This window comes from Zeugodacus cucurbitae, chromosome 3 (genome assembly GCF_028554725.1).
Source record: "Zeugodacus cucurbitae isolate PBARC_wt_2022May chromosome 3, idZeuCucr1.2, whole genome shotgun sequence".
In the NCBI taxonomy this organism is placed as follows: domain Eukaryota; kingdom Metazoa; phylum Arthropoda; class Insecta; order Diptera; family Tephritidae; genus Zeugodacus; species Zeugodacus cucurbitae.
Genome location: NC_071668.1, coordinates 14,808,262 through 14,952,440, shown reverse-complemented (window position 1 = coordinate 14,952,440; position 144,179 = coordinate 14,808,262). Strand labels below are relative to the sequence as shown.

Genomic DNA, 144,179 nt, shown 5'->3' with positions numbered 1-144,179 from the left:
AATCTCAGAAGTCTTTACAGTCAACGTTATTTATCTCAGAAGGCAATCTCCATATAGCTGGGTGATTGTAAAACCCGAAGTCGCAGATATTTCCATCGCTTCAAAGAGTGAAATCGAATTGAAACTTCCGGATCCCACCAATCCTGCATCAACTTCGCGATATCGCACCAGATATTTATTTAGCGTTAACTTTGAAGACCAAAATATTAAATGAAAATAATTTATTATGTTTTTTTTTACTTTACCGGTATGTAAGTCAAGAAAAATGAATTTTGAGTTGTACCTTTTTATTTAATATGCTCTGTAATGAAACCAATTTAATGTAAGATGTTTTGTGAATTAAAGTATTGAGCGAAACTAACGGTTTATGCTTACTCGTATTTAAAGATAAATAAAATCAAATATTTTGAAGAATTTTGTTGTTTAACTGGATAAATTCTACAAAAAAAAAATACCTTTCAAATGTTCCCCTTGTAAAGTCAAATATCCCCTTATATGGCGCGCATTTGACAATTTGGAACTTAAAGAAAACTTTAATATAAAAGTGTTATGTGCATTTTTCTAAGCTTTGCTTTTTATAAGTTAATCTTGAATATACATTATATCAAAATAATGCACTGTTTTAAAAAAGTACATACATTTCTCTAATAAAATCTAGATCTATATATTTCTATTTCTCTAATCTCGTAATAAATTAATGAGATATTCATACATAAATAAATGCAATCTTTACATGGACTAACAAAATTGTAAGCTAAGGCAAATGGAATTAAGAAATTGTCATTTCTTGTACAATACTTTTGAAGAGAACGATATTATTATATTTAAAGGCACCTTTGGCTCAAACTATTTAACAAATACCCCACCAATTCACAACCAACAGCTATATTCAGCGTAGCCGCTGACCTATCCCGCTGGTCTACGGCGAAAACTCAAATAATCGCAAGTCACGATTCGTTGCATTGGTGTTCTTATCGCAGGTCCTCTATGCATTCGTAATGAATATTTCGCAATAAGTGCGAAAGGCCTGGCTGCAGCAATCCCGCACGGCTCCACTGAGACTTCCTCCTTGTTCATGATGTCCACTCTCGCGCACTTTGGAACATTACTCTGTTTTGGAGGCACAAACCCATTCGGTGTAAGTGGAGTTTTAGTAAATGTTTGTTGGTTGCATTACAAGATTCTTTGGCGTAGCCGGTTTTTAGTTCTTCTTCTTCTTTTTCATCCACCTCCCTTTGTCTTCGACGCAGACATCCTACGAAATGCTACAAATTTGTGAATGAAATTGTTCAAATTTGAAGAACTTTCTCCAGCAGACTGTGAAATTAAATAAACACAAACGGTACATTTATACAAATTATATAAAGCGCAAAGAGATAATCACATCATTATTTGCGAATTTGGCGAAATTTTCAAGAGATTCTTGTGTACTTTCATTTAGGGAAGGACAATCTAAAGACATCATATTAAAAACCTGGCTCCTTAAATAGCTTAAAGATGGAGGTTTTGTGGAAGAATTATAGAACCCATACAAAACTTTTTAAAAGGCTCTAATTTCTTATCCAAAACCCGAGACCCAGAATTATTGGCTGGGTATTGGACAAAACAGGTTTTTCGAGAGATTGAGTAATTTCTCCGTTCTTTTTTCGAAGTAAGCCTTCAGGTTACCAGGGGCATTTGGTTCTGTTCTAGTTCACCTTCAGACCCGATCGATCTATTTGGTGATCCTCAAAGTGGTAACGGCTTAAAGATTCTTCCTTTTTCAAATGTAGAAATGAATGCTAAGATGAAGACAGAGAACCTCAGAATCGAAGAGAAGTATGGGATAGCGCTTTATACTCCAATTAGAATGAATATTCGCTTCTTGAAGCAGCTGTTGACTATCTTATCACGTAATTAAAACCATACAGATGAATAACTAAATATTAGTCGACAAAAACACCATTCCACTTCTCATATAGCATACCTGCCAAAAATATTTACCTCAACAACCTACGAGATACAAGTATTCCTTCAAATCCAAAACAAAAAAGAACCACTCATTTCGGGTCATAAAAATATTATTTATGAGCGCAATGCCTGCGGCTGTCCAAGAATGTGGCCATCAAAGTTGCTGTACTCATAAATTAACGAAGTCAATGCGAACACACAGCGCCTTTCGGCCGATCCATATTGTCCCAAGGCATGCAACAATAGCAACAAGCATACGCCAACATTGGAATGACAATACACCGGTGATCATCGTTTAGTCCAAGGTTAATTGCCGGTGCAACCTTGACTTCATAAATTTATGATAGAACTAATCACTGAAAAACCGCTATGAAATATTTTTCCTTTGAATGGCGATTATGGATTTTCATAAATATCTTTTAGCCGTTATTTGTGACATTTTTTTTTGTTGTTTGTTTAGTGGACAGATTATTGCAACCGGTGTGTGGTAACGTGTTTGTCTGTCTGTTTTGTTTGTCAGCTGTTTTACCATACCAGAAGTGTGTCTGGTTTTAAAGGTCGCCTGTAATTAGTTACGGTTGATGGAAGTAGAGCAAGTGTTACACTTAGAAACGAAATTATAGTTTCTTTGTTTTCGAAAATTGGTACAAAAATATTGATGATACATGTATTTATATAAAATAAGTACTAAATTTTAATTATTGGATAGATTAGATACAGTATTAAGTACTTGAAGACCTTTATCGAGTCAGTATATTCATTACTAGATCAAGTTATTTTCGTATTTCATTAATCTTAAGTTAAAGATTCATTATACTATTACCCTTTGACTTAAAAGTTTCACCCAAAACTCGATAAGCAAGCTGAAATCAAAGACTCTCTCCAAATTTAGAGATTTTGGTACTATCTTCATCCATATCATTACACTAGCCAACTTCTATTAACATATCTTGGCTCCCTAAATTTGATAAGGCCTTATTAATATTGTATTATAACCTGTTAAACTAGCTCCATGTCACTATGCCGGTCTATTTCTATTTATTTGATTTGTTCCAGTTGCTTGTTCGATTCACCACTGAAACTTTTGAGGTATCTAAATAAAATTTATATAGTTATATGGTTACTGCTTTGATAAATTTATTTCAATTTATCCTCAGCGTATGTTTCAATCATCATAGAGTATTTTTATATGTACGAGTATATCAGATTCATAACGGAATAACCCTAAACCTATCTATAAAATATCTAAGATTTTTCTCGGCAAGAAATCTCTGACTTTTCAAATGTGAGCTCCCCCGGTACTCTTTTATAATGATTCCATCAGTCTCCATAAGATCAATGAAGGTATTTGGCATAAACAATTCTTAGTGGATAAGATCTAAGGCCCCAACTTATAAAAGATGGGTTATATTGTAAGGAAGTCTATTGGATATAATCGCTGACGGGTCATGATGTGATCTGTAAAACCTCTGTAATTTTACGGTAGAACAGCTTAATGTTAATCAATTGAGGTAGAAAAGATAGAGGATAGATAGATAGATATGTAGATGCTATAAGAACCTCTGGTGATAATCTTACTATTCTTAAGAATCCTTCTAGTAATACTAGATTTTGACTGATTGTTTATAAAAAAATATTTCTGATAATAATTGTTTGTCAACCTCACAATTAGTTGAAACTATTATTTTTTTATTCTTCGAAATGCACCAAAAACCACTCGAAACTCCAAATATAATTTCACCGAAAATTTCATAAAGAAAATCTCTGGAAAATATGTATGGCAACATAAAAAATTAGTTGTGGGCCAAACAACTGCAACATGCTAATCCACAAGGGCATATTTCTTAGACGAAGGGAATTAGAAAAAGTCATAACTTTATATTTAAGTAGGCAGATGTCAACGCTTCATTGTAGCTACACGGTGTTTAACAAAAAATTCAGTGAACTTACCGCAACCTCATAATCCGGCCCAATTTATTAATGAGTGAATGTCGCCCCCACTGTAAATCTATGGTACAACAACTACATGCAACACACATCCGGTGAGTTATTGAAGCTTGAAGCAATCGAAAATCAGCGCCGTGAACTACGGTGCGTTGACGGCTGCATGGATGGCTGAGGTATCGAGCAATCGAGGAAATCGAGGGGAGCGCAAATTGTTTTGTCACCTGTTGAAAACATTTTTTATGCCTCAAAAAACCCCAAAATACTACTTATGAAATTGTCGCTGGTATGAGTAAATATTAAAAAACATAAATTTTATAGTATTTAGTATTGGAGCAAACACTCAGCTCAGCACACGTGCCACAGATACATATTTTTATGTCTTTTAAAGTACTTCAGTGTTATGCATTCTTGTCGTACTTTATTGAGAAAATTATAATTTTTTTATGCGCGTCTGCAGTTGTCTTCCCGCGCATCACGTTCGTCTTGTACGATCAGTTTAGCATTTATCCATTACATATACTCGCTGATGTTGCGCGTGCTGCTTCAGTAGAGATATTTATCCATTAACGGTGTTTCATTCGATTTGTTAGATTATATTTGAGTTTGTAGTTGTTTAGGTTATTCTTTTTATGTCGTATATTTTTGGTGTCGATTTGATTTGGCAGCCATGTAGAGAATTTGTTTCAGATTATTGAAAAAAAATTCCCTATATTGCGACGAGAATGATCGGGTTTAGTGGATAGTAGAAAAAACTTCGGAATCTCCTCTCAAGATGTGTCTTCGGAGTCATGCTAAATTTTTTTCCAGCTTTCTCTTGAGGTCTGATCCCAGGGAGGGAACCATTATGCAATTGCAGAAACAATTCGGTTCGCTATTCATGAAATTTTCCATCTTTTTTGATTTTTTTGCGACTTCTTTAATATTTCCAGATTTCCAGATTCGACTATCCCGATCTTCCAAAAATAAGATCATCTAAATACATTTTATGGATTTCTGTATGTTTATCTGTCTGATAATGCGATAATTGAAGTCAATTCGTAAGAAACCAATCAATCTACACCGCCTTCTAAGCCTTGTCGACATTCTTCTATAAAATATCCTTTATATTAAACTGAGATTCTCCAGAATAGGGATCTGGCTTTGAAATTCTCAAATGTAGACACTTTTCTGCGTAATATACACTTTCAATCAGATCCGTTGTTATTGTAGAACTCGTCGATAGGCCAAACTGTAGTCTTGGAATCGAATACTGCTGTTGTAAAATTACAGGTCAAAGTTTCAAGACTAGATAATACGATCTACCATGCAGCCGTTAATCTCAGGTACTAAGTAGATCTAAATAATTTCAGAGAATTTTAGTATAGGACCGACCAAGAATCCATTTAAGTTCTTCTGAAGCCTTTCCAACAGGGTTCCTCATTCTACTTGCATCTCCTCAGTCACTTCTTCTTCCCCCGTGTCCACAGTTTATGTGGGATTTTCTTAGAAATTATGAACATTCATGCATTTGCTATTCAACAATTTGTTGTCATCCGTTTACTTTTCCACCTACAAACATAAATGCTTATAAATATATATGTATGCATTTAAGAACACACTTAGCTGCTTGATCTTTTGTTGCATTTCTTTTTCGATGACATTTACACGCTTCGACGCGTATGATCTCTGTCATTTGTACGCTTCTCGGGTTAAATGTGTTAACCAGCGCTGCCACCAATCAATGGACAAGCAAATGCAATTGTCATTTACATTGTTGTTGTCAATCATTAATTTCTTTAACGTTTCGCGTTTATTAATAAGCGAGTTTGACAAATTACAGCATTTAATTTGTACAATAAAACCTTTTTGAGAGAAGGTGGAAGACAACTACATATTCATATTATGTTTGCTGACAAGCGCATGTGAGTTGGATTAGTTGTTGAGTTGTCTTATGGAAATTTTTTGTTTTTGGAGTAGGAATAGTTTAGAGAAATATTGCTGGAATACCTTAGATCCATATAGTTTATTGAAAAAATATCTCGGAATCCAGCGAGAGAATATGTAAATTACTGAAATCCTGTTCCATATCAAAGATATATTTTTCACGATCTGTGATCCGAGATTTTTCAAGTATAACTGATCAGCAAGTTCCTCAGAGACTCTTGGAGAATCCTAGAGATAACTTCTTATTGATCCTTCCTTTGAGTAAATTGTCTATATAATCCACGATCTTCAAATCAAGATCCATAGAAAATTTCATCAGGCCCTCACACTGTCGAAAATCAATGAAGTCCGGGATCTTGGCAGGAAGGTTCTTGCGAATTACCAAGTTACTACCTGTTCCAGTCTATGGAGACTGATTTTGCTGTGGATAATTCAGCTTAAGAAGCTTGTAAATATCGTCTGTCCCAGTTTTTTGCCGATAAGGATGAGGATTTTTATGAGAGTGACATTATGAAATTAACTTCAAAATGGTTACAAGTTATAGAACAAAGCGGAGCATGTTTGATCTCATTATGCTAAATGTTTCTTTGGCTGGACCTATTATCTCGAGAACTTTCACTCCAGCTGCCATTATAGATTTCTTCTCATAAAGTACTTTATATTTTGTTGTGATTTTATTCAAGTATCTGAGAGATCATGTGGCGAGAGTTGGGGGCTCTCATCTTCGAATACTGATGTTTTCAATTGGAAGTGCCGACAGATTTGTCAAGATATCTAGATAGGTTCTCAGCCGCTCGTTTTTTTTTATTGCTCATTAGGTTCTCATCAGTCAATATGACAACAGGATTGAGTGGAGGATCAGCGATCGTTAGCTAAGTAGATCCCTGAGCATATATATCTGAGAGTTTTGTACCAAAACTTCCGGAAATATTTTTTTGTTTATTTTCCCTGAATCTTTCACTCATTTCTTCCTATCTTCATTTTTTATCAAAGATCATTTAAGCACAGGAACTTTCTATTTGGATATTTCTGTAGAGTCAAATGGACCGTTCCACTCAAACAAAACTAAACATTCATAAAATATTTATTACAAATTTATATGCACTCGTTCTCCTACACTTCCTTGTTAATTTTAATAGCATCCACAGCTATTTTTATATGCTAAGCACTGCCAGCTTAACCCCAACCATTTAAAGAGCTTTCCAAATTTTTCACATTGAAATGCAGAGAACACCGCCAAGATAACTAATTAGTTCAACTCAATCATGCAATTAACACTATTTAACCCCATCGGCAAGGAAAAATCGGAAAGAAACATGGAATCTTTTTTTCACTTTTTTTGAACTCATAGCTGTGGCAAGACACCAAGCCAACGGTGGATCATATGTAGCTATCGATGAGTATGGCAACGGCAATGGCAATGCCAACAAAAACATGATGAGTGCATGTATAACGTTGACAGCAAAACGTGCGATGATACAACAACGAAAGCAACAACAAGATGATATGAGGAGAAGAAAGCCATGCTAATAAAATGAAGAAATGAATTTGAAGGTGAAGAAGCACTGTTGAGTTGTGGGTGTGTTTGTGTGAGTCCATATAATTGTAGGTGTGTGTGTGTGTCGAGGCAATTTAACAGCGCTATGATTAATCGTTTTGTAAATGTTTATTTTCATAAACAATTTTTAATAGGCCCCAATGGAACATGTGTTGTTGCATGTTGCTTGGCTCACGAGTGGGAGATTGAATTGGAGATGAGAATCACTGAGGATGAGTTGATTAGTATTATATGTGAGGCTGGTAATACATTTGTATGTATATATATATATATATGCGAGTATGTATTTAGATACTTTTCACGTGTCTTAAAATTGACTTCAAGTGGGTGGGGTTAAAAAGGGTGGCGAGCTACTCAAAAAGCTGATACTCTTTCGATAATTTTGATTTGTTTGTTTTTGTTTGCTGCGTATTTTTGTTGTTTTTTTTTTTTTGTTTGGAATTCAAAAACATTTTAGAGATTTTTAACATTTGTTATAGCCCATTTTACAAGCAATTTACTTTTTGGTATTTTGAGTGCATTCATTTGTTGCCAAGTCAATGGGTTCTCTATGCAATTGTGATTATTTTTGTTGGCTTAGGCTCATTTTGTATGAATTATTAGATTTTTAAGCATTTAAAAAGTGTTGATAAATCAAAAAGTGTAGCAGTTGTAAGCCAAAAATATTTAAACAACAAAATTGCTGCTGCCATGAAGAGGCAACTTGGGGCTTATTAGCCAGAGATGATAAATTGGGTGATTAGTTAATGGACTTGGGTTTTATACTAATGGCTCTCTATATATAAATTAATTGGTGTTTAGATGAATAAATTTTTGGATGGGGATTTTGAATAACTGGACTAAAAAAGGATTTATTGATTCATATATGTATATAGAAAATTGTCTATATATATTTAATAATAAATTAACATAATCCGGGATATTAATAAGAGGCGGTAAATTATGAAGGATTATAACGCCGCAATTTAGATCTGATTTGAATTCAACAAATCATAATACTTATTGGTTATCGCGCTTATTTAATCTATAGTCGTTAGTTTGTGATTTATCTATACAGTTTAACTTCCATAATTCTAACTCTTGAATTGGCAATAGAAGTCAAATTTCATTCAAATTACCTTCCGTATCTCAGACGTCTCTCTAACTAGATTTTTTGTGGATTACTGTGATTTGAGTTAGTGAAGTTCAATTGAAATTTCAAATCGGTGATTTCTTCTAAGCTCCTTGTGGTATACAATTTTGTTCTAAGAATATTTTTAGTGATTTTTGCAGTGAATAAACTCTATAAATCAATGGAAATTAGAAACAAACTGACATTTTTGAAGTTGTAACTCAACTTCCAGTGATAAATGAATCTACTGTAACTGAATAAAAAATACTGGGAAGTAAATCTAACTTAAATCATCCTAAATTAGTCTCTAAAGGAAAATTTATTTGATTGTTGTTAGATGTGGGTCTCTCAATCATCACTTTGATACTTTTTTTTTTACTAAATTTTTAGAAAAAATATGAAGATCGAATGCTTCTTCTATTAGAAAGGTATAGTCTACAACTTGGCTGCACCTTTTTTTAATTTCCGTACCAACTATCTAGCTATATAAAATTCAAATAATCACTTCCATATCGACAATCAAATATAGACATTTAATCCAGAATATATTGCGACCCTGCACGACTCTGTGATCTATGAAAGTGTGTTGTATCAGAGTATTAGTGACCTATCAGTAGCATAAAATCTCATATTGCAGTGAAAATGAAATAAACACGCACTGGTTGTCGAATAAAAATGTCAATATGACACCCACACGAAGCATGCGAATAACGAATTGGCAATTAAAAATATTTTTGAAATGTACCAACCAAGCCACAGAGAGGAGGCCTGGAAGGTAGAGTAGTAAATGCACAGCGTGAGCGGCAGACAGCCGTATAGGCAAGCAAGCCGACCAACGAGCAGCTGGTCAGTCAGATATTTGTGGGTGTGGAGTGCGAATTTTTGACAACTAACGGCACTAAATGTCAGCAACAGGAATGACATAACAACAACAATTTTAATAGTAAAAACAACAACAATAGTAATATATACAACAACAACAGTAAAAGTTACAACAAAACTAAAAGTAATAACAACAACAATATTAATAAAAAGCAACAACAAACACACTACCAGCGTAGACAACCAATCAAGCGTGATGCTGCTGTTGTTGTTGCATGTTGTGAGCAAAATATGCAGTTATATGCCTGTGTGTATGGGTGAGTGCGAATTTCATATGACATTTTCATTGCAACAGCGCAGATGCAGCCATCGCAGACACACACACACTCATTCACAAATATTGGCAAAAATTCCAGCAGCATTGCAGCAAGGGTCAACATGTCCTGCGAACATCCTGTGAGTGGCTTTGGCACGTTGACTCGCTTTTTTGTTGTTGTTTTTGCACTACAACAACAATAAAACAACAAACAAAAGAAATTTTGAACCAGAAGCAATAAATTTGATGACATTTATTGGATTTTTGTGAGGAACATTGAATTCCTTTCACCGGCAGCAGCAGCAATAGACAGCAATCACAAACCAACGTGTGTGGACACAGTAGGGTCACCGCCAACCAATCGTGCAACCAACAAGCATTCATCTAACTGTACTATCATTATTCACCACTTCACTCATTTCTAGTTCTCTGTGTATAGAGACATTCAGTATTCACATTATCCTTCATTTTATGAGGCGAAATGTCAGCATATCTGGGCTTAAGCTGACATTCATACTGTTATTATGTACTTGTGTCCATTCACACATGCATATGTGCTTGCTTATTTATAAGTGTCGATGTGTGTGTGCGTGTGTGTGTCTAAATTATATTGGCTTTCAATTTTCAAATGCGGACTATAAAATTTTGTATTTCAAATTTGACTCTCACAACTTGAAATATTCTTTCATTCACCGTGTGGGTGTTATTTTGTTGGCAGCTGATCTTTTGTTCGTCTGCAGGGGTAATTTTGTATAATTTCGGACAAGTGATACATGTCATATATTAGTACTAGTACAGTGTCTTGAAAGCTTAAGCCAAACCGCTAAATTAATTCTATTCTTCATTGTCAGCGTTTTGTATTCTAAATTCTTAGAAATTTGGGGCCTTAAAACATATTTCAGAACTCTATCTAACAGACATCTTGGTCTGAGTGATTTAGTTAGTTTAGGTCTCCCATGTTTCGAGTTTGATACGAAATCTGTTCTCTCGTTATCTTGCTTTCTGACCGAAGCAATCAACCATCTCTGAGAATCCTTTAACCTTTTTATTCAATTTCTTTTCTTTTTCATCATGAATATAGATCTTACACCACAGAAGGTCCTTGGGTAAATTAATTAAAGATTTCTTAGCGGATTGCCGAAGCGAACGGAATATTTATTTCAAAAGAAAGGTAATATCCTTACCGTTATCATAGTGATGGGCAGGAAGAATCAATCCACGAAATATTTCTGTAAATTTGTTTATGGTAGTCCAAGTTCCGGCGAATACCGCATACGATGGAACGCAGTTGTACGACGATATAGACATAGTTCGAATAAAAGACAGCGTCTACGCTGGCTAGGTCATGTTATTCGAATGGACGAAAGTGCTCAAACTCAGAAAGTGTTCGATGCAGTACCCGCTGGTGGAAGCCAAGGGAGAGGAAGACCTCCACTCCGTTTGAAGGGCCAGATGGAAAAGGACCTGGCTTCAGTTGGTATTACCGATTGCGCTGTTGTGGACTCGGCTATAACCGCATAAGCGCCAGTCAAGAAGAAGAATAAGTTCCTTTCGTATCAGATTAGTCGGCGGATGGTTTTAACAAATGTGATTTAAAATTTTCTCATCTTAAGTCGAGAATATCATTATCTTCTTTTCTGAAGCTGATAGTAGAGTTTCAATCTAAAGAAATTTTTAAAGCCAACAATATATCAGACCTTTCTTGATATTTCAACACTAAAATTGTTGATCTAAGTTATAGTTTTATTTAAGAAGTGATCAAGTGTCTTTTCATTTGCCTCTGTCATAGCTGCATCACAAACCTTACTACTACTACTTTTGCCAATAGAAAAGGATGTGGAGGCACTTCGACTCTTAAAATCCGAGGCAGTTTTCGAGGTTTTAGAACAAGAAAAACAATAATTGGTTCATTCGATAAGTCAATAATGAGCCTTTAGTTTGAAAAGGTAGAATGGATTTCTTTCAAAAAATATAGATTTCCAACAGTTACTCTCAGGATTGTGGCTAATTTGGTGTTGGTAGATTCATGGATGGCAATATCTTAGCCATTCCACAGACATCATTTCCTTAAAAAGACGATCTCTCGAAAATTGAACCCTTTCTTCCGAAACGATCATCTAAATATCTAGAGATTATTCCAAAAAGGACTTTAAGATACCTAACTCCCTGCGCTAATAAAATAACTCTAAATACTCCACTATCCAGAGAGCAATATCAAACTTTTCAGAACAAAAGCATGCACCACAGAAAATTCACACTTCAAAATTCAATTTTTCGCCACTCGCGCACACTGTCCCAATATCATAATGGTAATGGTCACAGTTCAATGGGTCAAACCATAAAAATGCGTACAAACAATTGGAACAACAGCAACAACAACAACAAAAGTCATCGATAACAATAGATAGTAGTGACGAGTGTTTGCACTTTAACGAGTAACAATTGAAACGAGCACACACATCCGCGCACACAAATCCTTATACATTTACACATTATATTAGATTTGAGAATTGGAAAAGTGACCAATGTGCATAGTGGATAGTTTCTCAAAAATAATAACAATAACAATAAAATTGACAGCAACGGGTCAGCGAAAAATCGAAAATACGGAATATGAAAAACGAAAAACGGAAAACAAACGCTCTAATGACCGGGGGGTGGACGACATTTAAAGCGCAAACAATAGATGGATGCAGAGAGGAGGCGCAGACGGAAGAGGAAGCCGTGCGCTATATTACCGCCGCACCGCGTCGATTACACTGCGATTGGCCTCTGACCAGCTTGAGGTCAGCATTTCGTCGCACACACGCGCGCTGAAGCGGGGGCACGGTGTACCATTGTCTGTGGCGCATTGACAATTTTGAAAATTCCATTGTAAAGGCGAGAGGAAAATTGAAATATTAGACATTTTCATGGTGAAGCCCATTGTTAGCGGCAATGCGAGGGCAGCAGAAGAGGAAAGTGAGTACGAGAGGTCATATGTGTCTATGCGAGGGACGGACAGAACGTGGCGTTCGTTATATGCCGTTACAAGCGAGTCGAATAATTGGTGAGTGCGGGTGCACTTACGCAGCGGATAAATGAGCGACAATAAATTATGGTGTCCTGCGCGGCGACGGGCAGCGCCGCTGCGGTAGCCGTCGGAAGTGGCCAAGGGGCATTACCCGGTCGGCCGCTGATTGTCGAGCTGGTCACCACTGGCTAGGTAGTTGGTAGGTAATTTTTCATTTTTACCCACTTTTATGCCATTTTTCACTCTCTCTCTCACTGCGCTTGATTTGTTGGTTTTTTCCCCAAAATTTTTACTGAAAATTAATGTGTTATTTATAGTATTTATTTATGGTTGTAGAGTGTGAAGGACCCTCACTGCAGTTATGAAATTCGATACTATTCGTGTAATGAGCCTGTGGCTTGACGTGTGTCACAGAGTATGTGTGTGTGTGTGACTGAACGTGATGCAATGCATTTGGCTTCGGTTTGCAAGGATATACCCATACATATGTCTATATATCCTTTGAGTGCGAGAAAACTCTAAATTTTTCAAATAAAAATTTTTACGTTCACATTTGAAGTGCTTCGTAGAAATCGTTTAGTGTTTGTTAAAGAGTTTTGGCACTCAAATCTATATTCTTGGATGGACATATGGCGCGTGCCATATTGTAGGTGTTGCCTACAAATTTCAAGAAATATGCCAGTTGTTGTGTTACAAATCCATTGAAAGTGCTTTAAAGGATTGTTGTTTTGAATAATGCGTTTGAAGCGCTGCTCCTTGAAGTGGGCGATGTCGAAAGTATTATTTTCGTAAGTATTACAGCTGAAATAATAAATATTAATTTGTTGTAAGGAAAAGATTGAGTTTCAGGCGGGGGCATTAAAGGATGGGCTTAAGGTCTATTATTCTGATGAGAATACTTCCAAAAACAAAATAATTATAATAATTTCTCCATCACTAAGGACCAAAAAAGTTTCGATATTGCTCCGAAGTCCTATTATTATTAATTCTTCCTTAACTTAACAACAAGTGGATGCTTGATACCTTTCTGGATAAAGCTTGACCGAGTCCTTTTACTACCGAATTCTCGTTAACTATCAAAATCTTAATCGGAATACAATATCAATTTCCGTATCTATTTATATCGTCTACCGATGTCTGTATGTTATTTACCTTTCTATCTTTATATATGTGCGTTTCTTAGTATCTATTTGTATCGGTGGGTCTCTTTAGCAGTCTATCTTCATATCTTTACATCTATCTCTCTCGTGATTCTGAACTCATTTCAAATTCTAATTCACCGCTGTCTTCAATGAACCTAAATGAACTTATATATCCGACTTCAAAATATACATAAATGGCCCTGTTGAACTCGTCACCTGTACTACATTAACCGCCTCGTTATTGTTTAGTATAAAGATTGAGTACATGCAGGAAAACTAGATTAGAACAAGATTAGAATGAACGATCTTAAGGGGTTAGGGGTATTCAGGATTTTCAAAAAATCAATTTTTTTCTTATTTACATTTTCGTTAAGTGTGATATCTTAAAAATATTCCGCTAAAAAAGCGCTCGGGTACTCCAAATCGTTAGTGTGAAACTTTAAATGCGTTCTTCTCAAAACTATGTTTTTTGAACTGGGGACAACTGTAACTCGAAAGTCAAGCTTTTAGAATACATAATAATCCTGGGCCTGATCGAAGTTTTTTTTTCAAAATTTCGATTTTTTAAGACCAATGATTTTTCCCGAAAATCTAAAAAAATTCCTGAAGCCGCCATTTTGTTTACTTTTGAAAGAAAAACTTCGGTCAGGCCCAGGATTATCTATTTATAAAACTAATTTTTCTTATCCGATTGATTTTAGATGAATCTCCTTGTGATTGTCACCGCAAGGTCCTTTTTTTGGAACTGGGTCAACACAAACAGCTATAACTTTGGAAATTATAATTTTTTTGTTCAAAAATTCTTCAAGCCATTGTGTAATAATGCCAAATTACTTTTGTAAAATAACATGATTTAATAGCAAAATTAAATTACTGAAAAATGTAATTCTTTCGTGACTCTGACTACCTAAACCCTTAAGTATTTTTTCTACCAACATGTCGTTAGCTATTTTAAATCTTAATCGGATTATGAATAATGAATATATTCATATCTACATCCATTTATCTCTTTCGGTTTATCTCGGCCGATATCTATTTATATCTCGTTTTTATCTCCATCTCTATTTCCTTATAGCTGTCAAGACTGTCAGGGGTTATATACAGTTAGAATTTTCAAAAAATCGATTTTTTTTTATTTCATTTTCTTCTTCTTTCTTTTTCACGTTTTTCTCAAAATGGTGTTTTCAAAGTCGGTGACCAACATTACTCGAAAACAGCTAGACCGATTAGTCTCAAATTTTAACACGACCTTCTTAAATATATTTTTTAGTAATTAATCGAAGATTTTTTCTCTCCGATAAATATTTTTTTTATAAACAATTTAAGGCCGAAATTTCGGTGAAGAATCGATTTTTTTTTGAGAAACCGCCATTTAGTCAAAAAATTTTATTTTGCTTATTCCTTCGATTTATTACTAGATTTGACATTATTTTAACGAAATCTGTTTGGTTTTTTAATTTCGGATGATCCAGTTCCGAGATATAGTGGTCACCGCAAAACGTCTTTTTTGAGAGGAGCTCCTGGAGATCAGCTGTAGCTGTTTTTCAAATAAATATTTTTACTAGTACTAAGTCTTAAAATACAGTTAAAAGATACCATAATATGTGTATAAATTTTTGGATCAATAAATTAAAAAGTTTTCTCAGAAAAAATTCTGGAAAATTCACTTTTTTTCGGCCGTCTAACTGTATATAACCCCTTAAATTTGATGAAATAAAAACCATGTTTGAAGGACACAAATATTTATGTTGTAAGCTTTTGATGCCAAAATACTATATAAGAGGTTCCATCCCTAGAAGTTATATGGGATTGATTATTATTTTTTGACTACAATAATGACAAAATTTTGACAAGACTGACACAAAAGATTCAAATTCTTCCGCTTTTATATGAAACTATTATACTTAGTATCACCCGATTTGAGATCTATATAGATAAATGTCAAATAAAACTTCAAAAGATGTCAAATTTTTGTTGCAATTATTTAGATTAGTTTCTTTGTTCTATTTGTTGTAGAGTAATAAAACTAGAAACCTTTAATATATCTGTGCGCTAAAAATTACGGCATTAATAATATAAAGAACACACAATATGGCGCTGTAATTTCGCCCTGGATACTAACACCCGTATGTAGTCTAATGACAATCGAATCCAATTAAAAAATTAAATTTATAACAATCGATTTTTAAATTACATGCTGCCAATACATATTAAGAAAGCACAATTATGGCTTCCCAAGAAACATGTTGTGCAATTACGAGGGTATTTATGTGTATATAATATTACATAAGTATATGTTTATATATATATATATTAGAAACATATCCATACATGTAAGTATATAAAAAATTCAATACTAGACTAATGTATCCATAACTCGGATAACTTGTACTGCTTTTACTCAACAAAGTTGCTGTGGAAAATGGCTTAGCAGTAGCAGAGAACATGACAAATGCCAGTGACAAGTGATTAGTGTATATGGTATTGTATTTGTAGTGAAATGTATTGAATTTAGTTTATATGTATATATTGGTATTTAGTATCGCCTGACAAGTCAAACATGTTAGCCATCATTAAAAAAAATTCTATGTCTGCAAAAATATAAACAAGGAAATTAAAAATCAATATGCATTACAACAAAACGAGCACATAAGCTTTCAAACGGTGCTGTAATTCCTTGCAGCATTGACGCAATGGAATTACTGGAGGTCTCTTATTTGCTTGCAGCACCTACCACCCAGCAGGGGTGCATGCAAAATTCATGTTTTAAATATATAAATATATATGTATGTACATCTTCTATTTAGTTTATTCCATTTATATTCGCAATATTCGTTTCGTTCTGTTGCTGTGGGAGGGAGGAAGCGAAGTATACATATTTGAACTGAGTAATGTCAGCCAAAGTCAGCCTTACATACTACATACAAATAAATATAAAATAAACATATATACAAGCATTATATGCATATGTATGAGTGTGGAAGTAAAAAGCATAGCAAAAAGAATATGTTGTATAAAATGCGCAAAAAAAAGTATCAGCGAACTTAATCGTATTAAGTTGGATTTGAATTTAAGCCGTATGTATTTATTTTATATTCTACATTCAATGTGCAAAATGCAAAAACAAAAATAAAATTGTGCATATAAGAATGAAAATAAAATAAAAATAAAAATGAAAATAAAATAAAATAATGAAATAAAATAAAGTAAAAAACAATAAAAACATAACACAAAGAATAATAGCTAGTGTAGCGGATTTAAGCGTACAGCTTACGTGCAGTTTTCTTTTGTTTTTATTTTCCAGCTTTTTGCATTTTTATTTAATTTAGTTGCCTATTGATATTTGTAAGTGCTATAACGGTATAAACGTTCGATATGCATATATATTTTTAATTAAATTAAGGGTATATGCAAAGCTGGTGAATTGTTTGGGGTTTGGCAACCTTGTTTTAAAGCGGTCATATACATGTGTAGATTAAGTTATGTTAAGTAGTAAGGTGGTGAAGATTAGCTAGGAACAGTTGTAGATCTCAGGGATACCAGAAAAATTAATTTATCAAAACAAACGCCTTGAGCCCCCTTATTATAAATGTAAGTCTGAAAACTAAGGGGTTTAAATTTTAGTCTTTCATGAACTGAATGGTCCAAAAGAGAGCACTACATTTTTTCTCAACTTCGACCCGAAAGCCTAATTTTTCGTATGGACGCACAAAGACCTAGAACTAAGGAATTATACACACTACTGATAGCAAAGGGTTCCATGGATGTTTTACGTTCTAGTCTGTGCTGTTGTTTTACCAAGGGTCACACCAAGTAAATCGCATGAAGACATCGAAGCTCAGATCACTTTCTGCTGTGATGGTATTAAGACGGGAGTACCCTCCTTTGCAAACTCATCAGTTTTACAAGGCCCATGAAACTATAATGACCACGTCACGTTTAATAAATTAGCGCTTATTTGAAGATCAAAAGTAAGTTCGATCTCGTAGAATCGACGATAAAGCGGGTTCCATCAAAATTTTCAGAGAGTTTGAGCGCATAATCTTTTTGGAAGTCAAATCACACCAGGCAATTACTTTCTGTATTATTTTAATAAGATAAACTGGAAGGTCAGACTTGCTAGTGTTCCAGGATCCCTTGTCCAGAAATCCAACCCTTTGAGTCTAGCAGGATCTGGTTTGGGATCAATTAGTAATAAGTCATTGGACGATTAACCTATGTGAGTGATTCTCAATGCATCTTGGAGAAATAGGAACTTTGTTTTATAGTTTTCATATCAGACTCATCACTTTATAATTAGATACATAGTTATCCAGTTCAAGTTGCTACAAAGTTCAAATTTCTACTAGATAATTTAAAGGAGACTATGTCATATTAAAAAAAAAACACAAAAAATCGACTAATCGCAGCAAATGAACTGACTTGTCTTCGTATCATGAAGGAACGAATAATTGATCCACCTTTCAACACATTATAAATCTATCAACTGATATACTCATGTATTTTATATTTATTACTGATTTCACTCTTCTCCTGATTTATTTCCAATAAAATCGCCTGAAAACAAAAAACAAAAAAAAAAACAATTTTAATAAAGAAATATCTTTTATAACCCATCAACACGCAGACGTGTCTTCAACACCATTTAATAACATGAGAATTCTCAAAAATCATTTTTTCACACAAAATTCGTTTTCATTACAAATTTGAACTGTAACATTAAAAAGAAATGAACATCTTTAATAAGTAAGGCGACGTGTTTGAATTTAGTATGCAACCAATGTTGCCATGTCAAAGTTGAGAGCGGTGAGAGAATTAGATTTGAATTAACGGGTGATTTTTTTGAGGTTAGGATTTTCATGCATTAGTATTTGACAGATCACGTGGGATTTCAGACATGGTGTCAAAGAGAAAGATGCTCAGTATGCTTTGACATTTCATCATGAATAGACTTACTAACGAGCAACGCTTGCAAATCATTGAATTTTATTACCAAAATCAGTGTTCGGTTCGAAATGTTTTTATCGACAAATTTTGTTCAGCGATGAGGCTCATTTCTGGTTGAATGGCTACGTAAATAAGCAAAATTGCCGCATTTGGGGTGAAGAGCAACCAGAAGCCGTTCAAGAACTGCCCATGCATCCCGAAAAATGCACTGTTTGGTGTGGTTTGTACGCTGGTGGAATCATTGGACCGTATTTTTTCAAAGATGCTGTTGGACGCAACGTTACGGTGAATGGCGATCGCTATCGTTCGATGCTAACAAACTTTTTGTTGCCAAAAATGGAAGAACTGAACTTGGTTGACATGTGGTTTCAACAAGATGGCGCTACATGCCACACAGCTCGCGATTCTATGGCCATTTTGAGGGAAAACTTCGGAGAACAATTCATCTCAAGAAATGGACCCGTAAGTTGGCCACCAAGATCATGCGATTTAACGCCTTTAGACTATTTTTTGTGGGGCTACGTCAAGTCTAAAGTCTACAGAAATAAGCCAGCAACTATTCCAGCTTTGGAAGACAACATTTCCGAAGAAATTCGGGCTATTCCGGCCGAAATGCTCGAAAAAGTTGCCCAAAATTGGACTTTCCGAATGGACCACCTAAGACGCAGCCGCGGTCAACATTTAAATGAAATTATCTTCAAAAAGTAAATGTCATGAACCAATCTAACGTTTCAAATAAAGAACCGATGAGATTTTGCAAATTTTATGCGTTTTTTTTTTAAAAAAAGTTATCAAGCTCTTAAAAAATCACCCTTTATTTGGAGACAATGAAATACCCACATTGTGTATATGCATTTTTCATAATCGGGTATAATTAAATATGCAGAGCACATCTCGCTTGAGTGCATTTTAAGTGAATAAATTCTGAATACTGACTGATCGCCTTGATGGTGTGGGAAATGTGATAAAGTAATACAATTTCGTTTGTGATGAAATATATATAATTGCATTTATACATTTATAAAAGGAGCCGACGACCAACATAGTCAGGCAAGCCTATGGAATATTAAAGTGCACACTAATTAATATGAAAATTATAAAATGAAAGGTACATATAATATAATTTTCTCCAAGTAATGAATTCGGAGTTCTCCGCAACGAACGTATGATCGGTAGATGTGTGTAGAGGATTAAAAAGGCGTGAGGTTTATGTGTCTAATTTTTTTAATAAATTCATTAATAATAATATCGATAACTTATCGATCACTATCACATCATTCAATAATTGATTGATGATTAGTTGATTATTTCAAAGCTTTTGAGTTAAGTTACGTTCATTAAGTAACGTTAAAATTAATTTAATTTAAGTTGAATTTTTGAAAATTTGTACTTCGACTGTTGACTTCGTCGATTAAAAGAAATTGTTCTGATCCTTCATTAGTAGCAAAGTGTGCTTGACTGAAATGGTATCACCCGATCACAAAATCGTTCGATTATTCTTTCTTATGTGTAACCGAAGTTCGTTGAAAACATTTCCTGTGTACCTTAAAGGTGAGCTCTTACAATATTTTCTCAACCAAGCGCGTTTCAGTGCATCTAGCTTCTATTGTTGTTGTTGTAACAGCATTTTATACATTAAAGCCCTTAGTCAAGTTGGTTCCGTTCGTTTTAATATCTATAAAACTCTCTTCTTCGGATCTGGTATCTACCTAATATCTTGTTTTTTAACCTAAAATACCTGTCGAAATCGAGATTATCGTAAAAGGATATCCTCGAATTTTTCATAATACAATACATACATACATTTCTACTTTGCCAGCAAAGCACCCTCTCAAATAAGCGCTGATTTGCCATAACACGCATACACAGACACACATCCACCCCCACATTCGCTTCCATGTATGTACATATGTATGCGTATGAATATAATTATTTATGCAAATTTTTCGCTTAACAGCCAACTGCCTCCATATTGTCGCATCATTTACCATTTACAAAATTGTTTAATTCAATTATATAATTATGCATATGGTTTTTTCAATGCGCACGAGCGCGCAGAAACACACAAGCACACAAGGACACATGTATTAAGGCAGAGAGACACATGGCAGAACATACGCACTTGCTGCACCCTCGCAGCTCAGCGCAACTTTTGTTTGTTTGTACGTAATGGTTTCTTTATTTTATATGCCAGTACGCACAATTTTGTAATTTGAAACAGTAGATACTGCCTACACCAACCCCACTCCCACTCCACTGGCGTGTCATAAAAAAGCTTACAATGTGTGCATAAGCACGTGCCATCGTCATATGATTATGCTTTTAAGTATACATATGGATGTATGTATGTATGTATATAGGTATGATTATTTACTTATTTCTTTTGGCTTAGCTGGTGCGCTCTCTTAAAAACTTTTTTTCTATATGTGTAAAAAGAAAGTTCGGCGGCAAATATAAAAACAACTTCGCGATATTCTTCATTTGCTTAATGTGTCCTTAGAGTCCTTAGAGGCGAGGCTGTGAGTGCTCATAAATGAGTTGGCGCATATCCTGCCCATACGCTGTTTTCTTTTGTCTTGCGTTTCTTTTCTGGAGCAACGCCACATATTTGGATTTGAATTTTATGACTTTAAAGATTTGCGCGAAAGCTCATATGTAGGATTCCTTAGATTATCATACATAAGGACTTATGTATATGTATTAGTGTTGTAATTGAAATGCGTTGTCATTATGGAAATTTGAGATTTTCTAATTTTGGCAGGAGCGTATGAGTTGCATGTTCTATCAGAAATGTAATAAAAATGGGTGGGAGCGAGAGCGGTGCAAGGGGAAAAAGCTATAATTAGAGATTTAAAATTTTCAATACATTTAATCGCTTAAAAAGTTGCGATTTGGTATGCAGGCTATAGATTTTTATATTGTTATGCCTTACATATGTAAAAATAAATGTTATACGAGTATATTTAATTAAAAATCTTAATCTTGAGTTAAATTGAAATACGGCCAAGCTTACCCAAAGCTCAAAGTATACGAGTTTTTTGCATAGCTAAAGTAAAGTTCAGATATTACAAATGTAATGTGATTTTTTAATTCTAAGTTCGCATTATTCATACGAGATTGAGTAAAGAGCAATGATTTCTAATGAGTCTCATTTTTGTTGACGTCACTTTAGCAAATGTGCAACCAGAAAGCGTTATATTAAAGCGAGCATTTTTGTTGGAAATATCATGCGCAAATGTCATGATTACCGTTACATGGATTCCGTAATCACCTATTAAGCAGCGTAATAACTCCATTAAGGGTTTTGAATTGCCCAACATTGAGGTTCCGTCAATGTAACCTTTGATAATCATATCTCGTGAGTATCAAAGTTGACATCTGCAGCTCGAGAAACAATTAGAGACTTCTTTCCATTTAGTACTTAGATTTTTACGGTTGATTTTAGAGTACCTATCAACAGAAATTATGGGTGTCTTGTTAGAGGGTTAAATCAAAGCTTAATACTTTCTTCCATGTCGGAGACAGTATAGGGTTTTCTTCACAATATAGATGTAAGTACTACTCAATAAGGACGCCCGTCAACGTCAATAAGTTCTTTCGTTGGAAACTTCCAACCCAATAAACTCTGGAGAAGCAAACTGGATTATGACCAAAATATGATACTCATATAGAAGAGGTAGCAGAATTATTACAAATCAAAATCTGATTCTTTCAAAATTATTTTAACACAAATAACCCTTACATTAAATACACTTAAAGACTTAAATTAATTATAAAAGACAGCGTATATATATTTGGTAAATTTTAAATATTTTCCATTTCGTAAGGAACTTGATTTAACTTATCTCAATTTAACTTGCTTGACTTAAGAGGGTTTTGTGGGTTGAAAAAAATCGATTTTTTTTATTAATTTCTACAACATCTCAAGAATATTATCCTAAATTTTTAAGTTGATCCGAATACAGCCTTTCAAGGTGTGCGCTCCAAGTCAGGTATTATTGTTACTCAAAACTTTAAACGAGTTCTTCTCGGAACCCTGTTTTGTTTTTACCCGACAAAACCCATGTAACCCTTTAATGAACTTAATGGACTTCACTTAGCTCATTTTAATAAATTTAGCTTGTTATAATCAAGAGAACATAATTTATTGATTTGAAAAGTACTGAAAATATTCTTCAAACATTCTTTTTAAGATCCTGAAGTCATATGCTCTTCGAAATTAATTTTTGCTATTTTTTATAGTAATTAATAAACATTTACTATAACTTTTAATAAAATTCTTTACAGTTCATATTAAAATTCCCCGCCTAAATGTCAATGACTAATTGCCACAACTACTTCACCACCATGCCACCAAATTCAATGGACAGCAAGCAACTTATCGGCGAAGTCATTACCGAATTCATTAAAAACTGAACTACATATCGGCGTATGGGCTAATAAAAAGAGAATTATTGAACAAAGTCATACGAAAAGCCGCAACATGACCACACAGCTGACGCGAGCACATACAAAGGGCGTCAACGGTATGCAATTGCCCTACAGCCACTAGCACTACTGTTACTATGGTTGTTCCTGTTACTGCTGCTCAATGAAGCCAATGAACGTAAATCAATTTTATCAATTTTTTCGATAAAAATGCGTACAAATTTTCCAATGTAATAAATTAAAAAAGCAAACGAATATATGAGAGAGAGCGTGTAAATACAAGGGTGTGTGAGAGTGTGTGTTTGAGCGCTTGCCACATATGAATGAATGTAATATTAACGGAAGTTGCCGCTTTTTTACGCTTTTCAACAGCAATTCATTGCTGGAATTTTTGTTTTTGTTGCATTTAACATTTCTTTTTTTATTTCCACATTTTAATTGGTTGGCGGTTGGTTGCATGCGCACACACACACAGCCACATTTAAGCGCACTTCACACGCCAGATGACAGACAACTTATGAGTTTATATGCTTCCATATGCATGTCCGTCCGTTCGTCTGTTCATTCGCGGCGACCACACCGTGCGCTCGGCGAATTAAACTAAATTGAATTGCATTACAAACAAATGCTTTCACATATGAATGAGTGTGAGTATGTGCGTGTGTGTGTGTTGGTGAAGTATTGGCTCGCTTCATTATTTAATACTCGCATAAGTATGGTGTAATAATGCCGTGTGGGTTACTTGCCCGCAATTCAATTTAGTTCCGATAATTATTATTAAAAAGTCATCAGCGTTAATTTGTAGTCAAAGAGGGGGCACCCTAAATGGTTCATAGACCAGTGAATTTTTTCATTTATGGGTTATCAATAAAATAGTCGTAAAAATTTAGTAAATTTTATGAAAATAACTGTAAAGAGAAAGCGTTTTATAGGGTAGAAATTAAGGAAAATTCTTAAACTGCTTTTAATTAATTAGATTAAAATAAGTTGTCTAGTTAACATGCTGGAACTCTAAAGATCTCAGAAGAACATGGTAGACATATCGTCCAGGAATATCGCCAATTAATTCTTCGGATCTTGTCCCTCCAGTTACTTTTTCCAACTCTCAGACTTCAATAGAATGCTGCTATAAAGAAATCTAATCATAAGAAAAAGATAATCCGAGCAGAAACTCTGACTATTTTGAGGAGCTAGCTTGTATAAAGAAGCTGAAAGAGAGACTATTTTCCCAAATACTAATGAGATTCTTTAAAATCCGCTAATTTTCCGTCAAACTCCATTCGAAATGAAGGACCGAAGGTATCCTACATCCGACGGTCGTAAACTTTAAATTCCATAATTAATCCTAACTAAGAACTATGGTTGATCGCCTTAATAGGACTCCGAAACCTGTACGTTCATAATACCAAGTTCCACAGTAAGCATATATATGTATATCGCTCTAAGAGAGTAAAACCCATAAAGTCGATGCAGGTGAGCATTGAGATCACATTGCATATTCCCTCCGTATCATTATCAAAGGCAAATACAAGATATCAGCAAAGGAGGATACAGTTCTATGACGAGGAAAGCCGCAGAGTGAAAATAAAAGAGATCGAACACAATGAGAACGTTAAAAGAGAGTGGTGAATAGGTTCCTTCTGCTAAAATGTGATTCTGAAGAGTATGTAATGTTGAATAGCTGTAGGAACGATTGATCGGTTCCGGAAGGACGTAAGAAGTTCTATATCGAACAAGGCCCCACAAGAAGTAAAATCAGTTGAAAGCCATGCAAATGTTAAAAAGAGAGAGTAGAACGGGTCAGTCTCAAGAAACAAGTAATTTGAAGAGCGATAGTTTTCAGGAAAGTACATCACCTAGATAGATGATTTTAAGGCCAGTTTGAACTTCTAGAGGAATTAGATAAGAGACCTATCATGTTCATTATTCTTAATTTTGTAGAGACTAGTTTTCAAAATTGCTGAGTTGAAATAGTAGTGAAGTTTTTGGAATAATATTCTTACGAGCAAAGCTCTTGCTGCCTCTGGGTTACCGGTTGAACTACTCAAAGATTAATTTTGATCTTTTATAGCTCATATAGGCAATTAAAGAAGATGGTCAATCAACTGAAGGGACCAAATTAGTATAGACATAGTAACGCCTAAAGCTTCTGCACTCCAATGATCGTGGCAAATAGAACCAACATTATTTTATTTTAAACTTTGGTACTGATATTATAGATCTTGATCTATGGAAATTCTTTTTTCATAGATTTGTTAAGATTGCATAAACTTTGAATACATTGCCGTTGGTATTCTTAGCAATTTTTGAGGAAAATGTAAATCAACCTTCAAACCTCTTTGAAGTCATTCAGGTCTTATGTACATGCTCTAGAACCTTTTATGTTGTAATATGATAACTGATCTATGTCTTTGTTTCAGATTTGACGAGGACAAAGGCAGTATAATTAAGAAAACGAGTTGAGTTCAAAACCTGTTTGTAACAAAATTTAAATTGTTGAAAACGTCTTTTTTGAAAACTATTTCATAAGACTTCTTTATACTTAGATACCTACAAAGTTATAGCATATTGTTAAGTGCTTAATATCACAAAAAAATTTTCAACAAATTACTCTAAATTACCAAAAATAATGAAATTGATTTTCCTAGAGATTAAAATCCTTAAAATTCTCTCTATAAAGCCACAAAGCAACAATAATTTTAAAATTTTTCTTATTTTGTATATCTCAACATTAACTGCCTCTACGCCTTTCATGCAACCGCACTGGAATGCGTCTATTGAAAACCCATTAAGGACGACAAGGTGCGTGCTCAAGTGCACTACAAAATGATTCCATCAACGCCATGCATTGTACCATATACAACAATAATAGGAAAGCATTTATTATAAAAATGTGCAACAACAAAGCATGCGATCATCATCGTTATTAAATGAGTAATGTTGACAAATTTTCATTATTATATATTTTTTTCTTTATTCCAAACACTGAAGAGATATGGGTAAATAAAAAACTCCAAAAGGATCATAGAAAAGTTATTATCCCAAAACTATAGAGTAACAACAAACAAAGAAAGAATAAATAACGCATGAAAAAAAGAATTGTGTACAGTAGCAATTTGGAGAAGGGGGAAGACACAGTTTTTTCTGCGATTATTAGAAAGGCATAACTTCATAACAGTCATTATCGAAGCGAAGCGACAGTCAGCTGAGCCGAACTGAGCCTGATGAGAGATACATAACAACAACTACAGGACGAACGATGGATGACGGTAAATATGCCGACTAACCGACAAACAACAACTTCTTAAATCGTGTGCAATCAACCGCAAGTGGAACAAAAGGCGGATCAACGACAGCAGAAGAAAAGGTAATCGAGAAGCAGGGAGACCTGGGTAATAGTTGTAAGAAGAAGTAAAGATGAAGTAGTGGTAGCTGTAATTGAATTGTTGGCTGTAGTTGAGTGTATGTGTGTGTGTGTTCGAATTCTGCCAGGACAATGTGCTGAAGAATCTGTGTGCAACAACAACAAAAACATTAATAACAACAAATCTGAAATTTGTCAGGACAAACCGGCAAAAAATGTCGTACAACGAAAATAACAACAACTACAACAATAGAAAACACAACAACAATAATAAATCTGGCTTGCGGATCACAATCATTAGACTGGCATTTAATTCCAATCTGTCATTTTTTTGTTTTTGTTGTTGCTTTTTTTTGTTCCCGCAATGTCACAGGGAAAATCGAAAAAAAAATCTGAAGAAAAGAGAATCTATCCAATCTTCTTTAAATGATTTCGGTGGCTGTAGGCGCTACCTTTTGATGATGCTAAAATTATTAAGGATTTATTATGATTATTATATTAAATACACAGCAGGATCTTGAGGGTCGTTCGGTTGGTTGGAGTAAATAGCGTGACATTTTCCTTGCGAGGGGACGAACGACAGCGCCTGAAGACAAAGAGAGGCACACATATACACACGGAAAAGTTTATTCTTGTTTTTTTTTTTGTAGAAATTTGTCGGTGACAAAGCTGAAATCAAATTAAGCAACAACAACAACAATACACATAAAAATTTTCGATATTTATATCTTTGCAAGCATATTTATATTACTTCAATTACATATGAGTATATAATATTCTGTATGTGTGTGTGCCTCAAAATCTTTCGGGTTTCTTTGAGGGTTAAAGCAAAATTGTCAACCGTGCTGAAGAAATCCATATAATATTAGATCGGTTGGGTATTAGTGTGGATGTCACACACAGGTATAACGTTTACTACAAAAAATTTTGCTGTTGTTTTTGTTATATTATTTTCATTTATTTTTTCCGCTCTGCTTCCTTGTCGAAATATTATTTTACATATCAATTATTTCATTGTTTACTTGCGGCTTTTATATTTAATTTTCCGCTTTGTCTCATTCAAGGATAATAAGTATACATACATACATCTATGTATAATATATGTATATGAATTTGTGTGCGTATTATGGATTTCTTATGAGTAGCATATCAATTTGGTTTTATAATAATAAAAATTTTAAGTCCCCAAAATATAGGTAAGTGCAGTAATTGTTTGAAATGTCGGATTTTGGTTGACAATTTTCGGTTTTCTTTACGCGTAAGTATCGTGAGATCAAATTTACTGTCATATAAAAATATAATTATATATACAGAGGTATTAATTGTGCTGCCCTTTTTGTGGTCGCTTTGAAATGAATGAAATGTGATAGTTTATGAAAAGTTGTTATGAATCAAGGAGGATAAGAAAGAAACTTCCTCGCAAGCAAATGACATTTATTGTGTTCAAAAGGAAGACTTATGAATGGTCTATTTTATTAAAGATATGACATACATATTTATGTAAATATGTATAAAAGTGTATTGAGCAGATAATACTAATGTTTAATGGTCATAGAGCCATGGTCCAAGCTTTGGTACACGACTTAATGATACCTTCAGAAAAGTGAAGTTTAACTTATCGCAGTTCCTTAAAAAACAAAGTAATCCAGAAGTTTGAGTCAATAGATAAATCTTTCGGAAAAGTCCAGGAAGTAGTGGAACTATAGCTGTACGCAGGCAGTTCTCTTAAGGGATTACATGGGTTTTGTCGCGGCCTATTTTCAATATTTTTGTTTTTCCATGTAAACAATTATTTAATTAATTCAAACTTTTTTCTGCCTTATAGACACATATTTAAAGAATAATTTATGAAATTTTCAAAAAAAAGGAAAAACTCCTCCATTTCGACGTGATTTCCGGTAACCCCTTAGAAAAAAGGTACTTCCGCGTTGTCAGCATAACTCCTGACAGGATCATCCAAAATGAAAAAAACAAAAATAAGAGTTTTAGGTAAGACCATAATCTTGTGCTTGAACGAAGGAAAGTCAAAAAAGTGAAAATTGGAATTTTGGCAGACAATTTTCCAAAAAAATAAAAATTTCGGTCAAATTGGCTTGACATATTGTTTTTTTTTTAAATTATTGTAATTGAAAAAAAAATAAAATCCTTTTCATCAAGATCGGTTGATTAGTTTTTGAGAAAATTTGACAACCGACTTTGAAAACACGGTTCCGAGAAAAAGCCTTCCAAAGCCTGTATCTCCGAAACTATTATTCGGATCGACTTGAAAATTTAGGATAATATTTTTGAGATGTTGTAGAAATAAATAAGCCAAAAAACAAAAAAATCGAATTGTTGAATCCGCGAAACCCATGTAACCCCTTAAACGAAACTGTCAACTATGTTACGGACAAACAAAAATTTGCCCAGACGGTATGATAATTAACACAGTAAACTATTTAGTTTGTAACGGAATGCGTCTTTACATACTTTTAAGTCGACGGAGCTCTCTTCAAATAGCCGACACCGACACAGTACTGAACAAAGTACCAAGGGGAGATCTGTTTTGCTAAGTTATCCAAATTTTTTAGATAATTTTGGTCCTCCTAAGCCCTCCTTGCAGCCGACTTTGACCTTTTCAAAATATTCATCTCTTTATCGGTTTGGTCTGGTTGTTGTATATTCGAACCCTAAATATATTTGTTACTTTTCCAAGTCTGAAAATGCTGTAGTTTCAATAATATATAGAACAAACAGTGTGTATTTTATAGAGCCAAAGAAATCTGTGTAAAATTTATGCAAGCTTAAGTAAACTTGCTTAAATTCTATTAACTTGAAAGCGCAAGTAAATTGTCTTGCCATTGAAATGTATTTCTCTCGATATATGTATATCGAAATATAAACATTTATACTTACATATATGTATAGTAGTGACAAAACATTGAGTGCTTAAATGGCTTTAAGAAACTTTAAGTACAACAGCAAAAACAACACCGTTTAATAGTAGACAGACACAAATTTTGCAACCAGACATTCGTTGTTATTGTTGTAATTGTAATTGTTTCCGTTGCTGGCGATTCCATAGGCTACAGAGTGCCTCGAATGTTAGTCGAATATATGTATGTATGCATATGTGTTGGTTGTTGTTGTTGCTGTTGTCGTCTGGACCATGCGACATGCCAATTGTTGCGTTCACCATTTTCTAAATTTGTGTCCAAAAGGGAAAATCGATAATTTGTGCAAAACGATTGAGTACATAGGGCGAATGAACCATGTATATGCCATATATATACATAGATACATATATGTATTTATATGTGAGTTTATGTGTTGGTGTAAATACTGTATTTGTAGGCACAACACTAAATGTTTATACTCCTCTCCATTTATGTATGTATGTGTGCTTGCAATAGTAACCAACTAGTAGACAACAAGGGACGCGACTAACTCCTCGACTGCACACAGCTGACTGCGAGTTTCCTCGACGCATTTGTGTCATTTTGGTGTAAAAGCGGGCAGCCAATTTTGCTTTTCGAAGCTTACAGACACTCATACATATATATCAAAACTCACATACATACTTATATATACATATGTACATATATATACATGTGTCGAGCTTTAGTGGCAAGCCATTTAAGTGACTTGGCATATATAGCGTCTGTTATGGGTGTTGGTATGCTTGCATTTACTTAAATTGGGATGCGGGTAGTTAAGTTGAGATTATGTACGGAATATAGATTCATTGTATACATACATACATATGTATATGTATACATATAGTATATAAATTTATATGTATAAGGGCGTTTCTTTATTGTTTCACTATATTTTACTCTATTTTGCTGATATGTTATCTGCGTTCTATTTTTAGTGGCACATTTCTGACGTTTACATGTACATATGTAGATTCATATAAATGTGCAATCGCTCTCTTAAGCAGCGAAAGTGCTATGAAATTGTAACCATGTTATATACTTTTCCCGAGAAGCTTAAATTCTATTAGCATGCCTAAAATATAAAAGGAAAATATTTAGAAAATGAAGTCGGCGAGAATGAACTCTAGCTTCATTTAGTTCCAAAATATTATTATTTTAGTTTGCTATCTGAAGACTACTGTTAGATAGCCGAAATATCAGCGGCTGAAGCCTAAAGTAGGCAAGGCTGATCTTAGGATCGCATACAGCAAGAACTTTCTATCTATCAAACAAACGAACTCTAACGAATGCCTACCATAGTAAGAGATCTTACCAATATTACTAAAAACTGATGCTTCTCTACTTCAATGCCAGTTTAAACTAGTCTATTATATACTTTGAAATGGCTCAACCGGGAGAACTCTTTCATACAAGACTTCGTGTGATACCTTCATTCGTTGAAATGGATCATTTAAACTGTTCTCTTGTTCTCAAAATTATAGATATGTTTGAATTCTTGAAAGAGTGGACTGGGTGGAAGAGGGAACTGATCAAAGGAATATACAAAAGACTTAAGCGATAAGTAAGCCTTTTCTGTCCCAAAGTAACAAAATAATTCACTCGGATTTAATTTTGAAGAAATTATAGCGATAAAACCCTTTACATACCAGAGAGGAAATTCTTACCATAGTAATTTATTTTTAAATTTACAACAAAAGTGTAATGGTTACTATGGGCGGGCCCCAAAGGAATAGAGTCCATATGATTTGTCGTTAGATCAAAGTTCCAAAAAAGACACGTGTTAGAGACTGTTACGGAAGAAATCAACAACAAAGTACACACAATTCTTTTTAAAGACGTATTATACAGTGAAGATTTGTTCAACAATCGGTTAGTTTTTTTGTCTTACTGATGTTAATACTGTTTCATTTACAGAAAATATCAAAAAACATAAACTATAAGCAACAGCTTCATAATCTATCAGTCATCAACGTCATATAGCTTCTTTACCTTTATCAGGCTACCGGGTTTGGGGAAAACAGCTTTATTCTCGTTGCAATTGAAAAAAAAACATATTGACATTACACAAGTACATTACGCGTAGAGCTAGGTTATATATATATATAAATAAGTGCATATGTAGTATGAAATCCATCATAAATAAACCGACGGTAATATCCTCTATATTGATTTATCTAACCGAAATTTCCTTATAGAAACACATAAGTATATATAAATTATACATATACATATTCATATTATATGCCAAGTTCATGTGCTTTCGCCTGCTGGTTCTGTTCCGCTACTGTGTTAAATAATTCATTTGTTGTTTAAAGTGTCAAAAAAAGGAAACAACTGCTGAAACAACAACAAATAATATATGTTTATATGTATGTAGCAAGCGTAGTTGTAGCGAAATACAATATATGTATAAAAGCTGTGTGTACGAGTATGTCTGTCCACCGGTAATGACAATTGGATCATCACACCAGCCAAGTGTATTGAAAAAGTGAAAAAAAAACAATGAAACTGCGGGTATTTTATGTTAATCAGGTCAATGGCACTCGCTGTCGCTGAATATCACACGACAATTTAAGCGAGTCTATTTTTGGGGTAAAATTTAAAACAAATACAATTTCGGTAGAAGTGCATAAAATTAGTTGAATTTCTTTGATGAATGTTTAAAGAGAACAGATATATGTGAATGCAATGTTTTAGTTCTAGATTAAAAAGGAAAAAGAGCTTATTAAATAAATATAGTTAATAAATAATAATAATTAATAAATACTTTATTTTTTATATTAAATTAATATTAATTTTTAGGTTTTAGTTCTTTAGTTCAAAATATCTAAAAAAAATAGTTTCTTGAGAATAAATTCTCTATGTAAGATAAACACGCAAAACTTCGAAGAGAAAAAACGAAAAAATTCAATACAAATGTAATTTGGCAATTTTAATGAATTTTAAGAACTTTCAAAGGTCTCAAAGCTTTTGTTCTAGAGCCTCAATCAAAATCAAAACAAAACAATTGAATTTTAATATCTAATAACGCCTCTCATTGAATGAAATGATTCGACAGTGCAGTAAATCGGTTATAGCTGGCGGGTATTCTTCAAAGACTCAGATATGTCCTTCGAAAACAACTGTCCAAAATAGGATATGTCTTAAATTATTTAATAATGAGTGTTTCTAGTTAAGATAGACGATAGCATTGCGGATATAATTAGGGATAAGCTAAAAAAACTGTTTTTCGTAATCAGAGTCAAATCCATAGTCAAAGAAGTGATCATCATCTTATGTAAGTAAAGATTGGGAACAGAAAGTTTAAAACTGAAAAGTAATGTTGTATGTTAATAAAACTTCCGATAATATTATAGAAACAACATATTAGAATATCTCTCTTCCGCATAAAGCGCTACAGAGCTCGTATCTGGCAATACTATACATCATCTTTGAAAGGTCTTGATATAACCTACAAAACGACGCTATGTTAGTTTGGAAATTGCGTTCAACAGATATAGACGTGTAAACATGGAGTTCACTAACACCAACAGAGAAACGTTCCGTGAGATTAATGGTGCTTTGGGGGATGGTACTCTATCACTTCGAACTGCGGGAAATAAATAAACCAGCCGCCGGAAGACCTGTGACGACGAATACCGATCAAATCATGGAAAACATCGAGTTAGACCGGCATGTGGCATCTCGTGACATCGCCCAGGAATTGGGAGTTAGTCACCAATCCATTCTAAACCATCTGCAGAAGGCTGGATACACAAAAATGCTTGATGATTGGGTGCCGCGTGATTTGACGCAAAAAAACCTTCTGGATCGAATCAACGCCTGCGATATGCAAACGAACTCGACCCATTTTTGAAGCGGATGGTGACTGGGGATGAAAAATTAAAAATGGATCCCATACGACAATATCAAGCGAAAACGATCGTTGTCGAAGGCCAATGAATCGTCCCAAACAGTGGCCAAGCCGGGATTGACAGGATAGGTCAGTAGGGTTTGGCTGCGTGTTTGGTGGGATTGGAAAGGAATCATCCACTATGAGCAACTCCCAGATGGCCAGACGGTTAATTTTACCATCTACTGCGAACAACTGGACCGCTTGAAGCAGGCGATCGACCAGAAGCGTCCAGAATTGGCGAAAAGGAAGGGTGCAGTGTTCCTCCAGGACAACGCCAGATCACACACTTCGTTAATGACTCGTCAGAAGCTACGGGAGCTCGGATGGGAGGTTTTATCGCAACCACCATTTAGCCCAGACATAGCGCCAAGTGAGTACCACCTGTTCCTGTCCTTTATTTTATTAGATAAAACATTTTAATCCTCTAATGAACATTTGTACGAATCTTTTCGACCTTTATCGAACAAAATACTAAAAATCGGTTTGGTTTGAATCTTAAGGTCTGAACATAAAAATATATATCAAAAATTTTCATTAAGGTTACGACTCGCCGGTTGAATTTTAAACATTTTACTTAAAAAACTGATAAAAAATAAGATATAAATAAGATTTCTAAAACATCTCATATTCGATTTAAATCTGAAACATGTCTCTAAAGGTAGAAATCTACAAGATAGATGGGATGGTTTCAAGATGGACACTTTTTGAACAGCACTAAAGCATTATAATTCACTCAAAACCATAATTTCGTTTCTTTAAAAATTGTGAAATTTATAATCAAAGTAGAATAATAATGCGACACTTGAGTAAACAATCGGCAGTAAGTAGCAGCTGAAGGACACTATTGTAAAAGAAATCTTTGAACAACACACAGCCACAATACCCAATAATGCCTAATAAAGCAAATATTAGGCTACTGCTTTATAAAATTTCTATAATATTTAATAAAGCATTGAGGGAGCATTAAGTTATTGGCTAGTTTACCGTGAGCAATGACAATAAACAACGTTACCAAATAAGGATAACAAGCATGCAGCAATAGTACTAATAATCCGGGTGACAGTTACAAGAAGGTATAGAACATGAGAAATATACAAACAAACATATGTACATATATATATCCTTATAAACGTTTACTTATATAATATCCTTCGCCTGCAAATAAATCGCTGTGCGAAAAAATATTTGCCATCAACCAAAATCAAAAAACAACAAATATGCTGCACACACTCCTGATAAGCAAGCAAGCAAGCAAAAATAACAATAATTCTATGAACAATAACAACAACACACACAGGATATATAATAACAACGATTGCAACAACATGCGACGGATTTAAAAACAAATGAAATCTCAGAATGCAGAGAGAGATACAGATATCAAATATATATGAAGAGATATGTATGTGTGTGCGTTGTGTGCCTTGTGCCAGGACACAGGATATGAAATATTAAAGCATAACAGGATCAACCACAGCAATATGGGCAGCAATGTACATACGTGCATATGTCAACACTGCGCGCTTGCTGCATGCCACATATGTATGCATTGTTGTTGTTGTTGTTATTTTTTTATATTATTTGCTGCTGCATTGTCTCACCTAAGTAAACACAAATATAATATAAGGCAACGTCCTTGTTGCGCAGTTATTTGTTTTTGCTATTGTTGTTGCTTGGCGCACAGTTGTCATCATCAGTTGCATGCCTCCGGACTACCTTTGGCTATTATCGTTGTTGTTGTTTCGATTTTTTTATATTTTACCTTACTTGACTACCGTTTTGTAGTTGTTGTTGTAATAAAATGCGTTGTTGTTGCAACTATTATTGTTGTTGTTGTAATGTAATCTGTTGTACTTGCTATTTGTTTTTGCTGGCAAACCGTTTTTTGAATTATTTATTTTCATTTGTTGTGTTGACAATTTTGTTGCAACTAAAACCTCAGTCACTCCCTACTGAACGCCTTGACACAGCAGCGGTTTGCTTGTGTGTGTTGTTGTTTGTGTTTTTTTTTTTTCGTTTCATTGTCAACTTTACCTTTGCGCAATTCGCTTTTAATTCAGTTGTCCACAACATGTACTTAATGTAGATTTGTAAATCTGTGGCATGTTGCACGTACCAGTGATTGTGTGTGTGTTTGTGATTTTTATTCTCTCATCAAAGATGGCTGCAAACTTGTTTCCGCGCTGACATCTGCAATCATTTATGAAGCCAACAACCACTTTAGATGACAACAACAACAACAGAATATACAAAATATAAATATTATATGCGCCGTTGTTGTTGTTGCATGTTGTGTACATGCTAAAAAAATTATGGGTGCGACCTTGCAACGGATGCGCCTACCTTTGGTATTATTATAATTTTCTTGTTTTTGTTGTTGTTTTATTTGTCATTCGCATTCGTATTACGATTCTGTGATTTGAAGTGCACTCAAGCGCATGCGATTAAACGTGCAACGGAAAGGAAGGTACATTGTAAATGTAGGTATTTATATAATCTAGTCTGATTTCTGTTATACCGTTATAAAAGCTTAAAAAAGGCATATCCACATACATTCCTTGACAACTTTACACGAAAAATTCACCAAAACCACTTTCCCGGCATGGACTTACAACAAGTTCATCCCTGTTGATTTGATGTCGAGGAAAAATATAAATCTGGTGCTGCCAATTACTTGTCAAAATTTAGAAAGTAGCGAATCGAACATACATTTGGTTTATCGACTATCTATGTAATCGACTAGAAATTGGTGATACCACTTTGCGAACATAGAATCTCCGATGAAAAACAAGCCTGATAATACAACAAAGTTGAAAACTGTCTTGCTGTTAGGACAAAAAGGGGTCGTATTCCAAGAATACCACAGGATGTTTTATTCCATAGAAATAAATACAGATTCTTCTGTCTTCAAAGGATTCATGAACTTAGTTTTCGATTTGCTGAAGTTAAACCGAGTGGGCGTTTCAAAATGACTTTTCACCCATGACGACGCTCTCACTTGGATCCCACGTCACTGTTGACAGTCATAACTTTGAAGTCGTAGATAGTTTCGTCTACCTGAGAACCAGCATGAACAACACCAACAATGTCAGAATCACTCTTGTCAACGGGTGCTACTTTGGACTGTGTAGGTATTTGAAAAGTAAAGTCTTCTCTCGACGAACCAAACTCTATAAGTCCCTCATCATTTCCGTCCTGCTTTATGGTGCAGAAGCTTAGACGATGTCAACATCAGATGATACGCCCCTAGGAGTTTTCGAGAGAAAGGGTTTGCGCAAGATTTATTTTCCTCAGAACATTGGCAACGGCGAATACCGCAGACGATGGAACGATGAGCTGTACGAGTTATACGACGACATTGACATAGTTCAGCGAATAAAAAGACAGCGGTTACGCTGGCTAGGTCATGTTGTCCGAATGGACGAAAACACTCAAACTGTGAAAGTAGTGCAGTACCCGCTGGACGACCTCCACTCCGTTGGAAGGATCAAGTGGAAAGTGACCTGGCTTCATTTGGTGTTTCCAACTGGCGCCGAATTGTGAAGGAAAGAGAGGAATGGCACTGGTGGATTCGGCTAAAATCGCGTAATTGATAAGACAAATTTAAGATTCGATTTAAGAGTCGGAGTCGCCCCATTTTTCTAAAACTAAGATCATTGATTGAAGCTCTTAAGCTCTTAAAAACCTAGCGTTACAATACGAATAATAAAAGATGGAAGTGTGCTTTCCTTGAACCGCTCATGTATCCTGTATTATCAATCTAGAGAGTGTTACCACGATCTGTTATAACTAGTTTCATTTCGCGTACTAATAAGAATTTAGTTAACGATATGTTTCAAAGATGTTCTAAGGATATTTAAGGGGTTTATATTTTTAATTTATTTATAATTATTCATGAACAAAGCTCTTACGGGATTTGGGGCGATTTCGAAACCATTTGAAGCTCTTAATAGAGCGGATTTTTTGTGTAATCATACAGCTTTCTCTTTTTAGATTTCTACCTTGTTTTCCACGTATTTTTTTAAGAATTCTCTGAACTAACTCGATATAAAATTTTCAGCATTATCTTAGACAGAAAACTTAATACACTTTCCATATACCAATTCAACTTCGAACAGTTCAAGAAACAATCTACGACCCTAATATTCCATCAATTCATTTCCACCAACGTTTTTAGCCACCGTACGGCACTGTCTGAAGTAGACCTTTCGAAGACTTACTGAATATTTTTATAAAAAGTGTTTCTGAAGGCCCTAGTGTATATCTCAAATCTTATCTAATTGAATAAATTTCTTATCAAGAATATCATTGAAACGCACATCAAAACAAAGAGACATAAAATCTTCCCAAGGCAGAAGATATCTCAGTTATGCCAGGACACCTGGCTATCATTTTTTCATTATCTTTGATAATTATTTCCTAATGAATCCAAAATATTTTTATAATCTAATAATGAATCAAAGCATGTTTTAGAATTTTTAACCATTCTTTATTATTATTATTTCCCTCTTAAGCCACCATTATTCCTCAAACACATAAATCCAAACCCAAAATAAGTATGGAAAGAAAACTCGATTTCATTTGATGACGCCGATTTGTCTCCGCCAGCAATATTACCGCACCTTCGTTCTACCACTCCACACGGCACTTTGTGGTTGTACCGCTTTGTTGTTGTTGGTGTCGATCATTAGTAAAACTGAGCCTGGTCTACAAATGAAGTTCCATTTTGGTTTATAATTTACAAATATTTTTTTTCTTGTTTGAATTTATAATTTATTCACATGCCGTACAACAAATCATGTGGCTGGGTCTAGAGAGACAGAGATGTGTGAACGCCTTGAAAAATATTTCCTTAATTTTTGAATTTTTTTTTTCATTTTCCTTTGCGACACATTTATCTTATTTTATTGTTGTTGTTGTTTTTTTCAAAATTTTCTTCCTGTCCTCTCTGTTTTCCCACCGCCCAACCAAAATGGTACTTCATTTTTTATTACGTACGGACATCATTAAATGTTTTTTTTAGAATAAATAATTACAAATGCCTATAATATTTATGTAACACAACAACAACAACACACACATACATATGTATGTATATTCAAAATGTTTTTGTAACCAAATTGATTTTCCTAAAGTGCAGTGAATTGAAGCAAAATGTGTGAGTGAACTTGAATGGGTCTCTCTCTCTTTATGGTGTGGAGTGGCAAATGGTGACATGTTTGGTGTTGCCTGCAGACTGCTAGTTGTTGTTGTTGCTGTTATTGCTGTGATTGCCGGTGTCAGTGTCAATGTCGTTGTCGTGGTCGTGCTAGCCGTTGTGGCCACCAGTTTGTCTATATGTAAGCACACTCTTTAATATCAGATAACAAAACGTGATTCGTTACTAAAGAAACATCAACAACAGCAACAACATTAGTTAGGGAAACAAATTTCATATGTCATCTAAACTATTTAACCATTAACATTTTATATTGGAAAGGTCAGTCATAAGGCCTGATTTGTATTTATTTGTGGATTTTCTTTGGTTCTTTTTTTTCATTATAATTTTTTTTTACTTTTTATTTTTATTCTTTACTTTTATTGTCTTTTCACTTGTGTTCTCTTTCATGTTCACCTCTTTGAATGTGTGTTTAAATAAAATCGTCATGAAATAGTGTTGGAAAATGGTTATTCATGTAAATTAAAAAGCGGTTCTTCTTCATTATTTCTTTAATTTCATCGAATGCAGTCATAAAATAGCAAATGCACGTCCCGAAAAAGTGTGGATTGCGCGAGGAATAAAATTAAGTAGATCTTCGTGATATAGAGCGGAGATTTACGAGGAGGTCGTTGGTTGGTTAGTTAGGGTTTCTGTGTGGTTTTGAGGTTAGGGTGGGATGTTAGATTTAGATATATTCAAAATCTCGATACTGTTCGGTATATAACTTCATATATTCTAGGAATCCTTCGACTTATTGATATTCAAATTTTATTTTGTAATTTTTTTGGATATCGTTCGTGAGTTTCTTTAGTGTTCTAACTTTTGGCAGCTTCTAGAGTGTTCTCAAGTGTTAATCCCCGACTTATCTGCAGTATAGATGGTCCTTACGAGTGGTTTATGATTTTCTAGTTTTTACGAGATTAATACAGGGTACGTAACACAAAATAAAAAAAAATAATTTCTCTATGAAGGACTTACGAGTGTAACTAACGAAAAACATTTAAAAGGATTTAAGTATCTCGAAAACTAGGTTCTGTATACAGTTGAACAGTTTTTTGAATCATTCGGCTTCTTATATATGGATTTTCGAAATTCGAAAGCTTATCTTGATTTATCTCTATAAATAACAGATTTTTGGCTTTCACTAAGTGATTTCAGCATGAAAAACAACAATAAAAAATAATGTTTAAAATTGTCAGAGGTAAAAAATCATTAGTAAAAATTTTTGTTCGAAATTATAATCTCAATAACACAATATAAAAACGAATAATTGTTCTAAAATATTTTTTCAAACTTTATTCTAACGCTTTTAAATATTTCTGACACCACCCTATCTACCGAAAATACCTCATTATCACTCTCTAACTGCATTCATATGCAACGCCATATTCGCTTTAATTTAAGTACATAAAATTCTATAACAATTTCTACATACATATATGTATAACTTATTTTATTTCAGATTTTTATTTGATTTTTTTCTTTTCTTTTTTTGAAATTAGAAAATGTTTTTAATTTCATTAATGAGCGGCGTGTAATAAAATTAACTGCATCAAAGTGACGAGTGGAATAGTTATTAATCAAAAAAAGGAGAACATTAAGCGTCAACAGCAAGCGAAGAGGCGGCGGCGGCACGCTGCACTGGAAACGCTTTGTTGCCTGCAACACGTGCGTGCGCGGTGGGTAACAACAGAAACATATATGAAACAAAAAACTCACTTTATGGTACTTTAAAGACTGACACTTAACAGCTGATTTATGTGCATTGAAAATTTATTTTTTTTTATTTAAGAAAGCTTGTATGAAAGTATATATGAATTTGTATTTATGTATGTACATTAGCAACTATGTAAATGTATACTCTTTAAATATGTATGTCGAGATGAATTTGTAGCAAACGAGCGGTTTTAAAGCGATTTTAATGATTAATGTAAATTGAAAAAAAAAATCATTATAAGAAAATCAAATAAAATTTCACAAAAAAAAATAAAATTTCATAAAATATTAATAAACATAAATTAATACAAAAAATAATTAAATAAATAATAATTTAAAAAAACAAATATTATAATAAATATATATTTAAAAGATTATAAATTTATTTTTTAAGGTTAGGTTAAAAAATAAATTATTATTTTTCAACATGAAATTTAGTTAAATAGTTAAATATTTATACCTATACATAAAAAAAAATAATCAGTGAAAATATTAATTAAAAAAAAATATTTTAATTGTTAAAATAATAAAAGAATTCAAAATTTATTTTTAATAAAATTTAATTTAATATTTAATATAAAAAATGATTCGAATGATTGATCGAATTTTTATTACCAAAAAGAATTCTTTTATTTAATTTAAAAATAATTGTTATAATTTTTATATATATTTTTAATAATAATATAATTAATAATAAACTTTTTCTTAATATTAAATTATTGTTAAGATCATAAAAATTAATATCAAGAATTAAAAAAATTTAGAAAATAAGATAATTTAAAATGTAATTATAATTTAATTCAACTTAATATTTAATAAGCAATAATTATACTTCTTTATTCGAATTTTTTTTGACAAAAAATGTTTTTATTTCATTAAAAAAAATAAATTTAATTTTTATATTTTTTTAATAAGAATATAATTAAAAATAAATAATTTCTTTATTAAAAAAAAATAAAAAGCAAGTTTTTAAATAATTGCTAAAATTATAAAAATAAGTATTAAAAACTAATTAATTAGAAAATAAAATAACTAAAAATAAATTATTTAAAAAATTTAATTTTAATTAAATAAAATTTAATATTTAATTATTTTAAATTTAACATTTTTCAATTCGAATTTTCATTAATAAAAAAATACAACTTATTTAATTTAAAAAATATTAAATATAATTTTTATATTTTTTTATAATTTTTAAAATAAATCAATATTTTATTAACTAAATATTTATATTTTCATCATAACCACATAATCTCGTAACCTAAAAAATTATTTCAAGAAACACAAATACTTTAAGTTCTTCCACATCCCAACAACGCGCACAGTCGAGTCTTAAAGCCAACAATTAGACTACGATTTAAATTCCTAGTCTCCACTGACCTTGTCTGCAACAAGGACAATTACCACGATGCATACATACAAACAAGCAATATGTGTACAACTGTACATATATGGAGCATAGAGCCTGCCATTTAAATCTATTACGGCGTCTATATACAAGCCCGGCAGCTAAGCACAGCTGAGAGCAGCGCAAGTAAATAAGTAGTGAGCTTGCTACAAATGCATATGTATATGTATATGTATATGTATGTGTCTATATATATTGAGTATCACTGGCAAATGTTTCGATTAAATTTAATCGATTTCTTTGTAAACTCGAAACCAATGTCAACAGCCCAGTTATTTACGGCAGTTCGCCGGCGACGACGAACTAATATGTGTGAGCAAAAACAAGAGAAGTACATACATATGTATATATATTCTTGTGTTTGTCGCTAGAAATGCCAACAAAACACTACCGTTTTGCGTCTAGGCCAGGAAGTTGACAAGTGAGAAGACGCACCAAAGCCGAAGCTGGCTAACAGACTGTGCCAACAGCCAAGACCGCCGGTGAGTGAGTGAGGCCAATGGCTGCGAGCTTGAAAAAGTCCTTTTTTGTTTTTCCGTTATTTTTTTTTTATTTTATTTTTATTTTGGTTTTTTGGTCTCGCCGTCGGCAACTAAACGGCAACGAGACATGCAGGAACTAACGAAAAGGACTTGCCGATACAGGCGAAGTACTATAAAGGACTTGACTATATATTTATGTATGCATATACACATGTACGAGTATGTAAAGTAAGTTTTACATGAAACACCATATAGACACTTGAGTTTCGGCATGTGAAATAACAACAAAAAGGAAACAGTTAAATGGCGGTAGTTTTTGAGGCTGACGCCCTCGTCTGTGGCGGAATTCGAAATTTGCTTAAATTGGCGCACTATTTACTTAAGTGCATATATGTATATATGTATGTACCTATGTACATGTGAAAATGTTACAAATGGCTGCCGCAAAACTACGAAATTTACATATAAACATGTAAGGAACTAAACAGAAAACGTTGTCAAGTTGAATTGTCCCGGTTTCAAAGGCGAATGTTCATTTCGGAATGCATAAGAACTCATATGTATATATATATATATATATATATATAACAAGTTATGCACATAAGCCAAAGTATATAAACCAAGAAGGCAAATCGCCAATTGACGGCTTTAACTACATGCTAAATTGAATATAACTACATACATATATACCTTGTTATTTACATATGTATGTCTGTACACTTGCTTAAACACATGTGCACTTTATCGCCAAATATCGGTTGACTGACTTTTCACCGTTTCGCCTGTTAAACTATTTAAAGTTTCGCTGGCGAAAACTGCTTAGAAATATTGAGGGAAGCACTAATTGTTGTTGTGTGTGTGTATGTATGCAACTACCTACACACGTTGGTTTTGGCTTAACTTTAAAAACATGGCAATTGTAACAGGCATTCAAATGAGTTGAATGAACCTGCATTTTCTTGCTGTTTAATGTTCTTTTTAAATACATGTAAGTACTTAAGTCTATACTCATATACGAAAGTTGAGTTGTATAGTGAATTTTTGTTAAATTTTCGATTATATAAGGAAGATTAAAGTACTTTAAACAAGATTTCAATGAATTTTAAGGAATTTAAACGAATTTAAAATATATATATTTTTTGTGTTTTAATAGATAAATTCTAAATTTGTCATTATATATGTATATATTTTTTTGTATAACAATTTTGTTAAAACTACTACTCTGCTACGACTACTCTGAAGTCAATTTAAAGCACTTTAAAGCAACTATTTCAATGAAATAAGTAATATCGTCGGAAAATTTAATATTTTAGCCATAAAAATAGGCAAGTCTGCATAGATGTTCAAGTTTTTAAACTTACATAATAAATCTACTATTGATACCAATCTTAATATATTGTAAAGACGACGAACCAAATTGTAAATATACTATACATATGAGAAGGGTTTTTCTATAAGGTAGCTACAAAAGTAGATCGTTAAGGATAGCAAACTACGCCATATTTTTTTGCCACTCTTTTGACATTTATCTTCAATAAGGCTTGCCCTTTCATCTCAGAAAGATATACGATCCAAAAAAGAGTCGAAATTATTAAAATTTACTACCGAAAAACAGAGTCAGTGGCATCAACTTTAAGAGCGCTACGTGCAACAATGGACCGCTACGTAGTACAAAATGTTCCCGTGCCAGTGAGACAAAGAAGTCCCCGTAGTGTAGAGAATATTTTTGCAGCTAGCACATCAATTGAGGAGGACCCAAATCAGTCCCCCACACGTCGTTCTCAAGCGTTGAGCATCTCTGTGACGAAAGAATCTTGGCCTACATCCTTACAAGATCAAATTGACACAAGAACTGAACCCGCTTGACCACCAGAATCGTCGTATGTTCGTGATTTGGACTGAGCAACAACTTGAAAATGATCAGAATTTTCATCGAAAAATCTGACTCATTTCTGGTGGAATGTCTTCGCAAAATGGATATTCACCCCACACGTACTCCATGAGTCACCATTGCATGCCGAAAATATTGCGGTTTGGTGCGGTTTATGGGACGGCGGCATTATTGGGCCGTACTTCTTCCGTGATGATCAAGACCGCCGCATTACTGTGAATGGGAATCGCTACCGCTCAATAATAACCGAATATTTTTTACCCGAATTGGATGATATGGACTTTGACAATATGTGGTTCCAAAAGGACGGTGCCACAAGCCACACAGCGAATGTCACAGTCGATTTATTGAAAACCAAGTTTGGTGAACGTGTTAACTTACGAAATGCCCCAGTCAATTGGCCGCCTCGGTTGTGCGATTTGACGCCGTTAGAATATTTCCTGTGAGGATACGTCAAGTCTATGGTCTATGCCAACAAGCCAGCGACGATTGATGAACATCGTACGAATATTGAATATTATTAAAATAATTTTTAAATTCAATTTAATCAACTTTCATTTAGTTTTTTTTTATATTTTTTTTATTATTTTAAATTTATTCTTATTATTTATGGTTTTTTTTAACGATTTCCGTACAGTTTAAATTTCATTAATACGCACTATTTATAAAGCACAAAAGAGAATATTCCATTTCAATGCGCATTTTTCAAAACGAAATATTAGCATTTAATTTGTAGCGCTACATGCTTAAACAATATTCATTCATTCGTATGTATGTCAATTCATTAAGCATTCCATATAGTAGCATATTCAAAATGTCGCGTGACATACGCACATTGTCATTGCTGATGCGAGACATCTGCTCATCTAACCCATCATCTAACTAAATACGAGAGCAGCTCGAGGGGTGCAGCTTAGAACTGGCACAACAGCAGCATTCAGCTGAATATATGTAAGTATATACGAATGTATAACAGATATATGAAATGTCAGTATCACCACCACCAGCGCACCACCATCATATTCATCATTTTCAAGAACAAGCAGCAAATCAACAAAATCGTCTGAATCAATAGACAACATTCATTCATTTAATCATAATGTAACAAATAGTAGCAACAACAACCACACGCAGTATTTACCAGCGCTTTTCATTGTAATTTAATAAAATTAAGAAGCAAAGAGAATAGCAGAGAACAACTGCTAGTTGGGTCTTTAACGGGTGAATATATATATAGAGCTACATAAATATATGTATATAATATTCGCTTAAGCACAGAAAATCATATCTTGCTAATACTTTTAAAATTCAAAATGGTTACCAGATCAGCAAAAAAACAACAACAATGTAATATAAAAACTCGTTGATCTGATATGAATTATATGGTTCGCTGGCTGGCTGGTATACAGTTAAAGCGGCATTTCTACCCTTTTTGGCGCACAAACCCATATATTAAAGGTGCATGTTTGTAGGTAAATGTATCTGCAACAGCATGACAATTGTTTCACACTTCAATTTACATTGAGTAAAAATGAAAAAGTTATGTAGATGAAATTAGTATTCAGTTTGAAGGCATGAAAAATTAAATATGCCAAAGCGGTTGGCTAGCATCAAATGATGGTAAAAGCTGCATCGCCGCTACACGCATACACACATACAAATGTAACATGTATAAACAAATATTTTATATGAGCATTTCATTAAATATATCTCCATGTACATATGTACATATATACAAATGCATAGACATCTATAAAAGATTTTTATCTCGTGTTGTATATGAGCATAATCTGTTCGACTGCCGGCTGCCGGGTATTTGTAACATTTTGCATATGTTTTATTTCATTATAAATGTAATATATACGTACATACATATATCAATCTATCTACATATAAATGCTGCTGGGATTACAAAATTGTGTACTTCTCATACACTCATACATGTAAGCATACATACATATATGCATATAGAAGTTTTCTTCAATCGAAATCCACATTTTTCCTTCAAATTGTTAAATAATTCCGCTTCATTTACATTTATTACGTAATGTGTATGCTGTAGTTTTATCTAGAGATTACATATGCCTTATGCATCAGTTTAAATTTTTCACATATACATATATACATATAGCCAAGATGTCTACTGAAAGTCAGTATTTTACGGTTAGAATATTTAGTTGAGCAGAAAAGTTAGTTTTAGAAGGCTTTACGTAGTTATATATGATCAAAAAATATATAAATATGTAAATATTAATACGTATATATACGGTTATATCTAATAAAGAAAATTAGATATGTATATGTTTTGGATCTAATAAAAAATGGGTATATGAATGAAAATTTATGTAAGAAAATCAATGGACTATCTAATTGTATTCTAAGATCAGCAAAAATCACAAATATATTAATAGAAACCGTAAAATTTAAATTTTTTAAACTAAATTCAGTTATTTTCGATTTTCAGAATTTATACAATTAATTAACCACCACACTAATAAGATGTTCTAATTCGATTTTAAAATGATGGATATTTGGAGACACCCAACATTTTTATGATAACGAAGCCAAGAGCTGCATTTTATATACATACATATATACATATGTATTAGAACAACTGAAAATATTATTTTACATAAACCACTTGTAGAAACTTCCGCAACCGACTTCTTTGAATTATTATGGAAAATACAAAGTTAACGATTTATTTACCACTCCTGAGGAGACAAATTAGCTTAGGTCAACAATTTCGAAAGTTTTAAAGGGCTATACCAGTGTAACCAATTAGGCGATTTTCGAAATTTTTTTTAAAAGAAAGTACTGGATTGAATGTTTCGAAGTTTTTTGGACAGTATATTTTTTTAAGTATATTTTCAGCAATATTTTAAGATTATTTTTACTTTTTTAAAAAAGTTCCCCAACTTCTGACATGATTACGGCCGAATGAGTAGCTGAAACACAAAAGTTGAAGGTATTTCCTATACAATGAATGACCTATGATATGAATTAACAAAACGGCGTAGTTCTGAAAAATTGTCGATTTTTTAGGTAAAAAAATGGTTGATTTTTATTGTCAAATTGACAATTTTAAATTTGAATTTCTCGTTAAGTTAATATTTCAGCAATTTTGAAAACGCGTTTAAAGTTTCGCCTATAGCGGCTTATACCTTCGAGCGGGCGCTGCCATTCAAAAACTGTTCAAACTGTACCTTCAAACATCGATTTTTTGAAAGTGACACACTGGTATATCGCCTTAAAGAAGCTACAGTTTCCCATTTTTTATGAATCCTTACTTTTATCTTTACTCAATAGACTTTTCTTAATCTATTCTTATAAGTTAAAGACAAATAAAAGTATCAAAAGTTAGTTAGTGTGGCCCAAAAGTATTAGAAACAGTATTAGAAAAACTCTGAAAGCAACTAAGAACTTATATTTTATCACAGCATAAACGATATTTACTAGTTATATAGCCAAAAACGTAATTAAAAAATCAATTTCACAGAATTTTTACTATACTTACAGGCTATACAGTGAATGAGCGTAGCTTTAGAATGAAACTTATACACTCAATACACTTTGTAGCAGAAGAATAATGTAATTTGTATAAAGTTTAATATTTTTACATTACTTAAATTTACTGAAAATGAATAAAACATTACTCTACTCTTATAAAATATCATATATAATTGATATTTATAAGAAAATTCTTCAATTATTGTTTAAAGTTCAGTCTTATGTAGGTTTTCATATTATAAAGCTAAAAATGGTAGTAACCTACCAAAAATTTAACAAAAATCAACCTCTAGTTTAGTTAACAACGTCGCAAGAGTTGAAGAGTTAAATAGAGGATTTAAAGAACATTATTAAATATTTTAAAGGCGATACATGAATATATAAGAAAATCTCTACTCCTTAAAGTGTATCAAATTACTATGGAATCCTTCTAAATTCAAAAAAGATATCAAACAGAAGTCACATACTATACACAAAAAGCTAAAAAAAAAAAATAAATAAAAGTAGTAAAACGAATGAATTTATAACTTTTCCAAGTTTCCGATACGAAGAAAAAAATCATACTTGATATAAACTTCAGTATATGATTGCAATGTTACTGTCCCGAGTTGTGTACATGTGCTTACATACATTTATGTACATATGTACTCATATCTATAGCAATAAGCAACATTTTCATTAAGCGCAAAATTTCTGCAGCAAAATCGTGAGAATATTACTGATGATGTTGCCGCACAGCAGCGAAAAAAGCCAACCGAGCGACGGCAAAAGGCATACGGACACCCTGCACAGTCAGCAGCAAGCAGCGAGCTGCGAGCACCACAACCAACCAGCAGTGGATGAGTGGGAAGCAACGGCACAGGCGACTGCCGTCGCGTATTTGATTCGTTATTAAATTTGGTGCCAGCCTTCCGCCAACAACGCACGCACAAGCCAAGCCAAGCAAGCGAACGATTTGCCGTCGCTACATCGCGCTTTTGCTATGAAATATAGCCAGTAAGGAAATACTATAACATAACATAAAATGAAATGAAAAATGCGAAATAAAAAAATACTGTAAAACGACAACAATAAAGCAAAAAATAATTTGATTGAGTAGCAAAATTTTTTCGCTCCGCCTAACGTTGTCATAATTTGCTGTGTTACTCTGCTCAGAAGTGCTATTGTTGTTGTTGTTACATTAGCTTGTCTGCTTCTTTTTGTTCATGATTATTTATGTTGCTGTTGTTTTTGTTTTGTTTGTCATTTTTTATTACTTTGCTTATTACTACCACAGTCAATACTAATACAACAACAACTTGAGTTTTACTCTCTCTCCGTTGCTCACTCTCTGCGCCGACGCAGGCGAAAGCAGCGCTGCGCCGCAATAAAAATCACTCAAACCCATACAAAGGTAGAATTGAAATTGTATGGCAAGCGGTAGGGAGTATTTTTTCCAATACATCCGCATATAAATTCCACACACACACTCACAGCCAAGAGCAGCCATTCGCACACACATGCACATGCATGCGCTCTTGTGTGTGTGTTGTATTTATTATCCCCCTTTTTGTTGCAATTTATTATCATTGAAGTTATTAAATGCCGCCAGTGAATTATAATCACTACCAACCCCGTCCATCTTGGTTGCTCTTGTATTGGCATTAGTGCGAGCGGTTCAGCTATAGTGTGTGCTGTATTAGTTGTATTGCTTGCTGTAAGAGCTGCGCTGTTCTTTTTGAATACTGTTAAAGTTGCGCTGTTGTTTAAAAATGTAACAGAGTAGCTTTACAGTCTTATACGCATGTTAGATTTCACATCTTGTGTGTTCGAAATTCACTGTTAATTAACAGTTGCGCAGCCTGTTAATGCAATTTTATTAACATTTAGTGCTTTAACGCAAATTTTACAGCACTGTTATGTGTCTGACGATCTTAATTATTTTTTTTAAGTTTTTTAATTAACTTTTGGCCTTTATTTAACTCGAAGAAAAATTAAATATTTTTTAATTTATTTAATTTTGAGAATTTATTAAAATTTTTTAATTTACAAAAATATATATATGTATTTATGATGAAAAGCTGAAATTGTTTTAAAGAATATTATTAAATATTTTAAGGTTTAAATAAAACAAAAAAAAAAACAATTTGTTTGGACGCATATGGCGTATCATGGGATGTGATACTGCTTAGGGACAATTTTAAATCTATATGTATATGCAATTCTTATACGGTATGTGCAGACTTCATCTATAAAAACATATATTAATCGAAATAAATTTCAATTATTATGAAATTTGTTTATGTATAACAGTAAATTCTGCACACTATTTAAGGGGTTGAGTGTAGTCAGAGATATGAAAAAATAAGAATTTTCATTAGTTTTTTTTTCCATAAATCATGTTATTTTACAAAAGGAATTAGAAGGCATTATTGCACAATGTTTCGACTTGGAGTCACGAAAATTAAAAAAAAAAAAATTATGAAAAACATATAGCTGTTTGTGTTGACCCAGTTCCAAAAAAAGGTTTTTGCGGTGTCTATCATAAGTCTTTGAATATTCATCTAAACTCAATCGTTTAAGAAAAATAGTTTTACAAATAGATAGTCTTTTTTAATTTTAAATTTAAATATAATTTTTTGTTTTCAAAAATTAACAATATTACAGCCTCAGGAAATTTTTTTTCTAGATTTTCGGGAACAAATAAACAGTTAAATGATGGAAATTAGATCGAAAAAGTCGAAATTTTTGAAAAAAAAACTCCTTCGTCAAGCTTAAGTTCAAAAAGCTTTATAAATTTTATTGAAATCTACTCTCTACGGTTTTCGAGTTACATTTGTCACCAGTTCAAAAAAGATAGTTTTGAGACACATTTAAAGTTTCACACGAGCGTTTTGATGTGCCCGACCGCTCTTTGTCGAATAACTCGAAAAATAATTATCGGATTCAAATTTGCAGAGAATAATTTTAAGATATTACACTTAACGAAATATTTTGAAATTCCTGACAGCCCCTATCCCTTTAACAAATAACAAAACTTTTAAGAGCTTCATCAAAAATGACATTGGGTCAAAATTTATATTTAGTTTAAAATCTACGAAAAAAATAATATTTTTCTGTATATCAAATAAGAGTTATACGACAGCTGTTATACTAAATATTTCTATAATAACTAATGGGTCATAATAAATTTTTGGAACTCCTTTTTAAGTCAGACCATAATTTTATAAAAATCGGAAATAAGGGGTTTCCAACACTAGCTATGCTCTAGGTCTGCCTTCATTAGCCTTCTCAAGTCATCAGTACTGAACTAAATATTTACTTTTCATAGTGAAACAAACTATTAAGATACAGTCTTCCTACTCTAAAAGAAAGAAAGATTCAATGTTTTTGAATCAATTGAAATAATACTAAAATTAGTCGAGTCAAGAGTTTCAACAATTATTGCATAAAATATATTGCTTCTCAATTGATTTAATGCTGAGGGGCCCAGACAACCCCTGCGCTTAATTTCTAACAGTGAGTAATTTCTAACTCTATATTTTCTAAACTATGTTCCTCAGCAGTTACAGTTGCTTTCCTGAAAAAATTGCAAATAATAACAAGTACTTTTATTACTATAAACTCCCAGAACTCTACGCTCATCTCAACACAACTGTTAAACAGTACTGTTAGTTATCTCCTCCAATATAACCACTGTTACATCAACGCCTTGACTTGGCGATTCCATACCAACGGTATGCCAGAGCAAGTGCGCTTTCATTGCGCTTTTGCGCTTCTTCCTTTATCACAGACACACACACACAGTCACCCATCCACTTGGCGTGCTTGGATTTTCTTCAAATTGTGTGGCTCTCCGCGATAAGAAACGGCGGGCACTAGCCACCACAGCCAGTAGCTAGTATTGCACACATGTAGTTCGAAACAACCAGCCAACAAGCTGGCGACCAGTCGTCGTTGTCGTCTTATGCCGCTGCAAACAGAGCGCGCGCTTTAAAAAGCACATACGAATCGTCGTCTCGTCACGTCACGGGACAGCAGGTCCATACGAAATGCGAATAATTTTACGCGGTCCATGTCGGGGTCTGCCATACGCCAACGAAGTAGTGTATAATTGTACGGTGACGGGCTCTCGCCAAAGCATCTCAGCGCAAACGCAGTGCTTGTGCTCGTGTACGTCGCGTCGTCGTCGTGTGCCCATAAAAGCGTCAGTGAGTGAGTGAATGAGTGCTTTACCGTTAGTGCGTGTGTGTGTGTGTGTGCAATTTGTTGGTGGTGGTGGTGGTGCTTTAGTATTGGTGCCTACAAGTGTATGGGTTGGCTTTTGGTGGCAATGTGTGTGTGAGTTTCGCGGCGCTCCAAATGGCAAGTGGCCTGTGTCGGTGGTGGTGAAAATGGTAGCTCTGCTGGCGCTCAGCAGCGCAGCTTTGCAGCAAAAGCTAAAGGAGCTCAAAAGTAAATGAAATAACAACAACAACTACGTTATCCAATATGTGCGCTCTCCAACAGCCCTACATTTGGAGCGCTACAGCTTAGCAACTCCGTCGGTCTTGTATTTATTTGCACGCACTGTTGCGTTGAAAGCGGCAGCAGCAGCAGCAACAGCGGCATTGCCGTCCAAAGCTTACAGGCGACCATTTTTGCAGCCGTCAGAGCTTGTATGGCTGACTAGCTGACTGCATACATTCGCCGTCGGCGTCGCCACCAACGCCGCTGCCGCCTGTCAGCCAGTTAGCCAGCCAAGCTAAGCGCGCTGTTGCTGCTGCCCGCTTTTGATGTTGCGCTCCGTTTTATATGCTCTAGTTCGAATCTTGGCGTTCGTTTCATTGCGCCAGGATATCCTGATTTCTAAGAGAAAGAAGCGTATTTACCGTATACACGTCGTCGCCGTAAACGAACTGAACACTGCAAATTTTTTCGGTTTTTGGCCGTTTGGAATTTGGATTTTTCGGCCATACTTAACTGGCAGCCCAACCATTGTACCCTAGTTGCGTATTTGCTTTTTTAAGAGGCACTAAAAAAATTCCATTCCGTTAAGGTGCGCACCATAAAGGATCTGTGTGCGACGCGCGCGTGAGGCATAGTCACATGATTATTGTACAATACAATATTATCGAGTCGCGACTTGACGCGAAATAAAAATGCAATAAACACCGACGCAATGAACGCGACGCGGCTACACGCTTAACGGCGAGGTGTTGATAAATGGAAATTGTAAAGAAGAAAAATAATTGTAATAATAATAAACGTTAAGCGAAATCGATTATGCAAGAAGGCGTGTTTATATTTTTAAGTCAAGTTAAAGTGGTTAAAAGGTCGTAAATTATCGAGAAAAGCTAATGAAATATGTATGAGAAAATAATAAATTAAAATTAGTATTAACAATAATAATATTAAAAGTTAATAATAGTTAAAAAAATTAAAATTTTAATATGGATTTTGGCTTATAAAAGTAGAAACGTAACCAAAATAGCAAAAATTTTACCTAACGGTTTCTAATAAAAAGCAAACTAATAAAGATTAAAATGTGCTCAAAGTCTTCAAATCTTCAGTTTTAATGAATTCAAGTGATAATAAAATAAAAAAAAGTTTATATATAATTGAGATAACAACATTGCAGTTCAGAAAAATCGATTACAAAGTGCAACTTAAGAGAAAACGCATAAATACTAACCTAAAAATATATTAAATGAATGTATCTATGTACATACATATACGTAGTATGTTTAAATAAGTGTGCATATATCTACATATATGTATATAAATATATTAATGAACCTCTCAACCCCAAAAAAAATCAACCAGATACTATTTATGTGTCAAAAAAAAACAATATTATATATACATACAAATAAAATAAATAAAATATTATTAAAAAAAATTTGTAGCAAAACATACTTCATACTTTTCTAAGAGAAATCATCCTCTGTCTGCTTTATGTATAAGATTTGCGTGTGTGTGTTTGAGTGAGAAATAAATATATTAAATTTGGTTATATATTTCTAGAGTGAGAGAAGAAGCCCCAAAGTGCTTAAAGGTTACGATAAATGTTAAAAACATAATTTACATACTTGCATGCATATATATGTAATTATATATGTACATACATATGTGTGTTTGAATATAGCTTGCTTTCAAAGCGCTTATGAATATTAATAAACGCCATTTGTAAAGCGGAATATCTCCGCCCATCACAGCCATATTTTCTTGTTATTATACTCACATTTCGAATTTTTATGAGTGAATAAAATGATTTAATGTACTAGTTTTCAAGCTGAAGCCTAGAACAGGTGAATTAAATTGAGGTTCGAGCATTTTTGATATGTTTTATACTGTAATATGAATATGTAATAATAAAGTGTTTATGAACTAAGTAATGGTTGTCACTGAGATGCGAAGATACAGTAACTAAAAATCCAAGTAAAATTTGACGACTGTTAGGTTAAAGCATTATGTATTACTGAGGAATATGATGGCCCATTAGCAATTAATTTTAAGAATGAAAAATTTGAATTGAAAAGTGTATAATATGTTTCAACAATAAAAATATAATTTTAATGAAAAGATTGATTAGAAGATTTAATATAGAAAATGTAACAATAATAAAAGATGATGGATTGGTTTGTCACAACATGAAGGAGCTCATGTTCGCCAATTCAGGAATATAATGTTATTTATATTAGGTCTACAACTTTGCCGTTTTTTTTTTTTGTAAATTATAATATTTACATATAGACAAGGAAGACATATGTACTCTGAATATGTATATTTAAGAGTAAGATATTGTGCAAATTCCTAAATCCTAAATTCTTATTCAAATTATATAAACTAATTCTGCATTTAGAAATTTTGCAAATATATGAAATTCATTTTCGGTTTTCGCCTTTACTTCAAATTGCATTTATCCTCGAAACTTAATAAAATTCAAAACCTTTTCTTCATAAATTTAATGGTAGTGACACTTCATTTGATATGGTTATTGTGTATGTGTTTAAATATTAATGAACTGTAAATAATGTATCACAACTAATACTGTCTAGACTATCCAGAAAAAAACTAGTATGTACAACTTTTTTGTCGCTAAGTTGCCGAAATCAAAAGAAAACTCAGTCTAAAATCCCGCCTAATTTAATTTTAACTAAGTTTTACCTTAGTCTTGTTCTAGACATCGGTCTTAAGTGGTTAAAGTGGGAATCGAACTGAGCTGTAGAATAATATCATAGAGTAAATGAGGTATCTAAGGATAAACATAAGTCAAATCTATGCGACTTAACTTAAAGCCGAAGAAATCTTTGTTTTCCGCTGACAGTAATTTGTTTACGAGAAATTTCTGAATTTGTTTAAGAATCTTTATAGTCATATAAATGCAACATGAAACTGAAGGTCGTATCTCTTATCTTATGCTTATAACCACCCATTTTTATTACCGTTATTCGCGGAAAACCTATGTTATTAAAAATCGTATTGTTAAAGAGAATCTCATTTTGGTCTATAAAGAGTATTTATACTTATTAGAAAGATAATTCGATCCAACAACAACAAGTTAAAAATTCCAAATTCAATCCACATCGCAAACAGAAGAATTGAATCAATTTTATGGAGTTTAAATACTTAAATTACTTTTAAAGTAATCAAAAATTTTAAAGAAATTAAGTAAACATTCTTCTATAACAAACTATATATTGTTTATCTGAAATTCATATGAGGAAGTTATATAAAAAAATATTTAAAAAAATAATAATAAATAATTTAAGAAATTTACCGTTATTGCTTTTTAAAATATTAAATTAATGTAAAGTTACAAAATTAATATTAACTAAAACAAAAAATCTAAATATATTCCAATCGCCTACCACTCAAATAAATTCCTTAAATATTTATTGTTGTTTTTGTTATTTTTCTTTCATACAGAGTACTTTACACCCAATCAAAGTTCAATTACATTCAAAAAATTTCCACATTCACTTGCTTTGAATTTTGCAATGCAATAAAAATTTTGCAATTTTAAAAGACGCAACAAGACAAGACGTTTATCATACATCCATCGCTTATACATACTGTACAAACACACAACTGCGGATGGCATTTGTGTTGTTGTTGCTTGTGGTTATATAGCAGCTACGCTTAAATAGTTTCAAATGAGTCATTGCTGCTGTATTTGATTAGAATACAATCAGCAGCAAAACAACACTGGTAAGAGCAATAAAAAAATATAAACAACAACAACAATAATAAGAAAGAAGTTGCTACAATTACAACAACAATTAGCAATAACAACAACAACACGAACAGCAAAAGATAGAAAAGAGTGGTGCTAGTCGCCTCTGACAGAGTATTGAACATACCACAACAACAACGACAACAACAATTCCAACAAAATCAACAATACCAACAACATTAACAACAACATGCCGGTCAGCGCCAAAGCGCAAATTATAGAACAATAATAATGCTTTTTACGAGTCAGGCTCAACAACACCCAATCAGACCATATACTACCAGTCGGATATATATATGTATATAGTTGCATATATGTATGTATGTATTTATATTTAAGTATGACTTGCTTCATCCTGCAATCCTTCAGTCTAACTCTCCGCTCTGTGCGTAGCTCAATTGAAATGCTCTACGCAGTGTGTCTCTGTATGTGCACCCTGTATTTTTTACTGTCCATTGTTGCTGACATGTGTAGCATGTCGTGTTGTTGCAACTGCAACGCAGTGTTCAGATGCATGAGAAGTGCGTGCGGCTGAATGGGTGAGACTGTATATACATATGTCACGGTGTATGTGTGCGTGTAAATAATAGTGCGTGCGTCTAATGAGGCAGTTAAAAAGTAAATAGTACAACAATAGCAATAAAAATAATAACAACAACAATAATATTAGCAACAACAACAAAATTAATAATAATAGCAACAACAATAGTAATATTAAGAAAATAAAAACTCTATAACAGTAATGACAACAACAAAAACTATATTAGTAACAGCAACAAAAACAAAAAAGGCTTTGAGTAAAGTGCCAGGACAAAAAAAAAAATAAATCATCAACTGACATTTCTAGCTTTCAATTACAGCGCTTACACGCTTTTCTGAAACGTGTGATTTTGTAATTAGTTGTTGTTGTAATTTTTTCTGCATAAAATCTAAAGATTATACAGGCACTGTTGCAAATAAGTTATATGTAGATGGCACTTGTAAAAAGTAGAAAAATTTAAAGCTATAAAAGCAACAACAAAAAAATAAAACCTTTATATTTGCAAAATAACAACAACAATTAATAATAATAAAAATATTTTTTTCATATATTTCCGCTTAAAATAGTACGAAAAGCATAATTAAAAATATTAAAAAAAAATTATATAAAAAATGCAACAACAACATAAATAGTGAAAAACAACAACAACAAAAATAAATAAAAAAATTATATGAAAAAAGTCCACCCTTGAAAGTTGTTGACACATTCTAATCAAAATAATCGTCGCCTTACAACAAAACAGTAATCAGCAAGAACAACAAAACCAAACTAACTTCAACAGCAACAACACAAAACCACATTCATCTGACGCACCATTTGATTGCATTGCATTTTGTTGCAACTAGTAAGCAACCAACCAACCAACACACTTGCCACAATGCCGTCGGCTTTGCAACATATCAAGTGAGCGCGTCAACTGCGGATACCAGTTTCTCGCTCTTCTGCATGCCGCCGCTAGTGATTAATTGCGACTGAGGTGAGTTGATGAAAAGTGACAATTGTAAATACAAACACACATATATACACATACTTATGTACTTGGAGGCGAGCGTTACTAGGCATACCGTCTAACGAGTTTAAGAATTTCAAATGAAAAGCGTCACTGAAATGTTGTCAACAACATATTTGCCGATTTGAGCGGAATTCCGCTTGCCACATGCACAAATTAACCGTAATGGAATTATTGGATAAGAAGTGTGTGGACGATTTTTTTAGAAGTAATTAACATGGCATACTGTTTGTGTGGTATTAGGTGATATTAAAAACCGAATAGAACAAAAAAGTTCTGTGTCTAAGGATAGAACTTTTGTATGAAAGATGAGGGATAATCAAATTATGAAAATATGGTAATCATTATTAATAGAGTAATTAAACGGAAAATGTAATATAATTACTATGGTCAACCTTGTTCTTCGAGTTTATCAAAAATGGTTCCAAAAAGTAATTTATATAGGCAAATATCCTGAAACTTAAAAAAGGTTTTTGAAAGTAGATTACATGTAATGGATTATGATAGTAACATACCATTACATATTTTAAGTCCAAGCTTACAGTATTCGATATTAATATCCTAATAATCATCTCCAACTTTTCTTCAAAATCGCTCGAGATCTGTTCAAAATTTCTTGTCTGAGTTAGTTTGACAGATATGAAATGGAAAATCTTCGTCAGCGGAGCTGAGAACTACTCGTAATGCTTTCACTCTGTTCTCAGACTTATACTGAATCTTCTGAAAGTATTATTAAACCAGCACCTGTGCAGTAGCGAGGTCTTTCTGACCTGCAGTGGATCGAAAACTGTCCTTCCAGCTACTGTCGCTTATTAAGGCTCATCTCTCGACAATCATTGGTGTGCTTACTGGTCTTTGTTCAATAGACACACAAGCGGTGAGGTTTGGAATCAAGTCAGACGCTAGTTGCCAAAGTTGATTGGAGGAAGGCGACGAGGAATCATCCAAGCACTTCCTCCTTCAATGTCCAGCATTCGCCTGATTTAGGTTAAAGCACCTCGGTAGGTACATCTTCGGCGAACTCAATGAAGTGACTGGAATCGACATTAGCCGACTTAAGAACTTTATAATAGAGTCCAAGCGCTTTGTCGTATCTTAAGGGTCTTAGAGATCCGTCATGAGTATCCGGATATCAGAAAGGACATTCGAATCTGTCTTAGTGAGTTTATCTGCAGTTTCGGAATCTGCCCCTTAACCTAACCTAACTTATTATGAAATTATAATTACTCCATACCTCTTGGTCAGATATCTATTGGATCTATATATTTGTAAGAACCTTTTTTTAATAAATTAATCAAGATAATCTAGTGAGTGTGATTTCTTTTCTGAAGACGTATTTGAAAGAGAAAAACTTAATAAGAGTTGTAACTACCTTCTGCTTGGGCTTGAGCTCAACTGACTTCGAATTCCAAAAATTTGAGGTGATCTGCTATCAAAGCTTAAGTATTTCTAGAACTTTTCCGGTCAGTATTCTCTTTGTATCTGTGGTAATTGGTCTAACTAATTTTCTAATTTTGGGTGAATAACGTCTCCATAAGAAGCAATATATAATAACTTTAAGCAATAGGTATGAAAAACTTCCTACACGAACTCCAGACTTTCTCTATGGAATTGATTTTTATCACTTACTAAAATATAATATAGTTTTATATATTCTTTATATCGAATTACGTTGTTATAAAACAAATATTTTTGACTAAAACGTGGCTTCAAATGCTACATGAGATACATATGAGATAGAGGAACTCTTTACTTGTTTTATTATTCTTAAAATATCACTGATAATTTCTCTAACTTTTTTATAACTAATGAATCTAGAATTATAAAGTAGGATTGTAACATTCAAGAAGCATTTTATTAAGAAGGAATAGTGATTGTTACCATATAGTCCAAAACTAGTCAATAAAAAGTTCAGAAGTAAAAATAGGTGAATAAAACTTCTCTAAAAATTCGATATAATTCCGAATATTTCCAAAAATATTAACAAAATTATGAATTGTTAGAGAAGAAGATATAATTTATGCTTGGGTTTCAAGCAAGTTTCTGAGTCCATTAACCCTTTCTAAACACATCTAAATTTCATGCAAAGTAGTAAAATGGAATTCCAACAGTAAAATTAATTTGCCATAAGATTAAAAAGAAAGTACAATTCGAATTTAATTTCGGCAACATTTCATACGTAAATACGTACAACAAAATTATAAACATATGTATATGTACATATGGTAAGTCTATTATGCAACCGACAAGGAAGACAGCGGCGCTTCGTTGAATGACGACTGTTGTACAACAAAATTGACAACAGCAATTTTTGACACACGATTATATATGAAACAACAAATGTGTCCAAGAAACAGCAAACACACACAAACATACAAACATACACACAATAATAAATATATATGCAAAAGCACTCTCTCATAAACGCTTAGGCTGGCTGACGAACGGACGATTGTTGCTTGCGTGCGAAAATTTGAAAGATACACGCGAGCTGCCAACATTGAAAATGAAATTTTGGCCACATATGCAGCAAATAAACGGAACAACAACAACAAATGCCAAACGAATGAAGGCAGACTGAGTTATACATAAATATATATACATATCAGTGTAGAAGAAGAGTAGCAACAGCAGCGCCAATCGTCACATCACAGCAAACATATTTATACATATAAGTAGCTGTGTGTGGTTGTTGGATACAGTGGGGTGCTACATAAAGGATGACAGGTGTCAAAGAGCTTAAAGCACCAAAAAGAAAAGAAAAACAACAACAATGTTGAGAAAAATTCAAAAAGGTTAATGTGGCATGGTGTATAAAATATGAATGGGTATTTATATTAATTAGTGTCAGTGCAAATCATATATAAAGGGTGCTATGGTTAGAGAAGTGTAGTGAAAGATTTTTTTAGGCTTTAAAGAATTACTAAGAGAGTACTGAATCGAAACTAGATAAAGTATAATTAAGTATATATTTGTACTTCAGCCGACGAGGATGACTTTCAACTGATCTCGGGGTTTTTCAAACATAGTACATCCACTTCTATAAGTATTTCTTTCCTTAATCATATTCCTACGTAATATATCAGCCTATGGAAGGTATAATTAAGTGCATGAAATATTCGAAATACTGTCAGGACTCCGCGACATATATTTATTTATACATCCCAGCGTCTTTAATAGATTTAGACAATTCTTCATAATATGAGGCAAGATGCTTCATGATTTGGACCGCGTCAATTCCGAGAGGTTCTTAACCGTTAATATTCTTCTTCTTTGTACCGTTAATATTATTCTCGAAAATCCTCAAATTATTTAAGGAATGCTGTCAGGATTGACACCTAACGAGTTAAAACACCGGTTCTGTTCCGGTTATATAGAGTCAATAAGTATGAAAATGTGTAGATGTTTCTTTAAGGGGCTATATCAGCGTAACCCATGAAAAATTAGACGATTTTCGTGAATTTTTTTTTTAAGTACGCGATCGAGTGTTTCGAAGTTTTTTGAAGTTTTAAGATTTTTTTTTACAAAATTATTGAAAAATAATAATAGTTAATAATAATAGTTATGTGCTGTCTTGGGAGGTCCCAAAACAAAGTTCCCCGACTGCTGACATGATTCCGGCTGAATGAGTAGCTGAAACTCAAAAATTCAAAAAGGTTATTAAAGTTGATGGTATTTCCTATACAATGTCCTAAGATTTTTGAAAAATATCAAAAATTAACAAAATGGAGTAGGTCTAAAAAATGGTCGTTTTTTAAAGCCAAATTGACAATTTTCCACAAATCAAAAACCTATTGAAGTCGAACGGTAAATTTGTCGTTAAGTTATGTTGTCAGCAATTTTGAAAAATGTCGTTTCGAGAAAAACGCGTTTAAGGTTTATGTATATTCAGTTAGACGGCCGAAAAAAAGTGAATTTTCCAGAATTTTTCTGAGAAAACTTTTTAATTTATTGATCCAAAAATTTATACGTATATTATGGTATCTTTTAGCTGTATTTTAAGACTTAGTAGTAGTAAAAATATTTATTTGAAAAAGAGCTACAGCTGATCTCCAGGAGCTCCTCTCAAAAAAGACGTTTTGCGGTGACCACTATATCTCGGAACTGGGTCATATGAAATTAAAAAACCAAACAGATTTCGTTAAAATAATGTTAAATCTAATAATTAATCGAAGGAATAAGCAAAATAAAATTTTTTGACAAAATGGCGGTTTCTCAAAAAAAAAAAATCGATTCTTCACCGAAATTTCGGCCTTAAATTGTTTATAAAAAAAAAATATTTATCGGAGAGGAAAAATCTTCGATTGATTACTAAAAAATATATTTAAGAAGGTCGTGTTAAAATTTTAGACTAATCGGTCTAGCCGTTTTCGAGTAATGTTGGTCACCAACTTGAAAACACCATTTTGAGAAAAACGCGCTGCCGCTCGGACCTTGTACTTCCAAGCATTCTGAAACGCCTTTTAAAATTTGCTTGTAACTTTGAAAATATTCACCGGAACGATATGAAATTTTCTGTGTGTATTCTTAAATACATATATGTACATTAAGAAAATGAAATAAAAAAATCGATTTTTTGAAAATTCGAACTGTACATATATAACCCCTTAAAGTTTCGACTACAGCGGCTTATACCTGCGAGCATGTTCTAACTTAAAATATTGATTTTTTTTTAATGGAATTCTATTCTATTCGGGACTTGCCTTAAGGGGGATTAAACATACATATGTACATTCGGATATGTGTACATGTACTTGTCTTTATATTACTTCTTTCACGAAGAACAAATCAAATCAAACAAAGATTTAATTGATAGAAGCATATTATAGCATAAGAAATAATATAGAATTGACATTATTATTGTTGTAATCTTATGTAGATATATGATTAAATATGTAATCATTTCCAATAATATATACCAACAGCATGGCGCCTGGCATTACACATTTTTTTCTGCTTATAGAATTTATATTAAGTTCCTAACATTACAGACTGCACTAAAAATCACAGATAAATAAATAGATATAGAAATATGTAAGAGTGTATGTGTGTATGTTTGTATGTCGAAAAGCTGTGTAATGCGCGCTATGAAAATATTTGTCTAAATATTTTGACAGGCCAACAAAGTGGCAACATTCAAGAGCTTACACAAATAATTTTATGCATACTTATGCTCAAATATACAGACATACATACATACACATCAAAATATAAAATAGATGAACACTTAAATAAGTAGCTACTTATGCTTATGGCTATGAACGCCGAAATGAAATGTGCGACCCATATTGCACACATTGTTGTCATAGCTGTACATTGTTTGAGTAGACAATTTTTCAAAATAAAAATTATTCGAAAATATTTTTAAAATTTTTCAATAGCAAAATGTTTCATAGTTTTATGTAAGCATTTTGTGTGTGTCTTTATATGTATGAGAGTGAATTTAAAAATTTTAAATCTGAAAATTTTCTAAATTCAATAAAGAAAATAAATAAATATTTGTGTTTAAAGAAAATGTGGATGAAAATATTAGGGTCTGAAAAAAGCTTCTAAGACACTTTTGATATATGTAGATAGATATTGAACACTTATAAGTGGCAGATATGAATATTAAGAAGGGTTCGATGAGTATTTAGTCCACAGCGTAGGGTCAGTCGCACAAGAATCCGGTCCATGTAACCAGAATGCCTCCAGATTTTAATGTGAAGTGCCTTCAAATCGAAAGGCTTCTTCAAAATTTTTTGGGAAATATTGTCTGCCGCTACAACAACAACAAAAAACCACAGTAAAAGACTAAATGTGATAGTAACTGATACCACAAGCTACAGGCAGACTCTGTTCCTCACAGCTCTCAAAGATACTTCAGAGCAACAATATGAGTCACTGCTGCGAAAAATGTTGTTTTTGTCATGAGGATCAAGCAGCAACTAGCCGACATGCAACAAGCAACAACGCATAGCAAAATTACTAAAAACACAATAACAACAAAACTAAAATATAACAACAACCACAAAGGCAACAAGAACAACAACAATCGCTACACTTGCAGCGCCATCAACAATCATTTGCCGCCTGTCATAGGCAACAGCAACAACAACAACACAAACGACGCTAAACTATCCCATCATACGCCTTTATAGCCACCAACCAACCCCCGTCTCCATCCAAACGTTTGTAATTTGCGCTGCCGCTGCTGTCAGCTCCACTCACACGCAGTTCAGTTGGTGGATCGAGCGTTGAGCATTTTGGACGTTGAACTGATTCGCGCGCTCATAAATTAATTGAAACAAAATGTGATCGGTGAATTTTCGAATTTTCCTACGTTCGACTATTAATGGCTATTTACGAGCGCGTTCGCTGTAGAAGCTTCGCAGTCAAACAGATAGTCGGAGAGACAGAGAGACAGCCAGATGGTCGGACGGAGAGACGATTGGCCAAACAGTCGTTCGTTGTGACAGTTTAAATGTTTTATTTGCCATGTATCGTTTTAATTATTTATGTTTATTTTATTGTCTTTTCATTTTTTCAGCTGCATTGTCTCTTCGTCATCGTCGTTTGTTGTCATTGTCATACATTTGTACATATAAATATATTTCCGATAGGACTTCACCATATGACAGCTTTGTGGGCAGCGTGAAACCGGCAGCCAAACCACTGAAGAGAAACAGATTTATTTATGTATCTATTTATTAAGCGATATATTTTAGCTGTGGCGTATTGATGTGTTGTGATTCTTCTGACTACACATATACATACATGTGTTCATATGTATGTATGAGTATATGCTAACACGCAAGTAATTTGTTCGGCTGCTTTAGAGAGTCCATAAATATTTTTAGTTTCATATTTGTTGACATTTGGTTGTGGCAATTGTTCGTTATTTGTACGTCATAACAATCAATACGCTGGTTTTTGGTTTTGTTGGTGGAGCGGGGATATATGGGGAATAATATAATAATTTAGGTGAGAGAAAATGTTTGGATTCAAAAAAATTCAGTTAAAATTTTATAAAAATAAAAACTGTTATAAAAAAAATAATTATTTTAAAAAACTTATAAATAAATAAATGAATAAATAAATAAATTTTATTTAAAAAATATATTTTGCGCTAATGAATAGATAAGTTAAATTAATTAAGAAATAAAAAAAATAGTTTAATTAAATTAAATTATTATATTGTCAAGTAATATAAACAAATAGAGAGTTTTTCAATAAGAGCGCTACAAAAGTATAAAAAAAAAATAATTTGGGATATCAATGAAATTCTTTATTCTTGTGAAAGTACATTCGATGCCATTATGTATGGAACTCGATTTATTTTGCATGGTAACCACGGGTATGCTTCCAGACGCTGAACCAAATTTTCTTTCAAGCTAAAATACGACCGATACTGCTGCAATTTCACGATCGATATTCGTACGAAGTTCATCAATCATCGCTGGCTGGATGGCATAGACCATATACTTGACATAGCCCCACAGGATATAGTCTAACGGAGTCAAATCGTGTGGATTGCTGCCTGACCAATAACGCATATTTTACCTATTGACGAAGCCTTTCAGCCAGAAATGAGCTTTCTCGCTGAAGATGATTATTCGATGAAAATACGGATAATTTTCAAGTTGTTGCTCAGCCAAATTCACAAACATACACCGTTTCTGGTGGTCAAGCAGCTTCAGTTCTAGGGTCAATTTTGATCTTGGATGGATGTAGGCCAAGATCTTTTCGCAAAATTCGCCATAACGACGTCACAGAGATGCCCAATGCTTGAGAACGACGTGTGAGAGACTGATTTGGGTCTTTCTCAATTGATGCGCTAGCGGCAACAATATTCTCGACACTACGGCAAATTTTGTCTCACTGGCAAATTTTTCCACTAGACGCTCAATTGTTGAACTGATAGGACGATTATGACGACCAGTTCAATCAGTTGGACGTAGGGCTCTTAAAGTTGAGGCCACTGACTCCGAATTCCGGCAGTAATTTTTAATAATTCTGATTCGTTGTTAAATTATATATCTTTCCATGATAAAATGGCAAACTGAAGACAAATGTCAAAAGAAAGAAATATGGCGTCGTTTGCTGTCCCTATCGGTCTGTTTTTGTAGGGTCGTATTGAAAACCCCTTTATATAAGCTTACAATTTTCAACTGGTAAAGCTAAATTCATTCAAATACATTTTTGTGAAATACCTTTCAGTTTAATGAAAACTATTGCAATGTTCATTTCTCGTGGACTCGGGAATAGAATAAGTAAATGGTATAGTTATACTGGTATAAAAATTTGGTATGTTTACCCAATTAATGATATAGAGAGTTTATTGCAGTTTATTGAATAGAAAATGGTAGAAAACATCATCCAGCTAATCAGACTAAAGTTTTTCTTGAAGCCTTAAGCTTTTAATTAAGCTTTATCTCACGACTGTGTTGAAAGATGTCACATAAATTCCAATAAAGTTCATTTTAACCGTTTTTATACACTCGCTAAGAGAGTATTATAGTTTTGTTCACATAACGGTTGTTTGTAACACCTAAAACTAAAAGAGTTTGATATAGAGTCATACATACCAAAGTGATCAGGGTGACGAGTAGATTTGAAAGCCGGATGTCTCTCCGATTATTTGTATATAACTCGCAAACCAATACAGCTATATAAACCAAACTTTCTGCAGTCGGTTCTCTTACGTCCTTCACCACACACCATGAAAATAGTTGAAATCGGATAATAACCACGCCCACCTCCCATACAAAGGTTAGGTTGAAAATTACTAAAAGTGGGTTAACTCACTAACGAAAAAAGTCAGAAACACTAAATTTTAAAGAAGAAATAGCAGACGGAAGCTGCACTGAGATTTTTTTAGAAAATGGAAAATGGGCGTGGCATCGCCCACTTATGGGGCAAAAACCATATGTCAAGAACTACTCGACAGATTTCAATGAAATTCGATATATAATATTTTCTTGACACCCTGATGACACTGGTGGAATATGGAAGAAATCGGTTCACAACTACGCCTACTTCCCATATAACTCAGTTTTGAATCCTTCTGATTCGTTCACTTTATGATGTTAACATAAGGAATCAATGAAGATAGCGGAATGAAACTTTACACAAATAGTGCATATCATCTCTGGCTTCACTTGTGAAAAAATTGTCGAAAACTGACTATAACTTTTCAAACTATCGAACATGTTGAACTCAAGGCCTGAGGGTAAATTTTAACCGAAAGTATTGGTAAATCTCTCAGATAATTTAATGTAATTTAAAATGTGACAATTTAATGTAAAACAAAATTCCAAAAATTATTAAAATCGGATCATAACATCTCCTAGCTCCCATATACCTAATTATAGATTTTTCAGTAATACAGTGGGCTTTATTCCGCATATATCGATTAATATGTGAGATATATTAAATTAAGTGAGCGTATAGTCCTGGATATAGTGTACCTTGGTGGTGAAAATGAGTGAAATCGGTTCAGAAATTACCTCAGACCTCATATACTATACATATATGATGATTTTCGTTATTCTATTGGACTTTATGCCGAATATACGGGTCAAATTGTGTTATTATTATTGTAATTGTGATTATAAAAAGTTCGGTTGCACCTGAACTTGGCCATTCCTTACTTGTTATTTATTTATTTTTTTAATTTTTCTCACTTGTATTCCCTTTTGCATGATTTCATATTCCTACCCACAACTGCAGCCATTGTCCATTTCAGGCATATTCCAAGTCACTGCTTTAAGTGGCGCCTAAACGTGTAGACACCAGGCATTGTTCCCATTCATTCCCTTATACTGCCTAATACATACATACACTTCTTCTATATGCTACTATATACTCCAAAACACATGCATTTCAGTCTCATTGTCTCACTTTACAACAATTCTTTTTCCTTTTTCCTACAAGTCTCCGCGTCTGTTTTTTGCACAAATTATATGAAAATTATACAAAAGCCACTCATAAAAGTTTTCTCGTTTATATGAGAGTGGCTTTCGTGCTGCCGCCGATGCTTCGCTTCATAAATTGCCGGCCGTCATTTTGTAGCACGTTGACGCTATTTTCTTACAGCATTTAATTTTTTCTCCATATAAATATTACTATCTATATCTATATTGTATAGTTTTGCTTTCTTATCTTTCCGGTTGCTTGCATGTGTTGGACCCTTAACGCAAACACACATACACAACTGATTCTATTTCAATATTTATATGCAAACATGGTTGTTTGTCACTTTGGCGGGCCTGGCGGGTGGCGGCATTACGTGCAGATTTATGAACGCTGACTGTAAGAAATGTTAAATGAAGCCAACTTCAATGGGCGCCCATGCACGTAAATAACTTGTGGGATGGTAAGCTGTGTAGCGTTGAAGGTTTATTATTATTGTATATAAAATGGTTTCTAAAAAATCAAAGTCAATTGAAGCGTATAAAAATAGTAAAGTAGCAGTTAAAGGCACCTGGTTTAATTTTTTTTGTAATCGAGTTACACTACATAACTCCCGAAGGGCTTTAGTAAAGCTGTCTTTAGTTGAAGGAAAATCGATAAAAACCCTATTACTTTAGCTTCAGAAACTTGTTTTTTTTCTCACATTAAGTTTTTAGAATTTTTTAATTTCAAAACTCGTAGTGTCCTTCGTAGTAAGTTAGCTTTTGTATAAATCTCGAGAAATTTTGAACAAGAAATCGGTATAATAGATAATACCTGAATATTTCTGACTTAAGCCTCCTAATCGACCGCAATGGATATAGATATGACTGACTTCGAAGAATTTACTAAATAAGAAGAAGTCATTCGTCCTAAAAGATGTTCCATCAATGAAGTCGTAGAGTCTATCGTTGTAACAAGCTTCATCTTTAAAACCCCAGTTATAGGTCGATAAAAGAAGTAGCAACAGTGTTTGAAAAAATTACTTATAACATTTTCAGCTGTGAGGAATACGAAGAAAGATTTGTTAGTGTTTCCAGTCTAATTGAAATAAGTATGGAAAGGCTAAGTTCGGGTGCAACCAAACTTTTTATACTCTCGCAATTAATTGATAACATTTTATTAAGATAATCCAAATTGTCCCATATATTCGCCAAAAAATCCAATAGAATAATGAAAATCATCATAAATAGTATATGAGGCCTGAAGTAATTTCTGAACCGATTTCACTAATTTTTACCAACAAGGTACACTATATCCAAGACTATACGCTCACTTCAATTTGCTAAGATATTTCACATATGAACCGTTGTACAAGGTATTAAGCCCACCGTATTTTTGAAAAAAAAAAACGATAATTAGGTATATGGGAGCTGGGGGAAGTTATGACCCGATTTTAACCATTTTTGGTACAGAGACACACTATTTTAAGAAAAAGATGACCTCTGAATTGCATTAAAATATCTGAGAGATTTACCGATATTTTCGGTGAAAAGTTACCCTTAGGTCCTAAGAAATTCATTTTCGATATCAGGGGCCTTAAAAAGTTCTAGTCCATTCTCGACAAATTTTCCACAAGTGATGCCATAGCTCAAATACGGTATTTTTGTAAAGTTTTATTCCTAATGTATATATTATAAAGTGAGCGAATCAGATAGAATTCAAAATTTAGTTATATGGGAAGTAGGCGTGATTGTGAACCGATCGCCCATATTCCGTCCGTTTCATCAGAGTGTTATGAAAAATTCGATCTAGAAGTTCCTGAGATATAGTTTTCGACCCATAAATGGGCGACGCCACGCCCATTTTTTCATTTTTTAAAAACATTTGAGTGCAGCTTTGTTCTTCCATTTCTTCAGTAATGTTTCTGACGTTTTTCGTTAGTGAGTTAACGCACTTTTAGTAATTTTCAACGTAACCTTTGTGCGGGAGGTGGGCGTGGTTATTATCCGATTTCAACTATTTTTATGGTGTGTAATGGGATAGGTAAAGGAAGTGACTGCAGAAAGTACGGTTTATATAGCTATATATTATAATTATTTTCTGAAATGAAGTAGCGCTGGATGGTTCAATATATTGTATACTATTCACTACCTCTTCATTAATTAATGCTTTCCCTTGTGCCGTTATGAATATGCTACTGAAGTTGATGTCCTGTCAATATTTTTTTGTGCGAAAAACAATTGGCTGCTCCTGTATAAAAGCTTAACTACTTGGCAAGAGTTTGCTTTTTCTTGTTGTTGCTGATGTGCTCTTTTGCAGGTCATTATAGAAGCTATTCTCGAGTTTTTTTAACCTTTCAGTTCTTAAAGTTTTTTTCATTAATTTTCTCCGTTTTTTGCTTCTATGAATTCCATTGTTTTGCCGCCTGCCATTTTGCATATGAGTCGCGGCATGAATGAACATAAATATGTATATACATACATATGTACATATACATATAAGTATGAAAATATTTATGCTGCTTAACTATATCGCTTTACATAAATACTATATGCATACATAACGTCGATCTCGTGTAATTTTGCTGTTATTTATGATAGTAGCGGTTCGCATTGTTTTTGTACACACACAGTGTCCGTTTTGCTCCTTTTGCGCTCATTTGCTTTTACGTTTATCTTTTGTCTTTTAATTTCTTGTTGTTTTTGTTCATTTTGTCATTTTGTACGCCATTGTTTTTGCTTAATAATGCCATTTTCGCTGTTGTTGTTGTTTGTATGTGTTGTGGATGTGTGCGGCAGTTCGTTTTGCTCCCACAAAGTATTATGTTAACTTGGTGGCCATTGCAAACAATTAAAATCATATGAAATGTATATAAATTATTCATGTCTTAATCTTAAGTGGACAATCTATGCAAAATGTGAACAGTAGTATGCACCTATATCGGTATATTTACATATAGTTATGTATATTTATAACAAAATATGTTTTTACCCCACACAATTTTATTGAGGGGAAGAATCATATACAAATATACACATATATACAAAACTACTATCGTCGAAGGGTTCACCAGCAGTCTAGATAAGGGTACAAATTGATATATAGACATTTTAACTAGCTAATAACAGTCGATTTGAAATTGTAAGCAACATATTAAAGCTAAGAGTTTTGTGCGTGGAGAAAGCTGCAGTCTATAACAAACTGTGTAAGTCCTTATAAACCAGAAACTTTTCAGAAAGAGAACATTCTTTACCAGTTTCTGAACTATAGCCACTCCCTAACAGACTTCTTAGACCATTCGTCTTTCAACACTCATTCAGCTTAAGAGAATGATTGCTGAATAAAACGCTGAATATCAAAGCTTTCGGAAAGCTAGATAAATCCATATAGTGCCATACAACCCTAGCTTTCACAGGACACCCCTAGCACGACAGACAACGTGTTAAAATATTGAAGCAGTAAAGAACATCGTATTTTAGGACCGTCGAACTCTCATTAGTGTAACTACTTAGAGGCATTTCATAAAATCTCTCATTAGACAGAAATGTTTTTCTCGAATTATTGAATATATCAAAGGTTTGAGTAAACCTATATAAAATATAGAAATATGGGGAATGGGAAAATACTGTCATAACTGTTTTTGATTCAATAAGGAGCCTATGGATCTGTCTCATCAGAAAGTTTGGAAGAACAACATAAATAGCTTTTCAATAAAAGGGAAGTTCCACTGAAGATTTAACGATCCGACCTAACAAACCAATACTTAAAGGTATACTATAATTGGGATGTGGAACTTGAGCCCAAATCAGTCGAAAGAAATATACTAACCCTGTTATCAAGAGATCCGTTATACAGAATACTCTCTGGCTTATTGTAATCTTAAAATAAATGGTACTAGGTTTTTGTACAAATACCATACATTGTAGAAAGCAGCTGCAACTCTCAAAATGATTTCAAATAAAATTCAAGTCTTCCGACCTGGGGTCCATTTTAAAAAAAATTTGGCGATTTTCGTGCATTTTTTTAAAGAAAGTATCGAAGTTTTTTGCACATAATAGATAAGATTTCAGATTTTTTTACAAAAATATTGAAAAATAACGGAGTTATGAGCTGTCTTGGGAGGTGCCAAAAAAAAAGCCCAAACTGCTGACATGAAGCCGGCCGAATGAGTAAATGAAACAAGACAATTCGAAAAGGTTATTAAAGTTGAAGGTATTTCCTATACAATGACCTACGATTATTATATTTTTTTTACATTAACAAAATGGCGTAGTTCTTAAAAAAATATCGGGTTTTTAATGCCAAATTGACAATTTTCAACATATCAAAAAGGTCATAAGGATAGTAAGTAAGGATAGCGGCCTATACCATTCGAGCGGTTTTTTAGAACGCTGCAATTCAAAAACTATTCATAATACTTTTGAATGTATAAACTATTGAATAATCAAAAATAAAATAATTGATTTTTTTGAAAATGTCACACTGGTGTAGTCCCTCAATAAACGAGGGAACTTCCAGTTGGCCTGGACTCTAGACCAATTTCGTTGCTAAATAAAAATAAAATTATAATAATTATATTATATAGACGTTATAGAAGACTTTGAATAAGAACGATTTGTTTTTATACAAGAATTATAAAAAATCTCCAGAAATAATTTTTTGAATAACAAAGTTTATGAATATTTATTTCATTAAAAAATATTTAATTGAATTGTTTTAAATTCAATTAATACAAATTCTATTTGCTGTTACTTGCAGATCATAAAGAAAACTAACTTATTTCAAAAGGAAGTGTTTTATTAGTAAAAAACTTCAAAAATCTATTAGCATGACAATTCACTCACCAAAATATCGTTTAAGTAAAGATAAAGCTTCACTAACCTGAAAAGAAAAAAACAAATAATTGTATTTCAAATCTGGAGATATTAAATTCATATGTGAAATTTAAAACAATTAAATTTGTATTATTTAAATAATTCCATTTGTTTTTGCAAAATAATACTCTTCATCAAAGCCGCATCATCTTCTAGCACTCATTTATGCAATTAATCTCCACGAATTTGAGTGACTTCCACCAAACTGCTTCGCAAACAACTCCAAAGCACACCCACCACGCTCGTCTTATCAATCGTGCCACCAGTTCATTTATTCATTGAAGAAAATTGAAATTTCGTTCGAACCAATATTGTTGCTACACACTTCATTCATGAATTTCGTAAGTAAACAGTAAATACCCAAGAATGCAACATTGTTGCAACAACAACAACAAGACAAGAAAGAGTTATACAAACATCTGTACCGCCGCATAGACGGGCCTTTTAAAAAGTAATAAATCTCCAATACAGCACAGTGTTGAATACAAGTGTGAATTGTATTGAAGGCAAAAAAAAAAAAGAATTTAAACGCCAGCCAGACGACGGTAGACGGCAGACAGGCGGCAAAAAAAGAGGAAATTACAAATATAATAATAAATACAAGCAGTAGCAGTAGATGAAATAGAAGTCGCTTGCAGGCAAAGAGTTAATGCGTTGGAAATATTAAAAATCAGGAAGTGTGAATTGGCTGTCGACAAACACTAATACACAGCCAAAAAAACGCTCACGGCGTTCATAAAACAACGAATTAATTTACGTCCGAACTGCCAATTCAAGCAACTGACGTGTGTATAGACACATACTCCCACACATGTTTACCGTTATGCATGTGTTGTTGGAACGCATGCTCTTGCAGCAGGTGTGAAGGCGGCTCTCATACATCCCACACAATGTTTTTGAACGCGCCTCCAATTGTAAGATTAATTGGGCAAGCAAACATCGCCATCAATCAATCATTAAAATTGCATAGATTTTTGATCAATATCCGCAATGGACGAAATTGAGTCGATACACCAGAGGTGTGGTAGGAAAATTTTAATGAAATTATTTTAGGTTTTCTGAAAAATAGTTTTCTTTCGATAGAAAATAGTGCAATACTATTCTATACAGCATAAGCCATAATCTTGGGGTCAGACAGTCTAAAAGATGAAGCGTAGACTGGGTCAGTCGAACAACTCCTCTCTAAAGCTTCCACATGTTTCTCAATATATCATCTCTCAGATGATAGTGTTTGAACTATATTTCACTCACTCTCTCTTTTCTTGCTAATCTAACATCCAACATCCTCTCGTTGGTTCAAAAGCTGGAGAAAATCACATCCACTGGGAGTTCTGAAGAATTCACATTAAGGCTATTGTGGCGTTTTCCTCTTGTTGCTGTAATTTGATCTTGAGATATTTTTTTAGTGTTTCTGGACACCTCTGCTGGGAAAATGTAAGGAAAAAGTTTAGAATGGGGACCTTTCTTATGAGCGAATGAGTCGTACAAGATCCATTTGAGTTGGTTCAACTTATACGCCGTGAGATGAACTAGCACTACTTTTAATATATAGATAGTCTCTGGATAAAGTCTTTAAGATACATATAGAACCCCACCTTGAAGTCACGAAAGAAACTTTAATGTAAAAAATTAAAAGTTAGGTGGATCGACTATCATAAACTGGACTACTTAACATTATTCAATTTACACCATTGTTCTAGGACCATCAATAGAAACCATCTCGAAAACAGTCTTATTATAGGTATTAGTTCTTTCACACCTTTGAAAACCCCTCTAATCATATTACATATTACAAAAAATACTAAATTACTACTATCCCATGGACTCTACTTAACTACTATATAACAGAGCCATCCGCTCGTTTAAACGGTAAGACTCTCTTCAACATAGATATTTGTTCTTATCTTTAAGAAATAAGCTATGGATTTCTATCCTGAAAACGAGCTTTATAGATAAATTAGTTCAATAATCTCTTTATAACTAGAATTTGAGTCCTACTCATTCTAGAGTAATACGCTCGAATAAATATTAAGAAGAAAAGATCTTTATAAAAATGTCAGAAAAACTTCCTAACTACACTTTACTTTTAGAGTATATTCCAAACCGTCCCAAAAAAAAAGGGTGGTGATGTCCAGCGCGTAAAACCTGGATCCAGAGAAAGACCTTAGTGCGAAGTAAAAGTATATTGATGAAACGAGAGATGAATAGGAATTATAACTCGAAAGCTCAAGGACGAAAAGCTTAAATAAAAGTATCAAAATACTTAAGGTGTGGTTAAATTGTCAGGAAGACTGAGTAATCTGGTATCGGAAAGTTTTTTTGTCGGTATGACTTTTGTATATAATTTCCTACAGAGACAGAGAACTCATTTTGCGAAATAACTCGACTTTTTTAACTAAATGAAGTACAATGTATGCAAATCTACAACACAATAAATCAACAATCAATTATATCGATCGTTTCATCCATCCACCCGAACTCAAATCGATCTACATACGTAGGCACTTCCCAAACAAACTCACTCGTATATTTACCAAAATAAATTTTTTTAACCGAGAGAGTGTAGGCCTAATCATCGGCGACGGTGCTGATGTAAATGAAATGTTCGAATTTTATTTGGAAATTGTGTGTTACTACAAAATATCCATAATTTACAAGGTGTACAAATGATTGACTTGTGTTTGGGTCTGCTACAAATATTTACGAGTCTATGAGCGACGAGCGACGAACAATAAACGCCGCGTTACACGAATTTGTCGGGATATGCGTTGAGGTAGTGGAGAGGAAAATGTGGAAATATTTTAGTGTGGGTGTTTGGTGCAAGCTGTCTTGCAACCGGCAAGTGCTTCGGTGGAGTGTCGAGCGGAAATCTGTACTGGCGCTACGGTCGATGCTTTGATAGACCACCTGCTGACAGGAAGTTTTTGTTGGGAGAATTCTTGTGAGAAAAATAATATATGTATTCTCATTTCATTCTCATTAAAAGTTCAGTACATATGTGGTGACAGAAGTTCCTCAATTGCAAGTTATGTGTGCTTTGAATGTGTGTTCGGTGAATAAGTGCAATTAGAACGCTTGTTCGACTACAATTGCTTCTAATTTCCATAAATGTTTAAAATAATATTTTGTTATATTTTTTCTTCTTTGTTCTATAATACATATATCTTGTTGTTATAGTGCAGCATTGTTTGTTGTTTTTAACTTTGTTTGGAATTTTATTTTCTTAGTAAAGTTCAAAGTAAAATTTATTTATTTTCTTATTATTCGAAAAATATAATAAATATTTTATTAAAAGCTCATGATACTGGTGAATGAAACATCTTTTTGTTTCAATTAAAATATAAGTTCCCAAGCCTATACTGATCAGTACGCAAGGAATACTTTCAAGTGTTTCAAAAAGAGCTTTTCCACTTTTATTCCACTTTTAATAATTGTTGTAATATAGAGACAATTTTCCCACGTTCAGAGATCTTACTAGCCCGATCCGAACTGCCAAGGATCAATTTCAAATACACGAATAATTCTTGAGGTTATGAGATCTAACAACAACAACAAATTAATCGAACAAAAAATAATACATAAATACCTTAGATTTTTTATACTCTCGCAACAAAGTTGTCAAGAGAGTTTATAGTTTTGTTCACATAACGGTTGTTGGTAGGTCATAAAACTAAACGAGTTAGATATATGGTTATGTATATCAAAATGATCAGGGTGATGAGACGAGTCAAAATCCGAAGTCTGTCTGTGCCTCCGTCCGTCCGTGCAACGGGTAACTTGAGTAAAAATTGAGATATATTATTGAAACTTGGAACATATGGTTCTTGGGATCATGAGAGGGTTGCTTTCGAAGATGGGCAAAATCGGACCACTGCCACGCCCACAAATTGGCGAAAACCGGAAACACATAAAGTATCATAACTAAGCCATAAATAAGGTTATAAAAACATTTGGAACAAAGGATCGTACCAGGAAGGGGCATATTTGGATGTAATTTTTTTTGGGGAAGTGGGCGTGATTCCGCCCCCAAATCGGTTATTTGTATATATCTCGCAAACCAATGAAGCTATGTAAACCAAACATTCTGCAGTTGGTTCTCTTACGCCACGCCATGAAAATAGTTGAAATCGGATATTAACCACGCCCGTCTCCCATTCAAAGGTAAGGTTGAAAATTACTAAAAGTGCGTTAACTCACTAACGAAAAACGTCAGAAACACTAAATTTTACAGGATCAAAAACCATATCTCATGGAACTATTCGACCGATTTCAATGAAATTCGGTATATAATATTTTCTTTACACCGTGATGACACGTGTGGAAAATGGGTAAAATCGGTTCACAACCACGACTACTTCCTACATAACTCAATATTGAATTCCATCTTATTCCTTTACTTTATAATATATACATAAGGAACCAATGAAGATTGCTAAATAAAATTTTACACAAATAGTGTATATGATCTGTGGCATCACTTGTGAAAAAATTGTCGAAATCGAACTGTAACTTTTCAATGACCCGGATATCGAATATGAAGAACTCAGTGCCTTATTGAAATTTTTTACCGAAAATATCGGTAAATCTCTCAGATATCTTAATTTAATTCATTGGAAATCTTTTCCTTCTAATAGTGTGTTTCTGTACCAGAAATGGTTAAAATCGGGTCATAACTTCCCCTAGCTCCCATATACCTAATTATAGGATTTTCAAAAATACGATGGGCTTAATAGCTTACAAATCGGAAATTGGTTTAGGAATTAGCTCAGTCTATAAACTATATATGATGATTTTCTTTTTACTATTGGACTTTATACCGAATATATGGGTCAAATATAGCAATAAATTGCGAGAGTATAAAATGTTCGGTTGCACCCGAACTTAGCTTTTCTTGTTTTCTAGTAGTAAAATTTGATTTATTCCTGTAAATTGCACAATTCAACACTCTTCAAGGTCTGGCGTATCAAAAATCAATTTGAATTTCATCAATTTATTAATAAATTTACAAATTCAAATTTACTATAGTAAAGAGGTAACTCCACAAGCCTCTAATATGCAACAAAGTGAATACATCGGCATAATATACCTTCCCGCATCGCCCTATATTAACAGTTTAAGGTGTGGGTGGTCTCTGTAATGCTATAATAATCAATCCACGAAGCACTAAATAAATTGATTCTACAACAGTACATACATATTCACATAGAGTGCATATATTATATAAGAGTATGCCTATATATACACATAATACTATCCGTTACTAGACGATTGTAATACCGCATGAACGATTGAACAAATACAAATGTATATGTATGTACTGGTAGTTTGACTGGCACTTTGTCGATGTTGATTGCTAGCCGGATGATGTTTTAGGTTAGGTCATAAGCTTCTTGATGCCATAGCATACTCATATATGTACATATGGAGATGGGTCTGTTTCTGTGAGAATTTGTGTATCTGACGGTTTTTGGTGCGTGCTTGGCTTATTTATGCCAATAAATTTGTTAAATTGACGATAAATAATCATAAAACAATCCGTTGCAACTATATTTTAGGATATACTATACAGCTGATGGTTGAGTGAACTCAATACAGTACTAGTATATACTACAATTATATATTGATCTGTATTTATAGATATTCAAAAAGATTTTTTAATATTTTTTATAAATTCTAAAGTAAATTTTAGTTTTAGGTCATTACAATTAATTTAATCCGAAATTTTTCTTTCTTTTTAACAGTATAAAACAATTTACGTAAAAGTAATTACTCAGGAACTTAAATACTTTATCGTTCTTACGTAATGGACTGGCGCTAGAATAATGACTTCAACTAATTTTATTATTTCGCTCTTTTTTTAGTTTATATTTTTTTTCTAAAGGCATAAAAATATGCTTGCAGATAAATTCTTTCCTTTATATTTTTATTTTCGACATTTTCAATGTATACAAAATTAAAAAAACCTATAAATTTATTGTTTTTCCAGCGAAAATCGATTAATAAATATTTTAGCGGTAGACGCCTTTTGACTTAAACATATACTAAATTGGTAATCATTGTTTAATTATGAGAGCGCTGAATGTTTAAAAATATATCTTAAATAAATTAAGACTATTTTAGGTTAAAAAATAGACTAAATATTTTATTAATAAGAAAATGTCGGCGGATTGTAAATTTTTCCAGAAGTTTCGTCTAGCAACAACAGTAAATACTGTTATAATCACCGTCACATCATAAATATTAATGATATATGCCTTAATTACTAATAAAAGTACTTTTGAATTACGATTACAACTGCAATTACTAGTACCATTACCATTACATGCATGTAATTACTTTCATGGTGCCAAAATTTATAAAGTGAAGACATAAATTACTCTGGTACTCCGTTTATAAGTACGAGATATTCGATTGTATCATCGATACTGCATTACAATTACTATAATCATTACTATTGTATACATTTAATTACTCTTGGCAGAGATTTCGCAAAACTGATGTAAAATACTCTTTTCAGAACTGCGGAAATGAATTAAGATTACAATTAACATTACTATTATTCATTACAATGGTATATAATGGTAAGACTTAAAATACTTTTGTACTCTGTTTCTATGTCAGAAATATTGGATTATACTTATATCCTTTGCATTACAATTGCAATTACAATTGCTATAATCATTACTATTGCATGTATTCAATTACGATCGAATGAGATTACGGAAAACTGCTGTAAAACTGTATTTTTCAGTACTGCCTCGAAGTAAATACTGACAATTGAATGCATTATTACCAACCGAAAACCCCTTCATTTGTGCTTTTTTACCAGCAGCACTAAACAATTTCCGTTGCTCACAGATCACATAGCCTTCCGCTAAGCACGCATTCAATACAGTTAATCTCTTCAACATTAATTAATATGAGCATTTTTCAACTACTTCCAAAGCCTCTTCACTACTGACTTACTACCTCTTAGCGTTCGCTATCCACGCGCTGTCACATTGCACCCAATAATGGTTGATATTGCAAGTTATTGCTGCTGTTGCTGTGCTGAAAATTATTGCCAGTATTTGCGTACATTATTTTTAGCATTAATTATGTGAGGCGCACGATGCTCAGATCTTCCTCATTGCATATAAAATCCGGTTGCATGCCACAAGGCTCCTACTACTACCAATCACACCGTTTGCTGATTGCTAGCGTAAAAACTAGTGCACCTTGAGTGTAAAAAATTTGCTACTCACTCACAATGTTGCAGCAACAATTCCGGTTTCATTGCGTTCGGCTCGAGCGAATTCTTTCAATACAGTTCCTGAAATCTTCGCTCCTGTCACTTAATGCTTTCGCGTGCGCAATGTTTGTATTGGCTTCGCATTTTTTGGATTACCACGAGTAATTTTCTATTCATACTCATATCATTTAATATTTTAGTGGCGTAATTTTTCATACACTTCGAGAAATATTTTAGAAATTCAATTACTATAGATTAGTACTGGTTAGATCTGGCATCAATACTGGTAATGCTAGTGGAAAAGGTAATTGTTAAGCTTATGGTGGAAAAATTATGTATTTGAGAGTAATTGTAAATTGTAATCATACGATAAAAACTTACAATAGTAAAGTAATGCTAATTGTAATTAGCGTTTGATTATTCGAAATGAAATGAAAATTGTAATCATATTGCCTAAAGAAATGGAAATTGTTCTGGTAGTGAGATTTTAATAATGTAATGTAATTGACAAAAACATTTGCAATTGTAATGGTAATGGTAATGGTGCCGATAATTATTATTGTAATGGTAATTGTGATTTCGAATACTAATTGAAAACTAATTGTATTGTTTCATGCAATAAATAATCTACATGTAATTGTAATTTCATATTGGTAATTGTAATAGTACTCCAAAAAGTAATGGTAATTTTTAATGCATTTCTAAAATTTACGTATATCTGGCGTTAAACAAATTATTATGCGCTTTTTAAAATAATTGTAATCAGAATGGTACTGATACTGTAAAAAGTAATGGTGGCTATAAAAGTAATTCAATTTTAAATATTTTTGTGATCGGTAAAATAATTCTACTTGATGTTGATGGTGATGTTGGTTATCTTTTATTGTAGTGATTATCATACTAATTATATTGATATGTTACAGTAATTCGTAAGTAATTTCAAAGTAATCATATATTTAATATTATTGTAATCGCACTGGAAATATTAAGACTTTTATGTTAAAAATTATGAAATATTTATAGTTTTTATATGCTAATTCTATTTGGTAATTACATTTATATTGGTAATGGTAATACATTAGAAAGTTTATGATAAAAGTATTCCAGTTCAACCATAAAAATATAATATATACTGGATACTAGAATGACTGAATTTTAATGGTAATTAACATTTTGTTAGTAACGATTATGTAATCGGTATTTGTTGATTATGTATCTGGAATTCTGCTAACATGCATCATGCAACTGTAAACCTATCACATGTGTCTCTAACTTTGTACCGACGAAACTTTTTATATAAAGTCACTAAACTCCGTTGTCCTTTTGAACTCTCTCGACGCTATTGACTGAAAGAATTAAAGCAGTATTGCGCTACATCTGTATAACCACAACATGTGATTGCATGATTGTTGCGTGATATTTGGAATTTTGTAATATAAACAAATACAAATAAATCAGAAAAAAATGATATAGATAAAGGCGACTACCGGTTAAACGAACGAAAATCACCCAACAATAAACCTTAAATATGCATTAAACATTTATGCAATTATTCTAATATGAAGTGGCACAAGTAGAGGCCGACAAGCTGCCGTTGGCGCCGGAGCTTCAAATCTAGTTTTATCCTGCCAATTTATGACTGCCACCAGACTAATACAGCTGCAATAGTTGCAGTGTGGGTGGCAATAGGAGACACGAAGCTGCGCAATATTCTTGCACTGACACTCTTCAGCGCCCCATCTGCCGCCAAGTTCGCTACAACACACACAGACACCTATGTTCCACATGTGTATGTATGTGTTTTGTATAAATATAAATGCGTCTCATTATATATTCGCTGATACGCGAGCGACGAAAATTCGCTACAATTATTCCACAGTTACCACAGCATACACAGCGTTTGGTGGCAACTTTAGCGGCCAGAGCCAGCAGCACAGATATCGCTGAGTTATTCCTAGCAATATATCAATAAATTACCGCCATCAACATTTGCTGGCAATTACTAAGAGATAGCAGGCGAAAATAAAACAAAAACAACAACATATATTGTATTTCGCCTATCGAATTGGTTGGTACTTAAATGAAAACTACCTACAAGAGTCACAAAATTTACGAAATGACACATTTATCGCACCCGGAAAACTTCAGCAAACATGTGACGCGTGGCTGCGAGGCGATGATGTTGTGGTGGAGAAATGTTGAAAGAATGCTGAGCTTGGTATAAAGTGATTGAGTTCTGAGCGTTTGGAACACTGAGAATAAGTGTTTTAAAGAAATTAGTCAAATTGATTTATCAAAAGACCGTTAGAAGAGAATAACAGACATAAAAAAATGGAAACTTTTTAAGAGCTTAAATGTGACCATGACAGGCTGATAGATGTTCTTGAACAGCTTTTTCATATAAGAGTTATAGAGGGCTCTTAAAAGCAATAACTTCGGATACAAATTATTCTACAGAAAAAATTTAAACCATATGTACCAAGGTCAGGCTGCTGAAATTCTTTATAGGGCTTAAACCGATATACTAGGGAGGATCGAAAATCATGGTGCTAGAATATTGAATTATGAGATGAACTACTAGATTTCTTGCTGTCGGTTGTTCCAACTTCAAATTGGCGATTTTTTAATATGTATATTGGTTCGCCATTTTGAATTTTTGAAAAGTAATGTAAAATTCGTAATCCGCGACTCCAAGAACCTCGGGGGTTCTAGTTTCAAGCGATTCCGGTGAAATTTTCTAAATAGCGTCTGCCATTTTGGACCCGCCATTTTGCATTTTAAAAAACCGACATCGGATTCGTAATCAGCGACCCGGCAAACCCCCGAGTTAAAAACGCTATCCACCATATTGGTTTTCTGGAATTATGTCAAAACCCTGATGCGGTTAAATGAACCTCGGATTCGAATTCAGCGACCCCAAAAACATAAGGCACACGTTGTAAGACCACCAGGTAATCGAAAACATTTTTTTTGGCTGTGTAATCATTTTGTATAGAAAGCTTAAAGCTCTCAAAGCTTGCCTTGCTTTTGGATCTTTATTTGTTGATCTTTGAATGACTTGAGGAGACATCCCGATGCTTGATAGAATTAGATATATTGAGATAACTTCAAATCCAGATGTATATCCAGAGCATCTTCCGTAACTTCATGATTAAACCGCCTTCAATTTACATAAGAAAAGGGAAGACTTCTTAAAGGAATCAGAACGATTTATAAATAAGGTTGGCAATATCTCCCTTCCGACTACAAAAATTTTATTACTAGAGCTCCAGGGTCAATACGGAAGAGGCGGAGTGAGTTAAAAGCTGTTCAATGATCAATTCTCCATTCTTAATAGTCTCAAGCGCCTTCAAAATATATTATTTCAACAACTGGGATTTAATTTTGGATTTTTTCTTTCTTTCAATCAGGTGGTATAGATTCTTTGTCCTAACCAAGGGGGTTACTATAGTAAAACCTCTTTTCATAAGTCGAAATTATCGAGCTTGTTCCCATCTCGATTCTGGAACCGAATTCGAAAATTTTCTCAAGAAAAAAAATAAAACTGACTAAAACTGAAATTAGACCACAAGAATCAGAAAAAATAGAGAAAATTATACTGCCGCCCGCCTAAACATATGCAATATGTTCATTTATTCTGTTCATACGCAAACTATTCATATATTCATTTTAAATGGAATAAAAAACTTATCATAAAGTTCACCGTTATTTCGCCAACGATTGCGTGGTCACATTATTTCGATTGGATATCATGTCTCACTTACGTGAACGGGCCGCGGCGGCGATATTTTGGAAACCGCGATTGCCCTCAATCGCCGGTCGACTGCGGTGCAAAGAATGATTTGTGTTAAATATTCAAAAAATAAACATATTATTGATGTGCATAAATGCCGGGAGATATTAAATAAATTTATTGACGTTATTTGTGTTGTTGACAAATATTCTTGTATCTGTTTAGCCCACTAAAGCAACGCTAATTATTCCATACACTTTTGCTTTCATTTCGTTTTAGGTGAAAAATATACGAAATTCTCGCTTTGGAAGGCAGCTTAAAGTGGTTTGAGACTCCGCTATCCGCAAGCAACCAATGAAGGTTGGAACAGTGCGACGTCTGCGAGAGTTTGGGAACTGCTGATTGGAGCGCGCGCCAACTGCTGGTCTACAACGGTCACTGGAGAGTTTTAGCAGAGACACGGAGCATGTGTTCCATTTTTCATAATCGCATCAACTATCGCGGTTTGCGCAGCAATTCCAGTGGCAGCAATAGTAGCGGCAGCATAAGAGATTTAAGCAAAGAATTGGATGCGGATCGCAATAATAATGGTGGCAGCGCTGGGGGAGCTGTTGTGGGAGTCAGCGATCAAAATGAACACAACGGGGATGGCGCGACTGAAAGAAAAGCGGATACCCGGTCGCCTCTGAAGAGCGCTAACTCCACGCCGGACAGCGCAGTTGTCGACGAGAACGCCGATCCGCAGTGCAATATGCGTGCGGCCAGCGTAGAACTGGCAGAGCAACGTAGCAGTGTCGAACGCGATGAAGGCGAAGACGAGTCGGAAGAGTTGGCGGGCGATAGCAATGAGGCGCTGGATTTATCCGTGCTGCCGAGCAATCGACTGCCCGGTAGCGGTCATGTAGCATTGGAGGCTTTACAACACACCAAAGTGGCGGTGGCGCAATTCGCCGCCTCAGCGCTGAGTGGCGCACAGAATTACGGCGAAGCCATGAATGAGCTAGCGATGGTGCAATCGACGATACTGAATGTGCAGCGGCAACATCTGATGCAACTGCAACTGATACAGCATCTGCAGAGTCAACTCAAGCGCGCTGGGGATCTAACAATGGATGCGGAACAGCTTGAGGATGAACAGCAGGCTGAAGATGAGTCCGAGCACTCAGCGCCAAAGCGCCGATTCTTGCAGACGCCACCGGCAGAAACGGAAGAGAAGCGGACAACAGCTGAAACTGCGGATGTTGCTCGTCGATGCGCGATCGAGTCGACAAATACTCACAACAACTTGCAAACTGGTGAACCGCTCAGACCTAAGCGTCCCGCATCTACGACGAATGAAGAGAATACAAAGACTGAAGTTATAACCAATACAAAGACGAGAGAGCAGGTGTCAAAGCATGCCAAAAATGAGGAAGGTACTGGTATTACAAATCTCAGTACTGTCGGTCCTACACCACCAACCCATAATACCGCAACCAACAACAACTATCAACCCTTGATGTGCGACATTAGCTCCTCACTCGCCTCGAGCATTATCACGAATCATGATCCACCTCCAGCACCCAATGAGCCCAACTGTTTGGAGATGTTACAGCGACGTACTGAAGAGGTGCTCGATTCGGCTTCGCAGAGCTTGCATGCTTCACATCTGGAGGAATATGAGTACTCGCAGAAGGATGCGCAGGGTAGGGGTGAAATCTTTAAGCATCGCTGCAAGTATTGCGGTAAGATCTTCGGCTCTTTCTCGGCTTTACAGATACACTTGCGTTCACATACCGGAGAACGTCCATTTCATTGCAATGTCTGCGGCAGCAAATTTACAACGAAGGGAAATCTGAAGGTCCACTATCAACGGCATACACAGATATTTCCACCAATGTTGCTAGCGCCTGGTCCAGGTGGCACGGTTGTCGAACAGTTTCCGTCGTATGGCGCACCAGTCGGCGGACCACCGCTGATGCCAGGTGTGACACCAATAAGATTATCTGCACCTGCGGAGGATTGTACGCAGCTGAGTTGTGAGGAGCCTGTGCAGCTCGCACACAAGGAAAAGTACGACGAACAAGCGAAGCAACCAATAACTAACCGCGGCACAAAGCCTGAAGCACCAATTTCACCCATTGATACGCCACAGGACCTAAGTAAGCCGCATCATTCGCCAGTGCTGCGTGAAACTCCGACTATCTTAGAGCCGCGAAAGTCACCAAAGACATCACCGGTAATAAAACCAAGTGTAGAAGCTAAACACGAAAAACCGGAGCGTACTAACAGTCAAAACCCGCCACCAACAAATCAACATGCGCCTAAACGCAGCAGTAGCGCGCGAAAGCGGAACTCTCGCGCCAATACGCCTCATGCCGGCGCCAGCGAATCGCGTAAAATGCATGCACACGAGAAATCTGAACGAGAGCGCGAACGCATGCTGGAAGGCGGTGAGTTCCTGCACAAGTCCGCATCGGCCTTACGGCGCTCATCGCTGAGTCGTAATTCCAGCAATAGTGGGCTCGAGCCGCCGCATATCTCGTCCGAGTACTCACTGGCGCAGATGGAACGCATTATTGATAAATCCTGGGAGGATCTCATCGAGATCGACACCACATCGGAGACTTCGAAGCTACAGCAGCTCGTGGATAATATCGAGAATAAGCTAACCGATCCGAATCAATGCATTTTCTGTCACAAAGTGATGTCCTGTCGCAGCTCGCTACAAATGCACATACGCACACACACCGGCGAACGACCTTTCCGGTGTAAAATATGCGGACGTGCCTTCGCAACCAAAGGTAATCTGAAGGCGCACATGAGCATACACAAAATCAAACCGCCAATGCGCAGCCAATTCAAGTGTCCCGTCTGTCATCAGAAGTTCTCGAATGGCGTCATACTGCAACAACACATACGCATACACACGATCGATGACGGCAGTGGCACTTTGGTCGGCTTGCCGGGCGTCAACCTAAACGGTGGTATGTTGGGTGCATTCTCACTGCCAATGGGCGCACTGCCACCGGGCACACCCAACACCGCCGAAGCTGTGGCGGAGCATAATGCACGCATGAAGGCGCACATGGATGCAGCGATCGAGGATCAAAACTCGAATAAGTCAATGGGCACTTCGGACAACTTTGATTTCTCCACGACGTCCGATTACTCCGGTCAGCGTTCCGGTTCGTCGCAAGGTGATTTCGACGACTTCATGACCATGGACAGCACAGATGATTCACGCGAAAACACGAGCTCTATAACGCCCTTCGATCGTCGTCTAGCCGACGAGTATGCCGACGAGCATATGCATGAGTCCGTTGGTGAACGCGGTGAAAATGCTGACCTGCCCAATCCGATGGCCGCCATGGCAGCTGCTGCGGCTATGGATCTCTCGGCGCGTGGTTTCCCCACAAATGGTGTGACACAGAAGGCGCTGGAACATCATCTACCCATGTTGGGTATGTCACCGAATTTTCTGCTAATGGCTGCGGCGCGCGAAGAGATGCAAATGTTGGGCGCGCACGCCAAATTTCCGCTATTGCCTTTCGGACCGCTGGGATTTATGGGTAAGTGTGGTGGTCGGTCTTCTTGGTAGGAATGTGTGAAAAAGTGCTTAGTGTAATCTAGCTCGGAGCGTTCATAGCCGCTTTAAATTTCTTATGCGCAATTTAAAAAGGGTAAAATTCCATTACAACGTCATCTTTCATTTCGTAGACGCCTCAGCTGCTAGGAGCGGTGTCAGCAATACTGAACTCTCGCTGTCATGATACAAGGAAAAACAGTGTTCTTAATTAACGATCGCGCATTTCCTCGATTCTTAAGCTTTTTCTCTTTAACAGATTTATATTTACTCACCACAATTCTTTGTTTGGCTCACGCTGTCACTACAATTCAATACAATAAACTTCATTCGACTCGCGCTAGCTCGTATTTCTTGTGTCATTTTCGCGCTGTCAAGTGACACATCTGCAGCGAAAATGACAAAGACTCGACGTCTGTGCCCTTTGACCTCACGCGCAGTGACAAGCGACGCGTTTGGCGTACAATTTGAGCGGCATAATTCAATTTATAGACTCGTAAATAGCTTCGTAGCGCGCAGGAAATCACTGCATACGCTTGTATTGTGCAAAAAACACTCGCCGACGAAGCTGTACGCTCGTTTGCTAGCGTTGACGCATGAATCAATCGCGCTGTCGGCTTTGGTGGCGCTATTTTGGTATAGTTCGTTAGTTTTTCATTTATCAGCGTGCTAAATAAGATCATGCGTGTATATCGTATATAACAGTCCCCATTTAATGAGTAGGCAATAATTTAAATTTAAATAAAAAACAGCTGTAAGCATGTTCAACACATTTGCAATGTGTTTATTGATGTATATTTATCATTTCCCCCGATTTTTAGTGTCACAACTCTTTTTTGTTGAGGAAAATTTATCGTCAGTGAAATTAATGCTTCGGATGTGTGAGAAGCTCCTCAAAAGCAAGAAAGTTATTTATTACAAAGGAAACGACTCTTTAAAAATGGGAACCAAATGAAAAAGACACCTATTCAAGGCTATTGAGCTCCCATTTTTTGATAATCAGGCGATAAATTTCTTGCTATCACGAATATATCGATTATTATTCGAGTAAACCGAACAACAGAAGTGGGTCCCGAGCTCAAAATCAAAGGCAAATCAAGTTGTTTCAAGTTCTCAAAGCTTACAGATGGAAAAATAAAAAAAGTATATAGAGAGAGACTTATAACTAGAGCTTCACTCATTCATTCCAATATTACTATCAGAAATCAGTCTATATCACACTCAGCTATACCCTTCCAACTTCGTTAAATATACTAAAGAAAACTGGATAAAGGAAAATGGGAAAAAGGAAGTATATAGTCAAAAATATACAAAAATATAAAAGTCTTATGATTAGGTATATGAGAGCTAGGGGAAGTTACACTATAAGAAGAAAAATATTTCCTCTAAATTAATTCATTCATTTTCCACACATGTCATCAGGATGTCAAGAAAATATAACCGAATTTCATTCGAATCGGTCGAGTAGTTCCTGAGATAAGGTTTTTGACCCATAAGTGGGCGATGCCACGTCCATTTTCCATTTTGTAAAAAAATCTGAGTGCAGCTTCCTTCTGCAATTTCTTCTGTAAAATTTAGTATTTCTGACCTGTTTCGTTAGTGAGATAACCCGCTTTTAGTAATTTTCAACCTAACCTTTGTATGGGAGGTGGGCGTGGTTATTATCCGATTTGAAATAATTTCATGATGTGTGGTGTGGTACGAAAGAGAACCGAGTACAGTTTGGTTTATATAGCTTTAATGGTTTGCAAGATATGTATATACAAATAACCGACTTGGAGGCGGGGCCAGGCCCACGGGGTCGGGCCCACATCCAAATATGCCCCTTCCTAGTGCGATCCCTTGTTCCAAATTTTACTTTTATAACTTTATTTATGGCTTAGTTATGACACTTTATGTGTTTTCGGCTTTCGCCAATTTGTGGGCGTGGCAGTGGTCCGATTTTGCCCATTTTCGAAAGCAACCCTCTCACGGTCCCAAGGAACATGTGTACCAAGTTTCTTCAAGATCTCAATTTTTACTCAAGTTATCCGTTGCACGAACGGACAGACAGACATTCGGATTTTGACTCGTCTCGTCACCCTGATCAATTTGATATATATTACCCTATATCTAACTCGTTCAGTTTTATGACTTACAAACAACCGCTTTGTGAACAAAACTATAATACTCTCTTAACAACTTTTGTTGCGAGAGTATAAAAATTATAATTATTATATGTATATACTAGAGTTTAATACCTTCATAACCATACTATTTCTCTTCATTTCTCTTCTTAGGTCTCCACCCCCAAACGCATTTGTGCAATGTATGCTTCAAGATCTTCCCCACTACGACAGCATTGGAGCGTCACACGCATAGTGAACATACCAAAGATGTTGCTAATAACACAACAAAAACGACAACAACAACACCAACAGCAGTAGCTACTTCGTCAGCCACAACAACTACTTCTCTTGCTAGCAACAACAGCAGTAATACAGCGACAACAAGTGCCACTGCATCGGCAGCACTAGACACAACCAGTCGTTCTACGAATTGCGATGGAGCATCACCAACATACAATGCGAAGGTGAGTAGAAGCAATTGAAATGGGAAAAAGGGAGAAATTCGGGGGAATGTGATTTGCGCTAACTAATGTAACTCATAAATTTCGCAATATTTCATATTAATTACCTACAGTGAACTGAATAAAAGTGGGCAGAAATTAATTTACGTTTTGAAGAGATGTATACCCAGTGAGCGTGAAGTGTGGTCTTTAAAATATTTTTTTTTTTCAGATAATATTAAAGTTTAAACTAAAATTTTCTGTATTTTAAGTGAGTTAGTGTTGCCACATGTTTTAAAACCCAGCACAATTTATTTATTTTTCATGAGAGGGGTTTTTCTTAAATTTATATTTTATTTTTCCCAGAAATTCGATTTTTATAATTCCTTTTACTCCGAAATTAGATAAAAAATCGTACCGATCTGTTCTGTAACGGTCTTTTGGTGTTATTATTTGTATATACAAATTACGAAATTTTAGTCAGAAAGTCAAAATTGCTACTTATGGGTTTACTATTTGAAAGAACTTAGGTAGGTAGGTAAAGTGGATGTTAGATGACGCGCCTAGGTTTTTAGAAGGCTAATTGTGAATCCACCGGGACTCAAATCCCCTTACACTAGAATGTCCTTTGTGAACCACTCTGGGGCTTTTATGAAGTTGAGCAACTTAACCAGTTTGATGTTCGCAACCTCCGAGATATCGTCGAGAAAACCGTGTCAGATTGTTGAGATTATTTTCCTGTACAATGCTTTGCATTCACATAGAGGATGCACCACAGTCTCTTCCTCTTATATTTTTACAGTAGTGATTATTTGGCAACCCCAGTTTGTCGGCATGTGTTCCTATCAGATAATAAGCAGTTAACACTTCCTTCCTTTTAAATATATTTAATATATATTACTGATATATATCATATATTTACTGATATATATCAGTAGCCGGTACGTACAGCCTTTATTCCAATCAGGCCACGTTCTCCTGCTAGTTGAGCAAGTCACAGATCCTTTATACCGGGATTCGGCCTATCTATGACCTGCTTATCGATTAAGTGTCTACAAGTGGCCAACAGCATGCACATATCCCCTTTACTGGGATCCAATTGTAAAGTTGTGCCCAATCGCCTGCTTCACAGTTACCCGGAATATCACTGTGTCCAGGAACCCATTGAAAGTTTATCGTATACTAAGAAGTCAGTTCCATTAAAAGCTCATTACATTCTTTTACTATCTTAGAGGAAATTCTTAGGGTCTTAAGTGATTTTAATGCCGCTTGTCTGTCTGTAAAAATATAAATATTTCTCGTGGAAGTGCCCTCTTTGCAGGCTTTCTTTTATTGCAGTAATCTCTGCTTGAAAACCGCTGCTGTTATCTGATATTCGGAAGGCGATTCTAGTATCTAATTTTTAGTACTTACTCGAATAAAAAATATTTTAAATTTCCCTATAGGGGGTTTCTTAGACGTCTAGCATTTCCTAGAGAGATAGCTGTCAAATCAGCTGTTAAAGTAAAAATATGTATTTTACGTATATAATACATTGTTCAGTCATTTTGGAAAATCTCTTAAGAATCTAAAAATGTATCCACTAAGCTCCCTAATAAGTCAAATCCGGCATGAAAAGTTTGTTTTTGAGACGCAGTTTGACTTTAATCATAGTATCAATAAAAGCTTTTCTTTTTTGACTGTTAAAGCCATGTGCACCCATCTAATCAATTTATTGCCCACTGGGTTTCTCAAAGAACACTTGTTTTTCCTCATTGCGCATATAATTCATTTGAATATTAACAAATGACAGCTGAGATCAAGTCGGCCTAACGTCATTATTTGTCAGTGTCTGAGCGCATGCCAATATGTTATTGGTGTTGTGTTGTGTTTTTTTTTTGTTGCAATACGAGTTTTTTGCTGCATGTTGCTACATAATAAACGTCTTTACGGATCATTAATTAAAATGTGCTTATGCGCCATTCGGGTATTCGTTTAAACGTGTAAAAGCCCCGTAAACCTCTTAAACCGTGTATATTTACGAATGCGTAAAAATCTGGCAGCAACTTATATGGAAATTCATTTAAACACATTACGCACCAATGTCAGTGTGTAAAGAACACTTGTAAATTTACGATATTGCAAAAGCAACCCTACCAAACGACCAGCTGATGAATATTATTGTGAAAATTAAAATGGAAAAGGTAAGAATGAAACTCGGAACATAAATTTTATTTAATTGTTGCAATTGTTTTATATTTCAGGATAAAAAGTTAAAGCCAAAGCGTCTACGGCTGAAACCGTCCCATCGCTGGACAGAGTCGCAGTCCCTGCAGCTGTTGCAAGCAGTATCCGACGCAATTAAAGATAGTCCAGAATCTTTTGAGGTAAGGGTTTTAGAAAAGTGAAAATGTTTAGGTACATATGTTTGTTTTAACACGAATTTACGCATATCTTCCAGAAACCGACCTCCCAAAGGTTTTACGAAAAATTGCAGCAAAATACACCGGCACTTCAATCTGTCGTTTGCGTAGCTATGAAAAGCAAAATGAGGTATCTCAAAGCGTTGTACGTTGCCGCGGCAGCCTGGAAAAACAAAACTGGGTCTGGACTACTCGCTAATGGTGACGAGTCAAGCGTATCAGCGCATGTCAACAAAATTTGTCCCAACTTTGACTTACTGGAAGTTATCTTCGGGCAACGCAAAAATGTAAATCCCGGAGTAATTTTTGAAAGCACTGACAGCATTGAAGTACTGGCTGATTCCCCTTGTGCTGATAGTTCGTTAAACGATACCATCGATTCCTACGACTTGTGTGCGCTCGATTGTGAGGATTTAGTTGACCCAATATTACCTATAAGTATAAGTAGCGATTGCAGTGCCGCCGCCGCGGCAACTTCTACACCACAAAGTTCGTTGGACTTTAGAAGTTCAACAAAAAAACCAAAAAGAAAGAGTGAAGCCCCGTTCAATAAATTGATTTTTATTCAGGAGAAAAGGTTGGAATTAGAAGTTAAGAAAATAGAATTAGAAAAAGAAAAAGAAAAGAATGAGGTCGAGTTGAAAAGAATTGAACTGAATAATCAATTAGAAATGAAAAGAATTGAAACTGAATCAGAAAAAGAAACCAAACTGGAAATTGAAAAACTGAAACTTGCTAGTGAAGAACGCATTAAAATGTTTGAAATAGAGTTAAAGTTAAAATCAAAATAAATGTGAAACTTTAAGAGATTTCACATGGTACTTTTTTCGCAAATTTAAAAGATCTCATAGCAAAATACATGTATATTTGAATGTAACTAAATGTTAATAGGCACAGAAGCACTTTTTATTTTTCTGTAAATAAAAGCATATATTAATGGATTTTAAAGATATGTAAACATGAGTTTCAATACTTTATTTTTAAGTTTCCATTAGTGATAACAATGAAAGGCGCTTAGATGCACCTTCAACTGTTGGTAAGTTTTGATCCCCAGGCTCGTCGACTTCACTGTTTTCACTAATGCTTTCTTCGTCAACATCAAAACCACCGTCGTTTTCTTTTAATATAATATTGTGCAATATCGCACAAACTAATATCCACCGGCATGCAAACTTTACCGAATTATCACTCTTTATTTGAATTTTGAGTTCTTTCAAGCTATTAAAACGTTCTTTCAATAAACCAAAGCAATGCTCAATTCTTATTCGGTACTGGCTGAACGTTCTGTTGAACAGAATTCGTTGATTCAAGGTGCCTTCCGTTGCGTTTATTCTAAAAGGAGTAATAAGGGTCGAAGTTAATTTATATGCACTGTCTGCAGCTAACCACTCTGATCCTGTTAGCATTTCAGTGGCGTTTGTGGATAGCTCGCAATTGTTGTATATCCTAGCGTCGTGAACACTACCGGGATACCCCAATACCATATGACGAATTACTAGTTTGTGGTCACACACACATTGAGCCTTAAGTGAATATATATGCTTGCGAGAAAAATATGCTTCGCAATCTACAGTGGGTTTTTCCGCCAATTTTATCTCCGTTCCATCTACGTAGCCAACACAATGTGGTAGCTCACTGAGTGTTTGAACAACTAAAGCTCTACGCTCTACAGGGTCCGGCCAAAACAGAAACTGAGTTTTCCTTTTAATAATTGCATCAAATACCCTGTTGGTCATGACCTATTGAGAAATTTAAAATACAGCTGAAACACAAATTTTAACCGATACATATGTAAATAGCTCACCTGTATTACTCCACCATCGCTAATACCAAACAAACTAGCAATTTTAGTAATTGTTGCTCCTTCTCCACATGAACCCAGTCGGTACATTACTACAGCCAATTGAATTTGGATAGGAAACTGTTTACATGAACGTGGACCATTGAACACTTCGTCATCCTTTATCAGATCAATGATAAAATCAAATGTGGTTTTGCTGACTCGCACAATTTCTCGAAACCTGTTTTCATCCAAATGCGGTAATACATCTATTAAAAAGTTGGGTGATTTTGGGACAGAATGATGAACAAATGTAGATCCATATCTAAAATATGCAGCAGCTGCCAATGCAAAGCTAAAGTCTTCCATAATTTCATCTTCCTTTTTGCGTTGGATTTCTGAAATCATTTATATATTTATGTATATATGCGCCTTTAAAAAATGTAGCATTGACGCAAAACAATTACCGTCATGTTTTCCAAACAGCTCCAACATTAACAAATCAAATACTAGTGATTTTTCGCAAAGTTGAATAAATTTTGCTTTTTCGCTAACTTTCGGCATTTTAATATTTTGACACCCAAACAGCTGTTTAATACATAAATAAGTGGCATTTACACAAAGAATTTGAAGTGCGTTCATGTAACACACTGCGTATTTGCATAAATTTATGCGATGGGTAACATTACACGTTTAAACGAATACCCTTAATATCTTTATGTTTGTATACGTAGTTATATGCATATAAGTAGATATATGAATATAAAAACAACAAAAATATGCATTTTATTCAGACCAAACCACGGCTTAGTAGAACAGCGTGTGGAATAAGGCTTGTCTGCTTTCTCTTTTAAATAATTTTCCTCCTTACAAGCCTCTTATTAATACGAATTCCCCACAACTACTGAGCTTTGTCATTTTTATGAGCATAATTGCTCTCTATTTGGCTTAAATCTTAGCCGTAGAAAGATATCTGTGACATTTTCTTATACATATTTGCCGACTTATGGTTTCTGCCATATTTGAAATGCCACCAATAAGGCGCTTAGCGGCAAATTATGGCTTGTTTATTAACTTTTATTAATTCTACATTTTCTTCAATATATTTTACTTCAAGCTCAATTTACTTATAATCAATAATGCTGGGTTTGATTGGGTAAAAATTGGATTGAACATACTCGTACATACATTGATGTAGTAATAATAGTTTTCTCTCAGTGTTTCTCATAATTGATTTTTGGAATCATACTAATTCGGACTTAATGACTAATATTCATAGATCACTGATTACAGTCTGAAACCATAAATATTTCATGAAGGCAAATTTTTAATTACAACTAGTAAACACCAATGAATTTATACAATAACTATAAATTATTAATAACAACTGAGTAATATATTTTTGTTTTAATTAGTCATCTCTAATTTCGAGGAAATAATTCTCATCATTCAATAATTGCTTAAACTAACTAATAATTATTATAATTTGTACAATTAGTCACTATAAAGCGCAAAAATAATAATATATAATAGTAAAGAATTTTACGAATTCATTATTTTTGCAAATATTCAAAGTATTTAGCAGAACGAACACAGAAATGTGCACAATTCGTATGCATGAGTGAGTAAATATGCTCATAAGTGCATACCCTGTAGGAAAATGCATCAGATGAGAACTGGTTTAATTCTAGAGCAACTGCCGAACTAGTACAAAGTTGTCAATATTCCCCAAAAATCACCAGTCTACAATTAGACACCTTACGAACTCATACGAAGTACTCAAACATTCACCGAACGACAATTGAATTTGCACCGAACTAATACGAAGTAGTTAAAAGTTCACCAATTGACATTTATTTGTTCTCCGAACTCAAATGAAGTAGTTAAATATTCATTTGTCGATCGATTGACTCCCTACGAACACATACGAAGTAGTTAAAGCTCATTGTTTGACAATTAGACACGCTCCGAACTCATACGAAGTAGCCAAAAGTTCACAGAACGACAATTAGGTACTCTCCGAACTAATACGAAGTAGTTAAAAGTATATCGGTCGACAATTTGAAAACCACCGAACTCATACGAAGTGGGCAAAAGTTCACCGAACGACAATTAGACACTTTCCGAACTCATACGAAGTAGTTAAAAATTCTTTTAAAGACTTTTGACTCCCTACGAAATCATACGAAGTAGTTAGAGTTCAATGTCCGGCAATTAGACACTCTCCGAACCTATACGAAGTAGTTAAAAGTATATCGGTCGACAATTTCAAACCCACCGAAATCATACGAAGTAGCCAAAAGTTTACAAAACGACTATTAGATGCTTTCCGAACTCATACGAAGTAGTAAAAACTCACTGATCGACATTTGGCACCCTCCTAACTCATACGAAGTAGTTAAACCGATGAACTTTTTCAATTAGACTAAGCCAAAATAGAATTGTTTATCAAAAATTATACGTCTTAGAAATTTACGCCGGATATATGTATATCTGAAATAGTTTATTTTCGCTGGTTAAAATTTATTTTCCTATCAAAATAAACAATTTTTAAATATTTTATGTGCACAAAATTTGGCTATAATTTGATTTGAAATTGTACAGCAGCATTCAAACTTATTATGAGCGATGGAAAATAAGCAAAAATTTTAACTTAAGTGATCCTTAAACCTACAGTGGTGGGCAAGGAAATGAGGCCAATAAATCGAAATGTTAGATTTGAGTGATTTTAAAGGAATTTATGAGTAAAGGAGACCCTTACAAATGTTTCGTTGCTCCGAGAAATTTCTTATAAAGTTTATAAGTAAATATTTTTAATTTGTGAAGACGGAGTCCCGTAATCTGGCGCTTTTATTAAAAATGTTACACATTTCATTTCACTTAATTTTTACATATGGAAAAATGACATTTACACGATCATTTGCTGTAACCTCACCAACTCAAAATAATTTAAAAGCACAAAGAGTTTGGAGCGCTGTAGCTTCAAGTAGAAGAACAAGTAGACGTTGTAGACACACAATGCAAAGTTGCTTGCAAAAATGAAAAGTTTTAATTGCATTTTAAATGGAGAACAATGTGAATGTTAATGTCGAGACGCCACATTACTACAACAACAGCAATAATAAAAGCAGCAACAACATTTTTGTTGTTGCAAGTAAAACATGCAAGTCGTCGCCTCTTACAATTAAGTAGTTGCAATTTAATGGCATAAACAACAACAAAAGCAACAACAAGACAACAACGCTGCAGACTCTTAGTTGTGGTATGGGGGCAGGTATACGAGTGAAAGTGATTTATTTGCATGGCACTCATAAATTCTTAAAATAAAAATGACACTTTCACACCAAAATGGAATGAATAATGTGTAGCAAATGTGATGGGCAACAATTACAACAAAAATATAAGTATATTTGAAGAAAGAAGTGTTGTGGTATCAAAATGGAAATGGAATTAGTTTAAAGGGTGTCATATATGCAGTTTTTGGAGAGCTTTTGAAGCAGACATTTGAGGGGCATTGAATTAGAATCTTATTAAAGTAAAGAAATATTAAATTAGCTATGTAAGAAAGGTTAAGTTCGGGTGGGTCCAAACAATAAAGACTAACGGACGAGAAGACGAATTAAGAAAAAATTACGAAAATTCATAGAAAAATTATCAACAATGGAACGGGCGATAACCTTATATTCAGTGAAGGGAGTTCTTTTTGATTAAAGAGCATTAATTTCAAATAATAATCTGTTTTGACAGCTACCCGTCTAGGAAAGTCTATGACTCTAAAAGAGTACCTTATATATATTTTTATATTCTCGCAACAAATGTTGCTAAAGAGAGTATTATAGTTTTGTTCACATAACGGTTGTTTGTAACACCCAAAACTAAACGAGTTAGATATAGGGTTATATATACCAAAGTGATCAGGGTGAAGAGTGGAGTTCAAATCCGAATGTCTGTCTGTCCGTCCGTCCGTCCGTCCGTCTGTGCAAGCTGTAACTTGAGTAAAAATTAAGATATCTTGATGAAACTTGGCACACTTATTTCTTGGCATCATAGGAACGATTTTGCTTTCGAAAATGAGCAAAATCGGACCACTGCCACGCCCACAAAATGGCGAAAACCGAAAACACATAAAGTGTCATAACTAAGCCATAAATAAAGCTATGGAAATAAAATTTGGTATAAAGGATCGCACTATGAAGGGGCATATTTGGATGTAATTTTTTTTGGGGAAGTTGGCGTGGCCCCGCCCCCTACTAAGTTTTTTGTATATATCTCGCAAACCAATGAAGCTATATAAAACAAACTTTCTGCAGTCGTTTTTTTAGCCACTTCCTAATACAGTTCAAAAATGACAAAACTCGGATCATAACCACGCCCACCCCCCATACAAAAGTTGGGTTGAAAATTACTAAAAGTGGGTTAACTCACTAACGAAAAACGTAAGAAACACTAAATTTCACATAAGAAATGACAGATGAAAGCTGCACTCAGATTTTTTTACAAAATGGAAAATGGGCGTGGCTTCGCCCACTTATGGGTCAAAAACCATATCTCAGGAACTACTCGACCGATTTCAATGAAACTTGGTTTGTAATAGTTTCCTTACATCCCAATGATATGTTGTGAAAATAGGCCAAATCGCTTCACAACCACGCCCATATACCAGAACTTTGAAGACGATCTGAATCGTTTACTTTACAATATATAAAGTAAGTACTAGTGAAGATATCGGTGCAGAACTTTGCACAAATACAATGTTAATAGTGTTCTAAAAATCGCCGAAATCGGACCATAGGTTTTTAAGGCCCCATATATCGAAAACGAGGACCTCGGTGCTTCTGACCTAATATTATGGTTTCCAACTTTCAGTGGACTTTATATAATATATATGACGAATATGTGGGTCAAATTGTGTATTATATAATATAAATAAAGTTAAAGAAATAAATTGCGAGAGTATAAAATGTTCGGTTACACCCGAACTTAACCCTTCCTTACTTGTTTATTTCTTTTTTACAAAAAAATCTCATTTCAGCTTTCAGTGAGCAGTAATCTCTTCCCAAAACAAAACACTGAAGATGACAACAACGAACGCGCAATCACAAACCGTACACCAACAATAAGTAATCAAAATAACAGTAAAAATTCAAATAGCGGTAATTGTTCAACCAATGAAAGAAAAGCGAACAGTTCTAATGAATCGGCAGCTAGTGAGGCACCCGTACTGCCCGAGCGCATTAAGCAAGAACCCGATTTAGAATCGGAATGTGAGCCGCAGCAATTGAAGACCAATATTTCAAGATGCTCACCTACACCAACGACAACGCCATCGCCTTTGCCAACACCAGGGGCACCGACGCTACCAATGATGACGGCTTGCATACCACCAGCTTCGCCAAACAACAGTACATTGGAACAACATAGCGGTCCTACAGCAACACATTCGCCATTCGAGCACGCCGTACATCCACATCTGGGCTTGCCACACAACAACGCCGAGCAATCGCTAATGCAGATGCAATTACGTAAGTATTAAAGGGTGCTTTCGGACCACCATGTCACACACTCTTTTCTCCCACCTTATGTGTTCCCATTTCTCCTTGCTGCTTGAGTCCTAAACTGTGTGCCCAAACTGCACAATTTATTGTGTTTTTGTATTGTACTCGTTCGTATTCCTTCCCGATTCTAACGCGTTTAGTATCCTCACTTCCGCATGATACCATGCAATCTATGCAACTGCATTATGGTAATGCCCATTACCATCACCACTATCATCACCAACAACAACAACAACACTCGACATCGCATACACACCAACAACAACAATTGTCATCACATAAATCTTTGCTGCCCGCAGATGCGCATCGTTTCCCGACCGGCCCTTTGGACTTTCAACAGGCCTTGATGTCGGTCGGTCCACCGAGCTTGAATGCCGACGCTGCTGCTGCTGCGAATCAGAAACATTTTTGTCACGTTTGTCGTCGAAACTTCAGTTCGAGTTCGGCGCTTCAGATCCACATGCGTACGCATACTGGGGATAAGCCGTTCCAGTGCAATGTGTGTCAGAAGGCCTTCACAACGAAGGGAAATTTGAAGGTAAGTGGAACTAGTGTTTCTGTTATATTTGTCTATATGTCGGTTCCATGTCAGGAAGGGGTGTTCAGGAGATTTTAAAATTGTAGGAAAAGTTGATTTAGATAGTGATAAATGGGTAAGAATCTAGACTAAGAACCATGGTACGAGGAGGATTTATAGACACCGACACAGTACATGTATCCAGGATAGTTAAAGACATGTTTTGATTTTTGGGAACCAATATATATTACGATATTTTTACGAAAGAGAACTAAAATTCTATAGCTCTAACATAAGTCCACCCTCCTATAATCCTTTCAAATAGGTCCATATGGGCACTCATATGTGGACAAACCCCACATCAAGACGTGGTAGACGAATGTCACTTGAGTTACCATTACATCGACCAGGGAGTATGCCAAGCGAGACGGATTTCATGCAGAGACGTCCCGAACTATTTTTCCCATACTTGCCGCCTTTCTTTAACGGATTACCACCAAAGGTAAGTACCATTGCTAGTCTTTAAGAATATATACAAAAGAGATTGTCGAAAAAAATCAGAAAAAATATAGAAGGAATATGACTAAGATATATTTGATAGTACAAATCTCCGAAACCTAAATTACTTCCAATAACTCACATAAATACCTTTACTAACACCCCCAACACAGCCTGGTGATCTAAGCCCCGGCGCATTTCCGAACCTAACACCACCACATTTTCCGAATGGCGCAAGTGCTGGCAAATATCCACCAGGACTCTTGGGGCTGCCACCATTTCTTGCACCGCCTTATAATTTCCCAGGCATGCCATCGCATGGAGAGCACGGACAAGGTGATAACAGTAAATCACCTACACCGACAAGAGATGATAGTCGGCGTTTGGAGAGTCCTTCACGCGGTTCAGCCTTAGAAACGACAGCGCCTTGGCTTATGTTGGGTAAAATTAAAACCGAGAACAATCAAAATGACGAGTTATCAACGACACCGACGAGTAGTTGTAATCAAATGGATGAGTTGCACAACGAAGTGCAACATATAGTAGATTAGAAGTGGAGATTTAAACATTAAAATTGTTGAGATTTTTAATTTAGGAGAGCGGGTAGAGTGTGGGTTGAAAAGTGATGCGAATGGACAAGAAGGCAAGGGTTCTTTGATAATTTCATATAGATTCGTAGCTTTAGATATTTGGATCCTGATATCTCAAAATTTTTTACTTCCCCTACAATAGATATGACCGAATTTCTCGATTTCCGGAATTAAGAAAGTTGTGGTCCAGGAATCTATATTTTAGATATATCTTCCTTTCAGTGTAAGAAATTTGAAAGAACTAATAATAAACAACGGCGCTGTGAGAGGAAGAGCTGAATTCGAAAAGCAGATAGGTCTATAAAACATGAGAGGAAGTCCTAAGAAGTTGTTTCACGATCCAGCGATACTTGTTTTATAAAAATCTCATATATTCTTCTGATAGCTTGATTCTCTGAACATTTAAGATATTTTACTTCTTCATAGAAGCTTTTGACGCTTGGGAAATTGAAACTTTCTGGACTATCCTTGCCACTGCAAAATACTTAGTCTTCTTTCTAAGCAGCTATATCTTGAAAATAGGTCACAATTGATGTCTGGTAGAAATATTTATGGGAGAACGGGGATCCTCTGCTTCCGGATCTAAGCTGATCATAGTTAGAATGGCTTCAAGAATTTTTGCAAAATTCTTCGGGGAAGTTCTGAGCTCTTTCTTTTGACCTTTCAACCCACTCTCACCCATTTATTTATGCGGCATTTTACTCTCAAGAGAGAAAAGTGAATGTAAAATTTATTTTTTAATGAGTAGTAAAACTGAAAACATGGTTTTTGTGGAGTACATATCGTAAAAAGTTAAAATGCTTAATAATTATTGCTACTAAATTATGAACACATGAATATTGTAATTAAATAGAATTTAAACAAAAAACCGAATAGTGAACGGTGTAATTTGGTGGCTAAAAAGCTTAGGCATGAATATGATATTGAATAATGTAAGGAGATTAAATTAGTGCGTAGCGTTTAAAGCGAGCGATTTAGTTGTAGGTTAGAGGGCAAGGTGAAAATAATTAAGAAATAATAATTAAATTATAATCTAGTATGAGACGCATGTATGCATTTAAGTGGCATTAACTTACTGTACAGTTAGCATGTAATAGGTATATAGATATATATAATATTATATTGAATAAAAGTAATTACTTAGTACTTAGCACTTAATTATTTATGTAGTCAAGATATAAAGTGGCAATTACCAGCAACGATTTATGAAAACACTATATTTAAGTCAGACATACATACTACATACAAACACACACTTTGAATGTGAAAACAAGCGTGCAATGCAATTTATAAATATGTAACTGTAAGGGGAATCAAATGCGAAATAATTGAAAATATAATAAAATAAAAATAAATTATTGATTAAAATTTAATTTGGTTTATTATTATTTAAAATTTTTGTATTTTTTCAGATTTTTTTTTTTAATTTTTATAATTTTTGTAATTCAAATGCCAAATTACTAAATATTACGTCCTTCACATTACCTTCATTCACCAACACTCTAAATGTAGGCAACGAACGAAGAGAATATTCAAAATCATTGCTTACATCTTGGCAATTTGTATCATTATTACCGGATTGGAATCGTTTGGTAGTTCCCTTGTGATTTCGTCGTTTACTCATGATGAGCGGGACCTTTGTTTAATGTAAGAACAGCTTATAACTGTTTTCAGAATACATGGGTCTATATATTGATAATTGATAACGAAACCTTTGATATATTATGGTTAGTGGCATAAACTGTTATATAAGGCCTTGGATAGACTACTCTTCCGACCAAAATAAAATGATGCTGCTCGCTTTATTAATAATAACAAATCTCACGGAGTATTTATCTATGAAAAAACTGTTTTTTTAAATACAATTTCGTATAGGCTTCTTAATTTTATCGAAAGTTGGCACTTAAAATGGAGAAGCTCGACGAAGTCATATGTTGAGTGGGTTAAATGTTATGGCAAGAAATACCGGTGTATTTTTTGAATTTTTAAGGATGGGAAATTTAAATATTGATAGAAGTAAATATAAACACGTTCTTAACACCTCTTCTTTAGACATTTGATAAGTCAAAACTCTCTCGAATGAATTGACCTCTTTCCCAGAAGATTTCATTTACTTTGAGGATTTGACAGCCTTTGTATTGTCATTTATATTCCGATACCTGCCGACACAGACAAGGATGGATATGAATTTAATATCTTTACCAACCCAAAGACCTTTGATCTGATCTTTACGCTGTACAATAGTGATTTAATAGAAGAAAGTATAAACAAGATCTAAACACTTCTTTTTTTATGCCTTTGGTTGGTCACAACTCTCTCGAATGAATTGACCTCTTTCCCAGAAGATTTCATTTACTTTGCGGATTTGACAGCCTAAGTATTGTCATTTATATTCCGATATCTCCGAAAAGGATGAATATACCATCCCAGAGTCTTGTGATCTGACCCTTACTCTCTACAATAGTATTCTAATTGATTTTACACATAAAGGCAGGGAGAAGAATACTGTACGCGACTGATATGCAGATGACTGTTATATAGATAATACGAACCTTATAACCTATGATTTGAAGGTTTCTGAGCTTGGTTTAAAAAAATTTCCTAACCAAAAAATGTTCATAGAGCGATAGCAGAAAATTAAGAAAAGGGAACTCAAACTACGCTCAAAGAAAATAAATGTTTCATAGAGAGTAACATGGGAGAAAATGGTCATAACAGTTAGGGTCTTTAATGGCAGTCTTCTCCGTAAGTAAAGACCAATTGTCACTCCTCCAGTGAATTTCAGTTTATTATTTAATATATTTTCATTATTTTATATTTAAATTATCACTATACCCACTGGGTGGTTCGATAGAGTCTACTCTGATCGGTAAATCGATGTTTTTTCGAAAATGAAAGTGCTTGAATGATATTATGTCAAACAAAAAAATATAGTTGGAGTAGATTTTAAGTGCTAGATCTTGAGTTATGATTCAGATTGATAAACAAGGGTGAGGTGTGAAGCCTTATTAGAACCTGTGGAGTGGTAAATGAGTATACGAGTATGAGAACCCTTATTCTACGTAAAACCTGAAAACAATCTATGAGTTCGTCGAATTATAAAAATCGAAAAGAAAATTTGAAAATAAAATTTGTTTATAGTTTTTAGTATTTTATTTTAAAAATTTGAATTTTTTAGCAAAATAAAGCTAAAAATCACTCACTTACAAACACACATACACCCACATGCATATAAATAAGAACACCCTTAGTATATGTATATTTAATGAAGAGACGAAACGCAAGTGCTGGATATAAATAAATCATAAAAAATATGTATTGGTAAGTGGGAATAAAGAACAGAAGGAATGTGAATAAATAATAAAGAAAATGATAATTTATTGTGCAAAATCAAGCAATAATTTGAATTTTAATCACAACCTAACATGGTGGACATATTGTAGGTCATTGAAGACTTGCTACATAATTAACACAAGACGGTGGGGCATAAATCTTGCAGACGACAATCGAAGGCAGTTCAATGGATTTATGAGTGACACACAGCAAGTGGGTAAGTATATGTAATTTAATGAAGCAATGCTATTGCTGTAAGTGCCACATGTTGCCAACAATATATTTGTGCCTGACACAATTATAGCTGGCTCGCATACATATAGCGGCATTCATATGCATATGGTTGCGCCCCATTTGCAACGTAATGGATATTCCAAAAATTTCGTCTGCACTTTAACGCGCGCCGCGACAGCACGCGCCCCAAACGCCTACTTTGCCACGCGCATACATATAGTGGCGAAGTTGCCACAGTTGGTTGTATGTTGCATGTGTGTGTGGCATGCTGGCTGTGGCACATACATCATCTTCAACAACTATTAAGCGCGGCATTCCAAACACTTCATAATGTTGCAACACACAACTCGAGTGTCCCCCCAACACAATGGGGTTGCAATGCCACAAAATATATATGCATATATATGTACATAACGGTTGTTAACTGCACTCAGCGTATTTGTTAAATATTTTACGCATTTGCCACCCAAAAATTTTGCGCCAACATATAGACACATCTCAAAAGCCCGACCAGCTGGTAGCGGCACTTCATCATAACAGGCGTTTCTAGCGTGTGGCAGTCAGTGTTGCGCCTGCTGTCGCAAAGCAGATGTGCTAAATGCCGCGGAATTTTATTTAATTTTATAAAATTTTCTGCACAAAAAATTTATTTTTGTTGTTGCTCTGTCAGTGACAGGCGAGCTTCCCTAACAGCGAGCGCTGTGCGTACTCCCCATCTGCTGCTGCTTTTCTTTTACTGTCGGCTGAGTGCTAGCTGTTGGCTGCTGGCTGTTGGCTGATCTCTGGGTGAGCGCACTGAATAAATTATAATTTCTAGACCGAGACATCTTCATGTCTGCGTAAATTAAAAATAAAAAAAAAATATATATAATTTTTTATTGTTTGTTGCTCTTGTTGTTGTTGTAATCTGTGTAAGCACCAACAGCAAATACTTGAATTATTTGCCGGCACAGTCGGAAATTTAATTTGCATGCAAGTGTGAAATAAATTTGATAAATACTTCTGTCCATACAATTACATTTATATATATATAAATCTATGTGTGTGTATATAGATCTTATGAAGGAAGGAAAGTAAATTATTTAATTGAAACGAGATTTTAATTTTAATTTTAATAGAATAATTGAAAGTCAAGAGTGGAAAAAAACCATTTAAGAAGTAATGAAGTTTGAAAAAATGTTGAGGAATTTTAAATGATTTATTTATATATAGAAATGTACTTCAAGAAGTCGGGCACTTGCAAATTTTTGCTTTGCTGTACAGATTTGAAGGTTGAGTCGTCTTTCAACAGATCAGTAGTATACTTCATATCGCACTTAATACCCAAGTAAGATATAAGAAACAGAAGTTGCAGCTATTAAAGTTCCAGTGTGTTCACCTGAGGAGTTAGGTGGGTATCAGAGGCTAAAAACAGGGGTATTGTTACATTTTTTTATATACACATTCATGTGCTTCATTTAAACAATTCAGCGTATCAAAGACAAATGTTTCAACAGTATTTTGTGAAATTTTTGTTTAAAAACTCAGCCATTGGCATCTCATCTCCCGTGGCGTGTTCATAAAAAAAGGTTTTGCGGCGGACATCATAACTCATGATTGGTTCATCCAAAATCAATAAACCAAAAAAAAAAATTTTCGATATTCCATGGATAAATCTAATTATTGAACGAAGGAAAAACGAATATATTGAATTTTTAACATAATTTAAACCTAAAAACTCACTTTTATGTTCAAATTTTCGGCATATATTGACTCGAATGAAATATTAATAATAACAATATAAAAAATCCTTCGTTCATTAACTAGATAGTGTTATTCCAAAGAGATGGGCAAAATTTTAACAAAATCGTTTCATAACTTTTCGAGAAATCATGTCCACCGACTCAAAAAATTGAATATTGAGATAAATGTGTTAAAAGTTTTACATTTGTTCTGACGTGGCCTGATGTGCAGAAACCAAAGGGTATATCTCTTAGAATATTCTTCGAATGATTTGATATTTTTGGATAACATTTTAAACATATTGCACTATTTAATAATATAATTTTTTTTTTTTTTAATTTTGAAATTTTGAAACCAACCTAACCGCTTAATTATGTGAGAAATTTCAGTGGAAACGAAGTGGGACTCAGTTGGCCTTTGTTTTTTATCGATCCCGCCATTATAAGCCGAGCCTCGTCTCCGACGTTTAAGGGTTCAAAATTCTTGCTGTTATTACATTCCTTCTCTCAGAGGTGATCGACTTTACATAAAATACCCTAGCATAGAATCCCACAAAACAAATTTACTCTAATAGACGTCGAGAACCCCTTGTTCTTTCGAAAATTTTGTAGGTTAGTCGATGATAACCAAATCTTGGACTCTACAACTGACAGATAAACCCAATTTCCAAGTTACCCATTCTAAGTATAAAGCTTACTGTATTCGAGTAAATCCAAAAATATGCCAACTAGCCACCTCAGGAAACATTTTTGTAGTAATCCATCCAAACAACAGACGACGCCTTATAGAGGTTACTTTGGGTCAGATATTGTTACTTGCTTTCTCATTGACTTCTGCGGCGATCAAAACGAGAACTGATTTAAAGGTTTCGAACGTCGGAAACAAAATCCGCACACCTTCATTCGGTTGGAAGAAGTCAGAAAGGTCAGGCATGAATGAAATCTTACCTAGAGTTCGATGTCTTCATGGATATGTTATCAACGGAAGATGTCAGATATGCCTCGTAAGGTAGTTTAGGGAGTTTCAATGTATAAAAAGTATGAAGAGAACTCACCACTTGCTTAATGTTTGAATAATTGGTCTCGTTACCTCTTATGATTGCCTTTTTTGTAGAATCTTGTTTGTGTAAAAATCGCTGAATAGCTTAGAGTAGCTTTGCATAGTTGATAATGACAAGCTCCAAAATGATTTCCGTAAGAATTGCATTTTCGTTTAAGGCCCTCAACCAAACGTTAGGGCCCCCTCTGATAATACCGAGAACATTAAAAAGTTGAGTAAATATTGGCACTAGCAATTCCTCATGTAGTTTCACTACTGGTGAGAGAATTGATATTGGTCAACAAGATTTCAAAACTTTTTGGGTTGACAGTAACAGAGCCGAGTTGTATGGTATTTCGAACTATCGCTGGATTACTTCTCTCTATCGCCCTTCTTTCTGTCATACAATGACGCATACTTTGGATGTGGGCCCCACACCTTGTATAGAAAACTATAAGAGCTTTAAAGTCTAAGAAAACTACTTTCTGAACACCGAAAGCATCAGTGAACTATGTAGAATCTGCTTTAATTGGAAAAATTCTGATTTATGTTAAGCCTTAGCCACTTTTGCGAATATAGTTTTATGACTACTTGTCCAAAAATAATTATGATTTCATAAAAATCACCCCTATAGAGTACACCTCTCCAGAAATTCACAGAAAAATAATTAAGACAATAAAAAGCAAAATTCCAAGTATTGCTACATGAATTATTAATAACGGCATATTAATAAATAGCAAGCGCTAGCATGGAAAAGCACTTAAAAGTGCAACACAATGAGCAACAGCCCTCTTCTGACATAACCTTCAACCAACAACCTGCGCACATATTATTGGGCCATAATGCGATGCAAAATTTAACACGACGCGTCTCGCTGAACGCATACGAAAAAAATAGCAAAAAAGCAAATATGAAGATGACGAAGTGAAATGCAAAATTAAGCAATAAATGTTGCAAATGCATATTACATGTCTACCGTCGCGGTTGCTGCTGCTGCTGCTGCGGTGGCACATCTGTCTCATGATAATTTTCGATTTTCCACCAAGTTGCATTTTTCCCGAGAAAAATAATTTATTTCAACGTCATATTTCATAAGCGTGGAGAACACGGACGCAAATGAGTAAGTGGCAAGTGGAATATGGGAGCTGAGAGGTGGCGGTGGGTGGGTGGTGTGTCACAGACAAGCAAATGTGGAACAGATATGGACTCATAATTGCTGCTTGTCATTGACATAGACGATTACGCAGACGAGAAGTCGGGCAAGGGGTTCAAGGGAGTGCTACTTAGAGTCTACCTCCTGGCGCGAAGTGACACCAGACACGCAACAAAGCGCGGCAATGCGACAACAAACGGGTGAAGAAGTTGGTGGCCAGACAGACACACAGACCAACTGATGATGGCGTGGCAGCGATTTATGCATAATTTTTTGTTGGTTAACATATTTGCCAGGGCATTTTTCATATACACGTTTCTAATATGTCGGAGAGCCCAGCCATTTGTTGCATTTAATACATGTGGCATGCAATTTGTTTGATCTTTATGACTAATTAACAGTCTGGCGGTGGTGATGGCAGTGGCAAGGAGTTGACTTGCTGGCTGGCAATGCGTCGCAGCTGCAGAGGCAAGTATGAATTCTAACAAAATGCAGTGTTGCAAGGTGTCACAGGGTGGTAAGCGGCTGTGGAGCCGTGAATTATGAAATGAACATGCAAAAAATTAGCGCTTATGAAAATTGAAAAGTATATATGTGCATGCAACATACCGCCAAGTATTGCAACATGCCGACTGTCTGCCACATTTGGCACATTTGATGTATGCGCTGTGCTTTGATGTTGCGGCATGTGGCATAATTGGCTGGTTGGTGGCGCCTAGTTGTCTGTAATTGGGTGAAATTAATTTGGCATTAATTTGGAGTTTGTGGCAAGTGGAAAAAATAAAATATTTTCTTAAAAAAATACAAAAATTAGACAAAGCCGAGTCGCTTGCGTGCTTTCTGCCAGATGAAGTCATTTGTGGCATGCGGCATGGCATATTTATCGATAATTGTGCGAAAGCAGCAAATGCCTTGCTGTTGCAAATACACTTGCAGCATGTGTTGCACGTGTTGTATGTGTTGCACATATATTCTGCGCTTGTATGCAACACAACTATTTGCAACAAAAGCGCGACAAATGAAATTTTATTGATATCACAAATTTTACACTAATTGCTGCAAGTTGCAAGTGGCAACATGTACCTATAGTGATTTTTTACTGCTTCTTTTTTACAATACTGCTACTATCTGATCAGCACAGCGTAGGAAAAGAAAAATTTTGCAACAAAACAATATTACGCTGCATGCAACATAGCAACTACTTGCAACCTGTATATCACTGCGATCAATTTGGCCACAGTCACCAGCAGCAGCACTTGCCACAATGGCCGTACAACGTTTTTGTCCTTTGCAACCGCACCTATTGGGTGCAATCTGCTTTACAATGTTGCATATAAACATGTTGCAAGTATTCATACCTATTTTGTTGCCACATACATGTATATGCGTTACCTACCACCTTCGGCCGCTTGTCGTTTCGATTTTTGCCTCAATTACTCTGCTCGTTTGTTTTACTGTTGGAATCTTCAATCAGCTTGCAACAACAACAACAAGAATAATATAACTCTCACGCGGCCAAATAGTCAGTTAGTTGTCCAACAGTCTTCCAGATTTCTGCTTGCCTTCACTGTTGTGGCGTTGTCCTAGACATCACGTGTCTTCTACGCCTATTGGGCGCTACTTGCCACTTGCCTCACTTGCCTACTGCACTATATGCCACGCTTTATTGTTTGTATTCTCATACCTCTGCTTTTACTTCGAGTACTACCAGTAGTTGCACGTATGTTAGTATAGCATATATGTAGGTATGTACGAAGAAAATGGAATACTCATGTTAACTGTTAAAGTTGCACGTATATTATTTGTTGTTTATGAGCGTTACATGAGCTACAACAAAGCGAAAGAATTCGTGTGTACTACTATTTTATGAGAGAAATCATATCAACAGAGTGTCAAATACAATATTACTCATAGTAACCCTTCCCACTCTTCTTCAAAAGCAGTTGGGTCGTGGTCTGGGTTGTTTCAGATATGATCCCTTATTATTTATAGGATTATAGAATACTGCTTTCTGACTTCGGAACGTATCATTCTCTTTGGTTTATGCCTTGAAACACCAGATATATTACAGAGAGACTTTCTGAAAGATTTACAAACTCTCTCATTCTCTCTCTCCCCCTTGCTACCGAGACATACATTACTTTCTTCCAAGAGTTTGATCTCTTTTGAGCTCAAAAAGTTGTAAGGATAGAATATAAGGTTCGAGGTTGTAATCATTTCATCTATATTTCTAAACTCTCTTAGAAGAACTTTTCTCTCTTTAAAATTTTATTTTCTGAAAAAATTCTTCAAAATTATTCATTTTAAAATAAAAAGCTTTCTGTAATATTTGTTAAGCCCACAAATAATAAAACCATATGGATAATTTAAACTCTTTTTCATACACATATTTACTTTTCCGGCTCTCCACCACAACTATTTGCTTGGGACCCTTGTCGGTTCATATACTCATATTGTATATTTGTACACAAGTGATGTGGTCAAAACAATATTCCGGGCCATAAAGGCCCAAGTACTGTTGTGTAAATCTTTGAATGTGGCAAGCAACCGTACTCACAGTTGCAAGCGGCAACCTGCAACAAGGCCACGCAAATAGATAAACTCGTACAAGTTAAAGATTTCGTTTGCCAAATAAAATAAAAAATGAAGGAACTACAAAGAAATCGTTGCTTACGAAAGCTTGCTAGAGACGCTTTGATACAGCAGCGCGCAGAAAACGCAGTCAAGTCGAGTTATATAACAGTAAGTTTGATCAAACGGAGGATTCATATTATTCCCATATGTAGAAGAAGGAGTGGCAAGAAACGATTCTTCTCCACATGGTACAATCAGCTCATGACTCCCGGTTTTAGACCATGTTCTCTCTGGGTAGCCAACAAACAGCCGTTTGGAGGTGAGCTAAAGTGAGAAGATGAATCTGCTTCTGTGGTTGTGCGTAGCGTTTGGGACTCAGCACATAAAAACGAGTCACCCAATGAAAAAACGAAAAAGCCTCGGATAAGAAACCCCCCTTTTCGATGACGACCCCTGCAAACATTTTAAAAATCATGATTTACGGGAATGCACCTGGAATTTCCGGTCCTTTAATTGGGAAGTTGTCTCTGCCCAGCTGGTTGATGTCCTTATACGACTAAAGGCTGACATCACGGCCATCCAAGAAGTGCAATGGACGGGACAAGGACGGAAGAAGGTTGATCCTTGTGATATCTATATCTACTACACCGGCCATATAAATGAGCGCAAATTCGGTGTCGAATTTGTGGTGGGAGAGAGACTCAGTCGCCGAGTCCTGGCATTCACCCCGGTGGATGAACATCTAGCCACAATTTGCATGAAAGCGAGTATCTTCAACATATCGCCAATGGAAGAGAAGAACGATTTGAAAAACGTTCCCTGCTAAGAACTTCAATATAGTGTTTGGGGCAATGGACCAATATTCATCCAGGTTTTAGCTCGATATCTCAATACATGCTTTTGCGTTCCTTTGAGAAAACCCTTTAGCATGGAGACTTATTTCTCATTATGCATTCTCAATAAGACCTTGTTTGGTAAATCGACGAAAATATCGCTGATATCTTAACTTATCACATGCATTTTACGCCGTCGAGACTACTGGATGGACAAATAATGGTCTATCGAAGACTCTTGCTTACTTTTTATACTCTCGCAACAAAGTTCATACGAGAGTATTATAGTTTTGTCCACATAACGGTTGTTTGTAAGTCCTAAAACTAAACGAGTTAGATATAGGGTTATATATATCAAAATGATCAGGGTGACGAGAAAATTTCAAATCCGGATGTCGGTCTGTCCGTCCGTCTGTCCGTCCGTGCAAGCTGTAACTTGAGTAAAAATTGAGATATCTTAATGAAACTTGGAGCACGTGTTCCTTGGCACTATAAGAAGGTTAAGTTCGAAAATCAGCAAAATCGGACCACTGCCACGCCCACAAAATGGCGAAAACCGAAAACACATAAAGTGCCATAACTAAGCCATAAATAAAGCTATGGAAATAAAATTTGGTATGAAAGATCGCACTATGAAGGGGCATATTTGGATGTAATTTTTTTGGGGAAGTGGGCGTGGCCTCGCCCCCAAATAGGTTTTTTGTATATATCTTGCAAATCAATAGAGCTATATAAACCAAACTTTCTGCAGTCGTTTTTTTTAGCCACTTCCTTATACATTCCAAAAATGACAGAAATCGAATAATAACCACGCCCCTCTCCCATACAAAGGTTAGGTTGAAAATTACTAAAAGTGGGTTAGCTCACTAACGAAAAACGTCAGAAACACTAAATTTCACATAGGAAATGGCAGATAGAAGCTACACTCAGATTTTTTTACAAAATGGAAAATAGGCATGGCGTCGCCCACTTATGGGTCAAAAACCATATCTCAGGAACTACTCGACCGATTTCAATGAAACTTGGTTTGTAATAGTTTCCTTACATCCCAATGATATGTTGTGAAAATAGGCCAAATCGCTTCATAACCACGCCTACTTCCTATATACCAGAACTTTGAAGACGATCTGAATCGTTAACTTTACAATACAATACAATATATAAAGTAAGCACTAGTGAAGATATCGATGCACAACTTTGCACAAATACTACGTTTATAGTGTGGCAGCCCCATTCTAAAAATCACCGAAATCGGACCATAGGTTGTCAAGGCCCCATATATCGAACATGAGGACCTCGGTACTTCTAACCTAATATTAGGGTTTCCAACTTTCAATGGACTTTATACAATATATATGAAGAATATGTGGGTCAAATTGTCTATTATATAATATTAATAAAGTTAAATAAATAAATTGCGAGAGAACAAAATGTTCGGTTACACCCGAACTTAGCCCTTCCTTACTTGTTGACCCTTTAAATACTTTTCAACAACCATTAATTTCCACAGAAATTGGTTTTATCTCGAAGAGAGACGATATTAGTTGAAGAACAATACTTTGCTATCGGTAGATTGTATGGATATGACCTAAAACTGAAAAACTCTGAGCTAAGTATGTACCTCCAGCAATGGGAGTCGTTTACCAGAGTGAAAAATATAAAAAACTGATCTCAGGACCTAATCATATCCGTGCATATAACGGTAAATATATCTAGAATCAAGAGCATGGCTTATACTTAACAATTTTACTCACAAAGCTCAAAAGAAAAAAAAAAAACAAAATTCATCATCATTTTTTTCAATACTGGTTTACTACACACTAGTGTACCTAATACAACACCACGCAGCATGCTTGCAGCATGTACTCATATGCCCACAAGTAACCGCACTTCATGCAAGAGGAGAGAGCAGTATTCAAAAGCGGCTAGTTTGCTAGTTTTGCCACAATTGCTCAAACACGAAGGTCGTCTCCAACAAATATAGCCGACGCAGACGCCAAAAGTAGAATAAACGAAAAAAGAATAGAGACTACCTTACAGTGGCACGTTGCATTTTGTTTGTTGGCTGTGTGGTACTACGACTGCAAGCACTTGCCACATGCCACATGCGAATGTGCAACTGATAAGGTCACTAACAAATTCTTAACATGTCTTAATACAGCAATCAAATGCAGGTTGGAAGCTGAAAGCAGCAAACCTGCTGAGCAAGAGAGGAAGGGAGGTGGAGAAGAGAGTGTTAAGAAAAGTGAAAAGAGGAAGTAAAATAAAAATATAAAATAAAGAAACCAGCCAACTACTCAACTTTCCGCAATTATTTTCCAATCAACTTAACACCAACAAAGCAACAACAACACCAAAAGTAACGGCATAAAAGTAAATAACTTCATTCATAACCTTAAGCCGGTGAGTCTCAAAGGATAATAACTTGCTGTATGGACATAACTTTCTTAGTACAGATTGCTTATAAGCCACCGGTTATAACTGCGCGAGGTCACTGAGTCCAAGGAGGCTCATAATTTCAAGTCCACACACCTACACAGACAGATGCCACAGGCTTGCCACTTATAAATGAGCAAACATTAAACTCACGCATAAATCCCAATTTCATATCATATTCCAATCAGCAAGGCTCATAAAACCGGCTGGTCAGCTCTGGAGGGGGAGGGGAGTCACAACGGTACTTGCAACAAATTGTTGCAACAATAAGCAATATTTTTTCGCAAAAAGAATCATATGCTTTATGGTACGGAGAAGAAAAGCAAAGAAAAAGAAGAACAAGAAAAAGAACAAAAACGCCAAAAAAATAAACCAACAACAACAGTAGAAACATATCCTTACCTTCGCCAGCAATCTCCCAGGAGCTGGAGCTGCACTAAATTGCGCTCAATAACTTTTATAACTATTGATATTTTTATCAACAAAATTGAGGGCAATACGAAACAACCGAAGTACCGTTATATCAATAGATATAAATGTGTATGTGTTTGTGAAATATTGCGCTCTGTGCCACCCCAGGGAGTTGGCAGGTCGATTGATATTACTGCTTCGTATGTGGAGAAGGTCAATAATATTTGGTTGTTGTTGCAAAAGTGTGCAAAATTTGTTGTAATTTCTTTTTTTCATACATTGATTCAACATTTCATGCACACCAGGACTCTAGGGTTACATACAATGGAGTTGAGTACTCATATAAACAAAAACAATAGCAACAAAGCGTTTCTTGGCAATTTTTTTCTACTTTTCTATCGATTTTAATATTTTTTCCTCTGACCATTTGCGGCTGGTAAATCAAACAATTACTCCTCAGGGTCACAAGTACACCAGTAGCTTTGCATATGCGGAAAGGGGTGGCGGATGAATATGTATGCAAGAGTATCCTTTTCGAGGGTCATGCTTGAGGATGTTCCCTTTTCGCACTATCCTCACATATGGCATATGGATATGCATACGCTGATAACTACATTCTGTCCATAATTTCAGTTTTATCTCTTGTACTGACATCTTCATTACGCGTCGAAAATCGCATATGCATAAAATTATAGGCAAGTAGGTGGGGGTGTGGCTATGACACGTAGAGGGCTTGTATCCCATGTTGATAATAAAAATCAGTAACAGACAAGCAAATAATTTGGTAAAAAGGATATTTTGATAGGCGACAAGTAATCGCATAAAGGAAAATATTTTGGAGATTATTTGGTAAGGAAGTGAGAGAAGAATTTTGAAGATAGTTAATATTTGGTGAGTGGTAAGGGTGTACAAATTCTAAACAACACAAACGATTTTATATGGATTGAGATTCTTAACTCACATAATAGTATTACATCCTAATAGGAACACTTGAACACTCTTTGACTACAAACTTAGACTTAGACTACAAAGCTCAAATCAAGGTAAGGCTAAATATGTCCAGTTTATCACAGGATTTAGCTTTATCTAGCTATGATTAATTCGTTAATTTTATTGAAGAGAACATTCCAGTCGGAGTCAGTAAGGGAATATCCCTTAGCTTATATTCCCTTTCGGACTCCACTTCATCATGGCTGACGAAAATATTCCATGAATAATAAAGTAGAGCCTGCTCATAAAAGATATTTGGATGAACTAATATCTTTACAATGGTCATAGTAAAGCACCTAGTTTAAGGGGTTAGGTGGATTTCAAAATTTCAAAATTTGAAAAAAAATCTTATTAAATGATGTAATATGTTTAAAATATAATCCAAAAATTTCAAATCAATCCGAATGATATTCTAAGAGATATAGCCTTTGGAAGTTCCGCCCATCAGGGCACGTCGGTAGGAAGGTAAAACTTTAATTCCTTTAGCATTTATATTAAAACTAAAATTTTCAAGTAGGTGGACACGATTTATCGAAAAGTTCTGAACCGATTTTGTTCTTATATTTTTTATTTGTTAGTATATTTTCATTATAACTATTTTTTTCGAGACAATAAATTTGACAAAAAAATTGATTTTTTTGGTTAAAACATTGTCAAAAATTCGAATTTCAATTTTTTCTTTTTTCCTTCGATCATCTATCCTTGTACTATCGAAATATTTTTGGTTTATTTATGAAGGTGAAACAATCATGAGTTATCATGTCCACTGTAAGACCTTTTTTTGGAGACGTCATGTGATATTAGGTGGCAACGGCTCGGTTTTCGGAATTTTTCGATTAATATTTCACAAAATACTGTTTATACATGTATCTTTTCTAAATTGTTTAAACGCAATATATGATTGTATATATTTAAAAAAAAATTTAAAAATACCCTTGTTTTTAGCCTCTAAAACCTACCTAACTCCTTAAAGTCAACATATTGAATATAGCATGGCTGAACAATAGATTACATTGACCTAATGGACACTGAACCAATACAGTTAATCCCTTTGGTCTTTTGACAGTGGTGGCGAATAACCGAACATCGTAGACGCGCTTACACTTACATATGAAGGTTAGAATAGAAGTCTGATTTTTGTATTTAAAGAGGCAGTGGATCCCACTTGGTCAGCTGTAAGTGCTGGCCATCTGTGATGCCAACGAAAACACTCCATTGGACTGATTCAAGACGTATCACGTCAAAGTGCTCAGAATCTTTCACAAAATTCTTTTCCATTTACACTGAATTTAATATGAATCTACAGGCTCAGTTGAGCATATTTAACTGTTTATGAACAGAATTCTATAGATAGTTACAAAATTTTGAAGAAAATGAACCTAAGCTATCTTGGAACCAGAACGCGTTTCTAAATATTTTTTAAACATTTAAAAATTTTGTCAAGCTGATACTCCTTGGCCGCGTCTATTTCGGCTACGTAGTCCCGATTATCGTATACATTTTTCAGAAATGAAATATACGTCAATCCATGACCAGGTATAAACCCTCCAGCCCTGGTATAAGTCGATCCGATTTAGAATGCTTCCCCTAGAAAGTTTCCGTTTATATAAACAGTATTGGAACCACAAGGAAACTGGCCTCTAAGCTGCACAAAAGTTGTGACGGCCTCGGAAGATATATAATATACTTTCGACTTCAAATGCTGTACTGTATATATGTTTTTCGATGGCACACAATAATGGATTGCCAAAATCTAACCTACTCGTTCTTCGCTATAGCACGTATTTAATGCAATTCGTAAAAGGATGATTTATGTCTAAGTAAATACAAACACATTTTGAACATAATACGGTCCTCGTAGGATCGTAGCTCCGAATGCGATATCAACATTTTTTGATAGAACGCCAATGGCAAATATCACATTTCAATTCATTGACTTGTGAAACTACCATGAGCTCATGGAAATTTCTGATTCTCAACCTCAACCGACAAAAGTACTATTTAGAAACTTCGATTCAAAAGAGAATTATTTTTAAAGAAATTGATAAGATCGATATTAAGACCACTATTTATAATTATAGAGGTTTATGTGGTTTTTGATAGACTAAAAGGAAAAAGAAATATTCTCGAGGGTTTTGACTGTTCCTATAGAAATAATAAGAATTCCTCTGAGAGCTTGTTACCAAAAATTCCTTTCAAAATAAATTATTATCGAATTCAACAATATTTTCAAATTGCTTTTAAATTGCCAACAACAATTTTTACGACTGGTACAACTAATTAAGACTAATATACGGCCAAACAGTTACAATTTGGCTTTCACATTTTCTAACAAACAAAGGGGTGTCCCCAGAGAACGCTAAAGACAACACTTCAATTTACAACAACAATTACAGCCACAACATGCTTTTTCAAATATGAAGTCCCCTTCGTAGAATATATGCTGCGGAAAAATCCCCAGATTCAAAATGCAATACAGCTCATCATTTATGACAAGCTACGTCAGCGCTGTCAGTCAGCGCGGCGGTGAGCAGCTCATTAAATATTTCCCAAGCATAAGCATGAAATATCTTTGTGGTAATTATTTGTGGCAAGCAGCCACCGACCGTCCCACCAAACCAACGAAACAGCCGCAAACCGCTAAAGTTGAAGTGCAAAATGGAGCAACCAACTCAAGTGAGTGGCGGCGCGGCGTGGCAAGCATTCAGCACTTTGTCAGTTGGTCATAGAGACAGATACACTTGCTGAAGAGTACATATAGGGAGTACGTTGTTTTTGTTATAGACAGCGCGAAGCAGCGACTGTCTGCGCGCTTTGTAGCGCATTCATCATCGCGGCGCATAGCCTAATCTCTCCAGACCATTTTGACAACTTATCATTTAAATGCAACAAATTTCACTATTTGTCTGTCATAACGCGGCGGAGATGAGGTGTGCAGAGCGCAGAGTGTCTGCTCAAGTGCTGTGTGGGTATATGCCACACGCAAAGGTGGCATGCCATGAGACAGTGTAACATTGAGATGCGCGATGTTTGGATTTCCCTTACGACTGTTGTTGTTGTTTGTTAGTTGAGAATTGGTTATTAGACTAAATACTCATGCGATGCCAGCAGCATTTATCACATGCCAGCAGATACTCATATGTTGTTAGAAATGCTCTTCATTTCTATATTGTGGCAGCATAGTTCGTTCTGCATGTTGCATGTTGCCACTGCGAGTCGTTGTGCGCGCCGCTGATCCGTCTCGCAATCTCGCGCACAGACGACAAGTGTATTTATGTTATGATCTCAATTAATAACATTAAGTGGCAGGTTGTTGATAGTTCTTGCCACTTCAAGTTGTGCGTTTGTTGTGTGTGTTTTTTACACTACACATTGTTGTTGTTGTTGTTTTTCGCATTTTTGGTGTTGTTGTTGCTGCTTTTTGTTGTCGACGCAAACCCAAACATTATTGTGAATATGAAAATTGTATTTCAACAGCTTAATTAGGCGCCGAATGCCGCGGTGTTACGTAATCAATGTGGCATGAGTAGAAGTAAAATGAAAATAGTTTTGTTGTAAGGAATTTACGATTTTAATCAAGTTTATTGCAACATAAAAATGTCGTAAATATATATTTGGTGCTGTATCTATATGTACATACATATTTATATTTATATGTATATAATCTAAACTAACAAAGTTTGCGGCCTACATTCACTTGAAAAGAATATTTCAAGTATTCAAGAATTCTTAAGATCAGAATAATCATGATCTCAAACTTTAATGAGCATATTTTTGCTTCAGTCAAGTTTTTCTGACTTAACCTTACATTTTTCGAATACAAGACTAACAATTGGTAATCCATTAAAAATAATATTAACAAATTACTTAAAGCGCCACCTAGCGGATAAATTTTGTTTTAACATAATCTTACACGGAGTACATATTACAAATATGGGCCTAACCATTCTGAACCTGGATCCATGGTTATAAATTTGAATTTGAACCACTACCATTAGAGGTTGATGTAGAATTTGAGGAATGTTTTCGACGATTCAGAGCGGGTGGAAACGACACCATGGGTAAGCCAGCCAGCGGAAGACATGTGACGACGAATACCGATCAAATCATGGAAAACATCGAGTTAGACCGGCATGTGGCATCTCGTGACATCGACCAGGAGAAGTTAGTCAGGAGGAGTTAGTCACCAAACAATTTTAAACCATCTGCACAAAAAACCTTCTGGATTGAATCAACACCAAGCCAGGATTGACGGTCAGGTAGGTTTTGCTGTGTGTTTGGTGGGATTGGAAGGGAATCATCCACTATGAGCCGCTCACATATGGTCCAGACGCTTAATTCTACAATCTACCGCGAACAACTGGATCGTTTGAAGCAGGCGATCGACCAGAAGCGTTCAGAATTGGCTAACAGGAAGGGTGTAATGTTCCACCACGACAACGCCAGACTACACACTCCTTTGATGACTCCTGAGAAGCTACGGGAGCTCGGATGGGAGGTTTTATCGCCGTATAGTCCGGACATAGTTACAAAAGCTACAAAAGTAGACCGATAGAGACAGTAAACGACGTCATATCTTTTCACGCTCTTTTGACATGTCTCTTCAGTAACGTTTACCATTTCATCATGGAAAGATATACGATTCAACAACGAGTCGAAATTATTAAAATTTACTACCGAAATTGAGAATCAGTGGGCTCAACTTTAAGAGCTCTTTTCATTTCATTTATGATGAGGCTCATTTCAGGCTGAATGGCTTCGTCAATAAGCAAAATATGCGTTATTGGTCCGGCAGCAATCCACCGTACTCGTACCATCGCATCCCGAAATAATTATGGTTTTTCGTGGTTTATGGGTCAGCGTCATTGGAACGTACTTCTTCCGTGATGTTCAAGACCGGCATATTACTGTGAATGGGAATCGCTACCACTCAACGATAATCGAATATTTTTGGCCCGAATTGGATGATATGGATTTGGAGAATATGTGGTTCCAACAGGACGGAGCCACAAGCCTTACAACCAATGTCACAATCGATTTATTGAATACCAAGTTTGGTGAATGTGTTATCTCATGAAGTGACCCGGTCACCACCTCGGTCGTGTGATTTAGCGCCGTTAGACTGTGGGGATACGTCAAGTCTATTGTCTATGCCAACAAGCCAGCGACGATTGAAGAACTTCGTACGAATATCGAACGTGAAACTGCATCAATATCGACCTATTTATGCTTGAAAACCATCAAAAGTTGGATCCAGCGTCTGGTCTTCTGCAAGCGTGCCCGTGGTGGCCATGCAAAATAAATCGAGTTCCGCCCTTATTGAAAACTCCTTTATAGAAAGTTTCCAAGGCAATGTGAAGCTTCCATAGACAGTGAAGGTTGACATAATTTACATAAGTAATCACTTTCTTGTAAAGGTCGGTAGTTATAAAATTTGGTTAGGCAGGATTCACATGTCTCTAAATATCTACATGGAACTAAATACGCGAACTTTGGACTAGCACTAATTTAGGTAAAGTTAGAAGGTCCCTCTGTTATATACAGTTTAAGCTACCGACAATATCGCATTTACGATTGGAACTTTTAGTAGAACACTTCAGAAGAACGCTATTAGCTGATCCTATCTTATTAACATCTAAGTTGGGAAGGGAAAATTTGCTGGAATATAGAATATTTTTCAGGTTTCTCAAATAGACATAATTGGCAAAAGGTGTAGTCAGTTGAAGTACTAACGTGCTTTTAAAAGGTTCAGATGTCGAACACAACTTTAAATATGCCAGCAATATATTTTGCTTTCAGAAAGAAATCTTCAGAATCATAGAATCGGCAAGATAAGAATATAACATGATATCTGGATATACCAGTACAGACTTAGTCATCTTCCGAGAACTTTTTTGAACAAACTCGATGTTCATTTGTATAAACATAAGCCACAGGTTGGCAAAGGACCAGTATAAAGTACGAAACAATCTTTAAAGAATTACCCAAGTCTAGAAATTTGAAAATTTCAAACTGGTCTATCTGAAAATATGGAGGACTTTAATAAATGGCTGACTCTCATAAAATACTAGTATTTGATCTCAAAATGTACCTGCATTTGAAATTGTACCAAGCTCCTGAGCAGTCATGTATTTTCCCGAAGCTTATTAAAACACAATAAAAGCCTTGTTCAAAAGATCTTCGATTGAAAGCTACTCAGCTGCAGTTGATCCCGCAACTCCTCTACTTGCAACATGTCATACAATTTACTTCGTAGCGAATTTGATAAGCGGATGAGCATGTCGCTGCGGTTGGCGTGTGTCATCTAAGCCACAAACCGAGAGTGAAAAAAGTTCAACAAAATGCCACAAGTGGAGCATCTTGTCAACGCTGCAGCCGCCGTGCTATTTGTACGTGTATATCGACCGACGATCGGTGATCGCAAGATCAATTTAGTATTGCTGAGCACAGCACATTGCGTAGTCGGACGAAACTAATATGGATTGTTAAGCGATTGCAGCAATTGCACGCTTTATTTACTCAATATGCAAAACTGCTTTCGTTTTATCGCTTGACGATCGGATCGTCAGCCGATCATGCGATCAATAAAGGAAGCTACAAGCAAAGGATGAATGTTTAAATGACAAACAAATGACGCGCAGATAATGATGTTGCTGCCGTTGCTGAGCAGTTATTTTGCAGCCGATCAGTTTATTGTAAGCGCTCAGCGCTATTGTGTTGCGAGCATCGCTGATTGTCGTCGGCAACTTGTTGCTGCAACATACATACATATTTAGTTTAATATTTTTTCAAGTCACTTGATTGGAGTTGAGTTGAGATGACTTCGAGTTGGGTCGGCCGGCATTCGGCGGTAGTTGACGCAGCTGTCAGTCCACTGCACATCAATTTATAATAAAAAAGTGTTATTGTTTTGTTGTGGCAATTAGAATGCAAGAAGCAACATTTGATCCCATAACTTTGAGGCTAAGCAGCTACCGACATGAAAATCTTTCTCGAAGTAAGTATGATTTTATATAGTATAAGAAAAGGCTCGACTTTTTTACGCTTTGCTTCCAAGACTTCTTCCAGACACCGCTTGTTCTTTTCTTCTTTGTTCATTTATGGCGTCCATTGCGTTGTAGCTGTAAGAACTGACCCCCTCTCCCAAACAACTTGTCTCTCTTGTTCCCCCTCTTCGGCGACCAAGCTCATTGAGCTCACCCAGCTTGCCTGCTTGCCTGCCTGCCACGCCGTACCTGCCAATATCCGGTGTAATTTATTGGCTTAATTTAATTTGAATTGAATTGAGCTGTGCAGGTTGACTTCTAGACAACAACAACACCAACAGCGTACGAGTGTCAGTTTGCATGCTCTGCGACTGCTAGTTAGCCAAGTTAGCCATGCAATTGTGAGCATGCGCATGCTCAGCAGCCGCCACAACTATGTCGGCTATAACGACAGCGTGTTGCTTATCGCCGCCAACGATCGGCAGCATGTGATTTAGTTGTGGCGGTTTGGTGGACTTGTTCACGATCAGCTTATTGGGATGACCTTGCCAAAAATTGCAAATAACAAGCAATTGTATTGAGTTTACTACAAAATTGTTTGGTTAATAATTTGATAGTTCCCATGCAGGAAATAATGATTTCTGGTTTTACGGGATAGAACTCAATAAGAATGAGCTTTTAAATCGACAATAAAATTTTCTTGAAGGAATTTGTGCGTTATATATAAATACGTTCTTCAAGATTTAATATTTTTATAAGCGGGAAGAAGTAAAGAATGGGCTCTGCTTAGGGCTCTCTTATTAGATACCAAAATTTTTTGTGAAAACCGAATAATTCCATTTCGTAATTTAACCTTGCAAATCCCCGATATCCTTATCGCGAGAAATGTTCTATAGTTAGATCTCCCCTGATCCAATTGGGAGAAGACTAAGAAATCCGGAATTTAACAAAATCGGCGGATATAAGATCCCAAACCCTTTGCTTGAGAATCCTAGAGACTTTTACACGAAGGACATACAATAGGATACTCCCTCGCAGTTAATTTTAAATTATGAATCATTTCAATGCAGAGCTCATGGAACGGAGGAAGAAGCCTCAATAAATATTGATAGAATTAGTGACCCACAGACTTTACCTCGTGTTTGAAGAAATCACAAACAATTAAATTTCCTCTTCGGACTCTTGAAAACTAATCCGAAAAATAGTAAAAGCTGGTCCTTGATCAACCCTGAATTTTGACAATAAAAGTTCTTTGAAATGTTCAGGCGATAAAGATTTCGGAATTATATGCGTTTCTCCACAGAAACGAATGGATCTAGATATGAATCTGATGGAGCTTATAGCTCGGTTAATGAACTGCATTGAAGTAATATATGGTAAATCCGAAAGATTGGTTGCAGAACTAAGATACCCAAAGATTAAATTCGAAAGATTAACTGGAGTACGAAGAAATCGAAAGCTTAGTAATGGTCGGAGGAGTAAGGAATAATGGCTTGAGAAATCAATAATTTCTACCTTTACAAAAAAATATTCGAACTGAGGGAGAAATCACCAGCTTAATAAGGATAGGTACAATTAACGACCTACTGCTCTTTCACCCCATGCCCACCCCCTCTAGCAGGTTATTGGATTTATTACCTGTTCATGGTTTTTCACAATTAAAAAAAAAACGAGCTTGATTTGACGACCTCTAGTGGAAGTCAAAATATGACGAAAGAAGTATTTTTTTTTTTAATTTTTGATGTGGAGCTTCTTGATCTGCGGGGAACAGCAAGAAGAGTTCTTTGGAAATTATGTATGAATGAATTTATGAATACAAAAACGGAATCTACAGATCGGAATCTGCAGCAGAGCTCTTAATTTCCTTGAAAAAATCCTTAGACCGAGCTTCTTTGGACTTCACCGGGACAAAAGTAAGATAACTGACGTCGTATTCTATGTGATATAGAAGAGAAGACCACCTACAACTAGGACTACTATCTCTTTCTCTCTCTTTCACTCTATTTTTGCTTTTCAAAATTATATTTTTTTTTTTTACTGAATATTTTATATAACGCCTCCTTATTTGCAAATGATAGACATAAATATATACAAGCTACACTAATACATATGAACATCTTGAACTCAACGCCTTAGTATTTTCCAACCATATATACACACACTCTCAAACACGCGCATTAATATTTATCAGCGAATAACGCATAAAATGAGTTTCATTATTATTTTGACGACGTGAGCGCACACGTCAGCGTATGAAAATTATTGAATTTTTATCCGGCAGTCGATATGATGGTGCCAGTACACCCATCTGGGCCGCAGACCACACCTCGTGCCCTTGCCAGCGACCACTGCCTCGGTCTTGCCTTGGATCATCTACATTGGGGCGGTCGTTCGCAGCTCGAAACGTACGCTGATTGGAGCATGGCAGCAGGCAGCAACAATCAACTGTACAGCAGCAAAGGCAAGAGCAACAACAAAAATAATAAAGTTGAAAAATAATAAAAAGTGAAAAAAAAATAAACAACATTCAAAATGAAATCATAAAAGGCAGGAATTTTTTAAACATATACACGAGCATATATACATGCGTACATACATATGCATGAATGTAAGTACATATGTATATTTGTACATAAAAGTAGAATGTATCTCTTGCAGACATTATGAAAGCAGCGCACAACTGACGGAAGGAGGAGTTCTTATGCTTTTGAGTAGTCAAAGTTCTTATTCGTTCGCAAGTCTGGATGTACATATGTATCGCATTATATTTATGTATATAATTTTGTATGAGTTTACAAGTACATAAATATGTACAGTTCTTCAGCATAAAAACAATTTTTTGCTTGTTTCTTACGGAAGTCATCAATCGATATAATAACTTTTCACTGAAGCCTGCAGGCGATTCATAAGTTATTTAGGATTTGAATCTGTATTATCTTCATACGTACAGTACCTGTTTCTAAACATTTTGTGTGAAAATATCTGAAAATATAATGTTGTTGTTGTTTTTTTTTAGTTTTATAATTTCAAAATATCTATAGGGAATATTTGAAATATTAAGAAAAATTTTATTTTAAAACTGATATCTGGAATGCTAGATTAATCTAGTTCACATGCAACCAATGCATTAAGAGTGTTTTCCAAATAACTGAAATGGATATCAGGAAATGATTCAAGCTTCAAGTTTCAAGCTTCGAGAATACAAGCTTCAGTATTGAAACCGGTGATAATTAATAAAAATTAAAAAATTCTCAAAATTCGACATAAATCATATATTTTATCACAAAATACAGAGTGAACAAAAACCGAATACATTGAAATATAATTTCGTCGACAAAATCAATTGAAAAGTGTTGCAGAAGTTCAAGGAGTCAGGCTTCGTTATGTACATATTAACAATCGCTCAGCTAATCTCGACCTCAAAGCAATTCCAAACGTTGGGTGTATGTTTGTGAACAGCCTGTATTCTCTACTCGAAATAATTCTAATATATAAATTGAATTTGGTAGAAGTAGACATAATGATTCAATGTCAAGCTCCCAAACTTCAAACTATACTTTGGCAGAGAACTTTTACAGCTTTATGCATATAAACCGACCTAGCTGCAGGTTTTGAAATGACACCAATCAGTCCAAAATCAGATGGGGTTTATCACAAAAAAATATATATCAATGATTTATTTTAATGATCATCTCGGACCTTAGCTGAACCTTTTCAACAGTTAGTCAAAGGTTGAAGAAAAAGCTACTATTTTTCTTATTTCAAGCTTCTTTTTGGCTTATTGTTTTGTTATACTATTAAGTTACGAATTGTTGGACCTTGACCATCTGACCAATAAGGGCAAAAAACATTGATTCAATGGAGAAATCAACTGATTTGTTGGTACATGCATAATCTAATAATGTAGTTAAGGGTAACCCTTTACAACTTTAGAACCAAAATTGGTGCAATATAATGATTCTCTATTGTGTAATGGCGTAGGAACCGCTTAGGCGATTATAGAGAAGTATGGGATCATGTTTATAGTTCATGCAAGTGAATAAAGTATTTGATTGCCATCCACTTGGTAGTGGTCAGGAATGATTCTTCTCCACATGGTTTAAGCAGCTCACGACTTCCGATTTTCGACCAAGTATCCTTTGGATATCCAATAAACAGCTGTTTGGAGGCGAGCTAAAGTGAGAATGCGAACCCGATTCTTCGATTGTGCGTAGGGTTAGGGACCCACAACATAAAAACCAATCACCCAATTAAAAATCAAAAGTATTCTCTATTACATGGGAAATTCCTTCTAAGAAAGTTCGAAAAAAGAAAAATGTATGTACAAAACTATATTAATGATTTTTAGCGATCCATAGAAATATCAAAATCTGAAGATAGTTATTGATTTCTCCTCATTCCTTAATTTGATTAATTTGATAATGATGATATCCGATCAAAAGGTAGCAAATAGACAGTCATGTCATTTGAGATGCTAAAATGCCCCTAAGGGTAGAATCCACCTTTTTAAATCTTTGGAAGAGTATTATATTCCAATATTTTCCTTTTAAACCCATATTATTCCGTTTAATTAACAGTTTTAATTATATGATTCCAATTTTAATCCAATAATGACTTTTTTCATGGATAAGAAAATCTTTAATAATTCAACTGTTAATTGTTAGTACAATAAATATCTTCGGAGAAAACAATTTTTCAATTACATAAATTCCTCAAAATATTTAATTAAATATTGGAGCTTGTATAACTCCTATGTGTACATATATTGTATGTATATAATAAATGTGGCACAAAATAATACTAATATTGACACTATCCTGAGCTAATAACAAAATATGGGATTATGAACAGTTAAATGCAAATACAGTTGAACTTCCATAACTCGAACTTCTATAACTCGAAGTTGTCCATGAATCGAACTCTTCAATTGGCAATAGAAGCCAAATTTCATACAATTTACCTTCCATAACCCGAAGTCTCTCTAAATAGCAATTTTTTTGTGGATTATGGTGATTCGAGTTAGGGTAGTTTCACTGTATATTCATATATAAATTTATATATTTATATCCAAATGTATGTTGAAATTATTTTAACTACAAACATGTTATGCTCATATTTGCCAACAACTGGTTAGATAAATACATAGCCCGCATTAACTGAAAACGCTACATATGCAAATAAATGGTCGCAATTTACAATAACAAATATGTTAATGGTTTTATTCAAATAAGCAGCGGCTGCTCATTGGTAAAGTATGGGGAAATGAACATATCCTGCTCATATAAATATCTAGTACACACTACACTATATAAAATATATAATTCCAAACTGAATATATGCAAATAATATCTCTACCACCCACTCCCGGTGTATGTGCACCGCATTGCAGCAACTGGCCATTTACTTATTGCACACACTATATGCCACAGTGCAAAAGCATAATATTATTATCTGTTATTGTTACGGCTGCTTGATATTACGGCTGATGCTGTCCAATTAAAATAATAATTACATTTCTAATGCAGCTGAATTTACATTTGGTTCAACACTAAAATCGCATAAATATTGATGATGGGGGTTTTCAACGAGATAGCATGTGGGCTAATATATGTATGTACTAATATATAGAGGTTAGTTAGAATATGTGTATGTTGTTAGAGGAATGGTACTAATATTGGAATTGGAAATTTCTATAACCGACTGGCATAAATAACGGCACATATATTATATAATATGAATATTTCTAAAACAAATATTTTAGGTGTGAATATTAGGGTGGTACTGAAATATTTTAAGCTCCATAGTTTTATTCTTCACTTTCACATTCTATTTCCAGTGCATTTTAATAGAGTTTGATTTTAAAACTTCCAGATTTTTACAAATTAATCAGGATTTTCATCACAATTTTTAACTTGAGGACCATCCTAATGTCCAAAATTTTTAAATATACTATTTTAAACCTTCTATTATCATTTTTAATGGTTCATAAATTTGATTGAACACTTCCTTTCAATATTTTCGCAAAAATTTAATAATCTCACTTCACTTTTTATACATTTCGCCTTCATTTCACTCCCAAATATCTTTGCCATACCACCTCGCATGCTATTTTTATGACTCAAAACAGTAAATTGTTTTAATAAAAATCCTCACGTAGACGTGGTTGCGTTGTTTTGCGTGAAGTGCGCATTCGTGTACACCATAAATTCCGGCTTGTTAACATGGATCCACAGCACAAACACCAGCCCAAGCGGCAGGCACATACGCGAAGGGAGCAAATGTGCGATAAAGTTTATATATGTACATACATATAAACCTCCATCTCAAATAGGAACTGGAGGAGTAGGAAGCACAGCAAAGGACAGTTTATGGCAAACAGTAACTAAACAAGCTTAACAAAGGGCCATGTTCGATAAGGGACTCAGAAAATTTTGTTTGTATGTATGTATACCTCTCTGAAATTATTTCATAAATAATTGTACGAGTAGCATCACTCATAAAACCCAGAAATTTTGTTTGTATTGACTCCGAGTCGAGACATATAGAGAGATGGATTCTCGTGAGGAAAGAAATGTTTACTGAGATTAGTCTAAAAATTAATTTATTGGCTCTGGACATATCTACTGAAAAATTTAACCACACTAAGTATCAATCCCAGAGATAATTATGAAGGAAGCTTACAAATCTGGGCTTGAAAGCTTGAAGTCAAAGGAGCTTCTGAAGCGATTCGTATGCCTTTATTCCGAACTGGGTCCAGCTGAGAATTTATATAAACCTAAAGTTTAGAGTTCTAGAATTCTAGAAAAACCAACTATAGCGTGATTGGCTTTACCACCTTAAATCGACCAATTATATCGGCTACGGTGGCATAGTAGGCTAACAACATTATGAGCTTCCTAATAGTAGTCCTCAAGAGATAGGCCAGATTTTCATAAAAAGTTTAAAATGAAAGACATCTGAATATTTCACATATGTACATATAGTTTAAAGGTAGGAAAACCGGAGATACGGAGACCTCGTTTCCTTCGGAGCAAGAATTTATGTAACTTCTTTGAGCAGCAGTATAAGACAACATCTATATGAAAATGACCTTATTATAACGGGTGATTTTTTTGAGGTTAGGATTTTCATGCATTAGTATTTGACAGATCACGTGGGATTTCAGACATGGTGTCAAAGAGAAAGATGCTCAGTATGCTTTGACATTTCATCATGAATAGACTTACTAACGAGCAACGCTTGCAAATCATTGAATTTTATTACCAAAATCAGTGTTCGGTTCGAAATGTTTTTATCGACAAATTTTGTTCAGCGATGAGGCTCATTTCTGGTTGAATGGCTACGTAAATAAGCAAAATTGCCGCATTTGGGGTGAAGAGCAACCAGAAGCCGTTCAAGAACTGCCCATGCATCCCGAAAAATGCACTGTTTGGTGTGGTTTGTACGCTGGTGGAATCATTGGACCGTATTTTTTCAAAGATGCTGTTGGACGCAACGTTACGGTGAATGGCGATCGCTATCGTTCGATGCTAACAAACTTTTTGTTGCCAAAAATGGAAGAACTGAACTTGGTTGACATGTGGTTTCAACAAGATGGCGCTACATGCCACACAGCTCGCGATTCTATGGCCATTTTGAGGGAAAACTTCGGAGAACAATTCATCTCAAGAAATGGACCCGTAAGTTGGCCACCAAGATCATGCGATTTAACGCCTTTAGACTATTTTTTGTGGGGCTACGTCAAGTCTAAAGTCTACAGAAATAAGCCAGCAACTATTCCAGCTTTGGAAGACAACATTTCCGAAGAAATTCGGGCTATTCCGGCCGAAATGCTCGAAAAAGTTGCCCAAAATTGGACTTTCCGAATGGACCACCTAAGACGCAGCCGCGGTCAACATTTAAATGAAATTATCTTCAAAAAGTAAATGTCATGAACCAATCTAACGTTTCAAATAAAGAACCGATGAGATTTTGCAAATTTTATGCGTTTTTTTTTTTTAAAAAGTTATCAAGCTCTTAAAAAATCACCCTTTATCAACAACTTAGGATAGGATTACCCACCGAAAAGCACTTTAAAGATTACTTATGTAATCAGTGGAAATGTCAAGAACAAGTTAAAAGAGAAACAATGGAGCATCTCTTATGCTCTTGTCCTGCATTGTCAAGGCAACGGCTCCAACATTTTGGGGCCCCACGGTATGAGAATATGGAAGAAGTATCGTAAGTAAAACCTCAGAACCTACTAAAATTCGCGACAAGCGCAGGCATCTATGTGACGGCACTCCATCTGGTATCGCAAAGGACCTTAACTGGTCCATGTGTGGTTTTGGCCAACCAGACTAACTTAACCTAACCTATGTATTCGGTGGACTCTGTGACGATGTTATTAAATTTATCAATTATTTTCATTTGCAATACAAGTTCGTCTAGTCAACCCGAACAAGAGACAGCGTTCTCTTCTGGTATCGGCTTAAATGTCATAATTTTTGGATTTTGTAATCAAATTCAATATTTTTGGAATATATTTTATCAGTTCTCGATAAAACTATCGATATTCATTATATTAATTCAAAAAGTCTTCCCAAACTCTTTCAGCTTTAACTACCTGTCCCGGATGTGAACATAGATCTGATACTAAACTTCCATCGAAGCTATTTGAAGACTTTTGGGGAGATTATCCGTCGTTTTCATATATTATAACGACTAAGGACCCTGTCCCTATCGCTATTATAGAAAGTATGAAAATCTCATTCAATAACCTTTGACCCCACTTTAAATATGTTCATTACTTTTCAGAGTACTTTTTCTAGAAAATAATTTTAAATATTCATAAATCATTGGTTTCTTTACAATTTTCGAGGGGAATCAAAATATATATATACATTGACCACTGTCTCTGTTTAACGAGTTTTGAACATATAAGTATAAAAGTTGTCATCTACAACTGTAAGTATATTTATTAAGCATTTTACTGGCAGTGGTGAAATTCAAAATTCAAAATGGATGCATGTCAACTATGAGAAGATGTCACAAACAGCAAAAATCGAAAACTCAACTGCTTCCCACAATCGCCAAACAGTCGAAGAACAAGTCTACACCCAAATGCTTGACTCGAAACATGGACAATCACCGACATGCATACTCCAACCACAATTATGCGTGTATGCTTATGCGTCGACAACAACAACAATTGCATATTGTCGGGCGGATTATGCTTGGAATGTTTTGCGACTGCAACGCGGCAAAATAAGAATGAGAGTGCGCCGCGAAAATGCAAACAATATGGGTATGCACAGAAGTACAACAAAAACCAACAACAAGCCAAACAACTGAAATTATAAGCATTCACAAAAAGTACACAATTCATATGCTAAGCTCAGCAAATACGGTATGCAACGTTGGATCCACAGCTACCGCAACCCCCGCTCGCTGACTCGCCAACAGCAAGTCAAGCTGGCAGCAAATCCGCCAACACAACAAGGTGAGGTTGGTAAGCAGGCCAGCCGGACCGACAAGCAGAGTCAGGCAGGCCGGCAGACAATCAACCAGAACTCAGACTGCCCGTGTGTACCTGCCGCGTTGGTCTCCATCGTATCCAGCTCACCGCGTTGTCCTCAATTGCTACACGTATTCCACCGCAACTCCACACTTGCCTCAGCTCCTCGTTGTCCACAGCTCCTCATTCACCTCAAAACCCGCTCATAACCCTCGATTCTGCTGCACACCAACAACAGCAATGCAGTCAAGCTTCCTTTCTGCAGCACCAAGCTCCCTTTCTGCCTTTCAGCCGACCGTCCAACAGCAGCTATGTCGTCGATATATTTTACGAGAGGGCATATGACATGAGCAATTTGCATTTTCAACATTACCCAGGATTGGTTATTAGCGAGATTTATGGATATCATATTTGTAAATGTGTGCGTGTCCGGTGAGAGATAGTCTCGTCTGAGGATGCGATGCGATGCGAACTGGCGACTGGCGGCTCATGGCTACTCATGGTGGCTTGCAAGCTTGCTTGGACGTCCACTCGTGAGTTCGTGTGTGTGTGTGTGTCGCTCGCGTTGATTGTGCGTACTGCAGTCAGCTTTTTTTGTTTTGCCTCTTTATTGGCTAAAAGGTAAACATGGTCGGATGCCTTGCCGCCGTTCGCTGGCTGGCTGCCTTGCATATGCATTTATGTTCCATGAAGATAGCAGAACATATTGACTTGCAACTGTTGGTCAGCTACCAGTGTGCCACCATCGCCATCACCAGCACCAGCACCACTCACTGTCAGCTATAAGTAAAACAGCAAAAAACAACAATAACAAGCAGCAACAACAAAGCGTAGCGGCGCATCTTTGCCGCCGTTTGGCGCGATTGTTGGATTGAAAAGATATTAAAATGAATATTTTGCGGATAACATGCGACCACTGGAAAATTACGCTTGCGTCGATACCTCCATCTTTTTGTGTGATGGCTGCCGCAATGTTGAACAACAGCAACAACAACAATACAACTAGCATGTAAACTGCATTATGTTCATACAAAATTATCTACATATATATGCATGTGTCCGTCTGTATGTAATATATACTCATCACTGACACCGACATTACTGGTCAGCCAGCAATGGCGCTGCCTTGTTGTCCATATTGTTGTTGTTGTTCGTAAAGTATTGTTGTCGGCTCATTTCAATGTTGTTGCTCATTTCTGGTCATTCCATCTTGACTAGTTTTTTTTTCTTCTGCGGCCTTATGATTTTTCGCTTGCCGCTGTCGTCAGCGAAATCTTTTTTGTGAGGTTAGTTTATGCTTCCTGGCTTCTGCTTCTTCATTTTAGTAATTTTGCGTCTTCTGTGCTTTCCCTTTGACTCGGTGGCTCTTTTTCGCTGTCTCTGCTTAACATTTGCATTCAACTAATATATTTTAGACATTTGAGTTGAGGAGATAACACAAATACTGACTAAAATTATGATAATTATGGCTGAAGATAAAATTTCTCTGTGGATACACTACAGTGACTCTCTTTCAGAACTTAATGAAAACCATTTCCATTATATATTATGTCTGAGAGGAACTTATTAACCTTTTAAAGATGTTATACAAAATGGATAACCAATGAGGTTGCTAATGAATTCATAAACCCGAAAATGATTCATTCCCTGCCATGACGGAATTATTTTTAGGGTGAATATGAACCCTTGGTTATTGGCTAAGTATTCACTTTGTCAGCCATTCCATCCATTGTTATTAGAATGCTTAACTAAAAAACAGTCGACAAACCATCAAATAAAAAAAACGAAGAGCGTTAAAACAGTAATCTTGTAAATCCATACAAGTTTTTTCAGACTTCTTGGCTCAATGAACATTATATGATCAAAGTTGTATAGAGAACTAAACCTTAAGACTGGTATGAAGTTCTACATCAACCAAATTGAACTTCCCCTTTTGTAAACTACTAAATTATATTCCCCAAACCTTAAAGATGGGGATTGATACCAGTAGAGATCAGAAACTTAAGTCTCAAGTAGTATTATGAATATATACGAATATATGTACGACGGCCAGCATCATAGTCTTAGAACGTGTATTGACAAACACGATGTTAGATCTAATATATTAAATTTAAACGAGATAGGCTATTGAAAATCTGAAAAAAAGATTTTACATAAGCGTCCTCTAAAATGATCTATAAGCTAGATGATATATGGTAGACATGACTTCTATACTTAAGAGTTCTAAACGAACAATAACAAGAAGAAGGATATTTCATGGACTTCATGGACTCCTTCCTTAGTATTTACCTCACCCTGAAAATGTATAACCCACATCGTCGGCGCTCACTTCAAAGGTGAATTTGAAGAAGTTTCCAGATTACGCAGCAAGGGAAAAGGCTGGGGGGATAGAGTAATGAAGAGCCTACAAGAGGAGTAGAGTATGAAGAGCCTACAAGCGTAAGTCCTTAGGATGATAGAATATCTAAATACTAGCTTTGATTTGCTAAATTGATGTAGGGTCTTTCGGAGGGAAACTGAAAACTCCGTTTGAGCTATGAAAAATGCTAAGTTTTAATGTCTTATGCACGATATTTAGACCCAATATCAATCGACTTAAGGAGAAATAGGATAAATATGGTTTAACTATGTGGGTAAGCATTGAGGGTTTAGAGATCTATCTTACTGCCTAAAGCCTGCTATGGGAAAGTTTTTTAACTTTAGTTTATATAAATTTTTTTTTGTCGTTTGCGGAATTAATCCCTGGAAAAACATAAAGTTTTCAAAAAATTATATTTTTTGAACTATTTAGCCAGGGTATGAAATAGCTATGCTAGCTATATTGGTATCTTGGAAGTTGCGCATATAAAACTTTTTTGAATTGATTAACTACATTCAAGGCCACAGAGTGGTTTAGAGAGGTCTTGGAAGGGAGAGAGAATTCTAGGCCCGGTGGTTTCACAATGAGCCTAGTAGGCCTAGGTGCACCGCCTAACACCCGCTATACCTACTCAACTATTGTGTATTGGTATGTCTGGAATTATTTCAGAACTGTTGGTATTAAATATGAAAGGAGGTATTTTAAGCGAATAAAAATTTAATGCCTTAGAATTCAGGAAATTTTTCATTTCAAACTAACTTATTACAAATGTATGTCTTCTTCCGAAAGTAATAAGCTACAAATACTCTCCATCCACAAAAATAGATAACTTCCATTGACATAGTACAAGTCAAACTAATAAGTCCCTTAAATAATACCCTTCAGATCGAAATTAAGATTAGCAGAGTTTGCTACCCTTTTTAAATGCCTAGAAGAAGACTAAAAGACTAGGTGACTGCCGATACTAATTAACGAATTCTGCTAATTTTCTACTAAATCCCTCAGTCATATGTAGCTGAGCTTATGGTGTTGAATTGTGGTTGAATGGGAGTAGCAACCGCGTTGCAGCGCGAGCCGGTCAATGTCAGATGTAGAAATAAGCGAAAATACGAGAAAAATTTGCATATCAATTTGTAATGCGAAGCAAAATGGCGAAAAATCAAAACCGCCTGCTACCAAAATAAGCTGGGATATTTAGACTCTGAATGGCTGGCTGCAAGCTACTTGCTTAAGTTGGTTGGTTGGTTGGCTAGCTGGTGGTGAACTACCAAAAAGATATCATGATTCTCATTATTTTAGTAAAACTGCTGCCACACTTAACACACACCTATAAGATGCTACACACACTCAGAGGCAGAGGAACACTCAGAGGTACTGGAAGACTAAAGCGGATTGCAAGTGGTTGTAAATATAAGGATATTGACGTAGTATTTATTAAACGAGAATATGCAGTCGCCAGTAGCCGAAGCAGCAATAACAACACAAAGCAAATGAAGATATGCAGATTTTTAGCGACGACCCTCACTATATACTTATTTTGCTTTCGGCGACTTAAAGGCGTGGAGCTAACTGTGCACACTGGAGGCCTCCAAGCAACGCTAAAGGCCAAGAGCTCGGCTTGCCACTGTCACAAGAGCAAAAAAATCATAAGAAAATTAAAATAAGTAAGGTAGTGCTAACTTAGGTTGCGACTGAAATGAAAACGAAATGTTGCACCGTTATATACTTTTTGAAAACCACTTATTTATGGAAATTAAAGTCTCTTTGAAAAACGTTGTTTTATGAGCTTATGTTGATGTTGTAACGACCTCAAAGTGCATCCAATTCTCTCGTTATAACACACTTTTTACTCAAACAATTGCTAGAAGACGGATGGGCAAACAAATGGAAAACGGTTGAACAGAAAAACGCAGACCATGATCCCGGAAGAGTCTCCCGGCATCCGAAAATCAAGCCGTCTCAAAAAGACAATGGATAGACAGGAAGACCCAGACAAAGATCCCAAAGAAGTCTCTGACAACCCCAAATCAATTCGCCTCAAACAGACGGTAAGACCCAGACAAAGATCCAGGAAGTCTCTTCAAGCATCTGAGAATCAACTCGTCTTGATCAGTTTGATATGCATAACCCTATATCTATCTCGACCCATTTTAGTTGCAACAAGCAACCGTTAGGTGCACAAAACTGTTATACTCTTAGCAACATGTTGCCGGAGTATAATAAACCAACGAATGTGTGGCGCTGTGATGGTGGAAAAATTACGATGAGCATTAACCACATTAAAAAAGGCACTAACAACCAACGCGCCACCGCCATCAGCAACAGCCAACAACAAAAGCAACAACACTGAGAAAAAAATATATATCGCACAGCGCGCAGCCACAACTCATTCAAGTGCAAACACGGCGAGGAATTAAAGAACCAAAAAATTTTGTTGCTGTTGTTGTTGCCCATGCGCTAAATGGCGCACCAACCGAAAAGCACTCAAAAGATATGAACATGTATTTAAACAAATAATGAAAAGTCGAGCAGCAACAACTAACAACAACAACAGACTGAATTGAAGACTGTAGAAGCGACATAGTGTGGCAACAAATCGGTAGCTGCTAGCGTACCACAACCAGGAGCCGCCGACCAACAGTCCGACGGCCAAACCAGCAGACAGGCAGACAACCACAAATGCCAGTTGCCATCGGGAAGCCGCCATCAGGCAAAGTAGCAAAAATATAGCATCGGTATGCGTTCACTTTTCTCGCTTTGCGATAATGCAATATTGGTGTGGTGGCTTTGTGGTCGCAGAAGCTGGGATAGTATTTTGAGTAAAAAGATGAAAGATGATGGAATTATAAAAGGTTGCTTAGACGGGATAATTTTAAATAATGGTGTTTAAGCTGAACTTAATTTTATTTTCTACTGAAGACCCCTTTCTACAATAAATCCAATCTTCAAGAGCTATCTTGAATGTTATTCGTAGCCCGCAATGTGACAGTACGAGCTCTGCAACGTCTATAGTGTCTCTTGAGCACACCCGCTTCATCACCTTTGGATGCTTTTAGTAGAGTTTGGAACATCTCAGAAAAGCTATTCTTAAAGGCTGAATCTAATAAAAGAAATATCGAAATTAACTTTTTAAAAACCTGGTTAAGTGCCTTGCACTATTCTTCGAGACTGATTTCGTAATATACACTGGTTGTGTCAGACAAACCGCCAAGACGAAGAACTGGAGTTTATTTGTGATATCCAACGAATTAGCTTAATGACTCTCTTAATATCGTACGAATATAAAAATCTTCTGATTTAGGCTTGATATTGATGTGGGAAATTAAGCCACCTCTTAGCTCTTTGAATCCTCTTTGAAACATAACCTTTTGACGGCAAGTTTTCTTAACATATTATTCAATGTTGTTGAGGACTAAAACTCCTTATAAAGCATATAAAATCTGCTACGATTACAACAACAACAAAAATATATCTTTTGAGTCTCTAGTAGTTCCAAGTGTACCTTTATTAAGAATATTCGAGTATCTTTCCTTCCTATTTCAAATGATTTTGAGAACTCTGGTGAGACCTTCGATTGTATTCTCTCTGAGACCATATATTCGAAATTTCTAATAATGGTCTTGGGTCTAATTCATCCATCCATTATAATCCAATATTTTGAGTATGTCTTCTTTGGAAGACTTTGAACTTGATATATTTTTATAATGCTAAATTTAAGAATATTGAAAAGTACTGGTAAATGGAGGATTGGAAGCGTGGACGATGTCAATATCAGAAGAGACGACACTAGGAGTTTTCGAGAGGAAAATTTTGCGAACGATTTATGGTCCTTAGAACATTGGCAACGGCGAATACCGCAAACGATGGAACAATGAGCTGTACTTATACAACGACATTGACATAGTTTAGCGAATAAAAAGACAGCGGCTACCCTGGCTAGGTCATGTTGTTCGAATGGACCAAAACACTCCAGCTCTGAAAGTTGTTGATGCAGTACCCGCCGGAGGAAGCCCAGGAAGGGGAAGGCCTCCACTCCGTTGGAGGAACCAGGTGGAGAGCGACCTGGTTACGCTGGGCTCTCCAACTGGCGCCGAACTGCGAGGGAAAGAGAGGAGTAGCATGCCTCGTGAATAAGACAGGGACTAATAACGGTACAAAAAACTTGGTTTTTGAGAAAAGCAGGAAGAAATCTGGTCGAGTGTCACTTTCAAAAATTTACCATAGATGTATAATAAATGGTTAAAACAATTTCCTAGAACCACCAGTAGTAGAACTGATCAAATACTACGCAGAGTTAGAAGAAGAACCCCCTATGACTTTATGTATTTTCACAAATGAAAAAAGACAAAATTGCAAAAATGCGAAATTGCTGTTATAACACGAATGAAAGAAAACAACAAACTGGAAAAAACAACAAACAATTACAATTCGTGTACAAAATAGAAAATATGGCAAATGCGGCAAAGGATTGTTGCAATTGTTTGCTTTTACCCAACGAACGCCTACAGTCAGTAGCAACACGGCGACCACACTCCATACAATGCAACAAACGGTAGCAACATTACAACAAGCGGAAAGCTGCAATTGCATTAGCCCACAAACGGACAAAAACAACAACAACAAACAAAAACCATGTTGGAAGAACTAATGTGGACGCCTGCGCTTCTTGCGGCCGCGGCTTCTTTTCGGCATTTAGCGACCATACCGATAAGCGTCTACGCTTGCTGCTAGCGAGTTAATAGCAAACAAATAAATGCTAGTCTATGAGCTACTAAATGCTCGCGCTAACTTAACCGGCGAACGCGTCCACAACAATGCGCCTATATGAAGATATCCAAAAGGACGACACAATGTCGCAGTTGCAGTTGGCATATTGCATACGTAGTTAGTAGAATCCACGGAGAGAAAGAAGCATATTGTCTTGGCTGCTGGTAAGCATATGCACTTTAGTGGCGATATCTGCGCGGCATTAGTCGCCATTTGTGTATTTATTACTATTTTTTATTTATTTTATTTAATTTTTTTTATCAAAACCTATTGTTTTCAATGCTTAAAGCTTTTGCTCCTGCTTTTAGGTCCAGTTATTTGTTTGTACTTTGTGGCAACAATAGATTTCTGCGCCTTTTTTGTACATTCTCGTCTTTATATACCTATAGTTTTTTATTGTTGTTGTCGTTACATGGGTCTTGTAATCTTGTCTCTGACATAATACAGTTTATACTCTTTAAGTCTATATATGGTGTTGGTGGCCCAGAAGCCGTGAAATATATTTCATAATTCAATTTGCTGACATCTCTATTTGGTTATCGGCAGCTCCACCTGGTTACATTACTTGGTGCATAAACAATGGGTTGGTGGTAACGTATCTATTTTATTTATATACATATGGTAAATATACAATAAGGAATGTGTTCTAGCTTACCGTGCTTGAATTGTTGTAGTTGTCTATATAGAGGCGCACAAAAATGCTATTTATACAAAAAATTATGTGAAATATTATATAATATTTTAAATAAAACAACAAATAAATATGATAATGTGAATATTTTTGTTGATAATTTATATATTTATATTATTCTTAATATTTTTTGTTTTGTTTTCTATTTGATTTAAAGTCGTTGACTTGTTGTAATTACCATCATTTTCCATAATACACATATTATTTAGAAATTGATTATATTTCAGAAAAAAAATTCTATTGAATAATAAATAATACTTAGAATAAAAAAAAAATACATAAATTAAAATTAAAAAAAAAAAAATTAAATTAAAAAAAAATTAAATTAAAATAACAAAAAAAATCTTGAGTTAATAAAAAATTAAAAAAAAAATGTTTTAGTTTAATATCACACAAAAATCATAGTTTGTTCTTTCTGTTTTGTATGTAAAATACTAGAGATTTTCTTTAATTTTTTTTTAATATTAAAAATTATGTATGAAATCAAATTTAATTTAATTTAAATCGTTGAATCGTTGTAACTACCATAATTTTTAACAAAAAAAAAAAAAAACAAATTATTTAGAAATTGATTATATTTCAGAAAAAAAATGCTATTGAATAATAAATAATACTTAGAATAAATAAAAATAAATAAATTAAAATTAAAAAAATAATTAAACTGAAAATTAAAATTAAAAAAATAATTAAACTGAAATAACAAAAAAAATCTTGAGTTAAAAAAAAAAACGAAAAACACAAAAATCATAGTTTGTTCTTCCTGTTTTGTATGTAAAATATTAGAGATTTTCTTTAATTTTTTTTTAATATTAAAAATTATGTATGAAATCAAATTTAATTTTTTATCCAATACTAGTTCTTATATTATTTTCAATGTATTTTATTTTATTTTTTATTTGATTTAAAGTCGTTGAATCGCTGTAGTACCTTAATTTTGCATAAAAACATATTATTTAGAAATTGAAATTAGAAATTAATTAGAATTAATTAGAAATTATTAATAATTTCAATTATAAAAAAAAAATAATTTATTAAAATAAAAAAGAAATAAATTCAAATTAAAAAAAAATAATTTATTAAAATAAAAAATATAAATTAAAATTAGAAAAACAAATTCTTTTGTGAAAAAAAAAATTTTAAATTTCGATTTAGCTTAATATCACACACAAATTACAATTTGTGCTTCCTGCATTGAATGTAAAATGCAAGAGATTTTATTTAATTTTTATATTATTTTTCTTTAAATTCAACTTTTTATATTATTTAAAATCAGATCTTATTAATGCATATTTATACAAAAAACAGTTAAATATCTAACTGATTATGCTATGATTTAATGTGTTAAAAATATTTTATTATTATTTTGACGAAAAGTGGTGATCATTTTCTTTTATTTTATATATTTAAAAATGTAAAATTTTATGTTATGTTGTTCTATTTAAATAAATTTTCCAATTCAAAGCTAGACCTGTCATTATCTTACTTATTCAAAAATCTGTGAAATGTACAGGTGATTTTATTTTATTTGTCTTTTTTAAATTTTTAAATCAATTTAAAAATATTTAACTATTATTATAATGTTAAATGCGTGAGATTTTAATTATATTTCAAATATTGAAAATCATAAAATTAATAATAAAATATTTTTATAATATTTTTAACTAAAATTTTTCATTCAAAATTCGACGACACAAATATTGAAAATCATGAAATCAAGGTTAAAATATGTTTATAATATTTTTAACTACATTTTTTTAACAATAATAATTAATATAAATAGCAGATGTGATTACCTTTAATTGGATATATCTTGATTAATATCCTGAAATAAATATTTTTTATTTAAAAAATGTGGTAGATTATTGGCTTATTACTATTAATTCAGCTTCAACCATTACTTTGCACAATAGTATAACCAAAGCGCATATAAGTGTTTTGCAACAGCTATTTGTATACACATACATACATACTTATAATAGCAAAAGTGTCAAAAAAGGCAAAGAATTACTCTAAGATGTTGCACCATCTAGTGGTCATGAGCCACGCTAAGGTGACACCTGTTTGTCAAAAGCTCAAATGTTTAAACAAAATTCGCGTATACACATTTAAATAAGTATGGGATCATGTAAAGGAATTCACTAAAATTAACTGCAAGCAATTTTAAAATAAATTTTAATTGTCAAAATTAATAAAAAATTTTATTTTTAAAAATTTACAACAAAATAGCTGTTTTTTTTATTTAAGAATTTTAATAAAACATTTTATTAATTCTGAATTCACATATTTTCCGAATAAAAATAGATAAATATTACTTTTTAAAAAATTTTCAAAAAATTTTAATTTTTTTTTGTTTTTGTTTTTTATTTAAAATTATCACGTACTTGAATCTAATATACGTAATAATTAAAAAAAAAGCAAAAACCAAAAAAACAAACAAAAAAAAATTAAAAATTTGAAAAAATACAAAAAAATTAAAAAAAAATATTAAAAAATAAAAAAACAAAAAAGGATTAAATGTCTGCTACGTCCACGTCGTTAATCCTAGGTTACGCTAAATTATGATAATAATTTTTTTTTTAATTTTTTGCTATGAAATATTAATTTTAAAAAATTTTACGATATACAGTTTCAAAGTTTGAGAAATTCTGTACAAAAAAGTCACATGGTGTTTTAAAATCTGTTCATTAGTTTTAAAGTTATGACGGTTCGAAAATTTTTTTACAAAAAACTTTGGCTCCTTATAATATGGCAACCCCGCGTTACACAAACCTAAAACCATATGTTTTATTTTAGGTTTTACATGTACTATAAGATATATAATTGCCAAAGAAAATAAAGAACTTTTTTTTTTCAAGTGGCTTTTTTTCCAGAGAATGCCCCATATGTAAGCTCTTCCCTTTGTTACCAACTCCAATTCATTTTAACAACACTTTTCTTTATATGTAAGTATGTATGTAAGTGTATGCGCTTCTAATAACATATGCGTAAATATGTAAAATTATGGATATGACTACTGAAGTAAATATGCTTGTATATATGCACTTACCTTGTTGCACACCGCTGTTGCTTCTACTCCGGCATTCCTCGGCTGCTACAGCGTTTATGATTAACGACATACATATACACGACGCGACACCGACACCGACACGAATCAAAAACCGACTTTCTAATTTCCGCATGGATACTAATTGCAATAGAACCTTCAAACAAGCACTGTCATTACAAAGTTACATACATGGGATACATACAAAAATTGGGACTGCGCCGGCTTGTGACACTTTGCAGCCGAAGTCACTATGAGCGTACCGAAGCGCACACTTTTTTCATTACTGGGTTTTTACAACTTTATTTTATTAAATTTAACTTTAATTAGTAATATTAACACATTTCTATTGCAAATTGACTGTTTAACAAAACTAAATCAAACACAGGCGAATATTTGCACACACACATTTACTTAAGACATAGAAGCACACGCACCGACCGACTTACTTACGAATACGCATTTAATTCGCGACGTTAATAATATTACTCTTAATATTTAACAACTAACTTTATTACGAACGACGCATTTATTTAATAAATTTGTTTTAATACGCACGATATTAGAGTTTATTTCGACTATAAAGGCACTTTTGAGTTCCACAGTCTTTTCTTACCACTTTTGAATTGTGCAATTATGACTCGTCACATTCCAATAGCTAGCGCGTACGTTGGAATAGCGGAACTGGCGAGAAGCGATAGGGATACGGAAAAGGGTTGCATTTGTTTGCAAATATATTTAATTAATAAGAGTTGGGTGTAAAATGGACTTATTTTGAAAAAGGTTGAATTTATTTCAAAATAATTTAAATAAAAAGAAATAAAATGTTAAATTAATATAATTAAATTAAATTAATTATTTATATTGTTTGATTTTTATAAAAGAAAAATATGATAAATTTATATTCAAATTTTAATTTAATTATTTCTTTTTTATATAATTTTTTTTTTTTATTTTTTAATTTAAATATAATTTAAATTTTTATTTAATAAATACAATCAATATACACTACTGGAAAAAATGAAGGGATAAAAAAAAATTCCAAATTTTTGGGCAAATTTCAACAGGCCGTAACTTCGAAAGAAATGGTCGTACAAGAAATCGATATAGAAGGAAATTATAGCTTCAAGTGTCTAGTTTTTGGATTAGAACTTTAACAAATTTTAACCTCTGCGGTTTTTGAGTAATCGTAGATAAACCAGCAACAAAAAAAATTTCAAAATTTTTTTAGCTTTTTTTTTGGTCTACGGGCGTGGACAATTTTTTTTTTTAGCCTTACCACTATAAGGATCAGATACTTTGTTCATTTATCTTTAATTTGGATTTTTGAACACCTCGATACGTCCACTTTTCGCCGAGATATCGGTCTTCAAATGGAAAAGGATCCTTTTGTCTTTGATTATCGATATCTCAGCAACCAATGATCGCACAGAAAGGTGGGTTTCAAGAACTTGAATGAATTCTCATTAACGACTAGCCATTGCTTTTCGCAAAAAAATTTTTTTCTTATTGTCACATGAATTTGAAAATGTAACAAGAAAAGGGCTTTTGGTGGTTTTTTGGAAAATCGAGCGCTAGAACGAAAATATTGAGGAAATCACTAATGTTAAGTGTGCCTTTTACAGTTCAATATGTCCACAAAAACGCTACAAAAAA

General features: G+C 34.7%; 3 protein-coding genes across 8 annotated transcripts; 2 read left to right on the top strand and 1 right to left on the bottom strand.

The window, feature by feature from the left end:
* The first annotated feature begins 51,181 nt into the window (after window positions 1-51,181).
* LOC105216277 (homeotic protein spalt-major) lies at window positions 51,182-103,819 on the top strand. Of its 5 annotated transcripts, none has more exons than XM_054227037.1 (8): window positions 51,182-51,731; window positions 56,846-57,255; window positions 83,282-86,553; window positions 88,847-89,139; window positions 98,330-98,819; window positions 98,993-99,390; window positions 99,695-99,871; window positions 100,041-103,819. In XM_054227037.1, exons 3-8 carry the CDS (start codon window positions 83,469-83,471, stop codon window positions 100,416-100,418), a joined length of 4,821 nt encoding a protein of 1,606 aa, XP_054083012.1. In that variant the 5' UTR covers window positions 51,182-51,731; window positions 56,846-57,255; window positions 83,282-83,468; the 3' UTR covers window positions 100,419-103,819. The 5 variants fall into 5 exon arrangements, with proteins under 5 accessions (XP_054083012.1, XP_054083010.1, XP_054083011.1 ...); XM_054227035.1 differs by having other exon boundaries at window positions 51,182-51,735; XM_054227036.1 differs by lacking the exon at window positions 51,182-51,731 and adding an exon at window positions 52,097-52,734.
* Window positions 91,086-92,469, top strand: LOC128920217 (uncharacterized). The gene is made up of 2 exons (XM_054227041.1): window positions 91,086-91,481; window positions 91,556-92,469. The coding sequence occupies exon 2, from the start codon at window positions 91,631-91,633 to the stop codon at window positions 92,306-92,308; it is 678 nt and encodes a 225-aa protein (XP_054083016.1). The 5' UTR covers window positions 91,086-91,481; window positions 91,556-91,630; the 3' UTR covers window positions 92,309-92,469.
* Window positions 92,451-94,011, bottom strand: LOC128920216 (putative nuclease HARBI1). 2 transcript variants are annotated; one of them, XM_054227039.1, is made up of 3 exons: window positions 93,765-94,011; window positions 93,322-93,695; window positions 92,451-93,256 (listed from the first exon to the last, which is right to left on the bottom strand). In XM_054227039.1, exons 1-3 carry the CDS (start codon window positions 93,937-93,939, stop codon window positions 92,498-92,500), a joined length of 1,308 nt encoding a protein of 435 aa, XP_054083014.1. In that variant the 5' UTR covers window positions 93,940-94,011; the 3' UTR covers window positions 92,451-92,497. The 2 variants fall into 2 exon arrangements, with proteins under 2 accessions (XP_054083014.1, XP_054083015.1); XM_054227040.1 differs by having other exon boundaries at window positions 93,322-94,011.
* Window positions 103,820-144,179: the final 40,360 nt, after the last annotated feature.

Bases quoted from the DNA above. Each gene is read 5' to 3' on its own strand.
- LOC105216277 (XM_054227037.1), top strand. From the start codon at position 83,469: ATGTGTTCCATTTTTCATAATCGCATCAACTATCGCGGTTTGCGCAGC. The intron at 86,554-88,846 runs GTAAGTGTGGTG...TTCTCTTCTTAG, and splicing joins CGGACCGCTGGGATTTATGG to GTCTCCACCCCCAAACGCAT. The intron at 99,391-99,694 runs GTAAGTGGAACT...CCTTTCAAATAG, and splicing joins CAACGAAGGGAAATTTGAAG to GTCCATATGGGCACTCATAT.
- LOC128920217 (XM_054227041.1), top strand. From the start codon at position 91,631: ATGAAAAGCAAAATGAGGTATCTCAAAGCGTTGTACGTTGCCGCGGCA.
- LOC128920216 (XM_054227039.1), bottom strand. From the start codon at position 93,939: ATGAACGCACTTCAAATTCTTTGTGTAAATGCCACTTATTTATGTATT. The intron at 93,696-93,764 runs GTAATTGTTTTG...AAATGATTTCAG, and splicing joins GCTGTTTGGAAAACATGACG to AAATCCAACGCAAAAAGGAA. The intron at 93,257-93,321 runs GTGAGCTATTTA...ATTTCTCAATAG, and splicing joins GCGATGGTGGAGTAATACAG to GTCATGACCAACAGGGTATT.